This window comes from Dunckerocampus dactyliophorus, chromosome 19 (genome assembly GCF_027744805.1).
Source record: "Dunckerocampus dactyliophorus isolate RoL2022-P2 chromosome 19, RoL_Ddac_1.1, whole genome shotgun sequence".
Lineage (NCBI taxonomy): Eukaryota > Metazoa > Chordata > Actinopteri > Syngnathiformes > Syngnathidae > Dunckerocampus > Dunckerocampus dactyliophorus.
The window spans coordinates 18,503,950-18,648,128 of NC_072837.1; the positions used below are offsets into that span (position 1 = coordinate 18,503,950).

Below are 144,179 nucleotides of genomic sequence, written 5' to 3' on the forward strand. Positions count from 1 at the left end.
AAGGTTAGGGGTTACAGTTAGGTTAGGCTCAGGGTTAGGGGTTACGGTTATGTTAGGGTTAGGGGTTAGGTTAGGCTCAGGGTTAGGGGTTAGGATTGGGTTAGGCTCTCAGGGTTAGGGTTAGATTAAGGTTAGGGGTTAGGTTAGGCTCAGGGTTAGGGGTTAGGGTTGGGTTAGGCTCTTAGGGTTACGGTTAGATTAAGGTTAGGGGTTAGGTTAGGCTCAGGGTTAGGGTTAGGGGTGAGGATTAGGGGTTAGGGGTTACGGTTATGTTAGGGTTAGGGGTTAGGTTAGGCTCAGGGTTAGGGGTTAGGGTTGGGTTAGGCTCTCAGGGTTAGGTTAAGGTTAGGGGTTACGGTTAGGTTAGGCTCAGGGTTAGGGGTTACGGTTATGTTAGGGTTAGGGGTTAGGTTAGGCTCAGGGTTAGGGTTAGGGGTTACGGTTATGTTAGGGTTAGGGGTTAGGTTAGGCTCAGGGTTAGGGGTTAGGGTTGGGTTAGGCTCTCAGGGTTAGGGTTAGATTAAGGTTAGGGGTTAGGTTAGGCTCAGGGTTAGGGGTTAGGGTTGGATTAGGCTCAGGGTTAGGGTTAGGGGTGAGGATTAGGGGTTAGGGGTTACGGTTATGTTAGGGTTAGGGGTTAGGTTAGGCTCAGGGTTAGGGGTTAGGGTTGGGTTAGGCTCTCAGGGTTAGGTTAAGGTTAGGGGTTACAGTTAGGTTAGGCTCAGGGTTAGGGGTTACGGTTATGTTAGGGTTAGGGGTTAGGTTAGGCTCAGGGTTAGGGGTTAGGATTGGGTTAGGCTCTCAGGGTTAGGGTTAGATTAAGGTTAGGGTTTAGGTTAGGCTCAGGGTTAGGGGTTCGGGTTGGGTTAGGCTCAGGGTTAGGGTTAGGGGGGAGGATTAGGGGTTAGGGGTTACGGTTATGTTAGGGTTAGGGGTTAGGTTAGGCTCAGGGTAAGGGGTTAAGGTTGGGTTAGGCTCTCAGGGTTAGGGTTAGATTAAGGTTAGGGGTTAGGTTAGGCTCAGGGTTAGGGGTTAGGGTTGGGTTAGGCTCAGGGTTAGGGTTAGGGGTGAGGATTAGGGGTTAGGGGTTACGGTTATGTTAGGGTTAGGGGTTAGGTTAGGCTCAGGGTTAGGGGTTAGGATTGGGTTAGGCTCTCAGGGTTAGGGTTAGATTAAGGTTAGGGGTTAGGTTAGGCTCAGGGTTAGGGGTTAGGGTTAGGGTTAGGCTCAGGGTTAGGGTTGACCCTAATGACCAAAGCAACAAAAATGAATTCCTCTAAATGCATTTTACAACAAGTTTAGATTTATTTGCCCGCCAACTAAAAAAGGAAAGGCAATGAAAACGTTTGTACATCCCGTGTTCGTGTTGTCATGCATGCCAGCGGAAGGGGAAGGTGGTCCCGTGGGCATTGATCCGTCCTGGTGAACTTTCTGTTCCACTCGGAAGGTTTCTGGGCCACTGAGAGTGCGTTATGTAGCGTACGTGTTGGCCGTTTGTCACGTATGATGGATTGTCGCACTCCCCCGCTGCTACAAAGCAAGACTGAGAATTAATATGAAAAAAAAACACTCCATCGGGAGAGCTGCTTTTTTTTTTTTTAAAGCATCACCATCAGTGCGTTTTGCTGCGTTTGCTCTGCACTCTCATCCTCTGGGTTTAGCTCGCTTTGTTTACACATCAAAAGGAAGCCGCACACTTGCTATTTTTATTATCGCTATTATTTTTATAATCATTATTAATATTGTGCCATCGCCTCAGGCAACGAAACTCATCCAAACGTATCGTCTCCTCCAACACGGAGCACACCAAAAAGCACAGTTTCACAAATCTGAACAGCAACATTAGCACTAGAGCTAATGCTAATGCTAACACACTAGGTGTCCAGGCTGGTCCACTACTAAAGTAGCCTAGCCCATCAACAATAAAATAAGATGCTCCTCTTATTGCTAAAAGCATTCACCACAACTTTGAACAATAAACAACAGTAAAGTTGGCACAGACGCTACTGCTAACATAGTGTGAGAGGTGTCCAGGCTGGTCCACTGCTAAAGTAGGTGCCCCTCGGCACCACCAATAAAATAAGATGCTCCTCTTATTGCTAAACGTGTTCATCACTACTTTGAACAACAAACAACAATAAAGGTAGCACATATGCTAATGCTAACATAGTACTAGAGGTGTCCAGGCTGGTCCACCGCTAAAGTCGGTGTCTCTAGGCCACCAGCAATAATATCATATGTTGTTCTTATCGCTAAACGTGTTCATCACTACTTTGTTTTTTTTCATCACTACTTTGAACAACAACAGTAAAGTTAGCACAGATACTAATGCTAACATAGTGCGAGAGGTGTCCAGGCTGGTCCACCGCTAAAGTAGATAATCCTGTGTCACCATGGCGACAAGAGAGCTGATAATACCGTAGTATTGCTTCAAACATTTAACAATTTTCATTAGCACCGAAGCTAATGCTAACACAGCACTCCAATACAGCGCAACTACTTGCCTACTATGTATCATTATCTTGTCCCCCCCAGTATTTATTTATAGTCTTTTGTTAGTATACAGCCCAGTTGGCATTCTGTCAAATCTCTCGACATCGCACAAAACCTGCCTTCCATTGGTGGCCTGTCCTATGTCCTATGTCCTATGTCCTATGTCCTATGTCCTATGTCCTAGGTCTTGTGTAATGTGTTTTATAACCTGCACACGCATGTTATGCACAGGATGCACTCTTCAGGTATACTGGATGTCCCTCGCTGCTGCAAATACTCAATCACTGTTTGCAAAGAAAAAGAAAAAGAAATGATGCTCTCATGTGGATAAACAATAACGCTAGCAGTGGTACTCATGCTAACATGACACGAGGTGTCCATCACTGGTTGGGTCAGCGACATTTCACAAGCCAACATAGCATCCAAAATAGCTTTAAGCCGTTATTACAAAGGTACAATTATCACCTAATGTGGCTTTAATTTAGGGTTAAAGTCAAAATAGTGGCTTAGTAGCTAAAAACACGCAACACTCCCAAGCAACCTCGACACTGTCAGCAAGATGACACTTGGGGATGACCTCCATACCTGTTGAATGTCATCACACCCGCACTGGGCATTTCATTAGGTACGCCTGCCCAGTCAAATGACACATAACACACATTAAACCAAGTCCTGCTGGCCTATTGGATCCATCCATCCATCCATCCATCCGTCCATCCATCCATCCATTCATCCATCCGTCCATCCATCCACCCATCCATCCATCCATCCATCCATCCATCCATCCATCCGTCCATCCATCCATCCATCCATCCATCCATTCATCCATCCGTCCATCCATCCACCCATCCATCCGTCCATCCATCCGTCCATCCATCCATCCATTCATCCATCCGTCCATCCATCCACCCATCCATCCATCCATCCATCCATCCACCCATCCATCCATCCGTCCATCCATCCACCCATCCATCCACCCATCCATCCATCCATCCACCATGGTCCCAAGACAGGACGCGTCTGGAGAGTTTCACGTAATAAAAAGCAAAGAAAGAAGACAGCGGAAGGAAGAAGCTTTGAGAGTTTTCGACACGCGCCGGCCAATCGTCCAATCGCTATCTGCCGCTGCAGATAGCGAGTAGCCTTGGGGTCGCGCTGCCCAAACCAGATAGAACAGAAACCCAGATGGACTCCCAGATAGCAGCAATCTATAATCACTTTCAATTGTGTATTTACTCATCTGCCTCACGAAGAGCACGCAGAGATACGCCGTGCTGCAGATAAGTCTGCCAGAAATAATCCCTCTCTTTTTCTATTTTTGCAAAGCATCCACCTTAAAAGTGCTTGTGGCTGCTTCATGGAAGTAAATATTATTTAGATATAAACATACTTGACCTCGTGTCGCCCCCACGGCTACTGCCTGCATGCGAACGCGCCATTCAGCCAATCAGATGGCAGCAGGTATGGAGGAGGCTTCCATCACAACAACACGTTGCTATGGTGACAGGAGGCGATTGGCTCCTTATAATATGGAATGGATATCGACACACAGGAGCTGTAGAGCAACTTTTACTTCCTAAGCAATGAAAATGACTGCCTTTGATTTCATATCCAGCGAAACACTTGCAAGCTTTGAGGAGCTGCTATTAGTGTTCTTGCAGGGACATAAAATGCGTTTATTCTAAGAAAGTAACAATTCTAAGCAATCAAAATGAGGTATGTGTCCAAAATGAGGAAATAATGTGCATTTTACTCTAATAAACTGTACTGTGTTCATTCATAATTATCTACTGTGTATTACGTACAATACAATCAAATGTAACAAATGATTGCAAAGTTCTTACAATAATATCCAAAAATGTATAACATATATGATATAGTTATTACTTTACATATTATTATACATTAATAATATATATATAATATATATAATCATATTAGCGGCAAATTCCGCAATGTTGCTTGTCGCAATTGTGTGCCTTTAGCGCTTAAAGGGCTATAATGGCTTTTCATTATAGGGAAAAAACCCGATACCGATATTGACCGATATTACGTTTTCATGCCGATATTATCGCACGTCCCTAGTCATAAGTGAAATGTCTAGTTGTGTGGCTTTATTCATCTTGTGTAGTATTGACATTTAATCTAATGTCACACTTTTATACGTGCAGCTGTCATACGAGTCAAATGAGTCAATGTGTGATCTTTGCACAAACCTAATTATACACATTTCTATACGTGCAGCTGTCACGAGCGGACGGTCTATATTTGTGTCGTCTTGTGACTCGATGCGCTTCCGTTGTCGTGTTCCTCTTGGATTTGTGGCCAATGCAGATGTGAAATGTGGAAATATGCGGCCTTCTTTTACGTTTCTCAGGGCATTCAGTCGACCGCGAGCCGACATTTCAGGCTGTCTCAGAAGACGTTGCGTCTCTCATCCGAGCTTCATCAGTTCGTACTCAAAGACCAGGTGGGACACACCAGTTAGACTAGATAGGACAGCTCTAGTCTGAGAGGCGGCTACAAGATCCAATCTATTTATCCTCTAAAGGAGGAGGCGGGACCACACAGGAATGGTTGGCTCTTTAGTCGTGTCAAATGACGATCGTTAGGAAACAACAATATATACTTGTATTATATACATATATACTGTATATATATATATATATATATATTCATCCATTTTCTATGTTGCTTATCCTAATGAGGGTTGTGGGGGTATGCTGGAGCCTATCCCAGCTGACTTTGGGCGAGAGGCGGGGTACATATATACATTATATATATATATATATACACATATATATATATATATATATATACACATAGAAACATTTGACATTTTATTTTTATTAGTGTGCATTATACATGCATTTTTGTATAATAAATTATACAAAGTTACTGCAATGTTCTTACAATAATACACAAAAATGTATATTGTACATATTTCTAATTGTATTTTTAGTATTGTATATGATATAAAATGTGTTGAATTCATGTAAATGTAATCTGTGGCTTCTACTGTACTGTGTACAGTACTACTGTATATGATTACACTACTGTACCTCATCCAGTACTACAAACACTTCAATGAAGGGTATTTATTCTAATGCAGTTTAAATGATAAGCAATCAAAATGAGGCATTTGCTTTTTATGTATGGCAGAAAATAATCACATTTATCTCCTGTGTATTATGTATCACACAGTGAAATTGGGGCTGTCAAAAATAGCGTGAACTAATTAATTTCATTAATTACGTGACATTTTTTAGCGTAATTAATGCATGCGCATAATGGCAAGCCACGACTCTCTGTTATGACGACAGGGTAGCTCCCCCCAGAGTCTTTGAACGCAACCCTCACTGCTCATGATAACACAGTTCAAGTCGGACTGAAAGAAAGCGGTGTTGGGTAAACACATTTTCAGACACATGTGCCATCTCTTAACTTTTAAAATTTCAGTTTTCGGTTTCTTTGGCGCTGCTAATACATACAAATATACAATATAACATCCTGCTCTGTCATTTCGCTTTCTTTCAATAAAATACAGTAAAAATGGGCATAGTGTGACATGGTGATTAATCGTGATGAATTCATTTCAAAACTGTGATTAATCTGATTAAACATTTTAATCATCTGACAGCCCTAAATAAAATAGAATCAATTATTGCAATGTTCTTACAACAATATACAAAAATGTTAAATATTTTTAAATATTTATAAATGTATTTTTATTACGTGTGTATTAGCTAAAAAAGTATGTAATCAATGTACATACGGCACTTCCTGAATTTGTCTCAGCGCCACCCAGTGGCAGCAGGAAATGAAAGTCACGTGAGCCCTGAGTTCCGTGGGGGTGCCGCCCGCAGCTTTAAATTGAATTGTTATTATTTGGGGAATTTTTCAAACTTTTTTTCTTATTCTTTTGCATGTTCCAAAGCGGACAAAAACAAAATCAAAAAAAGAGAATTGATCATACAGTTAAAATCCCAAATGCAAATGTGGAGCTGCCTCAAAGGGAAACATGACTTCATCAAAAATGCAGATATGAACACATTCAAAATAAAAGCATGCAAAGGTTGCTGCAAACAAAGGTTCCTGTTTGGGGGCATTGTACTGTACTGAATGGATTTTTGCATGAACTAGAGTAAAAAACAGCCAACAATGGATTTTTCTCTCCATTTGAGTACACCTGCGTAATGGAGACAGACTGCTGCACACAGCAAAGCCCAGGCGTTGACATTTGGTCCACGTGCAGCACGCCACAGCCTCATTCGTCTCTGCAGAAACGTGTCAGTGTCCATTAGAAAGCCCCCCGTGACTCGGCCCAAATGCCAAAAGTATAGCAGCAAAAGGTACTGCTGGAACACGCTTTCATCAGAACGCGCTCAGACGGAGAAAATGAGAAAAAGAAAATCCTCCTTCTCGTGGTCACTTTAAAACCAGCGCCGGCGTACGGGATGTTATTGGAAAAATGTAACGCTGGCCGTGATGTTTTTATAGAAAAGAACGATGGTGGGGCAGGAAGCCAGAAGACTTGCTTGTTCAAGCCTCCAATTCAATGCAAACTTTCTACAAGCCAGCACACAAAACGCTGTTGCTAGGCAGAGTTGGTGTGCAAACACACTGACATGACTTTATATTATAATAGTATAGAAATGTCCACACCACATTGTTATTTAAGCTAGCCTAACAACGTCTTAGCCGCGTGAGGACGACTGATGGCAGTATGGACACGGGACGACTACGACATTGGGGAAGTCAGGTGTGAGATGTTACTCTACCCTGCCGCTGCCAGAGGTACATCTATAGAAATTCATGATACTAGCGATGACGAGCGTGATTTAAAACGAACCCGTCTGGCGGACAAGTGTTCCGGCTGCTTTATCAAAAAAAAAAAAATATTCTGACACGACGAGTCCTTTAAACGGCTTGGCTGGTTTCTTTTAGTCTGCTCCGCCTTTCACAGCATAATGGAGACAAAATTGCCTCCTGCCGCTCACTGGGGCCTTTTTTCTTCTTCCGTTGGAAGGCAGGCGCCGTGCGAGCGTGATGACGTTTTTATTACGAGCAAACATGCTGCTATTCCTGGACAGCTCTGCCCCGAATGTATGACTGCTGTGTCTTCAGCATGCACACAATGCTGCATTCAAGTACATCACATGCTTACCATTACACATGCTCACATGTCTAAAAAGATACAGAATAATATTAGCATTAGCCGATAATGCCTTCTGGAGTAATACAATCAATAAGAACCAGGATGCAGTGTTCCCTCGTTTGTCGCGGGAGATATTTTGTATGATTATTGTGTTTGTTTCAAGGCTCGCCATACATTGATACACTTCTCTCAGAAAACATGCAGTAACATTTTCTCACATTTCTTTCTTGTTTAAACACTCAGAAAAGTTCAAACCTCCGTTTGAATTGTAATGTTCAGCCTTAATGATCAACACAAGAAATGATGAAGTCACTCACTCGTATTTCACTCCCGTCACTGTGCCTTTTCATCCTGGCGCCGTTCCGCTGTACTGTAGCGTTCTCGTATCCTTGTTAAGACATACTGCTGCAGACCAACCGAAGATTCGTTTACCAGCTAGCAAGACCAAGGAGATTGATTGACAATGATCGACAGCCAATCAGGACGCAGAAAACAATCTGTGGTGCAGACAGACGAGAGAGAGAAGAGAGAGACACTCAGCTTCCCACAACGCAGTTCTTCTTAAAGGGCCAGGCTCGGCCTGTAACAGCATTTATACGCTGTCATTAAAAAAAGAAAAAAGAAGCAATACAAAAAATCTGCAAAACAGCGGAAGGTGAACCTTGATAGCGTGAGGGAACACCGTGAAGGACGTCACACGCTGTGGGTTTCTTCTGTTTCTTAAACTGTCTCGTATTAGAACATTGGTTGACGTTGCTGACGTGCCGATCGATACTGAAACTTCCGATACCAGCTCTTCATGCGCTGAAGTTGATTCTCCAATCCAAGTATGCGTACTTTGGATACTTGAGTCAGTTCAGGTAATTGTTTGTCTGAAACGTTTGTCTGCTGAAACGTTGACCGTTCGTAAACGGAGCCGTGCGTCAATTGTGATAACTTTTCATCCTTAAAGTAGTTGTTAATAATTCATCATTTATTTTAATAGTTTTATTATTGGATTTTTTTTCCCTTTTTTAAAAAATCCTTTTTTAAAAAAAACAATTTTGTCATATTTTATATGATTTGGTCGTCTGTTTTTCTCTTGTTGTATGTTAGCTTGGCTATATTCTTAGTGTAATTATTAAATTATTAAAATAATTTAATGTAAGTATTTTAATAATTTTATTTTATTATTAATTTACTTAAAGTAATAATTGTATTTTATTCTAAATGTATTTAAATTGTAGTATACCAAAGTATTGGTATCGTAGCTGTATCACTGATAACAGCCTGAATTTTACTCCGTATCGGACCGGAAACTAAACGGGTGGTATACGTCAGGGTTTAAAATAAATAACTTCAATGAATGATGAAATTATAAATGTATTTCAATGAGTAATTGTCTTAACAAATGAATGAAATGTTTTGTCTTCTTAGGCTGTGATATGAAGTACACTACCTTTAAACACTTACCAGACACATCAGGTGATTTGAAAAGTAACGGGATCGGATCGGTATCACCGATACCAGCCTGAATGTTGCTCAGTATCAGATCACAAACTAAATCAGTGGTATCGCACATCACAATTGGTGACGTTCTTACTCGAATCGACCCAAATTTGAATTCCGCTGGGAGCAAGTCAGTGTTTTGCAAGTCTCAAGTAAGTCTCAAGTCTTTCGTCTCGAACCAAGTCCAAGTCAAGTCTCATGTCAAGTCAAGTCAAGACAGGTGGGGTCAAGTTCAAGGTCGTAGGCTTGAAATGTTCAAGTCCATCCAAAGTCATCGATGAGATTGTCAAGTCGAGTCAGAAGTCATCAAAGTTGTGACTGGAGTCTGACTCAAGTCCAAGTTGAATTTTTTGATTTCATTTTTACCTTCGATCATATTTGTCGTGTTGAAACATAAATCGTGTTTTGTGTCCCACGTAAGCCGCGATGTGGATTATCATAAGTGCACTCTTCTGCAGTCCGCTTAGGGAATGAAGTGTACTTGAAACGCAAGCACCGCTGCAAGATGAACTGGATCACTTGCTATCGTGATTGCGTACATGAGATGCTGCTCACTCTGTCATCTAACAGGAAACTGAAAATAATTGGATGTATCATTTCCATGTCGGGCATCAGCGCCGTTGTCATGACGGAATTGCTGGGCGCGTGTGTCCGTGCCAGACGGCCCGATGACAAACAAAGTGTGCTTTTAGTGTCTCCAATGTCAACGCTCGCATTCATCGCATATCATTAACACTTGTTTTTGGCTAATTAAGACCTTTATTCTTAACTTTTATCCTCATAATATTCTTTGTTGTCATCACGAATGCATTCTTGTCTCCTCTCCTCATAAGGTCCCAACTGTAACAGTGTGACTTTGTGCTTCTATCGTTACAGTGGCTTTCTTCTACAATGTGGTTGTAATCATGACAACCTTTATTCTTATGTTCTAATAGTAGTCATGCCAAATGTTGTGTTGCTGCTGGATGTTCACAGTATCCGAGTGATACTGTAAGTTTGTTTTCTTTTCCAAAAGAGGAAGGTTTAAGACAACAATGGACAAAGCAAATGCAGAGAATGAAAGACAGATGGACGCCCACCTCGGGTTCTGTTCTTTGCAGTGATCATTTCACTGATGCGATGAAGGAACACCTTTACAAGAAGCATTTGCCTTGAAAGTCCAGTATCAACGCATTTTGAAAGAGGATGCCATTCCAGGAAAAAAAGACAAGAAGAACGAGGGCAAATTTGCCACAGAACAGAGTAAGTCATGTCTTGTTTACCCAGCGTAGCGCTTCTCAAACAGTGGGGGGGCCTGGGGGTGGCGCGGTGAACTGTCAGGGGGAGGAATGAGAGGCTTTCTTTCTTTCTTTCAATATTAGTGCAGACCTGCCAACACGTAAGAATTTGTCGTACTCAGCATGCAACATGACACTTGAATACGCTTGAACGCTTCACTGCTCTCCATCATGCTGCATTTTGCTGGTTTCATGACAGTGCAGATAAATAAATAGAAGTTATCAGTTTCACTGTGGGGGGGCAGCAACGACAAAATATAACAAACAATAACTGAAGGATAAGCAACTCCACTTAGCACTTACTTGGTGTTCTGAAGGCGACCCATCTTCACCTCCTTGTCTTAAGGCTGAAGTCCATGTTCTGCAAGTTCTCAAGCTCATCTCCAAAAGTTTCTCCCTCCTTTTCTCCTCAAAAACTGTTACCACATGGCTGAAATCCTGGCTATTATCAGTGTAAACAAACAGCTATGTTTGTTTACCTGAGTCGGAGTACTCCGATAGCGTCACTTCCGGAAACGAGGCTGAGCAGCGAGAGCTCGCTCGTCACGCCTGGAGCCATCAAATATAATTGTCATTTTTGCTAATTTACCGTTTGTTTTCAAAAATGGAACAATGTAGAACATAATTCCAAACAATATACAACATATTTTAAGCCAAGTTGATGTCAAGGACCCTTCAAGACAACTGGCACTGTAGCGCCGACTTTGGATGTCATTTACGTTGATGTTTTCCCACTTTCACGCGTGTAGAATGTTCTTATCGTGGACAACACGAGCTTGGATTGTGGGCCGCTGCTCAATGTGGCTCTGGTTCCCTGTGATGTGTGTTGAGGCGTTCAAAGCCTGCAGTCTTGGCTGCTGATTAGAGCGCATCTCTTCATTCAAACACAAAGCTTTGATTGGGTTTCCTCTTTCTTCTGCCGTCCGTCGTTGTGTCTCATCAGGAGGTTTCTGTCCTCGCGTGTCCACAATGAAGGTGACTGCACTGCAGCTCTTTTTTCTATTTTCCACTCGTCCTTTTGTCCCCGCACGTAAAACCACAACACAGGCGTCTTGTTCATTACGTCTTCAATGTGGCCTCTCATCGCTAGCTTTCCTTAACTGACAAAGACTTTAACACGTCTTTACGAGGGATGAGCGAGTACACCACCGTCTGGATCTGGATCTGGATCTGGATCTGGATCTGGATCTGGATCTGGATCTGGATCTGCAAGCAGAAAACAACAAGAACAACAACACAGGCAGTGACCGACGCAACACGAGCCGTTTACAGCTCTGTCTGGCCAAATGCATCGCGCACGTAACGAAACAAGTTCACCACGTAACGTTAGATACGAGCTGAGGAGTGGAGTGGAGGCAGTGACCAACGTGACACGAGTCCTTTTCAACTGTCTTGTCCAATGCATCTCGTGCGGAACGAAACAAGTCTACCAACGAACTTGAAATATCATGCCAACCGAAATACAGCGAAATAGAGAACGTGAGCTGGAGTCGAGCCAAGCAAGCAGAGTTCCTGCCTGTATTGCGTCCGTGTGTGAACGAGTGACACGCATGGCGCCTCTCTCGGGCTGTAGCGAGTCATCTAGGGAGGGGCGGTCGCTGTGTGTGACTGGCCGATCACAGAGCGTGAAGAGTGAACACATGAGTAGTTACCCAATGAGGATTTTCCGTCGTCACGATTACGGACAATGACGAACTGTACTCGTTTCATGCTCGTACTTGGCAAAAATGCATTGTCCGTAATGGACACTCGTCTAAACGAGTATCTGGCTCATCCCTAGTCTTTACTCCTACCACAAACTTTACTCCTCAAAAACACAACTTAATTCGTGTGGTATCACAACTTTTTAAATCAAACCTTTTATGCTGTTTTTCTCGTAACCCCACGACTTCATTCTTGTATCGTTACAAGTTCTTTACATGTTCTTCCTAACATGTCATGAAATTACCACTTTAACGTTATGAATTCTCATAAAACTCCAACTGATTGAACTGATGGAACTGATTTTTTACTTTATTCTTTATTCTCGGGAATAAAAATCTCTGGTAATACAATCAGACAGCCCAGACAACATAATCAAAATATCAAAGCGGCCCCCACAACCTTTGATTTTGTTTTCTTTTCTACCCTCGGCAGAAAAGGTTCGGACAGCCCTGTTGTAACTTTACAATTTTGCTCTTTTTTTTTTTTTTTTTTTTTTTTTTTTAAAGCACATTTGGAGCGACCGGACCAGAGCAGGAGGGGACAGAGAAGAAGAGAAAAGGAAACAGAAGGGGGGGGGACGAGAGGGGGACAAAAACAAAAAAAGAGAGACAAGAGACAAGGACAACAGCAGCAATAACAACAATTGTGACAGAACAACAGAAACATACAGAACGACATCAGCAAATAAATGTCCGTGACAACTATAAAAACGAACAAGGACATAAGGACAAAACAATATCAACAACCACAATGACAAAGCTGTCAATGACAATCAGACATAATAGCAGTCATGAAATGATGAACTATGATAGTGAACAGACTGAAAAGTACTGTAATGCACATCATTGTAAAAAAAAAACTAAATATATATATATATATATATATATATATATATATATATATATATATATACACATATATACCGCACATAAAAGCAACAACATAATAACACCCTGGTTAACTCAGTGAGTAATGTGGGGACGTACGTATGTACTGTGAGTGTGCATATGTACAGGTATCTCTGTATGTGAGGAAGACTTCATATATATGTAAAGGTGCAGAAATGTGTGGGCGTGTGATTGTCACTGAGAATGCATGAAAGGAAAGGGGCCGCCTCCACCTCCCAGAGAGCCCCGCCCCAAATAGCCAGGCCGGGCCCCGGCCGCCAGAAGGTCACCAGGCCCATAGGGGCAGGCAGCACAAAGATCAGCGCCCCAAGAGCCAGCCCAGAGGGCCCCCCCCCTCCGGGAAGACCAGCAAGGGGCCGAAGAGAGGTAATCCCAGCCAAGGACAGGGCGCCAGCGGGCCGGTGGACTGCCAACCCCTGAGACCAGCGAGAGATCACACCCCACAAAGGCAGACGGGTACCGGGGGCCACAAACGCCTCCACAACCGGAAAGAAGCCCGCCCGCGCCGGAAGCGCCAATTCCCGCCCACCGCCCCCCCACATCCCCAGGGAGCGGAGCCCGGCCCGCCCCGGGCCAACCCCCGCCCGACCCCCGACACAGGGCCCCCGACACAATTTTGCTCTTAAGGGCGCCACACACAGGAGGCGACAAACGACAGCGACTGGCGAAACTCACCGCCAACACGTAGCAAACCCTGAACACGGGAGGCGACAAGCAGCTGTGGCTAGCTGCACCGCTGAGCGACGCTCCCGCATGCGCAAAATAAGTCTTCTGCAACGACAAGTTGAGCATTTTTCAACTTTCTGGGATTGTGTCGCAAGCCAGCATGTGCACGATGACCTGCACGAGCACAAAATTGAACGCAAACATTTCGCTTGTCGCTTGGCTGGATGGTGACTCGCGATAATCGCCCTGTTTCCTGTTATTTATAAATCTAATATTTTGGTAGTTAGAGCATAGATACCTGTTTATGACCTTCTAAATACGCTGTTTAACATTAGCAGAGCCCTCTAGACATGAAATAACACCCCTATAGTCACCTTGACACTCATATCACCCAATACAGTAGACGTAATAAGAGAAAATAAGACAGTTTAAGCATAAATAGGACATAACATAGATTTTCTTAGTTTTTTCTATTTTTGTGATGAAGCTTTTTTCATTGCTGGAAGCATCACAACTTTACGTCTTTTTTGTGTGTCAAATTTGGACCCTATTGTCAATATCCTAAACATTCCTAATCTTACTCTTGTGATAAAACAACTTCTTTCTCACATTAGGACTACAATCTTGCTCCTTTACGACTTTAATTACTTTTTCCGTTTATTAGCAATACAACGTTTTCGCTCGTAACCTCATCCTTGTAACATTACCACTTGAACTTTGAAACATTACAACTTTTTTCTTGTGAAACCCTACCCTAATTCTCCTAAGAATTACAACTTTATCTCATATTATGGCTTTTTCATGGAATATTAAGATTTTTTTTAACAGTGTAGGGTTTTTTTTTAAACATGGCGCCTTTACGACTTTTTTGTATAAAACTCTGACCTTAATTTCAGTATCCTCAAAATACTTGCAATCTTTGCCTTAGAAGAAAAACGTTTAATCGAGTGTTCAAACGTAATTTCAAAGCATTATGAATCTATTATTGTACTTGAACGACTTTCATTATGACATCTTTTTGAAATGCCAGAAGTGTTTTCCTTGTAACATGCTAACCTTAAAGATACATACTTGTATAATATCTTCATTGGCTGTGTTTTACCAACCCAGACAAGAGCAAGAAGCATCTTGATGAGTAAGCACTGCGGTGACTTCCTAACAACGACCGCAGGGTCAATCCTTCCAAATAACTTACATTTTTTAATGAAAACCTCATCAGGTAAATCATCATAACCGATGTTTTGTGAGTGCGGTGAAGTGGAACGTAAGTGAGCGGGCTTAAAGGTTACGAGTTAAGAGCGGCAATGAAGTTGATGAAGCGCCTGAATGAGCGCTCATTTGGGAGATGAGCTTTGGATGCAACACGTGCGTTCAGAGGTAAACAAGCACCCCGGAAAAGTAATGACGAGTTTGGGTAAGAACGCATATTTATCTGCACAGCCGTGCCTCCTTAGAGCAGCACAAACACGCAGCAATTCCCTCCCTCCTCCGCTGCACTGGCCTGGCGGCCATTTAAATGATCTCGCTTCCCCACAGGCCGCCACACATTGCTCCACATTGCATATCAATAATGGTGACACATGAGGCCAGATTGGATGCTGTGGTGCATGGCAGCCGTGCATCGATACATGCAATCGTTAGAAGGTTTGGGGTAACGTATCCTCACTCGCACACCTGCACCATCTAATGAGACCCAATACAAGACTTCTTCCTTTACAAAGATAACAACGCTGCACTCTTTTATCCTGAAATGTGTTTGGAAGAAAAGCTAATAAGGTAGCACAGCGGGGTGGTATCATGATGGGCAGACCCCCAGAAAACAGACACAAGCCAATTGATTGCTAAACTTTTAAAAACAGTCAAACCTCGGTTTTCGTATGATTCGGTTGTCGTCCAAACATTTTCGGCAAAGTTTTATCGGCATGACAAGGAGATCCCACCGGAGATGTTTTACACGTGGCACAGTGGAGGAGGAGCCATCGTGAGCCTTCAATGGAACAATGGAGCTTCAGGTTGTGCAGGGGCGTCAAACGGCAGCCGGCTATGTGGAGATGTTGCAGGGGGCATCCCTCATGACTGAAGGCCCTCGTCTGTGTGGGAATGACTGACTTTCCCAACAGGACATCGCTGCACTTCACAAAGGACTTCTTCCTCACTCAGGGACCCTTTAAAGTTCCATACAGTGCTGGGAAAAAGTGATTGTCCCCTAAACCTAAAAACAGCTTTGGACACCCTTAGCAGCAAGAACTGCAAACAAGTTGTTTTTCTTCAGCCAATCAGAGGTGGACTTGCTGGTGTGTTTTGGATCATTGTCCTGCTGCAGAACCCAAGTTGCTTTCAGCTTGAGGTCACCAACTTTCTCCTTCAGGATTTTTTTGGTAGACAGCAGAATTCATGGTTCCATTTATCACAGCAAGTCTTCCAGGTCCTGAAGCAGCAGAACATCTTGGGTATCATTAAAATGTTTTCTGGCAAAATTGAGACGAGCCTTAATGTTGTTTTTGTTCAGCAGTGGTTTTGGTCTTGGAACTCTGCCATGCAGGCCGTTTTTGCCCAACGTCTTTCTTACGGTGGAGTCATGAACACTGACCTTAACTGAGGCAAGTGAGGCCTGCGGTTCTTTGGATGTTGTTGTGGGGTCTTTTGTGACCTCTTGGATGAGTTGTTGCTGCACTCTTGTGGATAATGTGGATAATGGCTCTCACTGTGGTTCACACATCAAAACATCATCATCATCACTGATACCAAAAGTCTATAAACGCAAACAAAAGCCTAGAAAAGGACATGCAACCTCAAGAAAAACAGACAGGAACAGGAAGAGAAAGAGGTCATCTGATGCTGGATCGCTTTGACTCATTACCCATTTTTTTACTATTTTACTATTATTTTTTGACTCTTTTACCCATTTCGGTTCAGGTTCTGGACGCTGTCCTAGTTGTCAACTGACCCCTTCAAGCTCTAGCGTTCCAGAATGATGTCAGTGATCGCGCCAAGAAGGATGGAACCAAGAGAAACCAAATTGATTATGGTTAGAGCTGGCCTCAGGTATCCGCATTAAATATCGATGGTGCCCTTTGACTGGCATTTGGATGGGATACGCTCCTGTACTGATTGCCGAGATTGCCGAGATGATCTTTCCCGCTAATAAGGCCAAAGTGACACTGGGTTCATTAGCAGGGGTCGGCTAATCAACTGCACACCGGCCCTCATTAAAACTTGCCAATCACGCATCCGGAGAGGATATTGGTAGCTTGAGCTGAGCGACACAAACGGATCATTGTGTTGTTCGGCGCCACTATGCAGAGGAAAAAATAGATCCACTGCACAAAATCAACACTGCTGAGACTCTGTTTGCTCGTCAGCGGCGGGCGAGGACGGGGATCTTAGGTTTAATCTGGTGCACGCATACTGAGTTCTGACGGCGCTTTGGAGCTTGGGAGGTTAAGGCCGAGTATGCCACAACAAGCGCAGGCAGGTGGTCGAATCAAAGACGCAGACTGCCGCTCGGCGGGAGACCCAAAGATGCTGGTAATGAGAGGGGCTCAGTGGGACATGTTTTTTTTAATTGTATTTTCATCAGACTGGACTCCAAATGTACCTTTAGTTGTACCACCCATTAAAATGGGTCAATAAACTGAAGAACAAGGGTGCTCTAATCCTTTTTTCCATGACTGTATTTAACAACTATATATGTTTAACATTTATATTTAACGTCTATATTTCTATTTAACATTTATAGTTATATTTAACATGTAGTTATCTTTCAAATTTACATCAACATTTATATTCACATTTATATTTAACATTTATAGTTATATTTAGCATGTATAGTTACATTTTAGTTATCTTTTTCAAATTTATATTCACATTTATATTTACATCAACATTTATATTCACATTTATATTCACATTTATACAGTATTTACATTTATATTTCACATTTGTATTTTATATCTTTATTTCTATTTCACATTTATATTTACATTGAACATTCATATTTAGTTTATATTTAACATTTAGATTCACCATTTAACTTCAACCTCAAATGTGAAGAAAATGAGATAAATGTGAGAAAATAAATATAAAAAATATATCAGCTAAAAACGTGTGAGTGAGTTTTGACCTTGGGCAGCTCTGCGCACACACTGTCAGTCGCTGGCGCAAGAGAAAGCCTGAAGGTACGCCTCAAGCTTCTCAAGTTCACGCACAGGCCAAACCCAAGCCCCGGTGTGTCCCCTCGCCCCGACCGTCCAAGGGATTCCCTCCAGAGCCGCTAAATTTATCAGCCTCAGCCTATTAGCCGCAATTTGATTGAGCGATCGTTCATGCCGCCATTCAGCCGTTCCCTCACGCGCTAACCTTGACCTTGACCTTGATGCTTGTGACAGAGCAAAAAAAAAAATCAACAACGAGAAACGACTTCCGCTGAAGCGTGCAACGGCCAGTCTTTCGGGGAGATTTGCGTGTTTTTGTCAAGCCAAAACATTTACAACTTCTTCTACTCGTACTTCAAAACTGCAGCTAAATGACGGGAGACGTATTTTGAAAAAGCAATCCACAAAGTCTTGTTATTACATTAGCTAGCTAGCTTTAGCATCAGAAATGCACACGTATCTTTTCACAGCCGTTGCTGCAGACCGTCCGTGTCCGAGCAAGGCGTCCCATGACCGAGGCATACTTGCCAATCTCTTGTTCCGTGGTTAGCAGCGTACGGCCATTCCACACAGGACTCCACTGACATTTGACATCACGTCAGCCACATTCCAAGTTTCATTGCTAATCTAGCCACACACTTTTGACCTGCAGACATAAAAACTACAAAAAGCTTTGCAATCTCATCTGCTCAAACACAAACACGTTCATCAACCAAAGTCATAAGACGTTTATTGTAGAGATGCTTAACGATAAAAAACAAACTGGCAAATCATTTCACACCGCGGACATACTGAGCTAGCAAGCCTGTTGCTTGCCAATATCATTATTGGCAAAAAAACAATACAGTAATCCTTCGTTTATTGCGGTTGATTGGTTCCAGACCCCACAGTGATAAGGGAATTCCTTATTTATAAACGGAACATTTTTGTAGTAGTTTACGACCTTTTTAAATTAGTAGAGCCCTCTAGATGTGAAATAACACCCCTACCGTCACCTTTCCACTCATATTACACAAGATAGTAGACACAATAAGTAGTGATTATTAGTTATTAGTTATTAGCTTATTAGTTTGTACAAATTCACCTATGTGTCTGGTAAATTTGAATTTAATAGTAGTGTATTTCATGTCATAGCATTGAGAATACCTTTTACTATTATTACTACTGAGCTGGTATCAGAAGTATCAATATTTCGGTATCGATCCGCGCATCACTAATAATAAGAGAAAATAAGACATTTAAGACATAAGACATAACATAGCATGGCAGAGTTCCTTGTTGTTGTTTTCTAGACAGCATACTTCCTGCAGTGGCTATTGTCTCGTCAATGTAACATTACTGACACCTAGTGACCAGTGTTGAGTACTACATATGACAGCTTTCAGTGCGTCTTCTGAATGCTTTATATTTGTATTTTCATTCATTGAGGCATTTTTATGCTTGGAAATGCTTAATTGAGGCCAAGAATACGTAAAATGTGATTCAATATGCATATATTTTTTACTAATACTAGGCCATAGTCAACCATAAAGCAGCAAACATTTATTGATCAATTTATTTTGAAAACCGTGATAGAGTGAAATTGAAATACGATGAACCCACATCTCATTTCTATGCCAATATCGGCTGGGGATGTCCAATAATATTTTCCGACTGACATCATTGCTTCATGTTCACGTTCTGCTCAGCTTGTGACGACGGTTAGCGTGATAAAACGACACGTTTCCAACGCTGTCACTGTCCAAGGTTGTTGGAACTTGGGTTTATTTCAATGACAAAGCAGTGATTGAGTGTCGTCTCCAACACAAAGTGTTCAGAAGGCCAATGGGGATATTTTCATTGACCGTTTAGCTAGGCGGGTTTAATAGCACATGCAGCAGAAGAGGTTGGCAAGACGTCAGCAACCGGACTCTCAAGGTTGTCATCCAGCAGTGATGTTATGTACTCGTCTTGCGGCATTCGCACATTCAGCTTTACACGCTGTAAGACGCTCTTTGTCCTTCACGCAGCCAAGGACACGCATTCCAAAGAGCTCTTTTTCATTAAAGAACGACAAAGATTAAACATGATAAGTTCCAGCTTCCAGCTGCAGTAACCCAATAAACCGCGCGGATCTCTCGAGGGAACATCAAGTACTGTCGGATGGCTTCTGCCGGCACTCAGTAGAATAACAACGTCAATGTCAACAAAGGCGTGATGATGCAAAAAGGCTTGACAGATTCCCAGTGAAGCTTATTAGGCAAAGGCGCCAAACGGAACAGACTGCACGACGGGAACAGTTCATGTTTGACACCGGGGTGGTGGAGGGAGCATCCGAGGCGTGTGATTAAATATGAAGCTCACAACTTAGAGTGGGGGGACGGTAGATTTGCGTTTTTAAAGCCGCCCTATTATGCAAAATGGATTTTTAATGATGTTTCTAACAGTAATGTATGTCCTTAGGACCTGTTTATGAACACCTCCCTTACTTGTTTGCTCCAAATTTAAGAGAAGAGGCTCTCAAAAGCTGGCTTCGGAAGTTGCATCTTTTCATGGCGTCAAGAAGGTAAAAGGTCCTTCCTCAGGCTTTGCTACACATCTTAAAATAAAGCCTGGAGTTCTGCCAACTATAAGTTAGCTTCAGACGTGGGAGCGGTAAGTTTGATCACTTTGTCTTCAGGCTAACCTAGCAAGATGTTGCTGCTAAAATGTAGCTCGCAATGCTAGCGTCGCTAACGTTTGTGTCCTCCTGTCTCACTCCTGAATGCTCCATTGTTCCATGTGATAAAAGGCCTCTATTACATTGGACAGTTATTATTACACCTTTAGCTCAGGGCATTTTCAGTCTAATAGCTTCTCACAGAAGGCCTTCTGGACACACACACTCACATAGCACAATCAGAGTTGCGCAACACTTAGGCCATGTCCATGTCCAAACACAAATATTTTCAAAAACACACATTTGCCACTCCGGTGTAAAAAAAAATCCCTACCTACACGGTGGTATTTTGAAACTATTTTGGTCCACAAGCTGTCAAAGTAATGGCGGCACTGCAGCCATGGAATGAAAATCTGAAGCGACGATGACATAATTTCCGTAGGAGCCACAAAATGGCAATTTGCAGGAGAAGATACATGTGGACTGCTAGTAGTTACTTTTCAGTCATTTCAATAATTAACTCTTATGCTGCAGGGTCTCAAGATGGCTGCTAGCTAGCAAGCCGGGAAGCTAACCAGTTAACCTCAAATTTATTTCTTCTAAACTTAAGAAACCAAAAATTACCACTTCCACACTTAATGGGAGGATAAACTTTTTTCACTTTGTCATGTGGGACATGCCATGGCTGACTTCATGACGTAATGCAGTCTTAAGGTAACGTCATGTAAGCTAACGTCTCAGTGTTTTGACATTACTGCCACCTAGTGACCGGAAGACCACATATCACTTGTATTTCCATCTGTTTGGACTAATAATAGACCAGTCTACCACCAAAAAGCCATCATTTATTCATGAATTAATTAAAAAATATATCAAGGGAGCGATAATCAAACTGCGATGAGAGAAGGACGACTGTACTTTGTTCTTACTTTTAATACATTTTGAAAACATGTGGGATCGTTGACTACTTCTCCCATAGCAATGCCAGAAAAAAAAAGCTAAGGGAAAGAAATAGCTTTTCAAACTTGTTGACAAATAGAATGTGTGACCTTTAAGGACGACGTTAAAGTGAAAGTGAGTGAAAGTTTGTCGCCGCCTCTTGAGGAACAAAGTGGTACTGCACGTCCAAGCAGACTGGAATGGCGTTGAGTAGTAAAGTGTACACGTTTGAAGCCACACACTTCCTGTGCAAGGCAACATTTGTTATGAAGATTAACTTGAAATGTCCAAATGTCAACATCCTGACCCAAAGTTTTGTAGAAATCAGTTAAGCATTTTTAATACAGCCCCGCTCTGCTGCAACGTGGATGAAAACATGACCTACCGGGCAGAGTAATTAACCCCTATAACAACAAACGCATGGCCGCCCATAAACACAGACAGCGTATTCCCTGAGAGGAGGTCAATAAAGTTCTTCAAAACTTTACTTTCACATAGCGGCTCATTTGTAGTCCCTTCTCGAGGTGTCTAGTGGCTGTTGGAACTCCGAGCACGACGGCAACACAGACACGGCCTCCGCCGTCTAAACTCATTTAGGCGCCGCTCCCTGAAGGCGGGGAGCAGATTAAGCCAGGAGGGGATTGGAAAGTCAAAAGATTGGGGCAAGCGAAGTAGACAAAGATACCTCAGGGGTGGGTAAAGAATTGTCTATTTGCATCCTTCATTATCCTCAGCAGTGGCTGTCTGCTGTCTGGAGGCTGCTGCCAGATATCAGGCTTGTTGCCGTAATGACGCGTGGCCAAGGAATCATCTCAACAACCGTGGCGAAAACGTGCAAAGTGAGCCTGCAGCCCAAAGACCACCAAGCAGAGAAATGAAGTCGGTATAAAGGATGGCAAGATGGAAGGCAATAGGGTGGTCTAACGCTGTCCACCATCACCCCTCAGGGTTGTTTACGTCACGCAGTTTCAGCCTGTTCAGATAACGCTTCAGGAATCCAGAGTGAGTGAGATGTCTTGAAATGTTTGAGCAGACTGTCCATGTCCGAGCTAATTAGTTTAGCTAATTAATATGAGGGAATTATGACATCATACCGATAAATACGACATGAAAAAAACATTGAAGACATTAAAAATACTCCTTTTTTTCTCCTGCCTGTGACGTTACGGCCCGTCGTACCTTCGATTGAGCTCACTTGTAAACAAACATTCACTTTCCGAGGAAGACCTTTCACGCGGTAGTTGTACCAAATGCTCCACCATGGGGGGGGGGACCCATCGAGCACACAAAAAACCTCATCAGCCACCTAACACGCCAGCGCCATGGCATTTGAAAAGTGCAACAGGTTTGCCGGAGACCTCCGTGGCCACACACCGGCAGCTCGGAGCATGTGTCCGAATACAGTGCACCTCGCTGGGCCACAGCAGGTGGCTCCCTCCGCTCTATACTCTGGTTCTCCTGATGGAGAACCTGTGGTGGTGGTAATCATCATCATCATTGATTAGGACAAATCAACAGGTACAGTTGGTCACATCCTAATTTGTTCTGGTCCTTCTTACCTCCAGGTGTGCACAAAAAAGTTTAAAAAAATAGATATAAAAATATTATCGGTGATCGGTACCATATCGGTCTTGAGAAGCAGAGAGTTATTGGCATCGCTTTGAAAAAAAAAAATACTATGGATCTCTAATTATAATTGCTTCCTATGACAAGCAAATACTAATCGTTCATGCTTCGCTCGTATGGTGAAACGAAACGTTTCCACAAAGTTTTTATTGTCATTTGACATTAATATCAGCCAAATTCATCGCTTAATTTCAAAACTTGGCTCCCAATTTGGACCTACATGCCTCAGACAAGAGGAAGAATCACCCACTGCTGTCAGTCCTTGCAAAACAGTCGAATTTCTACTGAAACCAACAAGCAGCAGAAGCCTTTTGCTGTACAGTCGCCACTCGCTACATTGCAGCTCAAATATCGCTCCCCACTCTATCGCGGTTTTTCAAAAATGTATTAATTCATGAATTATCACTGTCATGGTTGGCACTTTTATTTATTCATTATTATTTTATTAGTATAAAAAAATACTGAAAAACCAGTTATATGTAGTATTGTGGTCACAAGGCATCGGTAATGTTACACTGATGAGACGTACTGTAGTTATTACCTCAACACGTGCATCACGTCAGCCACAGCATGTCCGACATGAAAAAAAAGTTCTCCTCCCATTCCGTGTGGAAGTGGTAAGATTTTTGCTTCTTACTTTGTCCTTCTTCCCCACTCCATTTGCAGCGGTCGAAACGTCACGATCGATTACGCATTCATATGTAGCTTTAAGCACGTGATTTAAGACTAAAACAGTAAAACGTACTTTAAATAGAAGAAAAAAATCCATTTTTATGAAACGTTTTGGTGCCCCTGGACATGTCGGGGCCCTAGGCCTGTGTTTGCCTAATGGTAAGTCCGCCCCTGGCCTCATGGCAGCAATGCACATTGTTCGCACATGTGCAAAGAATGTACCAGATTCACCCTCCTGCGCCAAACGGCTCTCCTATGGATCGCGGGGCCCCACACACAGCACTTGTTGTGTGTAGAGAAGGGCGGTTCTGTTTACAGGTGACCTTAAGTTGACATTCTCTAAACTTTTGAACGCACGTGTCCAACTGTTCAATGTTTCAGTGCTTTTTGCACAACTTGCTGTTTTCTCACAAACACCTGGGAGTCGTTCGTGTTCCGCAACTTCACAGCAAGGGAAAATGACTCGTTTCCACAAAGCGCTGCATTGATATTTTACATTCAAATCATCCAAATTCATTCTCCAGTCTGCTAGAGCAAACATCACCTTTAGGGGCTTCTTATCGGGACAGTTTCCGTTTGTTTAGATGACGTTTCGGGGGAGTCTTGCCCAAGTCCTGCCCAGTATGAGTGAGTCTATTCTTGGGTTGACCCTTTTATCCCGCCTCCCCCGACACTGTATGCTACTTGAAAAGCAAGGAAATGTCAATACTGCAAAATCCCTGAGCTGCAGACGCTTTAAAGATCACGACAAGAAGATTGTGGTCAGGACTCCACTTTACAGCACGTGCTGTTCCGGGAGATGTAGATCCAAGATAATGAGGCGGGATTTCGGCGGGCCTGCATTTGAAGTCACTTTGAAGTTACTGCTGAAGTTGCATTAAAAGCTGACAAAGCCTGCATCGCACTCAAAGAAATAAAGGCCTTGTTTGGATCAGAAGAACTCAACCGCAGGCATACAAACATTGTACCGCACGGTCATCATAATTAGGGGTGCACAATAATTATCGATCGGGTGGATATGGGGGAGTTATGACGTCATACAGATAAATCAGAAAACAATAAAAATAATAACCGATCATTTAGAAAAACGTTCCAATGAAGCGTTTAGCCGTACTGTGTGAGCAAATTAAGTGCTCCTCTTCTCTCCTGCCTGTGACGTTAACGGCCTGTCGTGACTTCCCCTGAGCTCATTTGTAAACAAACGTTCACTTTCTGAGGAAGACATTTCGCATGCTAGTTGTACCAAATGCCCCCGCGATGAGGGGAAAAAAAAACATCAGGCGCACAAAACAAACGTATCAGCCACCTGAAACGCCAGCACCGCAACGTTTGGAAAGTGCAGAGGGTTTGCCAGAGACCTCCATGACGTCACACCGGCTGCCTGGAACATGTGCACCTTGCTGGGCCACGCCAGGTGGCAAAATTGAGCAAGATTGGTTGAAAAACATGGCCGCCATCAAGCAAAACATTTTTGCAGGAGCATGGGCGGGACTTAGCAACAGATTTTCCATAAGGTTGTTGATTCTTTTTGTCTGACTATAAAACTTTGAGGACGTCAGTATTACATGTATGCTAGCATGTCTTACACATATTATTTGTTGAAATGTATGTCACACGAAAAAACAATCGTCACCGCGTTATCTCCAACGTGGGAATGCAAGGTGACACCATCATCGCTCATAATCTCAAGCAAGCAAAAGTCCAAGAAGACCCTCAACAAAATGCACAACAACATCATTTAGCTCTCATTGCAGGCATAAAACCTGAGTCACATATTTTTACAAAATTGCTGCAAACAAACGGGCGCTAGTGCATCATCAGCATCAGCTCTCCATGCTTTAAGTTGTTTTTCCGGGAAAAAAATGACCTTACATAAATAACAAATCAGCAAAATAATGCGGTGGTGTGGGGGGCACAATCAGCACACAATTTATGAGAGAAAGAAAGCTAAACAACTGGGCTGTGAGAGATAGCGTCATTACCCAATACAAGCACCCAACATAATGACGGCTTATCCAGCACATACAGGGAAATAAATACACTCATAGAGGCTTTTCCTGCTATGTCAAAGGTCTCAAACCTGCAGCCCGCGGGCCATTTGCGGCCCTTCAGATCATATTTTGCAGCCGCGGCTTGACATGGAAGAGTGCTGCAAAAAATACTGTCCGCGAGGTCTGAGCTGAGCCAATGTTACTCATAAAAAGCAGGTACAGTGGTGCCTTGGTTAAGGTCATTAATTCGCTCCAGAAGGGCCGACTCAAACCAAAACAAACTCTAACCAAAGCAAATTTTCCCATAGAAAATAATGTAAATCCAATTAATCCGTTGCAGACACCCAAAAATGTTAACACAAATACATTTTATAGACAGTCATTATCGTTTTACCTGCAGAAAATGATGCAGAAATAATTACAAATGACAAATGAATGGACAATTGAACATTTAACATCGCTTTTGCCTAGTTTTGCAAAAAGGGATGGGGAGCAGAGGAGATTATGCTTGGAGGGAAAAAAATAAACTGTTTCTGCACTCATGCCACAAAAAGTCTATGCAGAGAGGTTTGTTAAAGGCTCGTTATCATGTACCGTTTTACAGTCAAACAGCAATGCCACAAACACGACATATGATTGTTAAGTTGCTGCACTTCATGGATAAATAACCAAGATGAACAAAATAACACAAAATAACACAAAATGCTGCCACCACAATTTGCATAAATGTAAAATATCCATGAACTAATGAACACGCACCTTGCCGAGGAGTATAGAAAATGAAAAAAACGCTGGCGGCAATGACGTCGTGGTGAGGATGCGTGTGCTATATTTGACTTCCTGCCACGAACATGCTATGGTCACTTTCAATGCTTATGTTTTGTTGTTGGGACCAGAACTGAGTGGTTTGGATGTAAAATTAGAAACACAGAGTGGCTGACAAACTGCTACGCTGGAAGTGGAGTAGATCTGTACGCATGGATGTGTATGCATCGCAGCGATGGCGGAGCCACTCCCGTCACATTTACATACCTCTAAAACGATGACGGTCGTCTCTTTAAGTTGTTAAAGTCAGCGGTTTTGCACCCTTGTCTCGGTACGGTCCATCTCCTTTCTCTTTTGTGCGATCCATGTGTTTGTTTTGCCATGCATCTCCCTCTGGCGGCAGAAAATTCTGACACAAACAAACGCTGTTGCTCTAAAACGGCGCCCGCGGGCCGCAATGGACTCACTATCACGTGCAAGTATCACGAGATGATCCAAGATGGTGGCGTAAACAAACAGGACGCTAAACAAGCGGGCGAACGCAAACCAAGGCAAAATTTTAGCAAGCGTTTTATAGGTTAACTGAAAAGCGGGCTAGCTGAGGCAGACGTAAGAGGCCTCGGGGGAAGACCCAGGACACGCTGGAGAGACTATGTCTCTCAACTGGCCCGCAAATGCCTCGGGATCCTGGCTGGGGAGAGGGAAGTCTGGGCTTCCCTGCTTAGGCTGCTGCCCCCGCGACCTGACCTCGCATAAACAGTAGAAGATGGATGGATGTTTTTTGTCTGACCTTGGTTCCACTGTATGGTGCCCTGCGTGTGCTGTGTGCTTCTCTGTCTCATCATTAAATGAGACTTGATGTTTTTTAATAAGAAAATAAAGATAATTAGCCAGGACATATCATTTTTTATGAGTACATTGTCTGTACTCACTCATCACCCGACTATGTTTCTGTCAACGATTAACCCTTTCTTCAATTTTTATTAGGGATGTCCGATAATATCGGCACACGGAAAAAAGCATAAAAAATCTGTCAATGTCGGTACCGGGATTTTTCCCCATAATGAAAGCCGATAATAAACATAATGCCTTTTATAGACCTACATATGATGACCTCATCACACCGCCTCTCAAATGTGTAAACAACTGTGAATGGCTAGTAGGAAGCTAGCTCGCTCCTTCCATTCCAGCCATCCATTTTTTTATGCCGCTTATCATCACTAGTAGGAATGTTACAATTCCCGGAAGTAAGCTATGGTAAAATCTGTGTGTGCATGCTCGATTAGGAGAGTCCGTTGGGACGTCCTTGAAAATGCTGCTTTTTCATATGATATCGGGTGTATTTTCATGTTTTGCTAGGTAGATTACTTCTTCCTCTTCAATTTTGGATCAAATTTATACTGGATGTTAGACCACATCGACTCATACAACGGCTTTGAAAGTTAAGTTCAACTTTAGGCCTTTCAAACTCATGGATCGGAGCTTCAGGACAAGATAAAAGGTGTGTAGGATATAAATTCACTTGAAAATCTACCTGCAGATGAAATTTCATTCAAATCTGATGGTTATTTTGGCCCCAATTACTGTGTACATCCAATTTGTAGTGTGGCGTGGAAATGAAGACAGCCTGCTGCTGCACTGAGAGAGGTGGGCATACATGAAAATTACACTTGTTTTTCTTCCTTGCAATTTTTGATGATCAAAAAAATGTACATGGCTACTCTGTTGACTTTTAAAACAAATGTCACAGACTAAGCCTAGTCGGATGTTTTACAATGTTGTTTATTACCACGTTGACAAGCTAATTGCTGATGCTGCCATTGGCTTCACAACAGATATGTGTGAGTTCCAGCGCGGGTGATATGTGTTGTTACATATATCAGTATCGGCTGATATCGATATCGGAGTTGGACAATATCGGACATCCCTCATTATTACTATTGTATATTTATTATGACTGTCATATCATTTATTTACAGTGACTACAAACCTTGACTCCTACTTTACCACATTGTTATCCTTATCATTTTCCTATGGATATAAAAAAAATGGCAAAGAGTACATTTAAAATACAGGAAGTGTACAAATGTATTGTAATTGATGCGAAACGGACGGGAGGTTGGATTAAATAAGCTTTGCTTCTTCCTGCTCCTTTTTGGACATGTGAAGTGTGGATTGTACTCTGCGATGTATTCCAATGTAACTTGTATGCATGTTCCAAATAAATGGAACCTACCATTACTACAACACACTGCCAAGGGAAGGCATTTAGGTTGTGAGGAGCACTTCACATCCTGTACCTAATATTTGGAGGTGCAAAATATTGCAAACACCCCCATGTGTTATGCGGGGCAGTATCACACATAGTTTAGGATTGTGGCGGTGCGATGCAGATAGACCAGTTTCTAATATTTTTACCCCCTCTTGGGTATTTAAAATATTAGGAACAGCTCCCAATCACAGTATAACTGACTTTTTTTTTTAAGAAAAATTCTGTGACAGTGTCCATCCAAGTGAGCGTGCAAATTATTGTGCAGGTGTACCTATTGTTATGTCCGGTAAGCTCACCTGCAGTGGCAACAGTTTCAGTAAAAGCAGACAATATATTGCGGTGCAGGAGGAGCATCAGCCAGCCCACTCCCACACGATTAACCTCGTCCAAGCATCCAAATAGTCCAAGTGAAGGCGCGCGCACGCAGAAGGGAGGGGAGGACGCTGCGGGCACAACAAGGATCGGGACTCTGCACCCTGCCTGTCCTATCGCACCTAAACATGATGCTTTCACTTTAAAGACGACAGGGAGGAGTTGGATGGGGGAAAGGAGGGCTTTTTTGAGAGCTTTACGCGGAGGAGGGAGCGCAGCTTCTCGGCCGAGCGCAGCCCACACAAGCTCGGCCGGAGACCATCGCCTGTTCCCCCCCGCACGCGAAAGTCCGCGACATGCCTCCACAGCGTCATGCACAGCCTGCGAACGCTACCCGGATTGGCAAGGTAAGACACCTTACTGCTGTTTTTATGTCATTTAAAGTCACAAAGCAGCCACACTGGGACTATTTTTTGGGCCAGTCATCATCAGGTATCACGCATGTGCTGGCTGGAATCAGGAATAAAAGGAAGCATGCTTTCTAATGTGTCCATCATCATCTTCGCGAGGCAGGTGGATGGCTGCTGGTCCAGAACTTCCACCTGCACCCCCGTGCACTCCTTTTGTGCGTGTGAGTCATGATGGAGATGTCAAGTCCACTGACTTGAACATGAGAAATACGGTTGGAGGTATTTGTATTATGCCCTTTTTTGAGCAGAAAGCAGACAAACATTGTTTTGATGACTCTATTTGTTGGTTAGTTGGCAAGATTATACACAAAAAAACTACACAGCCTGTTTCTAAAAACTTTGCAGCTGGTGGCACACGAGGAAAATAGTCAAGATGTTGGTTAGAATCTGGATTAAGGGGCAAATGCAGCGATGTCATTTAATGCAATTCCTTCCACGAGGTCTGACTCGAACCGAATCAATTTCATGCATAAGAAATGATATAAATCCAATGAACCTGTTCCAGAAAGCCAAAAATGTTAACACTAAACGCATTTTTATCATTTTAGAATTATAGATTGACATGCAAAAAACAATGTGAAATGCATATAAATACACGTAAATGATGAATGAAAGGGATAAATGAATTAATTTATTTGTATTATTTTATTAATTTTACCTTCATTGAAGACGTGACTCTTGACGTGAGTGTAAACAGGAAGGTGGTGGAGGTTGATCTCACGGCCACATCGTGTCTTTGGGAACAATCACGTCTTCAGTGAAGGTAAAAGTAACCTTAAATGTTCATTTGTCCCTTTCATTCGTCACTAAATATGCATTTCACATTGTTTTATGCATGGAAAACTATCATTGTAAAAGTATACAAACGTGTTTTGTGTTACATACTGTCCACCACTGATGACATCATAGACGGGGGACGTAACTTCCGGTTCTACATGCCATTTTGTTTAGCTAGCTAATAGGATGCTAACAAGGGCGGACATTTTATGATTTAAAACAAAAAAACATTAAAAACACAGTTGGATTCATGCAGTGTATTAATAACACGACAAGACACGCACCATGTTGTACGCTAACCGGAGAATGCACGCAAGCCGAGGCAAAATTAAGGTATAACCAAAAAACACGCTAACTGAGGAGGACGCTAACCTTGGTTCCGCTGTATTGACACGTTGTGCCCTTTCGAGTCATTCACAGACTAACCCCTATAGTACAGTGGTTATAAATGTTTGGTCGTCCCTCATTTAGAGCGGTTAATTGGTTTGAAACCCGACCACAATAAATTAACTTCTGCAATAGGATTCAATGTTAATAAATTGAATATTTTCAAAGTTAGAGCATAGAAAACCTGTTTATGACTTGTTACATTTTTTAACATTATTAGAGCCCTGTAGACATAAAATAGCACCACTATAGTCACCTTTACACTCCTATTATTCTTTCTTTACACCACATTATGCAACTGTTATGCTGCAGGGACTCGAGATGGCCACTTGCTAGCAAGATAGCGAGCTAACCAGTTACCCCCAAATTTATTTCTTCAAACTTAAGAAGCCAAAAACTTACCACTTCCACACAGGATGAGAGGATAACTTTTTTCCACTCTATCATGCGGGACATGCCATGGCTGACTTCATGAAGTGTTACGGTAATGTCATGTAAGCTAACTGTCACGTCTTAGAGTGGGTGACGACCCCAGGATGCAAAGGTGGGAACTCGGTGCAAGTAAAAGTCTTTTATTTTACTGAAATAGCAGAGCAGGAAAAAGGGAGACAAAAACACACACCGACGGCACGAGACATGACAAACATGCAACAACACAAGCGGCAGCTGACAAGCAGGGCGTGACACTCATGTCTCGATGCTTTGTGGCGTTACTGCCTCCTCGTGACCAGAATACTACATACCACTTGTATTTCATTATGTTTTGACTAACTACCACCAACAGCCATCATTTATTCATTCATTCATTAGTTCTAGGAGCACTAATCGAACCACAATGTTGCGACTGCACATGGTTGAGGGAAAGAGAGATGCAGGAATTTGTTTATTCATGTATTATTTATTTAAATTTCGTTTTAGATGTTAAGATTTTTTGGTTATTGCTTTTTGTCCTTTGAACCGTAGAGCAAAAGATACAGAAAGAGAAACTGCTTTTATTTCATCCTTTGTGAGCAAACAGATGACGAATAAACGCAAGTAGGACGTTCAGTTTGTTTTGATTAGGCCTGTCACGATAACAAGTCTTGCCGGATGATAACTGTCCTACAAATTATTGCCGATATTATAACGATATTATTGTCAACGTTATTTTTCAACCATTTTTCCATAAATGTAATGACACTGTAGGGCATAATGACGCCAGTACACCGTATCCAAAGCAATAAACTCTCCTTTATGAAGTCATTGTCTATCACGTCATCACCGGTCGACTCTGTAGTGCTTTGCTTTTGAACGCAGTTCCATCACAAGTAAATTTGTATGGCTGCAAAATAACCCATCATGGGGCCAAAGAACGTTGCAAGTGCCAGCAGTTTGACGAATAAGTTCAGAAACACGTTTGAATTCAAGAAATAACTCGCAGCAAAGGACGATGGTGTCTTCAATAAAGGTAAAAGTGACGTTAAACGTTCATTTATTCATTTCAGTACTCAGTTATATGCATTTTGCATTGTTGCCTGCATGTAAATTTATAATTGTTCTACAGTCCAACCTGGGTTTTCATACATTCATGCATTCATTCTTTCATTTTCTATGCCGCTTTATCCACATTAGGGTCGTGGGCGTATGCTGGAGCCTGCGTAAATGATTTGGTTTTTATTACAATGTCAGGTCTACTTCGAAGAAGGAAAGAAAATTTAAAAATGTGAGAGGTTCCAATCAGATGATATTTGCGTTTTTAAATCAAAAAAACATAAATTGACATTGCTGATTCGCTTGTCTGTGCAGGTTTTATTGAGTGCTAAACCACCCGCCATGGGGCCAAAGAAACTTGCGAGTGCCGGCAACTTGATAGAGACGATGAGAAATACAAATGAAATTGGATTATTTTCTACGAAATTCATTTTTTGTTAATATTTGTGGGTGTCTGGAATGGATGAATTGGATTTACTATTTGGATTTGTGTGATAAGGGAATTTCCGTGAGGTGGGATTCCTTATTTATAGATGGAATATTTTGGTAGTTAGAGCGTAGAAAACCTGTTTACCTTCTAAATACACTTTTTAACATTATTAGAGCTCTCTACATGTAAAATAACACCCCTATAGTCACCTTTACGCTCCAATTAGCCAATATATTAAACATAGTAAGAGAAAATAAGCAATTTAGGACATAAATAAGACTTGTGTTCAAGTGTGTTGCTGTAAATATGTTCCCCAGGGGAACTGAGTGGCGGGCAGACAGGAAGTGACGTCGGAGGTTCAGAGTTGGGTTTTAGCTTGGTGTGGGTTACGACCGCAAGGGTAGCCCCTGTAAGGGATTATTGTGCTTGTTGTGAGATCGTTCAAAGCTGCAATAAAAGCCTGTTGCTCTGCCGATCAAGTCTGGTGCTTGTGTGTCCCAGCCAACATTACAGGAACATTACTGACACCTAGTGACCAGTGTAGAATACTACATATCTTTGAATGCATCTTCTGAATGGCTTACATTTCTATTTTATTTCATTAAGCCATGCTATGCTTGAAAATGCTCCATTTAGGCAAAACATGGGTACAAAATGAGGCTTAAACAGACATCCAGTATTTCTGGACTAACAATAGGCTGTATTCAAGCACGAAACAGCATGTTTTATATATTTTTCAAAAAACGTGACTCTGAAGCGCAAAGTGGAGAGGCATTACTTTACATTTGTAGGAGACAGGTTATAAGTTGTAGCGGGGCGTGGTCACTAGGGGGTGTGCCGGGCGGGAGGAGAGAGGAAAGGCTGGGATAACCGTGATTTTTGCTGACCGTTTTCTTACGCATTTGTCATCGGCATCGTCACATTTCCCTGAGACTGCTGCAGGCCATCTGCCATCGTTCTCATAGGCGAAGCATCCCAGTTTGGTCTGATCACTATCGAAGCTGCTTATTATAATAAACCCACCACACCAATTATTTTGTCCAGCGTCTCTGTTACGCGCGTCATCAAGCAGGGAGGACCCATTCCGACTCTCGGCGGCAAAAAGGTGGCCGCAAAAACATTTTGTTGTTTCCTATGTTTGCGATTTCCAAATTGGCGTAAGTGATTCTAATTTTTGTTGCTCTCGGGGAAGAAATGAATTAGCCCGGTTGGGAGAAAAAGACAAGAGCCGCAAAGCAAAAACAAACGGCAGATATAATGGCAGCAGACAAAACAACCTCAATCAATTGGCCATGAAGACAGGTCGGCCCCCACCGCTGGCAGCAGCCTGTTATATTGACAGCAAGCTCCCAATGAATTATTCATTATTGCAGCAGAGCATTTACACATCAAGGAACACTTAAAATCACCCAATGGGGTGTTGGGTGGGGGGGTGACATAGAGGGGTGGCTGGGGAGGGGGTCACGTGATTAATTCCAAAAGTAGATTAGGACGTTTTATCCCGCGTGCTGCTAATAGTTCATAAAAAGCTCCGTCAACACGGCGTAAGTGACTTATTACTTCCTGATTGCGTTCCCATGATGGATGCGCGTTCTCCCCTACGTTGGCTCTCGGGCGTGCGTCGAACCCCGGCGCTCGTCAGTAAGGAGCCAGACGCTGGATTTTATTATGCGCGGCGCACGACGCGGCGCTCCAAATGAAATCACAGAGAGATGAATTTGCTGTTGTCGAAGCGCCCGCAGCAGAGCGGGATGGAGTGGCTTGATAAACGTGGCCGACAGATAAAGCGCATTGGTATTCGTGTGCGTCTCGCCACGCTGGCCTCGGGGCACCGGCTGATAATACGTGCTCTCGGCTCTGGGGGTCAAAGGTCAGAGGATGATTGGCAGCGGGCTGACACGGGCGGCTGGAGTGTCGCTGACGGGACTGAAGTGCGCAAACCAATCGCACTTGGATGCAAACAGGACGCTCGCTAATCTGTGAGCGTCGTGTCCGACACCTCTGGGTACGGACGCTGCACGTGTCGGGCCTCGCCGGAGCCTTTTTTTTCTGCTCTCAACACGTCAAAATGCAGCCAAGCAGGGAATGGCTGCAAACGACTTCTCCGTCTGTTTACCACAGTCGCTCAGGCTGGAAACCGCCGCAAGCAACGGCGTCTTCAGTTACTGTTACGTGTCGTTACAGAAAATTGTATCATTACGTTGTGTCAGCGAGGTTACTAAGCAAACAAGAAAATCGCTGCAAGTTTGATAGGACTTTTATATAAAAATGATGCATTGTTATTAAAAAAATATGCAGTAAAAGTACAACTTTCCATTGAACCGCGAGTTCCTAAAGTCGCCAGATGCGTGGCCCACAACAGCGTATAAACGCCGGGGTATCTAAAATACTAAAAACACTGGCATTAACAGCTGTGGCTGCAGGCAACCGCCTTACGTACTTTTTAAGATGGCTGAGTAAGCACAGAGGCCACTTTATCTAGCTCTGCTTGCGCTTTAAAATGTCGCTGCTGAGCTGTTAGTGTGAAAGTTATGCACGTTATACATTGTCGTGCTGTTGCAATCAAATCATCGGCACTATTCATGCTGACTGAGCAGTTTTCTCCTTACCGCGATTACAACATTGGTTCTGTTGCTGCTGTTTGTACCTCGGTTTTTGTTATTAACTTGTTCTAAAAAGGTCCAAAAGCGAAGCGTACAAAAATAGGCAATTTTATCGAGGCAATTTTTTCCATAGGAAATAATGCAAATCCAATTACAGTTGTCCCTCGTTTATCGCGGTTAATTGTTTCCAGAACAATGAATTTCCACAATATAGGATTCAATGTTAATAAATTGAATATTTTCGTAATTAGGAAACCAGTTTATGACTTTATAAATACGGTTTTTAACACCATTATAGCCGTGTAGACATGAAATAACACCCCTATAGCCACCTTTACGTGCCTGTTTACAACACATTGCGCAGCTCTTACGCTGCAGGGACTCAAGATGGCGAGCAAGCTCGTGTGCTAACCAGGCTAACTGTTTAAATTTATTTCTTCTAAATTTAAGAAGCCAAAGATGTACTATTTCATTTCACTCTATCCTGTGGGACATGCCATGGCTGACTTCATGCAGTGTTAAGGTAATGTCATGTAAGCTAATGTCTCAGTGCTTTGTGTCATTACTGCCGCCATGCACTCCAAATCATTATTATAAGTGAAAACTTGTTAGAAATCATGAATTTCAATATCGCATGCTTTCAATGCATGCCCTATCCTTAGGCTTCATTTTGGGTCTTATTTGTAAAATGTTTTTAGTGCAGCACATGGAACTAAAAATTGGTCATAGCCAAAGCTAAGCAAGAATCTTCTCTTAAAGAAGGTGCAAAATTTGATGGCGCCGGGAGCCTGGATCCCGGGTCAGCAGTCACCAGGGAAAGAGGCGCAGGGTGGCATGCTAACTAGACAACAGCAACCGCCGGGACGCATTTTATTTATAGTTCCTGTGCATAATCACATCCACTTTTACCGAAGAACTGCATGAGTTTGCATTCCCCGAGCTATTTGTGGACCTGTGGGAGCGTTGGAACTGCAATGTCAGAATACAGAGAGGCAAGGAGGCGGTCCGACTGGGAGGAACCCTGGTAGCTTTGTTGGCGGGATTGGAGGTGTTTTTCAGGAAAACAGCGAGTGTGGGAATTGAATTTTATTCATGGAGGCAGTGAGAGGAGAAATGGAAAAAGCGTACCCTCTAGAAAGCGGTTTAATCATTTTTAAATTGACGCAGGAATGATGTAATGTGTGATGCAATTTTTCATGCAACTTTAAGCTTTCTAAAACGCCTTATTAACCCAACTATCGAGCATCATGCAGACACAGTGACACTGACGGGCCTTGTTTATACTTGTGTCTCTTTAAGCGCTGGCAAATACGACACAGCCGCCGCACGATTGGGGTCGGGACCCCTGGAATTAATCTGCATCTGCCATTTCTATTTACAAAGCACATTAATCAGATGAAGGTCAAGGGGTGGCATCGAAGAAAAGGAGGTTCCGAGCGACCTGCGCTGAGGGGAAAACAGCTGGAAGGGCGAAGGCGCGGGCGTGATTGTGTTTTGATGTTTTTCTGACGCGTAAATGGGATTCTGATGCCTCGTCTGTCGCGTGCATTTAGGCGGGGTCAAACCTGGCGGGGAGAACTTGACCGTCATGGCAACTCGAAAATGACATTGAAGCACGCTGATTGATAACGGCTCATTGACGCCTGTTTTAAAGGCGTCCAAAACCGCCCATCTTTGCATGACATTCATGCAGAGAAATGTCAGAATATTTAAATGGATCCTATTGGGCTTGCGTTTAACCAAAGGCCGCTATGATTTCTGCTTTAACGGAATCACGGAATTGGCCAATAAAAATGGAATCTACTGTCAAACGCAGAATCTTGCGGAAATTGACATCATGTGAATGAAATGCTATCATCATGATGAGAAGGAACGTTTGTGTGGGGAAGTATTTACCCGGCGGACCGCTCGATGGTGGCGGAATGTCACACTAACCCCCCTCCCGAACTAAACATGCTCGCTCCTCCAACTCCAAGCCCTCCTGCTAGCGTGACATCCTCCAATTTCAGATCAACATTTGCAATAAAAGTGACTGAGTCATTACATTAGATCAGTGGTGGGCAAACCTTTTAACTCGCGGGCCACATTGGGTAAAATTTGGCAGAGGGTGCAACGAAATAACAACACCACACATCCACAGCAAGTTAACGCATCACATAAACATGACACGTAACTTCCTGAACGTGAATGTGAACGCGGAATCTCGAAAATGCGAGGATCCAGTGGATTTCACCAATCCCACTAAGGCTACGTCCATATTTTTCTATGTGTTTTGTCATCCACACGCAAACGTAGGTTTGTGTCCTTAAAGGAAAAGTGCACTTTTTTTAAACATTTTGTCCATCAGCCACACTCCCTATGTGAGACATGAACACACGTCTTTCTCTTTTCTGTGCATTCTAAATATATAAAAATACATTTTAAAAGAAGGCAGCTAAAAATGCACGTAATGGAACACACCTTTTCCGTCTAGAAAGCCTGCGATTAAAACACCTCCAAAAAGCTCCAACAAGGTTTTATGGTTTTCTATCCATGCTGTGAGCATGTAGTAACAGGTACATTCATGGAATATTTACAGTATTGTGGGAATTTCCTTCCTGGATGCATTGATTTCTCATAGCAACATAGAAAGGAACGTTACACCAAGTAGCAAAAACAAGAAACACAGCAGCACTTGCGGCCTGAGGCTTTGTGAGCGAGCGTGTGGTGAAGCTAGCCGCTAGCCGTCTAGTAGCTAGGTGTGGTGAGGTGTCACTACACCAGTAACGTAGTTCTTGGGCGTAACAATGTTAATAACAACAACAATAACAATGTTGCTGTAGCTTGGTTAATATTCAGGTCACATTTCGTAAATGAAGCGTTGTTGCCGCTTTTTGGAGGTTTTTTCAGAAGGCTTTATAGGTGTGTCCCATTACGTGCATTCTTAGCTGCCTCTTTTTAGCTGTTTTTATATCTTTAGAAGGCACGGAAAAGAGAAAGACGTGTGTTCATGTCTCACATAAGGATTGTGGATGATGGGCAAAATTCCAAAGCTGCGAGGTTTGGCTGCCATTCTTATTTCTACCGTATTCGCCGAGCCTAAAAGCACAAACCAGAAAATGTACCTTAAATGTAACCTCAAGTCGCTGTATGGCCATTTACCTGCTTGTTTACATCAGCCAATATTTGTATCTTTTTAACCAAAATAAGGAATCACCACCTAGTTTGAGTAGCCTCCATGGCTTCCTTGGGAAAATACGCCACCAATGTCAAACCGATTCAGAGATGAGATGGATAACAGCGTTCCTGAGCCTTTACAGCCTCTGACGTACGTCACCTTACTGCTAGCTAATCTAAAAGGACCCGAGCACTGGAGCAAAAACAATCACGCAGGGTGAACAAAACAAACACAGCCTCCATCCTCGCAGCATTTGATAGATCGCTGCTGCTATTCTGGGTTGTGCGTCAAGGCGCGTTTGTGTCTGAAACAAGCAGGCAAATTGAACCTAATTGAGTCGTCCTGCAAGCTGCGGATCTCGACAAGCTGGAGGGAATTCAAGTTTGATGTGTCACGAGTAAACTCTTCAAAATGTCTGCTTGTTACCTCCACTCTAAAGACTCCCCTCCTTTCTGTTACTGTCTCCTTTCTCCGCAGATCTCTGAGTGCTGGAGTGCCTTTACAGTCCTCCGTGCGCATTAAGGAAGCACAGATCGTTATTCTGATTCTTTGTTAGAGATAAAAAGCAGCGAGTGGCACCTCACCTTTTGACTTTTGTTACTATGGAGAATCTCAGTGAGCTCCAGAACCCTTTGTTGGACAAAAATAGCAAGCACATGGTCAACGGTTACGGAGGAGACTTCCCTAACAACCAGTACCAGGAAAACATTATTAATTACTTTGCCGGAGGTGGTGGCGAGAGCGGCGGTGGCGGTGGTGGAGGCAAGGCTAGCAATGTTGTGAGCGGAGGCGGTTACAGTAGCAACGCCAAGATCAAGTCGCAGCAGCTCTTGGACGCCACCTCGCTGCATCTGGCCGTGGAGGCCTTCTACAGGCCCAACTTCATCCTGTACAAGGAGGACAATGGCAGCATCAAGGCCAAGGAATACAAAAGCGAGTGCTGCGAGACCACCTTCACGGAGAAGAAGGCCAAGGAGACGTCCAACACCGTCGGAGGGGACGGCGCCGGCCCGGAGGACCCGCAGGCCAAGACGATGGAGGACGGCGAGCAAGTCAAGATCCAGACTGTTTCATACGATGTGGAGGAGGAAGAGTACGTGGAGTATGAGGTAGGATACTGTTAGATGTTATTATTCCACCTTCAAATGCAGTTTACGAAACATACGAAAGACATAAAATAACGTAGTAAAAGACTAAACCTGTGGTTGTCTTGCACACTGGGGCGCTTTCCAAGGAGTGAGAGACGGGCTTTTTGGGAGGGGGAAGTCTCCGCAATGACAGCACTACACCGCTTATGCTGTTTTCACTGTCCTTTTCATAGGAGGAGCAGATCCGTTCACATGTTAAAAGATGCCACCTTTATCCTTCACGATGGTCGCATAGTCCAGCAGCTTGGACTGTGCATGCAACCAATGTCGTCGCTAAGCGTCTTACGATGTCTAATTTCAGTTTTACTTTCGCTTTCATTTATGCACTGCCACCAGGCGAGTCTGCCTCACTGCCTGGGGAGTCATAAGAGAGATTTAACTTCAATAGTATAATGATAAAAAGTATAATAGTATAATCATTCAAAAATGAACAAAAGTGTAGCGATGCAACTACTGTATGTGTCACTCTGCACGTGCACGTAACTGGCTCTCTTTTTCTTCTCGTACAATTATTAATTCATAATTGATGGCGGTGCGTACGGAACATGAAACAGCCAAACCACCAGTAGAGTCTATTAGAAAATGAGATTTTTTTTAACGAAAATGCAAGGTCAACAAACTGGTATCTGAGTCTAAGGCATCTTCTTCCGCTTATCCGAGATCGGATCGGAGGGGTAGCAGCCTAAGCGGTGAAGCCCAGACTTCCCTCTCCCCGGCTACTTCGCCCAGCTCCTCCTGCCAGCTCTCGCGGAGTTCCCAGGCCAATTGAGAGACTAGGTCTCTCTCTCCAACGTGTCCTGGGTCTTCCCTGAGGCCTCCTACCATGGGACGTGCCCTGAGCACCTCCCCAGGGAGGCGAGCGGGTGGCATCCTGAAAGTATACTCAACATGGAAAATCCCATTGATCTTATTCCAGCGCTTCCAACGCAATTTGGTGAACCAATTTTCAGCACTGATATGTTCAAATTTGCCAACCATCGCTCATCAGACCACCTCTAATTAGACACAAATTACCACCGAAGCTGCACAGATACTGTATTGTGTAAAGACCTCTCACCCCTACAAACAAACAATACGTTTGACAGACGATTCCATCGTCTGCGAAGAGCATATTCTGTGATACTGTGTGTCAGCTCTATCCATCTCACACCAGCTGCTCTATGTTGATACTGACAGACACCAACATGCCGCAGGTTTGTATTCCTGCAGAGGGGAACGCTCGGAGAAAAAAAATCAAATCACACCACAAGGATCGGGTGTCTTACCAGCCCGCAAATCCCACTCCATCCACTGACCTTGTCATCAATTTCCACTGCAGTAAATTCCCATCATGATACAGTAAGTCCCCCGAGGCCGGCTCTACCCTGGGATATTAAGCAAAAATGCAGCATTAGCCGCACTATTTTGGCTCTCAACTGGCACGGCCAATAGCGCAAAATACTCCAAAGGATTTAGGGGGATTGCCAAAACAGGAATAGGGTGTCCCACTTTGACCGGTTGCCTCGCACCACTGACACACGACTGTTAAGTCGGCTAGATTTGTGCTGAATTCCGCTGATAAACATGCTGGAATGCAACGTGACAGGCAGGAAAGACCATTGAAATGAGAAAGCATATAATGCGTGCGCGTGTTTGATGGCAAATGCATTCAAAAGAAAGTTGACTGGAGACCCCTCCCAGGTGTTCAAACAAATTAGCCTCTTGCTCATGATTTTTTTACACTCTTGCCTTTTACAAATGAATAAGCACATCAAATTATTATCAACGGGGCTCCACAAGACAGTTTTCCGGATATAAAGAGAGGGGAAAAAACACACAGGGGGACTCATTATGTAGCCTGCTGCTAGTAGTAGACTACTGACTCCGCCGACCACACTAGCCTCCAGTCTGACACGACGAAATCCCACAAATACTTAACAACATTCTTCTTTACAGGCTGGAAAAATATCTGTATTTAGTAGGGCACTTTTTGTTTTTCTTTCAACGTCAAAGTGTAGCTATCCGCTACAGCTTTAGCACCAGAAACTAGTGCTGTATGATACCACTGATTTCATTTCCGATCCGAGACCGAGTAAAATTCAGGCCGGTACAGTGCTTCTCACCTTATCCCTAATGAAAACTCATTTCGTCCGCTTGTACCTACGATCTTGTCCTTTTGGTCACTACCCAACGTTCATGACCATAGGTGATGGTAGGAACGTAGGTCGACTGGGTAATTGAGAGTTTTGCCTTTCGGCTCAGCTCCTTCTTCACCACAATGGACCGATACAGAGTCCGCATCACTGCAGACGCCGCACCAATCCCAACAACGTATTTATACGTCTTTTACTGATAAAGGTAAGAGGTGATGATGCAACTCTCCACTAATGCGTTAACATTTCAGAGCACTTTTAAGCCATAAAAAACGGCCACAAGGTGGCAGAAGAGCATTTGATTAGAGCTCGGCAGAGATCACGTCAATGGAAGAATCACACATGACAGGAAGGAGGAAGTGAGAGCGCATGGAGGAGTGCAGCGTGCAGAGGGTTACGCGTCGTAGTGAAATTTTAGCGCACGCACACGCGTGTTCATAGTTCAGTTCCAAATATGAAAACTGTAAATAGTTCATGCTATCACATTTGTAAATAAATTGCTATTTTGATGTAAAATCTTGTTTATGTTGGTGTTGTTGTTTAGATATTTCAGCTGTCACAAAAGCAAAATATATTTGTATCAAAGTGAAAGTTATGCTTGGAATGTATCTTTTCACAAAAAGCTGTTTTTCTCCCTTTTCTAGTTGGGAACTGATATTTTCCTGAAACTTACCTACTGTATGTTCTACTGCTGCTTACTAAGCAACAGAAAAAGATAGAAACAAATATGTTTTCTCTGATGAAAGACAGGAATCTTATCTTTCTTTTAGTAGGTTCCATGCTTGTACAGCCATAGAACACAGTATTCGGTGTGCCTTGAAAGATCAGTCAAAATTGTCTAAAATGGCCGCTACCGAAGGGGTTGTCTTTTGAAAAATGGCTGGGATTAAATGAGTTAATCATGTCTGTCATTAATCTTGCTGTTAGTGTATTTCTGTTAGTTAATATGGTGAAAATGGACATATTTCAGACATAGATTCATTCATGACGGCCCTAGTTTAATGTAAAAATGGCTTCTTATGAAGAACAGATGTGACAAAATCAAGAGAAGACGTGTTCCAGCCGATCCAAGTCAGTGCATTTTCTACAGAACAGCAATCAGTTGCAGTTTGGACAGGCTGTGTGAAAGAGGCTACTGCTAGCCTCCAGTAGAAGCGGCGTTGAATAGCAGTGGTCTTCAAGCCTGTGCCTCCAGCACTATTACGTAACGTGTCTATCATACTCACTATTGAGTAATTCCACCATTACAACCCAACCCACAAACTGGCCACTTCAATTAAGGGCGCGAACTAATGCGTGGAAAAGTGTTTAATGTGAATAACAGGCTATACGGTCAGGTTATAAAGGCTGCATTTGACACGCTTGTTAGGGATTCTACCTTTACGGCCAATGTGCTCCTCACCTGTGATCAACCGGCCAGTCTGTTTGATCCCCCCATTAAAATGTTCCGCTGTTTTCTCTTGAATATAAAATAGCACTCGAGCAAAAGCAAGAAGCACCGGTTTCTATTTGTCCGCCATCTGTCGAGCCGCCCCCGTTGCATGAAATTTGCATTTATCTTCACATTTTATATGCACGTGATGCTGCGAGCATGTGGTCGGCCTGCCCCTGCGTAATTTCAATGAAGAACGCTCGTCTCGGATTTGACGACTGCGGCGTTCACAGGGAGAAACGTGTCAAATCAATAGTGATCCGTTTTAGAATAAATGTATTTCCAAGCGCAGCACCTCTTCAGTGCTGGAGATAATGGCGGGTCTGATTGGAAGGGCTATCCATATTCACTGGGGGAGAAAAGCGCTTATTCCGTCATTAAATCTAAAATGTGGTCACGTCTCAGTTCAGCGCACACATATTGAAGGGCCAAGCAGCAGCAGCCTGAGTCATAAATTCTTCCACAGGTATCCATTCTCTCATTTAGTAGTAAACGACAATAACGATTGGATCGTTTCGATGCGGCAGTAAGCGAGTCTTATGCCATTGATTTCAGCACCGGCTGTCCGCCGCAAACGGACGATATTTATCCCGCCATGCGGCGTGTCTCCGCCACCTATAAAAACCATAAGCGGCCCTCGGTGACTCTGGGAATGTAATGGCCTTGTGTCAAAATATATGGCTGAAAAAAGGCCGTTAACATCAGCCAGCACACACTGGCTGTGGCGGTTCTGGCTTGAATGACGCAGATTTCAAATAATAATTGAAGCATGAGCGACTCCAGAGTAAGTTCCACTTACCCTTCTGTGTTTTGAAGGCGACCAATCGTCATCTCCATGTCTTCAGGCTCAAGTCCATGTTCTGCAAGTTCTCTATTTCATCTCCAAATGTTTCTCCCTTCTTTTCTCCTCAAAAACTATTGACACATGGCTCAAATCTTCCCTATAATGACTGTAAACATCCTCTGCCTCGTACACTGCGATGTTTATGTAGCTGAGTGATAGAACTCTGATCCCGCCACTTCTGAAAAAAAAACTGAACAGCGAGAGCTAGCTCGTCATGGCTGGCGTCATGAGCTGCAAATGTCATATTTGCAAATTTACCTTTGGCTTTCAAAAATGGAACAATATGGTACTTAATTACAAACAATATATAACATATTCAAGCAAAGTTGATAAGTTGTGTCAGGGACCCTTTAAGAACATACCGCTGCAACGGGCCAACCATCTCAATGAGGCGTTTGCATGTACTGTATTTCTACGGGAGTCTCTGCGTGAGGTTTGTTTTTTGCGCATGCGTGCTGTGACACCTGACTCGAGTGTCTTTTAGTGAGTGACTCATCAAAACCCGAGTCAGTAAAAGGAATCACTAGTAAGTACATCAATCGATACCACAAAAAGGACCCCAGCCATGAACAGTATGTTTTCCTACACCTTTTGGGTGCATGAGAAATGTGTTTTTAAAAATACACTCATTGGTTGCCAAAGTCCAGTGCTCCTCGTATGACATCATTTCTTCCTGCCATAGAGTCCTTATAAAAAGGGCCATTCAGGCTGCTGTAGCACAGCTCAATAATCATTAGCCGTGCCCTCTTCACTTCCCCTTGGCACGTGGCATCACATGGCCGTGTACGTCACGCAAATAGTTTCCCGAGGAGGAAAAAAGAGGTGTGAGAGTTCAAGGGAAGGAGAAAATGAAACGGGCGTGCCCTTGAGGAGGTCTGATTATGGAGAATGAATGAATGCTGATTAAAATGTGCGGAATTTGTTACAGCAGATTTCTTCCTTTCTCTGTAACATTCTTTAAGCGCGCCCAAAATAACAGAAGGCACATCATGTGATAACATCTTGAAGTTCAAAACGGGCTGTCTGGATCTTTGATCAGTCAGAGGGGTCGTCAAAAAACCCGACACGACAAAGAGGTTTCTCAGGCATCTCAACTGCTTTGCTGTCTAAAGAAGGAAAACATGACGGCAACTACAGGAAGTTAAGCTACGGCCACACGGACATCTGCTCTATTTTGGGTCTGTGTGGATGTTTGCCAGATTCAACCAGATCACTCCGAAAGAAAAACAAACGTGACTTAGTTTTTTCATTAAAAACTCCCCTAATTGTCAAAATGTGTATTGTCCTCTCGTGTTCTTCTTTTCCCGATCCCATAAATGTTGGTAAGAATAGTGACAAACGGCATGGTGGTTCTAAAATACACTCCTCATCAAAGTTAATGGCATGAATGTACATTTTGCACTCTTGGATCTTAAGGAGGTTCTAAGTAGAGCTTCAAAATGCAAACAGAAGAAATGGGAGTGAGACAAAAAAAACATTTTGAGTAATTTATTGCAAAGAAGCATTCAAGTGAAATAGGCTGTTCATCAGCGGATCAAAAGTTTAAGACCACAGCTCAAAAACACCTAAAATAGAAATAAAATGTAGAAAAAAGGAGTGAGCAATGAGTAGCTGCACCATTCTCGTAATGAGGTGAAAATGGGTTTGGGCGTGCTTGATGCCAGTGTTTCCAGGAGGCTAGTGGGAATGTTGCTCCAGGTGGTGAAGATGGCTTCATGGAGGGCATCCACTGTCTCAAACTGATGTCCATTTTTGTAAACTTCCCTTTCCATCCATCCCCAAATGTTCTCCATTGGATTTAGATGAGGGGAACACGCATGATGGTCCAAAAGATTAAGCTTATTCCTCTGGAAGAAGTTCTGTGTGAAGTGCAGCATTATCCTGTTGATGAAGGCCTTCAGTCATGAGGGATGCCCCCTGCAACATATCCACATAGCCAGCTGCCGTTTGACGCCCCTGCACAACCTGAAGCTCCATTGTTCCATTGAAGGATCACGATGGCACCCCCTCCACTGTGCCGTGTGGAAAACATCTCAGGTGGGATCTCCTGGTCACACCAGTAGTGTTGGAAGCCATCAGGACCGTCAAGGGAGGATAAAACGTTCTTCCACCTTTCAATGTCCCATATTTGGTGCTCTCCTGCAAATTCCTAACGTTGAAGGAGACGAGGCCTTTGAAGATGTTTTTTGTTCATAAAAATCTCCTCCTGCAGACTTTCATTTGGGCCGAGGATGTTTCCATGTCTTGACGGACAGCCAATGGGATCCTCCGGCTCAGGGCAGGTGACATTTTTTTGGGTCTACTACCTGATTTTTTTGTTCCAAGACCGTCGGGATGTTTGACAATCTGACTGCGTCCAATCTCAGCAGCGATGGCGTGCCGCGAGAGGCCTTGCTTATGCAGCTCAACAATCCCACCATTTTTAAGGAGAGAAAGCTTTTTGCCTTTGCCATCAAGACAGTGTGAATACCTGACAGAAATACAGAAACCCTCCGCTACTAAGTAAAAGACAGGACTGAGTCACGTTGGTAACAAAGCAGAGGACAGAGGCCTCTTAATGGCTGAACCCTCCCCCCTCAACCGACCTCCTCCTTGGATTACACCGCTCTAAAAACCCCAGAAATGCCCAGTATGTTGGAATGGCAACAATCCTGAGCCGGGCTTTTGATTCAGCGCTATGGTGGACTGGCAAAATGCGAAAACTGGTAAATGCCAGACTGAAGATGGAAACCACTTTGTGTGTCTAAATGGTTTGATTAAATCAACTATAAAAAGGTGCAAACTAGAGAGTTTTAATCAACGTGTCAATTAGGTCCACTGTCGGATGTGATCAGCCAGTATTACGTGCCAAAATGTCTGACTGAACGAGACAGATACAGCGTGAAATAGCAATCTGTTGGTATTCTGATCCTTTTAGCGGATATGCGAATGGATGTGAATCACCTCTGTAATCTCGCCTTTTCCAAACAGTTGCTATCAGCATTGGTGAAACAAATCATTCGCAGTGTCAGGTTGGCGAGCTGCTAAATTTTTAATTTACCAGCTGATACAGCTGAGGGGGTTTTTTTTTGCAATTAGCCAAGAGCAAATCCCCCACCCCCTGGAGGACTCGGGTCTTTTACGCCTTCAATGTAGCTAATTATATCCCTTATTACGGGCGATAGGCAGCGTCTAATCACATTTTTTTTGCAAATTACAGAAGCTTCAATCCGTCATTGGGGCCGCCACAATCACTGAGCTCTGATCTCTCAACAAGAGAAGCCTCTGTTGCCTGGATTTTTTTTTTTTTTATTCTGCTGCGCGGGGGGTATGATTGCATGATGAAAGTGATATCAACACTGCAGATTGCAGAATACTTTTACTTTCTTACTACCACGACTACTACTACTACTGCAACTAGTCAGTCACATAAGAGCTATAATGCTTTTTCATGGCGCACGCTACTTGATGCTTTGTTGTTATCGTCATCGCTATTTTTACCCTTTCAGCGGTATTTCTTTTTGTTTGCAGAACGCATCGTTATCAGCTAGCAGAATCAAAGTCAAAAAGCCTTTCTTATTGTCATTGCAAAAAGGCAAGACAGTCCATTAGCAGAGGCACTCAAGTGATGCATTTAAACATTAAAAACAGATCCCAGACAATAAATACAGGAACTATCAATTGACAATTGAACATTATTTATTTAAAAGTATAAACACTAGCTTCTTTTAGATGAAGATCCAGCTGAATTTCCGAAACAGTCGATCAACCGTTGATCTACCTTTGTCTTTTACACAGAACAAAGCAAAGTGTCAGACAGAGACCATGCTGCAACTCGACTGGGTGGAAGAAGTGTCAGTCTGTCATGGCGCTGATACCACCACCAAAGGCGGACAATTGCTCGGTTGACTTTGTCCCTCCATTTCATGTTTGTATCATTTATGCAGAATAGGAAAAAGTTGAAAATGCCAGCTTTAACAGGCAGTCTAAAAAAGGCTATTACAGTCGTCCCTCATTTATGGCAGTTCCAGACCCGACTAATAAATGAATTTTCATGATATAGGGTTCAGTGTTAATAAATGGAATATTTTTGTAGTTCAGAGCATAGAAAACCTGTTTATCCATCCATCCATCTTCTATGCCGCTTATCCTCATTAGGGTATGCCGGAGTCTATCCCAGCTGACTTTGGGTGAGAGGCGGGGTGCACCCTGACTGGTCGGCAGTCAGTGGCAGGGCACATATAGACAAACAAGCATTCACACTCACATTCATACCTATGGACAATTTAGAGATGCCAATTAACCTAATATGCATGTTTTTGGATTGTGGGGGGAAACCAGAGTAAAAAACCCACACACGCACAGAGCGAACACGCACATGAGTGTGTGGCCCACATGCTAACCACTAGGCTACCGTGCAGCCCGAAAACCTGTTTCTGACTTTCTTTTTTTTTTCATTATTAGAGCCCTGTAGACATAAAATAACACCCCTATCGTCACCTTTGCACTCCTATTATTCATTGTTGACATCAAATTGCGCAACTCTCATGCTCCAGGGACTCAAGACAGCCGCTAGCCAGCAAGCTAACCAGTTAGCCTTGAATTTATGTCGAAGCCAAACACTTCCACACTTCCACACACAGAATGGGAGAACTTTTTTTCACTCCAAGCTAATGTCTCAATGTTTTATGTCATTACTGCCGCCTAGTGGCCACAATACTACATATCACTTGTATTTCATTATGTTTTGACTAATAATAGGCCGTAGTCTACCACCAAACAGCCATCATTTATGAATTAATTCATTTCTGAAAGAAAGATTTGACTTTATTATTTATTTTATTTTATTCTGTTGTGTTATTTCTATCAAAAAACATATTGTTTAACAATTAATTTCCCATGTATGGGTACTACTCTAAAACAGACATCAAATTCAATTCAGGTTTATGTCAAATAGTACAAAACTTGTTTCATAAAACCCAAATCCAAAACAGGCGGGTTGTTTGGCCCTGCCAACAAGGTGCAACACATCTAAGACTTCTGCACAGTACTGCAGCTTATACGTGTCGAGAAGAGGCAACTGCCTCCGAAGGAAACATACGGCTATATAAGAGCTGCGATGGTATTAATGAATGTGTCGGAGTGTCTGTGTAATGCTCTCGACAGTGACCTCGCGGCGTGCACATCTCAAGGACCTATTAGCATCTCAACAAAGCCACTCCCCCTTTGAGAAGTGGGCCTGTCACAATGCCTTAGAATTATTAAGTCTTAAGACAACACCCTGCCAACCTCTGGGGCCTTGGGCTCCTGCCCCGGCATAACTTAACGTGACCATCTGGCGCAGGAGTGTAGACCAGGTGCACGATGGATGTCGGGACCCGCGATGGCGACACCGCCCCGCCCGAACCTTCCTGCCCCCCCGCGGGGAGGGCAGACCACCCGCCGACAGCATGTTATGCAAAGTGGAACACACGGCGCCATTTGTTGAGGCGTAATTACTTGACTACATGAATGGTGGACTCCCCTTTTGAAAGCCCACATCTGACGCGCCTGCGGTCATTTTTCAAAAAGCAGCAGATAAAGGACATAATTGTTGTCACTTCCCATGAAGACGCATTGCACGTCAGGTTTGAGAAATGTGCTTAAATTTTTTACCCTCCTGCATTTTTAATCAATTGCTCATTAATCTTGCATGGCAATTTCTCATTAACTTTGCTTTTTCATTCAGCCAAGTAATTGAATTCCTTTTGGCAGCGAGTCCGTTTCTTTCTTTCTTCCCTATCCTTCCTCTCGCTACGTGTGAAGCGATTCATTTGTGTAATTTCCAAACGCGGACTTTTGAGTCATGAGACAATTTAAAAGCCTACGCCGGTTTCTGTTGGAGCTCTAATTGCGTTCCGATTTGTCTCCGTCTTTTCACTCGAGTTGTTCCCCCCGCGGTCCTGCATGCCAGATGATGCAGATTGCGTGTATGGTTTTGTCTTTCCTGAATCACTTAGCCTAGCCTAGAACACAGCCCATTTCTCTCTCATTGCTTGCTAAAAGTGCTTGGTTTAAGATTGTAGAGAACCAGAGAGAAGCATACTTTTTGGTAAGTGAATCACACGAGAGTATAGCCACAATTTCATGACAAATATAAACAGCTTGCATCACGGCCCGCTAATTTGAGGCATGACTCAATATGGTTTGTTGGAAGTTGCCTCTCGCCCAAAGTCAGTTGGGATAGGCGTAACGGACGCCAGCTGGTCAAGCTGTGCTAAACTACGTTGGAAAATCTCACCCCCTGACACCTCAAGAGTCGCGCTGGGCATCGAGTGGACAGAAAGGGCTTTTACTGTAGCTTGGTGGCTAGCGCTCTCAACTCTCATTCTGTGGACTCTGGTTCAAACCAGGTTGGCCCAGGTGGGTTACATAGGCTCCAGCACACCTGTTAAATAGATGGATGGCGATGGAGTCCTGAGAAACCGCTTGAAGACACTTCGGCCGTTTGAGGGAGAAGGGCTCCACTCATTGATTGAACAGAAATTGAAGAGAGTTCTAAACGATAACAAAGGACGTTCTTTCTCTTATGGGAATGGTGGGCTTTTGGCAGGCCCCGATATTATGTAAAGGGTCCACATAACACTTAAGGAAGTTGCAAAACATGTTATGAAAGACGAACTGTTATACAACCTCGGGTCAAGTTGACCTTCTTTAGTGCAGCTTAAGGTCACAGATGTGTTCATTCTACAATATAATTTTCCTTCCCTTTTGGGGGTCCCTAAACCACCGAAACAAACGACAATGTTGGTGGTTTATATCCCTGTGTCCTAATATGAGAAAACTGTAAAGCAGGAGTGCTCGCAGTTTTGTCGCCTGCAAGCTACTTTTAAGATGACCAAGTCCCAAAAGTTTCTTGCGAGAGCTACTTTTAAAAAATGAAAATGGCCACGAGCTACTCATTTTTGTAGAAATGATTTTCATACCTTTTTTCAACCCAAACAGATCAAATATGCTTGTTTTACCAAAACATTCACAAAACACTCACATTTTATGTTTCACAATACTTTTCTTTCTAGTGTTCTTTCATTATTAACTGAAAACCTGAATGAAAAGCAGGCCTGCGGGCGCCTCATGTGGTCGTGGGGGCTACCTGGTGCCCGCGGGCACTGTGTTGGTGCCCCCGATATACCCCCTACTATAAACACAGAAAACATATATTGTATCTTTACCACATTTATGAGTATTTATCAATGTTGTACCAGTATATCAGGGTTGTCAACATGCAAGTTACAAGTCGACATGATCGTTCTCTAACTATAAGAGACCCTTTCATCCATCTCCTATGCCGCTTATCCTCACTACGGTCGCGGGTATGCTGGAGCCTATCCCAGCTGACTTTGGGCACGAGGCGGGGTACACCCTGGACTGCCAATCACAGGGCACATATAGACAAACAACCATTCACTCTCACATTCATGCCTCAAGTTCATACCTATGGAGAACTTAGAGTCGCCAATGAACACAATCCACACAGAGATGCCCAATGGAGATTCAAACCCAGACCTTCCCGATCTCCTGACTGTGTGGCCAACATGCTAACCGTCACCGTGCAGCTAGTATACAACATATAATATATATATGAAATCTGATGAAAAAAATCTGAAAATCTGATGAAACTACTAAATGCTAAATACAAATGATTACTACTTCACATTCACAGTTCAATCCAAGGAGTTGATATCATTCAATAATTCACAATTCAATTCCGTGTGGCAATAAAGACAAATACACATAATTTCTCAATATTTGTGTACGTAACCTGAGCACCAGTAATATTTCAGTCAAAATAACTACGTAGCATTTATTAGGCACACAGTTCATGTGTTACATGTGTTGCTACCAAATATTGCCCATACACAAAATATGAAAACGATTATGCAAAATGTAGCCCAAGTCAAGGCAATATATTAAAAAGGTTTCAGCAATGGGCACATTTTCCAATTCATCATGAAATAATAGTTTAACAGGCAAGTGTAGAAAACACAAATTTCTATAGTGGAGTTCAAGATGCGATGCAAAGCCTTCAAACAAATTGACTTTTCTTCTACATAACTAGCCGCTACAAGCCGCTACAAGTGAACGTATTACTTTTGTTATAGATATAGGCATCTTACCGCTCGCTTAGTTTATCAGTAATCAGAATAATAAATCGGGTTGGGCAATATGGACTTGAGCATATATCACAATATTTTTGGGATGCATCACGATGTGAGGAAATAATTAAATTCAGCTTGAGTCTTGTATAGGAAGCTACAAACCTTAACCCATATAATTAAAAATAATGACATTAAAAGTAAGCTTTCCTATGGCGCTGTGTAGCGAGTGTCCAAAGCGAGCCAGTCTATTCAGTTGTTGAGCGCAGCTGCTTTCACAACATTAGAACCACTGTCAGTAGTTCCACACTTGTTTCTTCTCAAGTGCCATTCCTGGAGAAACTCCTTCAACACTACCTGGCCATGTTTTCATCGTGTGCTCCTCCGGAAAAGTCCAGTCACTGGTTATGTAGTGGAACGTGAGGCTAATATATTGGTGAGTCGCTTGGCTACTCCACATGCCTGTACTACATCCAAACCAAACCAGAGAGGTACCTCCTCGTTTAGCAATGTCTTTATCTATAGTCTCCACCTTTAGCCATGCTCTTTTTCTCTCTTTTGTTTTGTTATTTGCTCTGTTTTCTCCACCACCGCTGGACCATTCGTGAGGCGTCAATGCGTCAATAAAGTGTGCAGTCGCAGGAAAAACACGTCATCATCTCTGCTTTTCCCATTTGAAATGATGATGCAGTATAAGTCATTTTCTTATCAATGGACGAATTTATACCAGTATAATCGGTATATAAAAATTATCGCCCAACCCTAAATAAAGATGACAGTTCCAGCTCACCACGGGGAGCAGCAGCAAATCAGGAGGGGAGCTTAATGTCAGCTGACTGATGTCATATGACCTGTACAAAGTGACCTTTACGCCATGGACCCACGCTACCTTCGCGATCGACCGGTAGCTCGTGATCGACGTAATGGGCACCCCTGCTGTAAAGCACACTTGGGGTCGATGACACTGGTACCCTTCAACCCTAAAATGCTAACAATGGGTACAAAAAACAAACAAAAAGGGTAAAGAAAATAGATTTTAGATCTTCACAGATATTTGAAGTGCCATAGCTTTAGCGTAATGCTGCTAACTGAGCAATAACAGCATCAACATTACTTGGTGGAAAAATAATGTGCCCAAGTGTCCAATTGAAGCATTTTCTCGTTCACACACTCCTGACATTGTCACATAATGACCTGCCATGTGCAACTGCCAAGCAATTAAACCAAAAACAAAAAAAAGCATTGATATAGACATAGGGCTGCAAATAAATCCTGCCAACCGACTGCTCTGTAAAAGTGTCCGGGGAGGATTGTGAAATCATCCATTAGCTCGTTGTTACCTGTCAGGATGCTGCCTCGTGTTGACAGGATTTACACCCTGCGTGATGCACTGCATGCATATAGCCATTACTCTGTTGGTGCCGTGACAACGCATGCTCGCCCGCTCGTTAAACATCTGGCCGATGACATTCTGGTTAAATCCAAAGCTGGAGAGCTGTTTTTTTGGACTGATCACACTGGTAATTGGCCCATCGGAAGGAGTTTTTTAGAGGGATTGGCAGCCTGCTGCGATGTGATAGATGGAAAAATGAGCGTCCAGTTGCTTCCACAGCCGATAAAAGTTTTCATTTTAAAAAGTGCCATATTATAGTATTACACAACAATTCAAAATAAATCTGAGTTTCCACAGTAGTGTATTGGAAGTGTGTTAGCCTTGATGCTGGAGGCTAGAGGGAACATTGCTCCAGGTGGTGAAGATGGCTTCACGGAGGGCATCCACTGTCTGCATCCACTGTCCATTTTTGTAAACTTCCCTTGCCATCCATCCCCAAATGTTCTCTATTTAGATTTAGATGACGGAACACGGAGGATGGTCCAAAAGAGGGTGAGTTTATTCCTCTGGAAGAAGTCCTTTGTGAAGTGCAGGGTTGTGCCGTTGAAAAAGCCAGTCATTACCACACAGAAGAGGACCTTCAGTCATGAGGGATGCCCCCTGCAACATCTCCACGTAGCCGGCTGCCATTTGATGCCCCAGCACAACCTGAAGGAGACATGAAGATATGAAGTCCATTGTTCCATTGAAGGATCATGATGGCGGCCCCTCCACTGTGCTGTGGTGGGATCTCCTTGTCATGCCAATAACATTAGAAGCCATCAGGACCGTCAACGGAGAATAAAACTTTCAATGTCCCATATTTGGTGCTCTCCTGCAAATTCCAAACACCCAATTTTGTGGCGTTGAAGGAGACGAGGCCTTTGAAAATGTTTTTTATTCCTAAAAGCCTTCTCTTGCAGATGCCTTCTGATAGTTATTGGTCTGCACCTTCATTTGGGCCAATGATGGTCCCATGTCTTGACGAACAGCCAGTGGGATCCTCCGGCTCAGGCCTGGTGAAATTTGTTTGGGTCTACCACTTGGCTGTTTTGTTCCATAACCCTCAGGATCTTTGAAGAAGTTTGAAATGACTGTCTTACTGCGTCCCACCTCAGCAGCGATGGCGTGCTGCGAGAGGCCTTGCTTATGCAGCTCAACAATCCCACCGCCTTCAAAGTGACAAAGCTTTTTTGCCTTTGTCAATCAAGACATCATGACAGTGTGAATACCTGACATTGAACAACCATGATGGCACGGCCCCCTCCATTGTGCTGTGTGTAAAACATCTCAGGGGGGATCTCCTTGTCATGTCAGTAACATTGGAAGCCATCAGGACCGTCAAGGGAGAATAAAACTTTCTTCCACCTTTCAATGACCCATATTTGGTGCTCTCCTCCAAATTCCAAACGCTCAATTTTATGGCGTTGAAGGAGGCGAGGCCTTTGAGGATATGTTTTCTTCTTTAAAACCATTGTTTGCTATATCCCATTTCTTCTTTTTGCATTTTGAAGCTCTACCTTAGAACCTCCTTAAAATCCAACAGTGTAAAATGTAAACTCGTGCGATTTTTCAATTGGTCTTAACATTTTGATGTGTACACTGTAACTCTGCACTTGCCCAACGAAATAGATATGATACATAACATAGAACAACCTAACATTACAGAGTGGGACAGGATAACACAAATCTTAGCAACACTAGCCTACAGTGCTACAGTGCTAACATTACATTTTAACAGCAACATCATGCTAGGTTAGCCGATTCTCTGAAGAAAAACAAAACGATCTAACTTACAGCTCCCAAGTCTGCAGCTGATTGACGGATAGTTGGCAGTCCTGGAGGCTGCATTTGAAGATGTGTAGCAAAGCCTGAAAAATGATTTTTGTTTCCCTGTCCGGACCTCAAAAAAACCCTGAACTTCAAAAGCAAGCATGTGAGTGCCTCTTCTCTCAAAAGTGAGGAAGATGATGAATTTTCCTCATGTTTGGTGCTCATAAACAGGCTCTAGGGACACATATTACTGTTAGAACGTCATTAAAAAAGTACATTTTGCATTACAGGGGACCTTTACACTTATCAAGGTAATTGATTATATGATGAACTTACCCACAAAATAATCAAAAACCGCAGCAGGGTGTTCCTATTTGCATTTGCTGGGGTTTTTTTCCAATTAACTCGGCTCCCCTCCTTCTCCCCAGCTCTATTTTAAGTGTCTATTAATAAACTGTTCACGCGGCCATTAAGCGGGCAGGTGGGCAAATCTTGACCACCCACCTGGCTAACTCCAACATCAATCAAGGAAGTGGCAAACACTATTAGAATGAAACCATTTCACTCCCACAAAGTCTGGATGGGCGGATACTTTGTTGAGGACAATTAGCTTTGAATACAAAGTGACTCTCTCGGGCTAATTAGCTTCCTTGACAACACGGAGCTGCTTATTTTGTTTGATTATTCATGAAAAGTAAAACTCGTCTCTTAAGTCATTAGGTGCTTCTAAAAGAAAGAAAAGTCTTGCTTATGAATTGCATATTGAAACCGCATGGAGCGCACTACTTGGCTGCAACCAGCAGAGGCGCTGTTGAGTTATTCCCGACCAGTTAGCAAGATAAAGAACTTTCTTATGCAGCAATCCCTCGTTTATTGCGGTTAATTGGTTCCAGACTCGTCCGTGACAAGTAAATTTCCACCAAGTATAATTCCTTATCTATAACTGGAATATTTTCGTAGCTAGAGCATAGAAAATCTGTTTATGACTTTCTAAATGCAGTTTTTAACATTATTAGAGCCCCCAGACATGAAATAACACCCCTATAGTCAGCTTTAAACACATATTACCCAATATAGTAGACATAATAATAATAATAATAAGAGAAATAATAAGAGAAAAGAAGCCATTTAAGACATAAATAAGACTTGTGCTCGTGTGTGTTGCTGTAAATGTGTTCTGGTGCCGAGTGGGGGGCAGACAGGAAGTGACGTCCGGGGTTTAGAGTTGAGTTTTAGCTTGGTGTGGATTACAGCTGCAAGAGTAGTAGTAGTTTGAGATTATTGTGCCACTTGTGAGATCATTCAAACCTGCAGTTGTTGTTACATTCTATTTTTGGAGAAGTACCAACACGTATGAGTGAGGGGGTCTTCATGGTATGACAAAAAGGCTGTGGGGGTACACAAGGCAAAAAAGGTTGGGAAACGTAGGTCTAGTACACATCTATTTTAACTAGGGCTGTCAATGGATTTAAAAACTTAATTGCAATTAATTGCATTTTGTCCATACTTAACTCATAATCGGTAGATAGAAATGAGTTTTTATCTATAATAAGTAGGGATGTAAATCTTTGTGGTGAACGATTTGATACCCAACGACGATAACTACATCAAATGTTATGTGAAGGGATATCAATTTTGGAAATATGGGCCATTATTTTATTCAAAAAATAACATACAGTTAGAAATCCCACAGTTTCTGTATGTTTAATGCGAGCGGCGTTTTGTCCTACTTTGTTTGATGGTACTTGAACGCACTTTCTAACTTTGTCCAACGCTGCACATATAGACTACTATACTGTATTTTTAACCTTTTTCTTTTACCTCATATTTAGTCCCAAATGCTGATACTATGTGGGAATGCATAAAGGTAAGATTAGATGACCTTACTCAGTGTGAACGTGCATATCTGTTCGGTACACCACCTATCTGAAAAACAAAGTCCAGGCTGGTACTGGTGGATCGTGGCTGCGTATTCATTTTGTGCTTTAAATTTGATGTTGTTCCTGTCATAGTTTTACACAATACATAATAAGTAAGATAGATCGCTATAATGGATGTACAGTATGTTTTACTGATGTCTTGATGACTAGCTAGTGTGTTGTTAATGCTAGCTAATGACTGTCCTAGGCAATGCCCACCATTAACGAGCAGCTCGTACCCAAATTTTAGCTCGCAGTTCAGAGCACAAGAAAAGCACTCCTTAGTTAGGACACTCGCATGCCAAAGCACCTCTGTATAAATGACAATTTAAAAAAATACAGTGCTTCAGTACTTTCTCGCTTGTCACTGGCAAATCAACGTACTCAAATAACTGATACAAATAACTGAACTGAATAACTTAACTTAATAAGAAGTTAATAACTGGTGTTGCTGTGAGAGCCATCTGCCAGGGCTCTGAAGCTAAACTTACCATCAAAATACCATTTTCTTTCTTCACTTCTACTGAATATTTTTGTGGCCGCTTGTGGCTCCAGAGTCACCACTACTTCCTCAAACTACGGTACGGGCCTAGGGACAAACAGGACGTGCGCACGTTAATGGCGCGTCAAAAAAAATAGTGCCGTTAAAGGAAACATCCGTTAACGCGTTCACTTTGTAGCCCTGATTTGAACGCAACTGTGTTGAATTGGAGGTGGGGTATTCCACTTGTTTTGGGTGTTGTGTTTTTTCATCACAGAAGGTAAACACAAATAAGAGTGGGATGTTCTGGCTCCAGAAGGTGAAAGCAATATTCAAACTCATTAGATAAACCACAAATAACATGCCAGGATTAAAGGTAATAAACCCACGCCCCAAAACGAAGGATTACGTGGATTCATATTGCTGCTTGCAAATAAAATAAATCTTAAGGACGTTCTCTCCACCACGGCTGCAAATACCGATTCTTTTAGCATAAAAGCGTATCGTGAGCCCTTGATTTTTTTGGTATCATTCATTTCTTATGTTCCACCATCGTGCTGGATGATCCTTCAAAGGGGATGATGTGTGAAGGATGCAGCTTAATGGCTCACACACAAAATGTGGCCTTAATCTCCGATGTCTTTTCATTACACAACACCAACACGTCTTTGTTCGTCCCTTGGCTGTCTTGGGGAAGGTTTTTGGGGAGTTTAAATGTGTATTTATATACGTGGAGAGTGCCTTAGCAATATACAGATACATTTCACATTTGAAATGAAGCGTACATTCAAGCATGACTCCCTCTTTGTGATGTTTGGAGGGCATCTTCATCAAAAGACTAATGAAAAACGAATGGACCGTGACAAAAAGCCCATGAATATGAGCCTTGATGATAGCAACAAGCAGTCTGTCTTTTCCCATTGTCTTTCTCTCACTGAATACATATTATTTCCACACCCACTCAACCTGAAAACCTCCTCTCAGTGTTGCCGCGCTTCCTTTTGACAAGGCTTCAATCAACTCCATGCATGGAAAAAAAGCCTCGCCAGTGATGGATCTCCTACAAAAACACGTTAGCTGATGAGCACACTTGTCGGCGATCTGCACAAAGGAACGTGTAACAAAAGCCTAAACAAGGAACTGGTCAGGCTGACAGACAAATAACAGGGGTTGCAAGAATACGACAAGGCGGTTTAACTAAATACCTTTCACATAATAACATCTAGAAAAGTGTAGGAGGGACAAAAGTCTTTTGTCCCCTTGAAGCGATCACTTTTAAGCAGAGATTCACAATATGTTTTTTTTTTTCAAACCGATACCATAACGTTCTGTTTCTCAAGACCAATAGGATATCGATAACCGATGAAATTTTGATTAAAGTGTAGTTTGTGCACACTTGGAGGTAAGAAGGACTGGAACAAATTAGGATTTGACCAACTAGACCTGTTGATTTGTCCTAATCAAATATCATGAGTTTCCTACTACCACATCACTTCTAGAACCAGAGAACCAGAGTACAGAGCGGAACTACTATTGCTCAGGTTGCCTACCAGTGGCCCAGCAAAGTGCACTATATTCGGCATACATGCTCCGAGCAGCCGGTGTGCCGCTACAGAGGTCAGTATGTTTAAATTAGGTTGACCAAACGTCCTGTTTTCCCAGGACATGTCCTGTCCTGGCTGTCCTGTTTTTTGGTTTTTTTAGAAAGTGGTGAAAATGTCCAGTTTTCATTGTTTCTCATTGGGGTGAATTGAAGCGGCACAAGGCCGCTCTGCTGCATGTGACGTAATCCCGGAGAGGCTGCTGTGTGGGCGACTTTTTGAATTAGTTGCAAAAAGCCCAAGAAAAAGCAAAACATAGTTAATCCTCTGACGCTTGCCAAATTGAAGTCTCGTAAAATTGGGACATCATGCACAATGGCGGCTCAAATTCCCAAGTTCTTCCGACTTTAGAGGGCACATTTTCTCAAAAACATTGGTTATGTACAAAAACTTAACAAGCATTTGACCTCAGGGTCCTGCATGAACTTTGAGTATCATTTGAGTATCTCCCAAGTGTCCTGGTTTTCAGAAATCAAAATATGGTCACCCTCACTTAACATGCATTTCAGTGCAACACAAGCCTAACGTATCAAAATGAATTCCTTAGACTCACCTGGATAACGCAGTTCCAAGTCAGGCTATTGCAGCATGTGCAGGTGGTCCTCGGGTTCCTAGACTGTCATGTGAGTCCAGTTTTAGTGAAGTGAGAGAAAGAAGAGAAAGCTCATCTGAGTAGGTGTAACCAACCTGTTTCAGCCAGCCTCGCGCTGGGCTCCAACACACGACCTTCAGAATGGGAGTCGAGAGCGCTGACCGTTGGGCCCGGACTGTCGACCCAGTGTTCAGCGCAGCTCTTAAGGCCGAGGGAATGAGATTTACCAACATACACTTGCGCAGCCACGCTGGCTGGCATCTGTTACATCGACCAGCAAACGCGGGTGAACCTGATGAGTAACAGGAGGATCGTGGCTTCAGACTTTTGTGCGATGCAATAAAATATACTGTATATATTCATGTGTTTCCTGTGCAGACCGACTGCTCCAGCGACAGCGAGAGCGAGGACAATTTCATTGTGGTGCCTCCGCGGGACCACCTGGGCTTGGCCATCTTCTCCATGCTCTGCTGCTTCTGGCCTCTGGGAATTGCAGCGTTTTACTTCTCGCAAGGGGTGAGAGAGTACACACACACACACGTGACACACTGTGACAACTACATTATGTTCACTTCCTGAAGATGCTACTCTCCCCACAAATATGAACCCATGCCATCACCAGGAGCTAGTCTTTCATGTAAAATGCTGCCAAAACAACATGCATAGTGCAAGTAAAACACGCACACACAACCAAAACCTGCGAGTTACCACACATGAATCATGGAGTTCATAAAGGTCTAACCCAAAACAAGCGCAATATACAGGTGGTTTTGTAGGCGCTGTCATAAATTAATTCAAAACGGAATTTTGGTCCGTAAGCTCGAGACTCGCTCAAAAAACTAGAAAACATTATGTACAGTAGACGCACAGCCACACGTATAAAACAGGTTATATGAAACAGGAAACTGTCGGTCGAACCACACTAAAACATCAGCAAACTCAACTGTCTTCTCTGCATGCAGCCGTCCCCCCCCCCACGCACACACACACAGTCGAGACTCACATCCAGAAAACACTGCACATAACTGCCAGGCTACAGTATCCTTGAGCATGTTAAAGCGACAGTAATAACTAAGCAGTGTGTGGTCTTATTATTGAGATGGAAAGGTTCTATTTTTTCATGACGGTTTCATTTAATTCTTGTATTTAGTGTATTACTACTGTATTCATTTCCTTCATGTGTTCTGGGTACATCATGAGTAAATTAGGATTTAATTTAGCCATAATTTAATGAGAATAATGGATTAGATTTTATATTCACTCCTCAGTCACACACTGTTGGTGGTGGTGTAAATCTGTACCCACAGCTGCCATCGGGTAGACTGATGCAAACATGGCTGCCATTTCGCACCTTTCTGACCACCACCAAACATTCATTTACATTCACACACCGGTAGGGCAGCACTGGAGGCAAGGTGGGTGAAGTGTCATGCCCAGGGACACAACAAGAGTGACTGGTGGAGGGAGCCAGCAGTATTGAACCGCCAACCTTATGGTTTCTGGACAACCTGCGCTACTTCTTGAGCCACTGCCACCCTAATTTAGGTATAAAAAAAACGACTTACAGTACACCAAAACTCAACATAGTCTAGGAACGGAAGTCGTACGTAACCCGAGGACCACCTGTAATGAGATCTAGTAGCAAAATTCCACCTCTGCAATGATAATAATGCTTACATTTTGTATTATTTTAGCAACATGTGCATTATTGTTTGCAGTGTGAGCCATGGAATGGTGATTTTGCAACATTTAAAATGGTTTCCACCCCAATGTGTGTACTTTGGAATGCTTGTATTGGATAGCTTCAACTGTGCAGGCAAGCCTAGTGACGTGTAACAAGGATGGGTGATGGGCTCTCCTTCCATAATGAGCCATTGATTGGTGTTGTGTTTGGAAAATTTAGGACTTAAACCAGCAGTGTCAAACCTTCCGGGAATAGTTTGAACGACGTGTCGCCCCTTGCTTCTGCGCTGATTGATAACCGTCACTCACTTGAAACATTGTTGTTTAACAGCAAAAGACAAAAAAGCAGCCTAAAAGCACCTAAAGGCATGTAGATTCCCGCTGAAGTGGGAGCTACGGGAGCTAAGATGAAAGCACTCAGTGAATTATCTTGTCAGCAGCTAATTCCATCCTTCTGGGCTAATTATGTGGAAGTGATGGCTGGTGTTTTAGCCAAGGCCGCCCTTACTTAGACTCCAGATTAGCGGGCGTGGGGGTGGGCTTTGATTTTATAGCTCAATAACACACCTCGCTGCTCTTCAGACAAAGGTAAACTCATTTATTCTGTGGGCGCACTGCGTTTGGGATTAGGTGATATGATCTGAAACACTTAGGTGAGAACCCTGATGATTGTGAAAGATCCATGATGCCTGAGGTCACAGCTCAAATTTGTCCACGTTCTTGAGTTCATGCCGAAAGGAAGGCCGGCACATTCACTGCGAAGACAAAAAAAGACAAACACGTTAGCGGCTGTAACGAGCTTTGCGGATGGCAGATCAATGGCGTCTTTGTCCCACTGGAAGGTCACTGCACTGAGAGGAACTAGCTCGCTCGCCACTAAATCACGGCCACAAATCCATTCGCTTGTTTCCTGGTACATTTTTTAATTGTGTGCTCAATTAAGCTGCACAATTCAAGGCGAGCACTAAAGTACCTGAAGTGTTTTTGGGGGGGGATAGCGGAATCGAGTTGCCATTGTTGCCGCTAATCGCGTGTCGTTTGGAGATGCTGATTAATGTTTCTCACTGTGAGTCTAGAGAGGCAGTGATTGCTTTCATGATTATGCAAATGAGCCCCCTTACTCTCCCCCTTCCTCAAAGTTGCGATCATACGGCGTGCCGAGGTATGAGGATAATAGATGGCAATGAATGAGGTAATTATTATGAAATGGCGTGTGTGTCAGTGTTTACATGATGAAGGGGGTTGTTTATCTGGAGGAAAAGCGTGTTGTGTGTTGGTTGTGTATTAGCGTTTTCTCCCCTGTACAACATAGGTTACACGTCCTACATTGCCTTCAAAGACAGTGATTAGCAGCTCTTTGATGAGCTCTTGCTGTCCTCAGTCTCAGTCACCTCTTGGATAAAACATGTCTTAAACGTGCAGGGAAGCCCAGACTTCCATCTCCCTGCCTACTTCGTCCAGTACCCCCGGGAAGATCCCGAGGTGTTCCCAGATCAGCTGAGAGACACAGTCTCTCCAACATGTCCTGGGTCTTCCCTGAGGCCTCCTACCAGTCGAACCTGCCCTGAACACCTCCCCAGGGAGGCGTCCAGGAGGCATCCTGACCAGATGCTCAAGCCATCTCATCTGGCTCCTCTCAATGCGGAGGAGCAGCGGTTCTACTCCGAGTCTTTCCCAGATGGCAGTGCTTCTTAACTTATCTCGATGGGAGAGCCCATCCACCCTACGGAGAAAAAGAATTTTGGCTGCATGCACCCGTGATCTTGTCCTTTCGGCCACTATGCTCTGGAAGCCGTTTTCAAAAAATACCATTTCAGGGCACCCAGAACGGCGTTGCCGTGTGGATGAAAGGCTGAAATGATAAAATGCATTACCATTTGGACCTGAAAACGTTCTACGTTGGCTCTATTTTCCTGCTGCCCTCCGTCTCCTCTTGAATAAAATGTCACCTTACTGTAGTTAGTAGTTCAATAAAGAGAAGTAAACACAGGAAACACTTGTTATCCTCCATTGCTGTTTTCAGGAGAGCAAACTGAGTCCAATGCTAGTCCTAAGCTCGTCCTAAGACGCCGTACGTTTTGTGGTGGTCAAAATGTCCTAGCTTTTGGTGATGTTGTTGATGAGGTTTCTGCGTCGAATGATGATGATGAATGTGCTGTTTATCATCCAGCGGTGCATATTAGCACAACCTCCAGTCCTTGACATTTTCATACTAATGGCCGCGTCTCTTGGCGGCCGCCATGCGTGACAAGCTTCTTCTGGCTCATCTGTCAAGAGGCCCGTTCTCCAACTTTCTTCAACCGAGACAGCTTGTGTAATTGCAAAGTTGAAAAATGTAGACACTCACACAGACCACAGAGCTGTGTCTTGATGTTTCTCCTGTACTGACTTTCTCCTTGCAGACCACCAAGGCGGTGCACAAAGGCGACTTCCCGTTGGCCAACATCGCCTCTCGACGCGCTCTCTTCCTGGCCGCCCTCTCCATCACCATCGGTACCGGCGTCTACGTGGGGGTGGTGGTGGCGCTCATCGCCTACCTTTCAAAACCGGGACACATATAGCGGCTGCTCGCATTCACCCTGGGGAGAGCCGCAGAAGGAGAAGAGCCGCCTCGGGGGAGACCAGCAGTGCTGTTGCTGCAAATTTGGAGAAAAGTTTTTGGGGGGGGTTGGCTGTACAGTTTTCCCTTCCACCTTCCTTTCCTTTCCCTGCAGACTCCCTGTCAGCCAGAATTAGCACAGCGACAGGAAAAAGGGGTCACGCTGGAAGGATTTGGGCGGCTTTCGTGTTGTTGAGACTTGGAAAAGTTTTGAGGAATGGATGTTTATCAAGTGGGAGCCCAGTTTGCATTCTATTGACTTCATCCTCCCTTGGACTTTCTAAACTTCCAAGAGGTGGAAGGAGTAAAACACGTCCGTGAGCACCATAACAAGCAGAAGGACCCCAAAAATCAAACCGCATCTTTGTTGTCGTTTGTGCCTCCCGTCTTCAATTGCCACCCGGGATCCTAAAGTTAATAAACAGGCGAAGGACTTTGAAGAAACACCAAGACTGATTACAGCATTCTTTCTAAAGCATAAAATTGAACTTACCAGAACTTTTTACTTTACCTAAGGGAAGATGTGACTACCCATCTGTCAAAGTCTTTCTCGAAAATCTAACACCATCCTCTCATGCCAGATGTTGTTTGCTTACAATCCAAGTGCGCTTTCTCTGTGTTCATCCGCCCCCCCGTAGTCTAATGACACCTTCATACATCTGCCTGTACCTGAGTGGCAGCGCGGGTTGCTAGTGGACAGGGATGTCAAAAGCCATTACCCCAATTCCCACTACACTATTCGTGTCCACTTTTATGCTGTCGATGAGGTAAAACAATTAGCAACCACCTCCCTATTCAGCTACCCCCATGAAAAGTTCAACTTTCACCATAAACGCTCCCATTTGTGGACCCACATTGGTTGGATTCTGTGGCAACTAGGTTCTTTTTAATTATCACCATTATCCATCCATCCATTTTCTATGCCGCTTATCCTAATTAGCGTTGCGGGGGTATGCTGGAGCCTATCCCAGCTGGCTTCGGGCGAGAGGCGGGGTACACCCTAACCAGCCAATCGCAAACAATCATTCAGACAAACACTCATTCACGCTCACATTCATACCTGTGGACAATTTAGAGTCACCAATTAACCTAACAAGCCTGCTTTTGGAACTTTTCATCGGTGGCGCCCAGGCGAGCACCAATCAGCGGGAGTTTTTATTGAGGATGCTATTCAGTGCTATCTCGCAGGTTGAACATGGAGGAACAAATAATACTTGCCGTGTCAGATTTCCCGTAACTATTTGACATCTTTCTGAAAGAATATAGAAATAGAAATAAATAAGGAGCGGCATGGGAACTTGCTGACGCCAGAGTAAATATAGCAGGTAAGTTTACACAGACATTTATGTAACTTTATTCTGGATACTAGCAACATCTTGTACGAGCAAGAGTACACGATCAACACCGGTCACTTTTCCTCCTCTCAAATACTTCGATACCCCCAAATTCCCTCCAAATCTGACAGCCAATCAAACCCATGGGAGACTCGTAATTCGCTCTGGATGCTCCCCGCTGTAGATGGCCACAGCTGCTTGAGGGTATGCTACACCTTGGCGATGGGTTTTGCCAAAACGCAGTGGTTTGTCGCCTCCCGTGTGTGGAGCCCATAACGCCCTACCCCCATGAGAAGGTCAACATAACACAATTCACCATAATGCAGAATACGTGGGAGCTCTGAGCCTGAATGCAAGACGGCCCCTTTTGGGGGTGATGAAAGACAAACGTGTCTGGTAGTGGGGCGCCATCCCATCCATTAGTTAAGGACCCCAGAGTACGGGTTCTGTGGCAACTAAGAAACATTTTTCCATTTAATTATGACCACACATATTACATATTTTTTGATTATTTGAACGTTTTTGACCTTCAAAATGTTCTACCCCGCTGTCCTCGCCTGACGCTACACCACAGCCCTGTACCCAATGTTCCTTCAGTGGCCAGATTGGCTAGAAAAACATGACACAGGAAAGTTTGTTGGGAAACACAAGTCATAAATCATGTGAATGTTGTCATTAAGAGGCGCGTCTAGGTCTGCTCTGACACAGCGTCGGATTTAGCGGCAATAAATTCGGCTTTTTGTCAGGCGTGTTCAATCAACTGCACGCTGCCATGCATGATTGATACATTTTTTGTCCTCGGTTATGTGAAACAAAAAAGGTAAATTGAAATTGATCGTGTTGGAAAGAGAAAATCAACTGAGCGCAATGATTTGACCCTTGTTCAAAAACAAGCAACATTCAGTGAGACATGAATAAATGACACAAGTCGGGAGCACTCGATGTAAAAAGGCTTATTAATTACCGAGCCGCGAAAGCCGCGTTCAAGCCGCGAAACCACAAGAAGCAACATTCTACTTAGCTTCCCGGCATCCGTCATACCTGACATTTATGGAGCACAATTAGCTCCGTGTAATGGCCTCTTTTTTTTTTTGTTCCCAGAGAATGTGCATACTCTCTGGAGTGTGGCCCTAAAATAGCACAAGCACATTAATTTCAATAATAGGCATGGTGTCAGCGGCATGGAGTAAACCATCCTCTAAAGAAGTCTCCAAGAGGAAACACTCCGATGCTACATGCTAATTCCAAGGTGGACATCTTTTTTCTTTAAAGGAAAACTGCACTTTCTTGGGAATTTTGCCCACCATCCACAATCCTTACGTGAGACATGAACACACACGCCTTTCTCTTTTCTGCTAACATTTACGTTCTCCTATCCCACTCCGTAATGTTAGGTTGTTGTGTGTTATATATCACATCAGTTCACTTTTCCTTTAATGCAAACATGTGGTCTTTTTTCAGGATTCAAAATGGAGGGGCTGCGCTTCAGGCCAAAAGTGGTTAACGACCTTTCACCTCATGCTTTATGTCATATTGCGTGCAGGCAGCCTGCTCTTGTGCGATGTGTTCAGGCTCGGTCGGGCTGTGGGGTTTTTTTTTGTGTGTGGTTTTGTTTTGATTCTCCTCCGTCATCCTAATGAGCACATGAATGAAAGATGTTTTATGATATTATTTATGTTTGTATTCATGTTTTAGGATTTGTGTGTGTGTCGGCAGCGTGTACATACTGGAAATTTAATGGCAAATAAATCTGAAAATAAGGGCCTTTCTTTCTTGAAAGCTCGCATTTGTGTTTCTTTGGTGGATCACGTTCAAACAAGGCGAGGTGAGAAGTGGCTCAGTCAGTCATTGAGATGCATGTGTTGTCCTTAAAGCAACAGCACACTGACTCATAGTGTGGGCGTTGTGTTCGCTGAGCAACGCGCACACACACAAACACACACTCAATGTCACTACTACATCAGAGATGCTCGCATGACGCTAACAAGCAAACAACAACAGCAATCCCTTCTGGACGCTCGCATGATGGAGACTGGTTTCGGGTGAGCATGCAGTGGGTGGGAGGAGATCCCATTATGGACTGGAGGGGTGGGTGAGTGGGTGCAGGGTGGGGGGTACGGTGGGTGCAGTGAGTCACCCACTGCTGCGTCTGGCGTTGTGCTGCAAATGTAGAAGAAACAGCCTATTCATATCAATTTAAATATTTATTTGACTTCATTTTACATCTACTTATCATTTTTTGTGGAATTCTTACAATAAAAAATCATGAATAAATAATCAAAAACAATTTTTATACAGTATCTGATTTAATATATTGCATACATAGTTTTTAGGTAAATGAAAGAATGAAAAAGCAATTGCCAAAATCACTGTATTATTTGATTTGATATACTTAGGATAATAGGAAAATGGTAATAAAGGAACGAGACATGTCATAAAAATAAAAAATAAATAATATTTTTAAAGCTATTGGGACAATGAATTTCTGTATTTTGTGTGTGTCACGAGACACCCAACTCACGAGACGATGCACGAGATTGGGTACATAGAACGAGACCGGGCGAGATCTTAACATTACAGAAAAGTACAGTGAAAAAATGTGACTGGACAAACAGACTTTTTTGAATTAGCCGAGTCACAAAACAATGCAGGTGCGTTTTGAAATGTTTATTGTCCCACAAATTGACGCTGAAAGATATTATTGTCAACATTTTTGAGACCAATTAAACCACTGTTGTGATGATATACTGTAAAATAATAATAATAATAATAACACAGCTCACCGTTTTTTTGTTTTTCCCTGTCACGGCTGTCCAGCTGTCCTTTGATTTTTGAAAGATTATAATAAAAACACAACATCATTGGACATCAAGCAGCTGTTTAACTATGATGGAAAAAACAGCCCCACGTCACTCCCTGACGCTGTGAACCCCAAGGTTGGTTGGACTGCAAGGTGTCCATAAAGCATTTAACTCATTCAATACCAAAGACGTATTTAGAAGTTTTTATAAACACGAATGCCCGATCTCAAAGACGTATTTATATGTCTTTTACATTTTTTTGAGCGCGAGGCAAGAAGATGTGATGACGCAACTGCACGCTAATGGATGACAAGTTTAGAGCAGTTTTAAGCCATAAAAACATGTGTCGCATGCAGAAGGTTTCGCATTGTAGGGAAATTTTAATGCGCGCACTCGCGTGCACACACGCAGTTGAGTTCCAAATGTAAATATTGTAAATAGTTAATGGTGTTATATTTTTAAATAAACTGTTATTTTGATGTAAAACAAAACTTTTATGTGTTTTTTATGTTGTGGCATAGTTGTTTAGATACTGTATATATATATATAATGTATCGTTTCACAAAAAGCTGTCCCCGTTTTAGTCAGGAACTGATACTTTCCAGAAACGTACCTATGTTCTACTGCTGATTACTCAAGAACAGAAAAAAACTTTATGATGAAAAGATGAAAGACGGGAGTCTAATCCTTCTTTTGGTAGGTTCCATGTTTATATAGCCATAGAACATATACTATGTGTGCCTTAAAAGATCAGTCAAAATCATCTAAAATGGGCGGAACTGAAGGGATTGTCTTTTGAAAAATGGCTGGGATTGAATGAGTTAATATACGCTAATGTGTCCTAACCATAACCCTAGTGCCTTGCACACTGCCACTTCCATATAACGTTTATTATCATTCATAATAGCAATGACATAGTTCACAGTCTTAATTGGCTTCTGGCTGCCCTCTTCTCACCATCCAGCATTTCTCCAAACTAGAAATCTCATCACATTTTAATCTTTTGAGATTACTGTTTAGTTTTACTTCTGGTAGCATTTTACAAGTTTTTTGTCACATTTTCTATGTATTATTTTCTGTGAAAATTTTATTGTAATTATAATTTGATTCATATTCATTTATTTGTTTTTAATATGAAGGACTAAGACACCGGTGGCGGCCCGGCTCGGGTGGTAGAGTGGTGCAACCAGAAGGTTGCGGGCTCAATCCTCTATCCTCCCGTGAATAAATAAATGGCAATATAAATATAATAAACTAACAAAATGTATTATAATCATTTTTCAATATTCTATTATCATGTTTTATTTTTTTCGCATCATACCTTTTGACGTATCTTATTCCCGTTTGTCTGCAAGCCTGCAGAAGCGAGAAATGGAAAGGCAGGAGTGATATAACTGAATTTTATGGATTTTGGGGGGTTGGGGGGTGCCCTGCGGAGCACGCCAGATGCTTGTGTAAAGATTTATTTATCAATTCCAATGCAAGCAGAGTGAGAGACATGAGATGTTTTCATGTACTGATATTTGCACATGGTCGCTGGAGAACGCCGGCTGCCTTCGAGGAAGCTTTATACATTTTTTGGGGAGTAAAATAAGGCAGTAGTGTTTTATAAATGTTATGTTTTGATCTAGATCCCTACCACATGCTAACTAATGTTTGAAAAGCTGAATGCTAATGTATGGAAACGCAGGGTAGAATGCATTAAACTCACTCAGTTACTTTCCGACAATGCTATTAACCAGATGCTACATTATTGTTAGCATCAAGCTAACACTAGCTTTGCTGCTATGTCACCAATCATGTGCATAAGCCTGCTCCGTGTCATATTTGGACAATTTGACATGTTTATAAAAACATTTGCCATTCTACTGTAGGAAGCATTTGCTTGACAAATTTCATTATTTGGATGTGTAGATCAATATCCAACTGCCATTTTTGCTTAACACAAAAAGACTCAGGCTTGTTAGCTTGACGTGAGCTTGAATAACAGAATTATCAGGCTTAGTTCCAGTTAAATCATGTTACAGAATAGACAAACCACGGCCACAACTACCGCTGGTTGACACTTGAACCTAGAATATTGATTTTTTTGTAATCCTGATTGGCTATTATTTCACACAAACTATCGCTAAGATGGTGTAGCCTAACTCCTATCATAGGGTCAAAAACACATGAGCATAAAGTGTAATCAGTTTCATTAATGAATGCTCATTATCACAAAAAACAAACTTCTAGCTAGGAAACAACTGTAAAGTAACACTTTTTATTGCACTTCTAGCCTTTTTGTCCTGATTACTGGTTAGCATCAAGGTTCAGCAATGCTACATGAAACACATTCAACTGATTAACATTCTGACAATGTTACACACTTACACACACACACACACACACACACACACATGCAAACACACAATGATTTCACTTAGCCTCTGGCAAAAACATTTCATTTGGAAGAAAAGTAATTTTGTTGTTTTTCCCATTTCGGTGTGTGTGTGTGTGTGTGTGTGTTTGTGTTTCTATTTGCCTAATAACCCTGCTAGAATGATGCCAAAAACAACAACAACAAGTTGTGTGGAAGTGATAGAGGCCAAGAAGATCTGCTTCATATTTTTATACTTACAATGAATGCCTGGCACGGCTTCGTATGCAAAGCAAGGTGCTGTGTCACAAATGAGATGAAAGTGTTGTTTCATTAGTGCTAACATTAAAAGAGGAAACGCTGAAAAAGTCGCCACTGACCCTGCAAAACGGCATCCACTTCCTGTGTCTGCACCATTCCCCGAGGTAAACTCGCCGTCGTCGTCACGGTAGCCTGAGTTAGCAGCGGTGACGCGATGGCACTTTCTGCTAGTGAACATGAAACGGCAAGCGAGAGCGACACTTTGAATAATGCGCCCACCCTCCCACATGCTGGCTGCCGTCATTATCTTTAACAATGCACCCGGCCCGCTGAGAACTTAGCCTGCGGCCGCCGTCGCAATCCTCTCCCTGTGCATGCGTGTGTGTGTGTGTCAGTAAACAGTGAGTCTGGTGGCGGGTTCAGCATTGTGTTTTGTGTTTGTCGCCGCTCATAAACAAGTCATTGTTTCCTCATCCAGAGGCCGCTAGCTAATGAGCCCAGAAAGTTGATTCCGCTTTAGAGTCTCGACTAAAAACAGCCTTAACCACCCCACGTCCCCAAAAAAAGAATACAACTACTTCATACCTTTTGGTGCCTTCTTCAGGGTGTCTAAAAAGTTGTTAGTCATGTGACTTCTCAGAAAGGCTTGCAAATGGAAAATCTCATTGATTTTAAACATGCACCGAGCGAGAGCTTGGCTTCACCATTAGACCTGGGAGGGCAACAAGAAGTCCTGCCGTAGTCCTTGCAGACCTGGACTACGCAGATTACATCTGCCTGATGTCTGACCATGCGGAGCAGGCACAGGAGCAGAGTAGAAGTAGAATGTGCCAGAGTAGGACTCAGCAAGGACGCAAGGAAGACCGAGGTCGTCACGCTCTGCATCCCTCTGAACCATCAACCACTCGGGATGGTTGGGGGCCGTGCTCTGAAGGAGATCAATGACTTTCAGTATCTGGGATCGGCCCTATGGAGCAGGACTTGGAGAGTCCTAACTAGCATGAATGCCGTTTGGAAATCCAATCTTCCCCGACACAATAAAATCAGCTTCTTCCAAGAAACCATCGAGTGTCTTCTACGGCTGTGAATCATAGACCCTGAAGCATCTGCATGGAGAGCTACCAGGGTCCAAGCGGTGACATCCAGCAAGCAAGCTGGTGCTATGAGAGCCAATTCACGGGCACCGACCTAGAGGACGTCCCATGCCAATGTACGTGGATGTGCTGAGGAGAGAGGAGTGGAGAGCTCTGTGGAACTAGCAGGGTGTGTGGAGGATCTACACGACTGGAATCATCGTTGGCAAACCCGCCTGAGGGTGACCTAGAGAGAGACCGATTGATCGGTCGGCCAACAAATTGCCGCAGATTTCCTTCATTTTGGGCGATCAACCGATTCTTACATATGAAACATATGATCTTATCTACCTCCGCAAAGGTCTGAAAGTCAGCCATTGTCCCCTTTTGCTCTGCCAGACTGGCAGCTAATAATCGAGCTAAGGCTAAAGCTAAGCTAGTGAGAGCAACGAGCTAGACACCAGCCCACTGTTAGCGTTTATGAGCAGTGTAAAGAGAAAAGATATTTCGTCATTTGGATAGCAATTTTCTAAACCTTTCATTTATATTTGAGAGAGCTTCCTCATGTGCAGTTAAATCAACAAGTTTGTTTTGTTTCATCGGTACGGTTCAATGCTTTTCAACAAAATAACATCAAAATATTGAAGGTGCATGCTGTCAGTTATAAAAAAGAATTAAAAATCGGTATTTTGAAAATCGGTGATTGACCAGAAAATTGTAATCAGTGACATCGGAGAAAAAAAAGAGTGTTGCGGGATCCAGCAGAGGACGCTGTCGCACTCTACATTTTCCAGCAGGAAGATGCTTTGACAAAACATGATGCTAACCACGTTTTGTAAGTACAATTACTGTATATTGTATGCCTATGATTGTTTCTTAATGTGTAAAACTGAATATAAAATATGTTTAACAACTGTCAGTGGCATATTATAGGGTTGAGAGCAGGCGTCTATGAACTCAACTTACCTGGGGGCTGCTGGAGGTAGAGTCTGCTTGAGGCTGATTCACATCAAGTATTCCACTGGGAGTGCTTCCGGTATTTACTTGTAAAAGGTTATGTGTTTAAAGGTAACATACGGTACTTCTTTATTATTCCTCATAGTCGTAGTAGCGGTTGCCCTATGTGTGTTTACTTTCCTGCTACATGTTGTGCTGTCATTTTTGTGTTTGCACCGTGACTGTAGTTAATGTTCTGTGTAGTAACCCCTTGTTCATTTCACTGAGTGACAAGCTCACTTCGATTTCAGTGTTGGCTATTGCTGGCCCATTACAGAGCCGCTTCCTTTAAGCAATCAAGGAAGTGCCTCTGATCAACTTTTGTGGTTCTGCGAGGCAAGTTCGAAACCCCTAGAGCAGTGGTTCTTAATTGGTTTAACTACAAAACCCACCATCACCCTCAATGTCAACGGCCAGCTGCCTCAGCACACACTTTGTGCCGGCATAGCAAGCAAAGAACACAGACAAGAACACAAGGTGCATTCACAGACATAGGGTCCTTATATTATAATTTTTTTTGCCCAGGCAAAGACCTGCGACTCACTGAAAACGGCTCCATGACCCAACCAGTTGAGAATAACTGACCTAGAGTATGAAAAACCGACATTCTTTATGTATGCGTCCATTATTTGTGGTTTTCCGCCATTCGCAGGGGATTTTGGAACGTAATCCTGGCGACTGTATCCATAAATAATGATTAGGTAAATGATGTACCTTCGAGGACACAACCAATCACTGGTCTACACAGAGAACTAGACACGTTAAAGCTGTGGCACATTAACAGCTCCTTTTAAATGCCTTTTAAAGTGCGCTGGGTGCATTGTCTTTGCACGTACAAAAGCCGGCACTCAATAGAGCTTGCCGGGGATAAATGGCGCTTCAACGATGCTCCGACCTTCCGCTTTGCCGCAACAAGATAACGGTCGATGAGTAGAAAAGGTGGAGAATGTCGCCACGGTTGTTGTAGTGGCCTTTTAATCAAAGGAAGACATGAGCGGCAATGAGCGAATGGCCTTTACAGCTCGCCGGGTGCCATCGACCTCCCGAATGGAGGAAGAGAAGAACGGCCTTGGAGGTGTCGTAAATACCGCCGGCGAGAGTGACAACAAGAGAGCGAAAGAAAGCGGATCGTTGGTGAGTGAGCTGTCCATAAAGCAGAGAGAGACAGGCAGTCAGGCAAGTAGAGTGAATGAAGACAAACCTCCCACAGCCAAGGTCACCTGACTGACTGACTGCCTTGTGTTGTTGCCTCTAATTGACACTTAATTATCTTCTTCCCCGTCCAGTGGCCACCGAGTCTTTGTGGAAGCTCTGTTGATATCCCCGAGGCGAGGCCCATGCTGCTGCAAGATCGATCATACTGGTCGGTATGAAAGACCCGTTGTTGAAGATCTCCTGTTATGTTCTGCTGTTCTGTTTGAGTTGTGCCTTTTTTACTTCCCTGTGCTTTCCTGTTAGACTTCCTGACTTCCTGCGGGGGCGGTGCCATAAGGCGCACCTTTACAATTAGGTGTATTTAGTCTACCTTGCTACAGGAGGAGGCGGGAGTGTACTGTACTTTGTACTGTGTTCTTTTCATGCATCTTTCCCCAGTCAACTTAGTCTGTTTTTTGCTTGCCAGTCCTGCCAGTAGTTTGCTGCTTTCCGTCCTCCTGGCTCCTCGTGACACCGTCACATGCTCACCTGTTTTGCAACATCCACCTTAGTTTTTGCCATACATCATTTTGGGCATAAAGTTGACAGTTGACAGCATTCTCGTCTCTCGTTCTGCAGACTCCTGCTGGATCAGTCGGGTTACATTGGTGCCATGACCCGGGTAAAAGTGAGGTTTAGAGGTTTAGGGGGTTGGTGTAACGGGTGCCAGCCAGTGTGGCCGTGCGGCTGTACATATGTTGGTAAACCTCACTCCCTGACATGTTAAGAGTTGCACTAGTCTGCACTTTTGGCTCAACAGCTAGCACTCTCGTCTCTCATTCTGCAGATCCAGGTCGATAGTGGGGCTGGCTGAACTCGGCGGGTAAACATGGAGCAGGTCTCCAACCCTGCCCCTCATAAACCAGCGAAAACCAACTGAACCCAACATAATGGATGACTTTGGTGAGAGGCAAGGAAAAACTCTCTCAAGGGAGAAAGGTTCAAACGGAAATGATGCAATTAAATGTTAATGATCATTATTTTAAAAAAAATCAAGACAGTGAGCCCAGAAAGATAAAATTCTTCCCAGGTACAAAATTTGCATGGATGCAGATATGTCCATTAGCCATGGGAACTGTTTCGCATTTGCATAATGTTAGCAACAGTATAGAACATGCATTACCTGGATTTATTCCCATTTCGGGAACAAACTAGTCGGGTCATAATTACTTCTTACACAATTACACAATGGGTTGTGCTTCAAATGCTAGCATTTGCTAGCATACATGTAATGCAGATATCCTCAAAGTTTTATAATCATGAGACAAATGGTCAACGACTTATGGACAATTAGTCGCCAAGTCTCGCCCATGCCCCAGTAAAGATGTTTTGCTTGACGGCAGCCATGTTTTTCAACCAATCTTCCTCAGATTTTACCCACATGTGCTTGTCAGTCCTCTAATGCTATGTATCAAATTTTGTTGTGATTCAGTTAAACACCCTAAAGTTACAGTGGGTGCATTCTGAAGAGCGCATTGAGCTGTATGGGAAATTTCAAGTCAATCCCGCTTACGGACAACCACGCGCTGTATTTTTTAGAAAAATAATAGCACGTGCAACACAGTAGGGAAGCATGTTTTGACAAATTTTCACCCTTTTGTGTGCAACGGTTCAGGAGTGGAAGAGTTAGCTTACACACACAAAATACATGTACCAGAAGCAGTAGCACAACATAAAAGTATATCCTGAACATGCAAATAAGGCAGATTGCTGTGTGGTTAATTGCACTCAACTATGTCACTTCACCACAGTGAACAGTAATGGAAAAAATGGAAGCTTTTGCTCACACTGGTTCCTTCCAAAAACTCTCTGAAATGTGCTACAAAGCACAGTTGGAGTCAGGCTAAAAAGCTTCCGACTGCCTCGTTCTGAATGAGCCTGCCGCTCTGCCGTGAATCAATCCCGAATTATTCCGCGAGTTGAAGCCTCCAGCTGTTTAGGCTGCCGGGGGAAAAAAAACCTCGCAACCGGGTCAAAGGGTGTCCGTGAAGCATGGTGGCTGAAGAATCAATGGATCGAGCAAGCTGCAGCGGGTGAGATCACAGCACTACATACACTGTAGCAAACATGGTAGGACTACCTATACAGTAGCTAGAAATAGTTAGCATCAACATACTGAAGGTGCACCACCAAGTTTTGTATCATGCACATCAACATCTTGATCAGGGTCCAGTGAAAACAAGCTGGTAAGTTCACAGAGAGACGCCCATAATTGGCTTGTGTTTGTTTCCACCCTTATCAGCGTATTACTTTCACGGCTAACTTGGAACTAATTAATCAGGGGAATAGAGGGATGGATTGGGATTTGCTTCCCTCTCTCTCTCACTCTTTCATTTTCAGTGTACAGTAAGAGGTCGAAGAAACAGCAGGGGGAGGTTCTTTTGAGTATTTTTGGACTTAAGAGGCTCTATCTATCGTACATGCGTAATCTGTTTTGTTTGAATGATTAGAGATGCTCTGCGGGATCTCATTTGAATGCAAAACAGCCAAATTTCATTTAGTGAAGAAAAAAAAAACTCCCTATGTTCAAATAATTGCTTTGATGTAATCTGGGCATTTCATCTATTAACGCCGCTGGGTGTTCTCCAGTGGAAACTGGTGCTGTACAATGATCAGACATTTGTCCTTTTCCAACAACTCACACAAGGGAAACGGGGAAGTCATGTAATTTAGCACAAGTACATACAATGGTATGCAAAGGTTTGAGCACCACTGACAATTTCCATCATGTTTGTTTAGAAATCATTGGGTGTTTACACATCCGCAATTGCATTTTGGTGTATGAAATAACTCATAGACTGATGGTTTATTGCATGACCAGAAGATGTGCAATATGCATCACCACAGCACTTTATTCCAAAATGAAACTTGCTTGTCCAAATGTTCTTCTGCATACGTCAGGCGACGAACTACAATTTCATGTTCTAGTTCTTCGGAAGTGGTCTGCGGGCTGTCTTTGACAGTTCTCACCATCCTTTGCCTTTGCCTCCCTGATATTTTTCCTAGCCTACCACTTCTGGCATCAAAGGGATAGGTCGGATTTTTTGACATGAGGTTGTATACTACTACGGTTCTCGTCACGGATCTCCGACCAGACCTGGACTCACGGGACCAATAAGTCACTGTTGGTGTAATGTACTGCTGATGGGGATGTCATACAACTTCATGTCAAGCTTTTTGCACAGCTTTTTGTAGCCTTGGTGTAAACCATGATGTTGAACAAACTTCATTTTCAGGTCATTTGACAGCTGTGTTGAGGATCCCATGTTGGCCTTCTTCACAGGAGATTCAAAGAGAAAACCAACTTGCACCCGGCCACCTTAAATACCTTTGATTAGATGATTAGATGCATCTATCTATGAAATTCCAGGCTTGATGAGCTCACAAAACCCATTTTGTGTTCCAATTAACCAGTGTTAGGTAGACAGAGGTATTCAAATCAACAAAATGACAGGGGTGCCCAGATTTCTGCACCTGTCTAATTTTGTTTTGATGCATATTGCATATCTTGTGTTAATCCAATACAACTCATTTCACATCAGTAATGTGATATATCTAAATGAAATAATCGATCCAAATATCCATTGATTTAGTGATAAAAATGATGGAAATTGTCAGGGGTTCCCAAACTTTTGCATCCAACTGTACTTGAAACTTGGTCTTGAAATGGCTTGAAAATCTGACTTTCGTTTGTATTTCATTTGTAAAGAAGAGCCTTGCTAAATTTCAGAAGTAACACATTCTTCATGCCCCAGCGGGAAGTTAAATGGACCGAAACAGAAGCCTCGCAGGAGAAGATTGACTCCCACCCACGCAAAAAAAAAAACACCGAGAGGGAGTGTGCGCCCAAAGCTGGGAATTAAGTCACATCACCACCAGAAATAGTCAGACAGAAATGTTTGCATATTGGCTGTCATGTGGGTTATACACCAGCGTCCTCTATGAGAGACCTCTGTTCCAGCTCATTGCACACAAACTGGAAATAGAAGCCTTTTTTCCCAGGCAGAGCTAGGTAAACGTTTCCAGTAATAAATACAATGTCCAATCTCACCGCAACACTATTCTATTAGATTCTATTAGATTTTGCATGATGAAGAAACATAATGGAGCTGCTTATCGAGCTAAAGGCAATCTCGCACTCTCAAAAGTCCAACATTGTAATGTGGTACCTTCAAATCCTCTACTTGTGTACCCTTGACACTTGATATTCACATTATGAGAAGTACCTTGTCATAGAAAGCTTCTGTTGGACTTCAATAATTGACCTCAAATGATACATTAGTGTAGACTGCACTGTGGGTGAAAGAAATGTGGTGTTTTCATATGGAGAAAAAAATACTGCCAGATCCTATCCACCAGGGAAACATCCGTCCGTGTTTGCTCTCAGTTCTTCTTCCAACTGAAATAATTTAGTAGCTGAAATAACAAATGTTAGCTAGCTTGCAGGCACGGCGGCATAGCTCAACATAGTTCTTGTCACTTGTTGCTAGGCAGAATTTGTGTGGCATCACCTGTACACACCAAGCAAGATTAGAAAAAAAAGATACAGACAAAGGCAAGAAGAACCGGCGAGAAAGAAGTCAGAAAAAATGTCAAACACTAATTAAGACCCAAAACAACCCCATATGACTCATGTCATAGCTGAATCACACAGTGCATTCAATACGTAGAGTAATCCCTCTACACTTTGCACTTCCAATTTTGCGGCTTCACTCTATTATGTTTTTTTTCAAAAATATATTCATTAATAAATCATGCTTCTTTTGTGGTTGAATGCAGCCTATTTCTAGTCAATATATGCATACTTAAGCAAATTTTATGTATTTTTTTTAAATTCATTAATTTTCAAGCATAAAAATGGCTAAATGAAGTCAAATACAAACATTGGGCATTCAGAAGACACATTCAAGGATGTTGTGATGATATGTAGTATTCCACACTAGTCACTAGGTGTCAGCAATGTTACTATAATATTGTGTGAGACACACAAGCACCAGACTTGCTCGGTGGAACAACAGGCTTTTATGGCAGGTTTGAATGATCTCACAACAGGCACAATAATCCCTAACCCACACCAAGCTAAAACTCAACTCTGAACCCCCAACGTCACTGCCTGTCCGCCCCTCACTCAGCTTCCCCAGCACTGGAACACATTTCCAGCAACACACATGAGCACCAGTCTTACATTTCCTCTTATTATGTCTACTATATTGGGTAATAGGAGTGTAAAGGTGACTATAGGGGTGTTTTTCATGTCTAGAAGGCTCTAATATTCTTAAAACCCATATTTAGAAGGTTTTGTTTGCTCTAAGTATGAAAATATTTGATATACAAATGAAAAAATCCTCCTTTGCAGAAATGAAATTATCACGGTCAGGTTTGGAACCAATTAACCGTGATAAAGGAGGGATTACTGTATTGGGCAAAATAAAGTCACCATCTTTTGAGTCAAGTAGGGGGCGCTCTTTTACAGAATTTTTGAGTTCTTTTTTTGGGTTGCGTCACACGTTTCTACAAGCACTTGTTGCTAGATAGAATTTGTATGGCATAATCACTCATACCCCCAAGCCAGATAAAAATCAAAATATGAAGAAAGGACAAGGACAGCCAGATGGAACAGTCAGAAAAAGTCTGTCAGACACTAATTAGCACATAAACAAAAGCGGTACCATGTGATTAATGTCACAATTGGATCCTGACTCTGTATTGAATATAAAAAAACATGTACTGGCCAGAAAATGCAGAATAACCAGTGAATGTTTGTAGACCTCAGAACCTCTTGTGGACGACCTGGACCAACACAAGTTAGCCTCCAAACTCACACAAAACAAGCGCACTACAATTTAAATCAAGATCCCATCCCGCGTACCGGAACAAAGCACACAGCACACGTTCTGTTTTGCAAATCGTACGCCCGTCTGACATAATTAAAGGTTTGAGTCAGTCTCTGGCGAACGAATGCTAATTGCAGGTGCAGACTGTGCGCCGCAAACACAAACAGCAGCTGGTTCACGCTGAGAGATTATTTATAACACCGTTGTTTACAAGGAACGCCATTGCAGCTGCACGCACAGCAATGTTCAACATCAAACCCTAACATTCTACTTTTTGTAACGGGACCACTTGGATGAAAGTCAAACGTTTCCGTGTGTAATCTGTCTCTGCCCACCACAATTCAGAAGCTATCACACCCATGTGTCCATATAGTTTGAACGCCCACAAGGACAATTACAGGGGAACATTGACAGGAAGATGTAATTATAATGTCATTAAATGCTAATTAAAAACACGACTGTCGTAATCCCAGCGGGGCCACCGACTCAACACTTTTGCCATTTGCCAGCTCAGTAAGTCCACAAGGCTTAGAAGGCTTGAGACGCTACTGGTGGACGTGGTCATTGGGAAAGACTGTCTGTTTTTCCGGAATTCTGTGAAGAAATCAGTATGATAAGGCATGGTAGGCTGCGCTATCTTATGGTGTTGTATGGTATAAAGTAGGGATGTCAATCTCTTTGTAGTAGACGATTCGATACACATCTAGATACATGGGTTAAGATACATATAAGATACATACATATATTTTAAAAACAGAATACAGATTCAATACGATTCTACGGTGATGATGGTGACATTAATCCCATTATTGGAACATAAAGATCCAATTCTGTAAAAGTGTCTTTGTTTCATTATTTCAGTATTTTCATATCCCCAAGCATGCTGTAAGGCAGGGGTCCCCAACCACCGGGCCGCGGGAAACATTAAGGCGCAATGATTACATTTTAAAAAATATTTTAAAAAATCAAATAATTTGTAAATAACTACATCAAATTTTATGTCAATGGATATATCAATTTTGGAAATATGAGCCATTATTTTATTTTAAAAATAATACACAGTTAGAAATCCCACAGTTTTTGCATGTTTAAGTTGTCCCACTTCGTTTGATGGTCCTTGAACACACCATCTAACTTTTTATTTTCCCCAATAGACTACTGTATTTTTCCCCTTTTTCTTTCACCTCATATTTGCTCCCAAATGCTGATCCTATGTGGGAATGCATAAAGGTAAGATTTGATTATGCTATTGAGTGCTAATGTGCTTATTTGCTAGGTGCAGCTCTCTGAAAAACAAAGTCCAGGCTGGTACTGGTGGATGGTGGGTCGGTATTCATTTAGTGCTTTTAATTTGATGTTGTTCCTGTCTTAGTTTTACACAATACATAATAAATAAGAAAAATTAGTTCACTACAATTTATGTATGTTCTTCTGATGTGTTGAAAATCTTTCCCGGTGACGAGCTAGCCACTGCTAATGCTATTTATATCTGTTCTCCTCTTTGGTCATGCTAAGCTACAGAGCGTGCGCGACAATCATTTTACTCGTCTTGCAATACCCGGTGCATGTCCCTACAGTAACATTAACAGCCAGGATTTATGGCTGATTCTTATCAATCCAAGTGTTTGCTACCAATGCAGCTGCATCTCTCGCTTGTCAGACCCGATATCCGGTCGCATTAGTTTATCGTTCACAACCCTACTATAAAGTATCACATACACCAATGTTTGACCATTTTGTGTCTTTTGCAACATTTCAGTTCAACGTATCAAAGTAACCCAAGCCGTTTCAGAAACCAAACTCTCCTCGTAAATGTAAATCCAGGCTAATGCGTGGGGCGAGGGTATCTGTGGTGTGTAGCATTGCTCAGTTCTGTGGGGAATATGTGGAGGACTAAAGTCATGCAAATGGCCAAGTAAACAGCCGTGGGTGGTGGGAGTATTAGCAGAGATTATACAGGTGACGCCCTGCAGGGCTGGCTGGCAGCCATTAGCATCGATACCCTCCTGGCTTTGGCGCGCAGGCGGCGTGAAGCTCCTAAGCCCCCACCCCCCCACCTCCCCGTTCCTGGGGGCCCACCCCGACACTCCACTCCAGATGTGCATCTAAATTAAGCCCGCCAACATCCGACGAGGGCTGGAATAAAAGGCTTAGCACCCTTATTTGCATGCTGGGTGTGCACCGGCTGGATTGGGAGGAGGTTATTTCGCGACTCGTCGTGTGAGCCCCCGCGGGCATATGCGCACAAAGTATCTTGTTAAAAGCCGAGTCAATTAAACTTGCAGCGCCGTCTTCTCAACCCCTGCGCTTAATTTCACATTTGCATCAGATTAAAAAGCAAATGTCAGGCGAGGAACATCCGAAAACAAGCCACTTTTGTGATAAATTGCTTCAGCTTAGAGCATTGACTTGTTTGTGTCAAAACAGTGTGACATTAATTATTTTGGCATCAGACACTTTAATAACATCCTCATTTGTTGTGCCTGGCGTAGAAATATGAGCTCACAAAGGAAAGAAGGAGATGAAGCTTTATGTGAGAATGCATTGATTGCCAATTACAGCGGCTTTAAGCACCGTCTCGGTTCAGGTTTTGGAACAACTATCGATCATACCTGTCAACTAGCGGTGCAATGGTACAGGTAATCCATAGTATTTGGCTACCGTTTCGATAACATGTTCAAAAACATGTTGATGTTGGGGCCCAGGAGGCGCCCTTCAGTGTCTCTGCTTTCTGTCCGCTTTCACGGAGACTGCCCTTTTTAAATATGTACACTGTAAGAAATGGCTCATTACCTCCTGGACAGGCACACGCAAGCACACCCACACAGTGAAAAATGTAGAATCGTCCCTCGTTTATAGCGGTTAATTTGGTCCAGACCCGACCGCGATAAATGAATTTCCACGATATACAGTAGGATTTGTTTAGTTTTTTTTAAGACGGTTTTAAACATTATCAGAGCCCTTTAGACATGAAATAACACGCCTATAGTCACCTTTACACTCCTATTTTTCATTGTTTACATCACGTTGCGCAACTCTTATGCTGCTTGCTAGTCAGCTAGTGAGCTAACAAGCTAGCGAGCTAACCAGTTGGCTTCAAATTTATTTCCTCTAAACTTAAGAAGCCAAAACTTACCACTTCCTCACGGAATGGGTGGAGAACCTTTTTTCACTCCATCACGTGGGACATGTCATGGCTGGCCGCATGGCTTCATGCAGTGTTAAGGTCATGTAAGATAATGTTTTGTGTCATTACTGCCACCTACTGACCAGAACACTGCATTTCACTTGTCTTTCATTATGCTTTGACTAAAAATAGACCATAGTGTACCACAAAAGAGCCATCATTTATTCATGAATTAATTTCTGAAAAAACCTGATATACAGTAGTGAGGGACGACTGTAACGGTCTGGTATTTTACCGTGTACTGTTGCATCCCTCCCGTTTTCATAGGGAAACTACCCTATTTTGCCCATTTTCTTTCCCAGCTCCCTCCCGTTTTCATAGTTTCCCGTATTACTCCCGTATTTTAACTTTCATCCCAATTTTCCTCTGCCGAAGCAGCACAGCTTCCGGACTGCTTGTTGGAAACTACAATCCAGAATTTCCATTATTTTCCCTCATTTTCTCTTTTTTCAGAAAATATGCTATTGATGCCCTGAGGGCGGGGGGGTTCATACTGTGCCTTTGTGTGGTACTTTTTTGACAGAGTGCATTTGTGGTGCCACTGGGTGAGGGGTGTGTAGAAACACACCCTTCTCTGAATTGCACGTGTCTTCTCTTCTAGCAGGGAGCTACTTTTTGAATGCAAATTGGCTCAAAAGCGACAGCAATTGATCCCCCCTGAGCATCCAAGAACTCCTCCATCAAATCTGGGATCAATTTGCAGAGCCACACTCATCAAATCCTCCGCAGCTCCCAAAGACTTGTTGGAGTCATGAAGACATTCTCTTATAGATCTGCGACGTCTGTTGAATAAATGTGAGCTTGTGTCAGTGCTTTCCTCTGGCTGACAATGATGAAATATTCAAGCGTCTTTTATCAAGTGTGTCTTACAGAATGCTTCTATTTAGACTGTGTGTGCACCCGCATTTGCCATCGCTGGAATATGAAATATGCAATTAGCGATACGCTTTGGGCCTCGGGGTGCCTTACAGTTTCCACACTGCGTGCCAATTATTAATACATCCATACATGCCATTGGACTAATTACGTGTGAAATATTCCATCAGAACAAACAACGTCCTCCATTATATGCTATGCTATGCTATGCAAGATCTGGTATGGTATAGAACAGTACACTGTATGCTGAGGTCAAGTCTGGTATTGTATGGGATGATACGCCATGCTATAATAAGGAATGGTATGCTAGAGTATGCCATGCTATAAGGTACAACCATGCTATGGCGTGGGGGAAGTTTTTTCCTGAGAGTGAGCAATCACGACTCCTGTTGTATTGTATTGTATGTACTTTATTTATCCCACAGCGGGGAAATTTACTGTTGACTAGCTGTTTAGCTTCCTATGTAGTAGTTAGGGGTGTCACGAGATATTCCGTTCACAAGACGAGACGATACACGAGATTGTGTCTACGAGACAATATTTAATAAGAAAAGTACAATTAACAATTAGTTAATTTGATTACCCGTTACTGCGTTAGAACGCTGTTATTTTTATCACGGCTGATCTTCCATGCGAAGTTATTAGCAGAATGCATGGGGTGTCTCCTGGCAGGGCTTTTGTTCCTTCAACGCTGCCTCGAGGGACACGCGGCGCAAACACATCACACGTTCCCGGCGTAAACATAGGGACTAGACTGGAATAGTCATGAGACACAAAACAAACTCAATGACAGGAAAGTTGTGTTAGAAATTCCTGAGAGCGCTTGATGGCGAATGTCCAGGAATACGACAACGAATAACGACGTGACATTTAGTGATTTCTACTGTATATGGAAATGAGGGGAGATGCCATGGAAGCCGGTTTGGAGACTTAGCCAAAACATTCACAGGTTACTTTCCTGTCATTTGATCTTTTTTGCAAGAAAGGTGAAGGGTAAGAAGATTGCAGGATCACAGCACATTCCAATTGCTAGCTTTGACTTCCTGTCACAGGCCTTGCAGCGCAATGGAAATGGACTCCCTGTATAACTGCTAACCTAATAACCACATAATCATATCCGTATGTTGACCAGAAGATTAGCGTGTGGTCCATGCAAGGTAGAAGATGTTCTCTTGTGCTCGCCCATGATGATGGCCGCATGTAAGTGAACATTTGTCTAATTTTAGGGATGGTAATCAGCCACGGGTTTGTGCTGCAATGCAAAAAGACTTCATCTATGCACACACACTTTGCATTTCTTGCTTGTTGTCAGGAGAAACCTTGTAGGTTGCATTGAGCCGACCCTACCCAAAATCGGCACCCAAAAGCGAGATTTGATATGGGTACCACCTCCCAACCCCCCATCAGCAATTTACATACGCTTACAAAAGAAACAGGTGTGTCCCATTCCATATGGGACATAAAGATTGTGGATGATTGTCACATTTTGTGTCCCTGCAGTGATCCCGTAGCATGGGCGTTACACCTGAGCAATGTGGTGTAAACAAAGAATAGGAGACTGTGTAAATTCACTTGAAATTCACTTCACTTCATTAACAAGGGATGACTGTAATTATACTGAAATTCATTTTTTTCTGTTTTTTTGCGCCCCCTGGAGGCCACAGCCTATATTGCCTCATGGGCCAGCTGGCTCTGCAACACTTGTCCTCATCTTGTACCACAGCAATATAGAATAAATGGCAATGTATTCCATGAGGCTTGTACGCTGCATGCAGGTGTACCTAATGATGTGGCCCATGCTCGGAGATAAGAGGAAAAATACAAGGAGAAGCGAGTTGCTTTGTTTTCATTAACTTTAAATTAAACGGAAGTTTCCCCCCGTGGGCCGCAGCTTCAATCCGGCTTGATTTATTAGCTTTGGAAAAAGAGCGCGGGAGTTGCGCAACAGATGACCATCCAAATCCCGTGAGTGCGAGCTGGGCGGCACGTCCGATTTGAAACAAGCCTTATCCGTCTGGAGAATATCAGGCGCATTACTCATTATCGGCCGAGAGTGTCTCCGCTGGCAAACTGACACCGGATGAAGCCGAGCCATCAAAAGAGACGCTCCGGGGGAACGCCCCGGCCGCACGGCAAGCATCTCCATGCAATCATACATCGCTCCCGACTGGCTCTTAGAGCATCCATCTCTCCTTCTCTGCCTTTATAGCTTTTTAATCAAGTCGGCTCACCACCAGCGCTCGGGAAGGGAACGAGATCGGGACATCAGAGCAGTGAGATGTGGGACGGAGAACCACTCCATCCTCTTAACGGCGAGAAAAATGGGAGGCGAGCCAATAAGTGTGATATCGCACTTAAACAGCAACAGGCCGGATGATATAAATAAAGATAACTGAGGGATATCACCCGGGAAATAGGATCTTCCTCTTATTATAACTAGCGATCCCCAGATAACGTGTGCATGTGCCCCCTAGTGGCTGTGAACAGCATGGGCATGACATTAGAAACATCTGATTGGGTTTTTCATTGATTATTGATTTTCTTTTTTATAGGAGGTGTCACAAGATCTCGAGATTAAAACGTGACAAGATTTCTCGTTCTGAAAAGGCACTAGGCCTGGGACGATAATAACTGAATCGCTCGGGGTGTCACGGGACACGAGACCGTACACAAGGCTGGGTCTATGAGGTGAGACGAGAGATTAACATTACTTTTAAAAAAAGTACAATGAAAAAACATATGTCAGTACAGTAGACGCCCCTACAATGTAAATAATCAGTTCCGAGAACCTTTATGTTATAGGGATTTTATGTTATAGGAAGTGTAAAATACATGTAAATAGCCTAATCCGTTACAAGATCTTCCCAAATTCACCCCTTTGGCCCTTCAAAATATTCAAAGTCCACCAAATATGGTGGGAAAATACAAGAAAACGTTAGCATAAACATAGTAGAGTAACATTCCAATATAAAATAAGGTAATAAATAAGATTACTGTAAATGAATAAAACTGAAAAATAAAAACAATCCTACCGTTCACGAGATGTCTTGATCAGGAGCGCAAGTGGAGGCAGGAAGGAGGAGGAGGCCTAGCCTTGTGAGCTGGTCTCACAGACAAACGCACACGCACTACACGATAATGCTGTGTGCAAAATTTTAATTTGTAACTTAACTTAATTGTTTAGGTTAGTTTAAGGGAGACTACGAAGAGGAAGGAGGTTGAAGGGACAAGCCTGTCTCTCACACAAACTCACGTACGTGCTGTATAACTCAGCCAATGAGATGAGAGCGTAGGCGGTGCCCCGATAATCAGCCAATGAGATGAGAGCGGAGGCGGTACCTCGAAAATTAGCCAATGAGAGCGTGATGCGTCAAAAGGCGTCACCCAGTGTTAGTCTGAACTTGCACCGACTTAAGGCATAAATAAAGTTGATTGGAAAAAAAAAAGACTTGACACTTTATGTTATATGGAATTTCTTCTGTAATACGAAGCAAAAAGTTTACATAAATTCTTTATGTTTAGTGGAATTTATGTAAAAGGAGGTTTATGTTATGCGAGGTACTACTGTATATTGCAATCTACTAATTTAATTTCTACTACATTACACTCTTCTACACTTTATGTGTGTATGCTAGCGGCCCCGCCTCCACCCACCGAGACAAAGAGACTGTATGACTGACAAAAGGGCTCACTGCATGCACGCTGTTGTTCTATGGAACAGTGCTGAAACCGATGCACAGAGTGAACTCTCTTCCTGACTGGAGGCGAGAGACAATGAAAACAGACGCGCATGCACATGGCAATATATTGAGGCCGGCAAAATGATCCAGGTCGTTTTCATTTAATGTGTCACTTATTTATTATTGTTATGATCCAAGGCCTAATGTCTGAATGAGAAATGTTGTCACGCTTTAATCTTGAGAGATCTTGTGACACGAGATCTCGTGACACCCCCATGAACCACACAATAAATGAAAATTGGAGCATTTTGCCAGCTCAATATATTGCCATGTGCATGCGTGTCTGTTTTCCTCATCTCCCACCTCCAAACAGGCAGGAAGAGAGTTCACTCTGTGCATGGGTTTCAGCACCTTGGCGCCTTTGTTCAATGGAACAACGGCATGAACGGAGTGAGCCTTTTTGTTGTGTTTTGCTTTTTCTTTGGCTTTTCATGACTTATTTCCAAAAGACGTGCCGCCATCATGGATGACATCACATGGTTAGCAAGTTAACAAGGTCTTACCTTCAGGAGCTCAGTTCACCATGCACGTCATCTGCTAACATAGACAGTGGTTAGCTTCTTTTTACACTGGTGTGACAGCTGATAATGCCAAAATGTGACTTAAAACAGTGCCTGTACAGATAATAAAGGCTTGCGGTGGTGACAGTTTTACCCTGTAACAGCTTAATTCTGATTTACATTGTTTCCACGAGCTTTGGATACAGCTGAGGGTGGTACTATTACCATAAAATCTATACATACGTGTGAGGGAGTTTCTCTCTTTTCACAGAAAGCAATCCAGCAGTCTCTAGACAGTAACAAGGCATCGCCCTAGATGAACAAATACAACGAGACACACGAGTTCAGGGCTCCCCTGGCTTTCTGTGTGAAACGTTATACACTTGATTGGATGTGACAATGCTCTGTTTCAGTCCTCTGAGACAAACAAACACACTACCGGTGTGTGTTATTCAGCTGTATTATTTTTATTACCATTACCAATACACTAAATGGTATTGTTAATCTCTCCCCGGAGAAACAAACTGGACGAATAGCAGCAATGTGTCTCATTACCAAACATGTGCACTTGAACGCAGCACACAAGCAAGCAAACTCAGCTAGCAGAGATGTTCTACCTGTCGACGGCAGGGGGCGATAGCCTGCTTTTGTTCAAGCAAATCAATAAACAAGAAGGCATGGTGTCAAAGGAATGTATAAAATCATCATTGTTTATTTTTAATTATTTTAACAAAAACTTTTACACGTATAAATATCCTCTAAAATATCCCTGTGTCACCAAGAAGGTTAGGAAAGTTAGCTGTTATGTTGCTAGCTAGCTAACATGCTAAATTGACAGTAATGGAAAAGCATTGACATTACCGCACTACCACCTGAACTACAGTTATTAAATGTTAAGAAACTTATTATAGCAAATATTTACCATTTTAAAAAGGTACAAACTTCCAAAATGGCTCAATTAAAACTCTTTCACCCAGGCTGTTACTGACGATATAGTATCACAGTAGTAGACGGCTGTATTGCCAAGGGTCCTATGTAGTCCAGGTCAATTACATAGCAGCATCACTCACCTTCCTCAAGGTCCTAGTGCCTGGTTCGTTACATTGTGAGTAATAACAGACAGTTTAAATGCAACGAGGAGACAAAAAAAGGATAAAAACAAATGTATATATGTTACAAGAGATTATTCTTTTCCACACAAAAATGAGCACGAGAGACCCTGATTTTTGGCAGTCTCTTTTGGTGAAAAGTTGTTATTAAAAACAAAAATGTCGGCTGCAGAAACCTATAATAATATGGATGGTGCATTGCAGAGACAAGAAGATTCTCCCCTTTGCTTTCGGTAGCATTGCAAGGAATCCCAAATGTGCGAGACTGCACACAAGGAGAGGTGCATAAGGATGATCGCAGACATGGACTCGGCTCGTGTTTGCTTGACATTTAACCCCTTTGCCGACAGCTATCTGTTGATTTGTGCCATTGCGGCGTGTTTGGCGGCAGCCTGCATGTTGAGCATCCATCACAGCCTTCACGGACACACTTCAGCTTGTAGTGCGACGCAAATATATGGAAAGAACATTTTTTTTATTTAATGCAAAACAGGAAGGGTGGGATTCCTCATTATGGTTTCATGCAAACATGAGGCAGCGGTGTGGGACTAATTCTTCTTTTATGGAATTAACTAATGCTTTTCTACCCTTGTGCAGCAAACGGTTAGTACTGATGGAAAATGAAGCTCGGGCGCAAAAGAAATGTCATTTATTGATTTTTTTAGTGGCCTAAATGAATGTAGCGTATATTAAAGTGCACCCGGTTGAAGTGTAAAAGAGCAGGTTTAGATGCGACTACTTTTCCTTCAAGCGCTCACAGTTTTACTGGATTAAGAAGCAATATGCAACTTCACTTACACTTGTATGCAAGGCAAAACGAATGTGGCTACCAGAGGCATCAAGATATTAGCTTTAAAGAGCACAGAAAACGTGCTTTATGTTGTTTACATATCCAATAAGCAGTTTAGTTAAGTGTTGCACTTTGTATGCACCTACAAACAAAGACATGACCACCTGTGAAATATGATCCCAAAAGTGTAATTCCACACAAATGTCACCCTGTACTGGTCGACTTTGTGTCCAAAATGAAACATTTTGGCTGCATTTTTCCTGAATAAATCATGCAATAGCTTCTATGGAAAGCAACGTACTGCCATCTAGTGGACAAAGACTGCAGCTACACGTGAGCCTGCTTCGATTTCACGTCATTAAACCGGAGGATTTCAGAGCGCACTGATTAAAATGGCTTTTTGACGAACTATTTACTACTTTAGTGTGCTCTTTTGTGCACATAAGGAACATTCGCATATTTACACCATTTCTCTAAGCAGGAATTTGATTGCTTAAGGAGTGGCACACTGTTTTATTTGCTTTGAACGATCTTTGATAGTCTCTTCTGAGCACAACTCTTGTATGCCGAGACCATCCAACTCTTATTATTTCCACGCTATGGTTGAGATAACATGCAGCCTTACTGTGCACTAAACACACACGCGCACAACACAGCGCACACTTTGACAACGAAGTGACTTACCTGAAATAACTTTTAAAAGGTGTAATGCATCAACATTCTATGCTCGTTTAAGGGGAACCCAGGGTAGGTTTGCAAATAGGTGGGAATATATGACAGATAGTGAACTTCAACAATGCAATGAAAAAAATGACAGCATAATTCTGGTTAAATCAACACATTTTGGGGCAATTTATTTAGAATGTATTAAGATTTTATGATATGAACATAGGAAATATGTTTTATATTGTTATATACGTAAATCATGTTTTTAAAAGGTAGAAACTCCAACTTTTAAAGTTACCCAAGTTAACCATGAGACATTCAGATGATATATAATCATTATATTACCATTTAGTGTCTTAGACATATGCGCTATAAGAGGGGATATGAAGAAATAAAATAACCAAATTAACAGGAAGAAAAAAATGCATCAGAGTGCATGACTTTTACACACCAGCAGTATCACTTGATCAAAGTCATAGTTCCACGTCTCGACCCCCACCCTGTCTCTCCACTTCTAGCATGCCCCCCTCCCCCAAAAAACCTTGAGTGTCTTCAGCCTTATCTCCAACACCTTGATCCCCATGCATACAATTACCTCCAACCCCCTTCCCTCCACTCTTGACCATTATTAGCTTCATTAGCATGAGCACAATAAAGCTGCAGAGAGGAAAAAAAAAACACACAAAACCAAAACCTAGCTTGCTATTGTTCAAAGCAGCTCGTTTGCACGTTGTATGCATGCCGAGTGCTCTGCTTTCATGCTGCCCGTATACTTGAAAGTCTAAATTTGCATCTGTGGCTAAAAGTATACCAAGAAAATGGCAAATGAAGCAGAAGGAGAAAAAAATCAGTTGACGGTGCACGGTTTATTATTTGACCAACACAGTACAGCTTGTCTGAACAGAAAAAAATACAACAGCTCTGTGGTACCTTTTCCTGCAACACTGAGTGGCTAAAGTAGTATCTTATCGTAGTAGTAGTAGTAGTAGTAGTAGGTAGTTTTGGCATTAGCGGTCGTAGAAAAAATAAAATATCTTCATTTACATTCAAGTCTAGGAAGCATCTTTAAATCCAAGGTCAAGACATTCATCGAGTGTGTGTAGTGCAAGTCACAATAGTGTTGATTAGCACACAAAAAAACAATCATGTGCACCTAAAATCTGTCTAAAACAGGCTCACTTGTCAGAATTAGTCATAAAACAATGTAAGGAGGGTCATAATAACATTCAAAAGAACATGCACATAGCATACAGTGAAAAGTCAAGGGTGCCCAGCACGGTGCCTAGCAGGGAGTCAAAGCTTTGAACTACCTTTTGCCTGCAGGCCTCCAACACGCCCGCAACATTTCCACACATGTGCAAATTTCCAGCAGGAGGAAAGGGTGCGAATAAAACATACCGTAAAGCTTTAGCCGTGAACCAGCGACACCCCGTGATGCAGAGCCCGCTTCCACATGTAGTAGGTGGAGCGCGGCGTGAAGGGAAAGTAGGAGCGGAACTCCTTGAAGGTGGGGAAGGATTTCTCCTCAAAGCGCTGCTGCAGGAACAGCTTGGCCTTGGCCTTGAAGTTGGCCAGAGCCACCACATCCAAGGCCAACATGCGCTCATCCAACGGCGCCCCCACCAGGCTGTGCTGGCGATGCGGGACATCGAAGGAGGCCACGTTGGGACGAGACACACAAGTGAGGCTCTCCCCAAACAGGAGCGCCTTGTGGTTGTCCGCCATCGTTACTTCTGAGGTGGCGGCCAAGGGCCTTTTCTCAACCTCAAGAGCCTCTGCCCTCTGATTGGCTGCCTTCATCTTCCTATTGCTGTTCCTCCATAGCCAGAAGAAGCAAAGCGACAAGGACGGGAACCTGAGCTTGAACTTGCTTAAGGACAATTTAGACTTCCGAACGAGCAGCTTAGCGCCGTCTCTCAGCTGTTTCTTACCCATGTAGGCCAACCGGAAACTTCTATGCTTCTGCCTGCAGATCCTCGTCTTGGGTGCGATGTCCCGGGCGCCATTCTCCGGGACCGGCGAGAGACTTTTCGGACTTTGGCTCTTGTCGACATCCGAGCTGTCCTCGCTGCTGCTGGCTTTGTAGCCTCTGTTGAACAGCATGGCTTCCCTCCTCCAGTTGTAGTAGGTGGATCTAGAGATTCCTGGGAAGTTGCGCTTGAAGATCCTGAAGGGGAAGGAGGCGTTCACGGCGATGCAGTTCTGCAAGCAGCGTTTAGCTTCCTGCATGTGGGCCACATTCTGGGCCCGGTCCAGATCCAGGTTGGCCATGCTCAGGCCAAACATGCTGGCCACGCTATCGTGTTGGTCCGACTCGTCCTGCCTGGCTTCTGGGGAGGACCAGACTTCTTGCTCGGTACTCTCTCCTGGACTGATCTCTCCTGTAGACGAGGATGTGGAGAAGTTTCCTCCAGACTTCAGGAGCTCATGCTTCCAATTGTAGTAAGACGAGCGTGAGATTTCAGGGAAGAATTCTTTGAACTGGTGCAGCGGGATGAGTCTCCCTTCCAGGTAACACGCTTGGAGGAAGTACTTTGCCTCGTAGCGCGCTGCCGACTTTTTGCAGTGCTCCTGAGACTGCCTCTTCCAGCGGTAGAAGGTCCTCTTGGTGATGTTGTACTTGTCCTTCAGACTGGGATAGGAGAACTGCGGCTCATGGTTCGGGAGCTCATCGCTTTTGGTAGGCGAGGGCCTCCGGTCGCTGTCAGGACTTCGAAATGCAATGTCGCTCGACATTACCAAGGCCACAAAATGATCTGGTCTGAACAAGGACTCGGAATGCAGCTCTCCAGACCACATGATGTGCAGGGTTTGTGGCTTGGAGTTTTGCGGCCATGTCCTGGGCCGTATGAGTCTGTTGAAGTAAGGCCGGATCTTGAGGTTGAACATGGGGTAGATGGAGTAGATGTTAAACTGCAGCACGGACGACAGCGCGTACACGTGCCACATGTTGGCGTAAGAGCCCAGGAAGCACGAGGCCTTGACATCGGCGTCAAAGATGGCCTCCAGGACAGCCACCGGGAGGTTGAGCATGTCCTCGGACTCCTCGGCGCAGAGGCTGAAGCGGACCGCCTGGAGCATCATCTTGGAGTCGATCATGCCCGACAGGTAATACCTCTTCCACAGGACCATTTCCACTACGGTCCTTACCTGTGTAGGATTTTAAAAAAACACACAGCTCAAAACAGTTTCTTGCAGAATCCAGTTTCACTACCAAGAAATCCAACAAAGACAACATGATAAATGGGTTTGCTCCTTGGCCAGGGTTGCATCAGGAAGGGTATCTGGCGTGACATGTTGTGGCGACCCAGGCCGGGGGGGTGGTACCAAGTAGTTGTATTGGTACCCTTTGTAACAGGGGTTCCCAACAAGGGCCCCCTAGGGGTTAGAGTTGAAGGTATTCTGTGTGTGCCAGAACCTACTAAGTAAAGAGTCTTGCTGGATATTGAGTTGACAGCTTGATGCCTTTCACTCTCGACTGTCATTCAGTGGGCTGTGGCTCAAACCCCGGGTGTGGACGGTTTACACCTCGTTAAATGTTTTGACAAGAAAAATTTAACCGAACTTAACCAAATTTCTGTGTTTGGATGGTTACCTGAAGCTCCAAGCTCAGCTCACTGTTGCCCACTAGCAGCATGCTGGCTGCATCAAACAACAGGTTTCCTTTTCCTTTACAGCGCAGGGGCAGGAGTTCCACGGGAGCGTCGCCCGGGTACAATCCTTGAGCGACGTCATCCACTCCGACCCACTCCGGGAAATCCTGGCAGGGCGTGCGGGGCAGCTGGAAGGGAGCCAGGACCTGGTCCGCCTCCAGGGCTTTCCTGGTCAAAGTGTCCAGGCCCGAGCTCTCCGTGGCCTCCTGGAGATCCCTCAGGACGGACAGCACCAACTCGTTCCTCTGGATCATGGCTGCGGTGGGGTTCTGAGAAGTGTACAAGAACGTATGGAGAAAGCAGCAGCTCAGTTAGGCACAAATGGTAACTGGTGTTTTCTTCTTAAGCCTAGGTCACAACCAGTCATACGGGCTCACACGCACGGAGGGCGCGCGTGTAGCGTGCCGATTTGCGAGCCGTAGATTGGCCGCAGACGTTCTTTGTCATGTCAACCAAACTCGACGGCCGCTTAAGTTTTTTCAGGTTGCAAGATTAAACACTTTGTACGTCTTTGTGCGTCGTTTGTATGGCAAACGTGGGTCTTTCGTACGTTTTGCTGGTGTCAGGTTTGGGTAAAAAATCTTCATACGTCGCACTTGCGGACTCCGTATGTGCGTCGTGCGCCACACGTGCACCCCACATATGTAATTAGTGCGGCCAACAGACATTTCGTACGCCCTCCTTCATGGTCACCACAACTACGTTCTCCACGGCCAAAAAGCAACGATGTGGGCAACGCCAAAAACCACACAGCCAAAAAAAACTTTACGTCCAATTGTGACCTTGGCTTTTAAAATGTGCTGCAGGCCCATTAAAAAACTCGCAGTCAACAATCTTACAAGAAGATAAGTTACCATTTACACTTCAATATTTGTGGCTGAGGTAGCCATTCAAAAAATGTAAAAAATCAGCTAAGAACCATATTTGGTAACTTCTACGACAATTTTCATATCATCTTTTAGTATTGTATTGTATAGTATTTTGGAATAATAAATATTAATATAAATTCTCCAAAATATTGTATTTTGTAATATTTCCAAACTAAAAGATGATATGAAAGTTGTTGTAGGCGTCGCAGAAGTTAGCAAATATGGTTCCCAGCTGATTTTTTAAAATTTTACAATTAACAAAACAAGACTCGTAATTAGTTCAAAATCACAGACTCACCAAGTCACCAAGTTAGGTTCCAGACAAAGAGCTAAATTAGCACTCACGTTTCACCTTATTCGAGAACTTGAAGCTTTCCTTTTCTTAGCACTTAGCACACACAAGAAGAAGAATGTAAAGGCATTTCCCAAATTCCACTACATGACTGTGGCTGAGTTAGCCTCTTTCTTGAAATCAGATGGGAACCATATTTGGTAACTTCTAGGACGCTACACAATAAAAATCATACAGTATCATCTTTTAGTCTGGAAATACTACAAAATACAAACAAACCATCAAATCAGGGTTTGTAATTAGTTCTAAATCGCAGACACCAAGTTAGGTTCCGGACAAAGAGCTAAACCGGCTGCAAGAAATTGACACTTTCCTTTTCTTAGCACTTTTTACACAAGAAAAAATTATGGAATTTTCCAATTTCCACTCAAACAACTGCAGCTGAGTTAGCCTCTTTCTTGAAATCATTTAGGAACCATATTTGGTAACTTAAACAGGAGGTAAAAGTCCCATCTTTTGTGTCCAGTATATGAATTAGAATAAGTTCAGGTTTTTACGAGTGGCTTCCCGAACTTGGGCTATTTTTTTATGTCTACACAAACGCTACTTTGAAGGCAGCACCACGCAAACATGTGAAAAACGTGACGTTTTGGGCGTCTTTCAAGCAATGACGTGCAAAAGTGCTGGCTGCATTTAGGGTGATTGCATAATCTTGTCTTTCCTGCGTGGTTAGCGCCATGTTTTACTGCCAGGAAACCCTGGAAAGTGCAAACCTACCTGAGATAATCCGCTGGTTCGGAGGCAGGAAAAGATGTGCACAGAGTTCTCCTCCTGCAGCGTCTTCACTCCATCATCGCTGCAAAACCTTCGCAATCAAGCACACTCAAAAACTCCTCAGGAAATTGTCCATCGCGTTTTTTTTGTCTCCACGAAAAGAAACACCTCCTCCTCCTCCTGCTGCTTCTTCCTCCCTCCCCCTCCTCCTCCTCGTCCTCGTCAGGGTCAACTTCAATGTGAAGTGCTAACAAAAGGACAAGAGTTGACTTTAATCAACAAAAAGTTCAAGGTTGCTCGTTAAAAGTCTGCAGGCGTTTTTTTATTTTATTTCATTTTTTCGAAAGATGATTTCTTGCTTTGTTTTGTTTTGTTTTGTCGGATTCACTCAAAAAGTCAACGTTTGTGTTTGGGTCACCACACAAAAGGGAAATCATTCCAGTCGAGCAGCTCTTCACGTGGAGCCAAAAAGAAAGCAACACGTTGATATTTGATTCATTTCATTTGTTTTTCTTAATGTCCTTGCTGTTCCTACGTTTTGCTTCTAATAATGCAACATTTTACACTTTAATATTCCTGCAACTGGTAAAGCACTAAATCATTGAAACAAAATAATACATCTAATTATTAATTATTATTTCACTTAAATACTTTTCAAGGGGAAACTATACGACCATAGAGTCATATTTTTATTTTATTTTTGACTCTTTGTCTCTACTTTTGCAAAAGCTGAATAAATAATGTAAAAAAAAAATTAAGAAAAACATCTGTGTGGCATTTTTTGTGATTTTATTTCACTGTTAAATATTTAATTAATTTGGGGAGTTGTCTGAATGTTTCACGCTAATTTTTTTAAATTTGTGATGGAAATGGAAACATTGGACATGTTTGATTTGATGTGTTATATTTGAATTAATTGAGGCTTAGGTATTTAAAAACAAAATCATCAAAAATAAGTCAGAAAAGAAAACAAGAAATTGTCTGAAGAGACGATTATTTTATTCACAGGACGTCACTTTTATAGCACGCATGCATGGATTTTAAAAAAATGAAATGTTATTGTATTTATGTTTTCATATTATCACATATTATCATACTCTACCTCTCTTGCAACAAAGGAATTCATCAGTAAAAGTAAACAATGAAACAATAAAATGAATAAATGAATTAATCATGCTTCATAAAAAGCCAAAGAACTGTGAGCTATTTTTGTGATTTCGTTATTCTTTCATATGGAGATTTATTTGAATGTTTCATATGAATGTTTCATTCCATTTCCTGCACATATGTGAGGAATTGCAGGAGTTTGACTTGATTGTTCTAAATGAATCAGGGTTCTTGGGTATTGTCTTTTAAAGCTTAATAAATCAAGCAATCAAAAATAAGTCACAGAAAATGTTCCATTTGATTTATATGCTGTCACTTGTATGTGACAGTGTGGATTTTTCTATTCTAATTTTATTCCGTGGATGATTTGCTTTTGGTAATGTCACACCTGCAACAACAAAATAACACCAATCATTTTTAAAATAATTGAAGAATTTGTGATTTGACTTCACTTGAAATATTTATATTTATTTAAGATGTATTTAAATGTTTCAAATATTATTTTAAATATTATTAAATATTTGCTGCACAAATGTGACTTGTGACTATTGAGGCTTAATAGGTTTTGTATTTGACTCTTTATTACAGCGGTCTTTTTTATGATGAATTATTATTAGTGAGCAACAGACATGCATATGCAAATGCATATTTTGCAAGCATTAGTCACTGAAAACAAAGTTAAATGTGTAAAAAAAAGGTTTGTCATCCTGCTAACAAACAGCAGCAAACGTGTCCCATAGGTCACTTAACAACAATCAAAGAGTTGATTTCATCTTCAAAAATGTTGAGATGGTTTCAGGCCTCGGTGGAGGCCTGGGGTGGACTTTTGGGGTGGACGGTCGTGCTGCGGTGACTTTGTGGATTGGAGCGTAAAATGTGCAGACTGGGCGTGACTGCAGCTTCTCCTCCACTGTATCGCTTTTAACACCTCCTCGCTCTCGGCCCTTTTGCAGGATTTCAGTCATCAAGGCTCCTTTTGTTCCACACAACAATCCACAGGACTGTCCCCACCCCACCACCCCACCACCCCACACAACACACAACACACACCAGGGGACAGCAGCATTTGTCCCCCACTGATGCGTCCACCAGCAGACAAGCTGGTGCCTCACTTGGATGCTCTTCTCGGCTTTGACCTTATCAGCTGTTTGGACAGTACGTGTGACACACACACACACACACACACACACACACACAGTACAGAGGTGTGTTACGTCCCGCAGTGGAATGGAAAAGGTTGCAGATTGTGTTGAAAGGTTTTGAAAGCGTGATGGTGAAATGTGTTGCAAGAGCACGCGTGTCCTACAGGAGACAAGAAGACCATTTCAAGTCCTCCTCTTCCTTTTTGCTCATTTTCGGATTTTTTTTACTGGCCTCCACCGAGCAGGTTGTGTTTTGTTTCTTTGTCAGTTTGTAGGATGAAACTACTTCATCATTTCTCTAACAACTTGGGGGAGGGGACTGCAGGCCATTATTAGTCCTCTGTGGGACACTCATTCAAATACTTCCGACTGGATTTTCATTTTTGTACAATAAATCCTTTTTTTTTTAAACAAATAATTTTGTTAGTAAAATATACTTTTCTTCCATACATAATTGTCTTTAATTGAAATACTTACCTGTTCACAGTTGAACAGCAGAACACATGACAGAGAAAAACACCACTTTTCTCCCATTTTCTCAATTTCACAACAACTTCACAGCCTTTTTCACTGAAAAACCAGAAAACACAGCATATTTATAAGGGAGTCATACTTACACATGATGCACTACTTGAAGTACACTACATGTACTGTATGGCTTTTTACGTCTTTATTATTTTTTTAAGTTATCCTGACATTCATTTCAGAAAATTTATGTTTTTTCCCATAAGTTTTTCATTCAAATACGTGGGGGGGTTAAATATTCTTTTGCTCCATGCGTCATTCTAACTTTTTTGTTTAAATACACCAGAATATTGAATATTTGAATATTTGATAATACATACATACATACATTATATATATATATATATATATATTACAACTGAACACAAAATGCAGTTTTTAAATGAAACTTTTTATTATTAAGGGAGAAAAAAATCCAAAGCTACATGTCCCTGTGTGGAAAAGTGATGGCCCCCCTCCTAAAGCTAAAGCTAAAACAACCAGTCGGGCCCCCTTAGCAGCAACAACTGCAATCAAGCGTTTGTGATCATTTGCAATGAGTCTCTTACAGCGCTGGGGAGGAATTTTGCCTTTTTAAGGTCATGCCACAGCATCTCAATAGGATTCAGGTCAGGACTTGGACTAGGCCACTCCAAAGTCTTCAGCCATTCAGAGGTGGACTTGCTGGTGTGTTTGGATTGTCCAGAACTCAAAGTTGCTTTCAGCTTGAGGTCACCAACAGATGGACGGACATTCTCCTTCAGCACAATTCATGCTTCCATTTATCACAGCAAGTCTTCCAGGTCCTGAAGACCATCACACTACCACCACCATGCTTCACTGTTGGTATGATGTTCTTTTTCTGAAATGTGGTGTTACTTTTACGCCAGATGTAATGGGACACACACCTTCTAAAAAGTTCTACTTTTGTCTCGTCAGACCACAGAGTATTTTCCTAAAGGTGTTGGGGATCATCAAGATGTTTTCTGGCAAAACTGAGACGAGCCTTAATGTTGTTTTTGTTCAGCAGTGGTTTTGGTCTTGGAACTCTGCCATGCAGGCTGTTTGTGCCCAGCGTCTTTCTTATGGTGGAGTCATGAACACTGACCTTAACTGAGGCAAGTGAGGCCTGCGGTTCTTTGGATGTTGTTGTGGGGTCTTTTGTGACCTCTTGGATGAGTTGTCGCTGCGCTCTTGGGGTCATTTTGGTTGGGCGGCCACTCCTGGGAAGGTTCACCACTGTTCCTTGTTTTGGCCGTTTGTGGATAATGGCTCTCACTGTGGTTGGCTGGAGTCCCAAAGCTTTAGAAATGGCTTTATAACCTTTTCCAGACTGGTAGACCTCAATTACTCTCACTTAAGTTATGTTTTAACAGGAGGGGGGGGGCAATCTCTTTTTCACACAGGGCCATGTAGGTTTGCATGTTTTCTCCCTTAATAATAAAAAGTTTCATTTAAAAAGTGCATTTTGTGTTGAGTTGTGTTGTCATTGACTAATATTTACATTTGTTTGATGATCTGAAACATTTAAGTGTGACAAACATGAACAAAATAAGAAATACGAAAGGGGGAAAACACTTGTTCACACCCGTGTGCATACATACTGTATTTAAATATCATTTCCTGTTTCATTGTAGCTTTTTCATTCAAAACGTAGAAAAAAGCCTGAAATTCTGTTATTCTGTTAATAATGCCATATCCCTTTTATTTTATAGTATTTGTAGTACTTTCAATTTGTAGGGTTTTTTGTACTAAAGTAACTTTAGACTTTTTCACTTCCTGTCTTTGCTGATTGGCTGAGAGAAGTCACATGGTTGTGTTGCCTTCTACTGAGCTACGCTGGCGTCCCTTGACTCTCAAAGTACGCAAATTGTGTTTGTTGTCATAGAAAGTCTAACTTTGTGGTGCCGAGACATTTCAGGGGGTCAACTAAAGATGTGCTCTAATAAAACATGAATATTCATGTTGTGGTCTAAGAAATCATGAATATTAATGAGGTGCTTGTCCTTATTAGGAATGTTGCTGGAGGTTGTCATTGCCATAAAATGGAAATTTATTGGAAAAGTTCCTCTTCTCGTCAGCATTTGTGTCCTCACTACTGTCTTCCACCCCCTTTCCAACACACACACACACACACACGCGCACACACACACACACACACACACGTCTCTTAGGTGTGTAGATGAGCTGCAGTGCACTGTGAACACGATTAAGAACGAGTGAAAGCATTTAAAATGTAAATGAAAGCAACACCGGGAGCGGCTCCGCTGGTCTCTCGCCTGCTGAGTGCGTGAGTGTGTGTGTGCACGTGTTAAAGTGTGTGTGTGACATGCATACACACTGTAACACACACGAACACGTAGCACGTGATGTCAATCAATGCAATATTTCAATATAACCTAACGCAATATAAACACACATACGCAGGATTCATGCTAAATGATGGCCAAACATCAAATGCACCACGAAGCTCCCGTTTTCAAACATCTTTTATTCACTTTTGGGCTTGTGGTTGAGCAAAACAAGTAAAATGGAATTACATTTGTATCCATCGTTTTCCGGTGGGTTCTAATTATTTAAAAGTAGGTCGTAAGCTCACTTACTTTTTATAGGCACACACGAAACACGGAAAAAAACAATTCAAATAAAAAATAATAAAAGAAAATCATTTAGTTACTTAATGGTAATGATAATAGTAATAATAATAATAATAATAATAATAATAATAATAATAATAATAATAATAATAATAATAATAACTACTTGGATTTCTATAGCACCTTTCAATGGACCCCCCCAAAAATATATCATAAAAAAATATGTAATATCAATGATATTGAAAAGGTATATTACATTTTTACATCATTTTCCTGTGGGTTCTAATTATTTAGAAGTAGCAGTAAGTGACGCTTTTTGTCCAATCCTCTCCAAAAAAAGTGAAGTTAAATTGATGTTTTTGAGGTAGCTGACTGAAATAATAATAACAGTAATAATAGTAATACTACCACTACTACTACTACTACTACTAATAATAATAATAAAAGGTAGAAGTTGTCGAAGCTGTGATGATTTAAAGGAGGGTTACTGGTAGCGAATGCAAGCGTACTCGGTGGCGTCGCCCTCGCAGAAAGACGTTCCCTCGGCGCCGGCAGGGAGGAGGACGTCCGCGTAGACGACGTCGTCCTCCACCTGGAGACGCGTGCTTAACTTTAGAGACATTTCCATTCTGCCAGACGGAAAAGGAACTTACGTTGTTGGAGGGGCTGGAAGTGGACGCCTCAGCCGCGTCTGAAACCAAATCAAATATTCAGAAATATTCCGAAATCCAAACCCTTACGTACTCGCACACAGGACACTTCATTAGGCTTACTTTTTCTTGTTACGTTACGTTACGTTAATAATATTACTATGTTCTTCTTATTATTAGTAGTAGTAGTATTATTATTACTATTATGACCATACATTGATTTAAAAAATCTTATTATTTTTAAAATAATAATTACTTGTATTATTATTGTGATTATTATTATTAGCATAAATAGATTTTAAAAAGTGTGTCATTACATGGTTTTTTAAATGATGATTATTTGTATTATTTTCTTTAGTATTATAGTATTCTATTTTTATTTTATTATCATTATTATTACAATGCATTTGTCAAAATAAAGACAAAACTAAAAAGACTAAATATTTCCGAGAAACAGGTAAAAAGTGAAGATGTGTACAAATAAATAAATACATGAATAAAAATGAAAATAAGACGTTGCTATCATTTTCTAATGTCTAAACTGAATGAAAAGTGAAAAGAAGAGTAAAGGTCAAGTAGGTCACAGTAAAATGCGTTTATATTTGATATTGTGGTTTGTCATATTTTGGTTGTGTCATGAAGCCGCAGCGTTTTGGGCCAACAGGAAGCGAGCACGGCTGACAAGCGGCGTTTGCCACGTCCGATGTGTTGCGAGGTGTTGATGTACGTGGAAGCCACGCGCCAACTTACCGGCTGTCTTCCTCCGCCTGACGACAACAAACATGGCGGCCAAGGCGGCCAGGGTGGCGCACGCCAGCACCCCCACCACCACGCTGACTTGGTAGCGGCTGGAACCTGAGGACACAACATGGCGGACACGTTAGAAGCTAGCGTTTATTTAAAAAGACCAAAAAGATGGGACTTGGAGGAGTACCCTGAGGTTCTACGTCCACGTCGAAGCCTCCTCTTCCTTTCCCTCTGGGAGCTGCACAATGAAAGCAAATAAGCGTCCATTTATCAACATCAGACGTGCACCAAGTGCTCCGCCGTCCAGACCTGCCACTTGGACTCGCAGCTCCTCTGAAGTCCAGACCCGATCCCCAACCTGGGCCCTGCACTTGAACGTCTCCCTAGCAGGACCGTGGAAGGTGAGGGTCAAGGTGACGTGGCAGGTGGACTGATACTGGATGCCGTGCTGAGAGTCCTCCTGGACCGCCACGCCCGCCTGGTCCACCCAACTCAAGTGGACCGGCCAGCGATTTGCCGCGTAGCAAAGTTCCTGCTCCAAATAGGACAGCAGAACGCACTGGAAAGACCACGCCTTGCCTGGAAACACGCTCACCTCGGGAAGCTCTACGGGAAACAACACTTTTTCTTTGGCTTCGTACGGAGCACCAAACCTCCACGTGTTCCACAAGCTTTTTCTTTGGCTTTCACGCACATTCCAAAAGACATCTCTCACAACTTTAGGACTTTTATTCACCTTCTGTTTTGTTTCTTTCCTCTCATTCTTTAACTTGATGGAAAATATTTTCTTGTTATTTTTCTTATTTTAAAAAAAATGTTTGTTTAATCTCCTTTGAGGAAAAATGGTTTCTTTGAGTAAAATAACAATAATATTCCCACTCATAAAATCAGACTTTTTTCTTGTAGTTTTGACTTTGACGTTCAAAATTCGTTTTTTAACATTATTAGAGCCCTGCAGACATGAAATAGCATCCCTATAGTTCTTTGTTTACACCACATTGCAACTCTTATGCTGCAGGGACTCCAGCTAACCAGTTAGCCTCAATTTTTTTATTCTACTAAACTTAAGAAGCCAAAAACATACAGTACCACTTCCACACGAGATGGGAGGAGAACTTTTTTTCACTCTATCGTGTGGGACATGCCATGGCTGACTTCATGCAGCGTTAAGCTAATGTCATGTAAGGTAACGTCTCATCAATATTTTGTGTCATTACTGCCACCTAGTGTTTTATTCATGCTAAACGACATTAAACACAAAAGTGCTTAAGTTTCTTCTCATAATAGTCAACATTTTTTGTACAATTACAACTTTCACAAGAAATTCCAACATGAAATGACAGGTTTTTCTGCAATTAAAAGTAGATTCACTGTATGTTACTTTTCTCCCAATGTTATGTTTTCATAAGCTTGTAGCAATGACAACCTTTGTTCTTGTACAATGACCACTTTCTCCATCATATTACGACTATGCTCTCATGAAATACATTTCTCTTAATATATTATATTAGTGCATAGTCCTGTAAACCTGTGATGTTTTCTCCCATTTTCAATTTTTATTCTCCTTAAATGAATTATTAAACTTCTTGACTTTTTTTTACAATTACAACTTTTTCACAAGATTACCTTTTTTTTACATAAAGAAACTTTTTCCTTATATAACGACTACTTCTTCCACACGTTATTACGTCTTCTATTCATGTTAAATCATATCAAATAAACTATTTCTTGAGTTTCCTCTCATAATATTCAGACTTTTTTTTTTGCACAATACGACTTTTTCACAAGATTACGATTTCTTTTTTAAATGAAGAAACGTTTTCCTTATATAACGACAACTTCTTCCACGCATTATTATGTTTTTTTTAATGTTAAATTATATAAAATAAAATATTTGAGTTTCCTCTCATAATATACCGACTTTTTTTTGCACAATTCTGACTTTGACACATTATGATATTTTTTTACATCACGAAACGTTTTCCTTATATAACGACAACCTCTTCCACGCGTTATGTCTTTCAATCAAGGGAAATTCTATGAAATAAAATATTTGCGATTCCTTTCGTAATATTCCGACTTTTTTTGCACAATTCTGACTATGACACAATATTAGAGTATTATAAGAGTTTTCTCATAAATGTACATTATTCTCTTAACAATACGAGTCTATTCTCGAGAAACTGAAACTTTTTTTGACGAGTTTCTTCTGTAAAGTTTTCCTTTCTTGTCCAATCAGGACTTTTCCATTTTGTGAGCATTTTCTCTTATTAAGTCGATGCTTTCTTCCAATATCATGTTGTTATTCTTGGTAAATGACGATTTTATTTACGACCTCACGTTGTAAGTACGATTTTGATTTGCTAAATTGGTACAAATACTTGTTTCCTTGACAGTCACACCCAAATCTTGACTCACTCTTTTGAGGGGTGAAGTCATCAGCAGTGTGTTTGCAGTAATGTCGTTCGTGGTCGTCGTCGTCGTCGTCTCCTGTCACATGTTGGACACGAACCGTGCATTGAGTGTCCTCGTTGCTCCGTCCCGCCTTCTTGATCCGGCCGTTGCTGACGATGGCGATGTCTTCTCGAATTCTCCTCGTCCTCAGGCTCCATACGTGATAGCAGACCAAATCGGGACAGGGGAAGGCGATGTCAAAAGCTTCAGCATCAGCATCAGCGTTGGCTCCTGCCAGACAAAGACAGGAAGTGAGGTGAGGGGTAAGCTTTGGGAAGGTGCACGTTGGAATGGTCTTACCTGTGCTGATGAGAAGAAGCAGCAGCAGATTCAGGATGAGACGCTGCAGCATCTTACACGTGCAAATGCATTCACTGTGAAAATGGTGGTCAGCGTCGCTATTCATCGGTGTGGCAACACTTCCTGTCTGGCCCAACATCCTCTTAACTGCTATTGGTCTCTTTGTGCAGAGGAAAAAGTGACACGCGGCCACATCAAGTCTTCATTACTTAGCAACCATGGAGGCGGCAGGACAGATTTGGTCCCATTGACTCCCCTTCTATTTTGGCCATATGATGATTCTCTCATAACCTCTTCCTTCAAATATAGGGAAAACGGGATTTAGGGGTTACTGCACCCCCCCCCCCCAAAACATCAGGGGTTGTGATGACAAAAAGCAGCCAAAAATATTTTTAAAAGAATTTTAAAAATTGGAACCTACTCTTAGGTCAGAAAATGTTATTGGAGTGAAAGTTTAAAAAAATGTTCCTCTTGAATGGGTTAAGCAGCAGTGACTTAATGTCACATTATGATGCATTATATTATTTTAAAGAAAACAGGACAGAAAAAGGACAGTAAATTAGCATACAAATGTGAATGAGGTCAAAATGAGGAATTTTTTTCGTCTCTTGCTGCTCTCTATGCACTTTTTTGAGCGGTTAGTAACACTGCCTCCTGGTGGCCATGAAAGCTATTGCATGTTTACATTCACGGCCAACGGAGTCGCCTCCTGCTGGTCATTTTAGGGAAAACAAGTGCCTTTATAGACAGTGATAAGCGGTAAGTAGCGGTAATTCAGTATTAATTCATGGAATGCTTTCGTTGTTATAGCATAGAAAACCTTTTTACAATCTTCCAGATACGGTTTATAACGTTATTAGAGCCCTCGAGACATGAAATAACACTTATATTACCCAAAATAGAAGATATGAGAAAATAAGACGTTACACATAAGTAAGATAACAGACTCACACGTTAATGTAATGGCGGCTTTACACTCGTATTGCCCGATATAATAGACATAGTAAGAGTAAATAAGCCAGTTAAGACGTAAATAAAACACAGTAAAGGTGTTCCCCCATGGAGCCTTAGTGAGAAGTCTCGTGCTGTCTCACCAAACACCGACACTTAGTGGCCTACATTCTGTATTTGTGTTTTACTCTATTTAGTTAGATCATTTAGACATTTTTATGCTTAAAAAATGCAAAATTTTGACCAAGAATAAGTCTAATTAATAATAGGCCATATTCAACCACGAAACGGTGATAATTTATTATTGAAATCAATGCCCCCCCCCCCCGTTATGACAAATAAAAGTGGTGCAGCGGTCACACAGCGTTTGAAAGGAAAACTCCACTTCAATCGTTATGTGAAACATGAACACGTATTTCTTTCCCTTTTCTGTGCGTTCTAAAGAGAGAAAACGAGTTCGTATGAGAACGGTAACATGCGCGTCATGGGAGGTACCTATTTAGACTCTGTAGTCCTCTAAAACGTTTTATGGTTTTACACAATTTAACACATTACCGAAACTTCTTTCCTAGGCGCATTGATTTGACATAGCCCGTATAGCTAACGCTACTTCCGTCAACAGCCGCAGCATGCAAACAGCGACGACACTCACAATGTCCGCTGTCTTGGGATGGCTGTGTCTTCAGCCCTCAGGTAAAAAATGCTGACAGCAAACGAGGATCTTGAGTCTTCGTAGCAAAATTGAGAGCCTGAAGTAACCACTCTTCCGTCTGTCCCGCTGCAGTGCCTTGAGGCGTCATGTTACTCTGCCGGATGAATAGTTTTTCGTGTTATAACAATATCGCTGTGGCTTGGTTAATGTACAGGCCAGTTAAGTCAATGGAACACTGTTGGCGTGTTTTTGTTAAGGCTTTAGCGTCAAAATAGGTACCTCCCGTGACGTGCAACGTCAGAAATGTGTTCATGTTTCACATAAGGATTTTGAATCATGGACAAAAAAGTAGTTTTCCTTTAAAAATGCGTACAGTTTTAGAGCCTCTGCGAAGACAATTACAAAAGTGGAAACTGCAAAATGGAAGAAAACATCTCATCGACCACATCAGACGTGATTTCATTCTTCGTATTTATTCACCATTTGTCATTATTCCAAACCAGCAGGTCGTATGTTGTCATTACCATGTCGCTGTGCACACGTAAAAATAGAACACCTTTGTACTTTTAAGTTAAACTCCCACAAACAACGGATCAAAATAAATAAATGTACACTTCAGACATATCAGCATGAAAAATAACTTTATATAAGCTTTCTTTTTACAGCTCTGCTTGAGGATGTATTGTATTGTTCCAAACAGTCAAGTAGGAAGAAACAGTCGTACAGGATGTGGTGCGATACAGTCATATAGGATGCGTACGATACAGTCATACAGGACGTATCGTATGAAACAGTGATACAAGACGTATTGTTCATACAGGATGTTTGGTACGGAAGTTTCTTGTTGTTTCAAGGTTAGCTTTATTGTTGTTATTGGAGTTTTTACAAAGGTGCCAAGGGCCACAAGCAAAAAGGGAGAAAGGCGTCGTTTAACGAGACCGCCATGACAACAGTCATGTTTTTTTCGGGAAAAAACGTAATGTTACGAGGATTAAGTGGCAATTTTAACGCAGTGTTCATTTCCTCGCAACACTGTTTTTCTTACGCTACGACTTCAGTCTCACACAATTACAACTTTTGCTCATATTACAACATAATTCCGATAAAACCACAACTTTTGTCGTTCAATGTTTCCTGTCAAATTTTGTCTTGATTCTTGTAGAAGACATTCTTGTACATTTTGACTTTGTCATAATATTAGTGCTTTAGTCCTGTAAAATGACACCTTTCTTCGGTTACGGCTAGCCTTCTAATTCGTTAATTACAATTTCTTTCGTAAAGATGTCTTTCGACACATGACTACTTTTTTCTTGTAACGTGCAAACTTTAGTCGTGTTTACTTGTGATTTTTAAGAAAAAATATTTTACATGTAAGATTACAACTTGTAATTTCAAACTTGGACGACTTTAGTGTAGGTACGTTGTTCTCACAACGGTACCACGTTGGTCGCATTCACTCCCGCCCCCCGCAAAATTATGACTTTATTCTGTTAAAATGATAACTTTTTATCGCCAATTAGGACTTCAGTGTTTCTTCATATGACTTTTTAGTTTAGAGTTTCTCAATTTTTTGTCTTGTTTATTGTGATGTTTTTTATCATTAAAATTCAGATTGGAGAATTACAACTTTTTTTCTGGAAATGTTCCAACTGTAGTTTAACTGTAGTATCATAAAAAATATTATTTTAAAATGCTTTTTGAAAAAAAAAAATCGTACTGCATCTTTTTCTGGCATCAAATGACAATGTATTCTTTGATTGTGGCCCCCATACTCACATTTGTAAATGTTCAAGTGTCTCAGTAAGAAAGCAGAAAACTAAAAATACATAGCATCCATCATGTTTGCGTCTTTAGTGCTAGTGCGTGTGGGACGTCCCACTATCTATACGTATACATATACATATATCTACATATAGCTATAAAAATAACGCCACCTAAGTAGTAACCTTTTGAGTGTGCACCATATGTTTGCATTCAGGACATTCAGGATTCAAGATTGGGACTAAAATCCAGCAGAGATGAAACCACTTCTCAGCATAATTTAGTATAAAAAAGACCCATTAGATTAAATGAAAAAGCCCCAATCCAGATTAGGTGCGATATAATCCACCATTGGAACATAAATACAGTACATTCATCAGTTATGAATCATTTCAAGCCACGGACACCCAAAACACCCAAACAATCTCAATACAAGCAAACCGTGACTCTCAGGCTGCGTTCACACTTCACGCTTTGGTACGAAAAATAAATGCGTGCTACGCACTTTGGTGCGGTTATCTTAGCGTTCACGCAGTGTTTTAGTCACGTGACCAAAAGATGCGCAGGAGAGAACGTTTGCATAAAGTATGGAATTGCTTGGACAGCTTCCATGACATCAAAATACGCAACTTGTCTTCATATTCAGCTATTTTTGCCAGCTTCGATTTCACCAAAAGCTTACCAAATATACTTTAAGAGTTTCTGTGACATATGTGCTGAAACTCAAATATTCCGAAGTAAAATGTTGAACACGCAGGTTATTTTTATATTCTGATACTTTTACCAGCGTAAATTTCACAAGCGTGTAAAATATACTTTTTATTAAAGAGAGTTCATCACATATTCCATAACTTTACTCAATATTCCAAACCACAATGCCGTCTGCTGAGTTGAATACGTTGGTTATTTTCATATTCTGAGTTTAGATTTCACCACAAGCGTGTAAAATATACTTTTAAGGAGCTTGGGTGCCATATTACGTGATCTAACGCAAATACTCCAAACCAAAATTCCTTTTCCTGTGTTGAACACATTGGTTATTTTTTACATTCTGATAGTTTGACCAGCTTCAATTTTCACCAAGAGCTTATAAAATATACTTTTAAAGAGCTTTGGTGCCGTATCACATGACGTAACTCAAATGTTCCCAACCAAAATGCTGTTTGCTGGGTTGAATACACAGATTATTTTGATATGTTATGTTTTGACCATGTTAGATTGTAAAACTTACTTTTAAGGGGCGTACCAGAGTTTGTTTGGGATGCACCAGGGTTGGGAATCCAAGCCTGCAAGTGAACCAAACATGACACCGGTGAACGCAGCCTTCTTGCAAGCACAGCAGCCTGATGAAGGCGTTGGTCCCTCCATGCTCCCTCGTTCCGCGCTCGTTTGTAGAATAAAGAAGGCCCTTCTAACCTCGGGATGAACGCGTCAATCAAATAACGCTCGATATGTTGAATTGAAAAACACGACTGGCCAATTTACTGATGCAGAGCGTTTTCTTCTGCGACGGGCGACGCTCCCGCTCTTCTGCAAGGTGCTTTGTTCTTCCGTAATACGTCAAACACGATAAGGCAGGAAAAAGGTTGTCCGGTACACATCAAAGGTTTCCATCCTGTCTGGAAGTGCATCATATTTGTAGGATGTATGTGATGTTTGCAATGTGGATGTGAGCTGCACTGGAAGCCTCCAGGAAGTAAATGTCTCGCTGCACCTGACAGGTAAATTATTGCTTGGAAGTAAAAAGCCGCCACGGCGGCGGCGGCGCGTCTTAAAGGGTCCTGACTTCTTACCTGTCTGTGATAAAGTGCCGTGCAGTTGAAGGCGCGGCGAGCGACCTTCGCCCCCATCACAGATTGGATGGCTGGGTCTGAGGTGACTCGCAGTCCCCGGGCGCCGGCTGGGGCCCGCGCGCATACATGAGGACCAGCGTGACGGTGGCGAAAGTGGCGGCGTTAACGGGGAAGGCCCGCAGGAGCGTGGAGGTGAGCCCCCGCGTGAACACCATGTAGCCCTCCGTGCGCACGCTCTGCCGCACGCAATCGGCGATTCCGCTGTAGCGGTTGACGCCGCCCACGCCGTCCGCCTGGAGACGCGACTTGATCACGTCCACCGGGTAGGTGGACAACCACGAGGCGATGCCCGCCATGCCGCCTGCGAACAGCAGCTTGGGGATCATGTAGCGGTCCTCGGGCTCGCATCCCAGGTAGCGCGTCAAGACGTCGTACGCCAGGAAGTACAATCCGAAGGCGGGCGTCTCGCGGATGAAGGTGGTGACCATGCCCCTGTTCATGCCCCACACGCCCTCGCGCTTGTAGATGCGAGCCAAGCAGTCAAGAGAGTTCTTGTACATCTTCTTGGACGACTTCATCTCGCCCGTGCCCTGCATCTGCATGCGCGTCTTGGCCAGCTCCATGGGGCAGCAGATGACGCACTGGATGGCGCCGGCGGCCGCGCCCGCCACAAACTGGTTGGTGGGCGTGTCCTGACCCAGCAGCCGCATGGTGTTCCCCTGAACGCCAAAGACGATGGCGTTGATGAAGGTGAGGCCCATCATGGGCGAGCCGATGCCTTTGTACAAACCAAATGCCTGCAAAGTCATTAAACACAGAAAATCACAACTAAAACAACAAATACAAGAGTTGACTGCCTGTGAGCTCGTACAACTCAGAGTAAAAATACGCCTCATAGGTCGCACTCAGCTTGAGCATTCAAATTCCAGCCAGTAAATGTCAAATGTCCCGTTTAAATAAATAACACATTTATGCTCAACATTCTTAGTCTTTGTCTTTTTTTGTTTTAAATGTGAGAGGGGTCTCACATTTCCAAAAATGAAAAAAAAAGTGAGTGGGGGTTCTCATATTTCTAAAAAAAAATCATCAAATGTGAGGGGGTCTAATTCTCACATTTCAAAAAAAATGTGACAGCGGGGTCTCCATCCATTTTCTATACCGCTTCTTCCTCATTAGGGTCGCGGGGGCATGCTGGAGCCTATCCCAGCTGACTTTGGGCGACAGGTGGGGTACACCCTGGACTGGTCGCCAGCCAATGGCAGGGCACATATAGACAAACAACCATTCACACTCACATTCATACCTATGGGCAATTTAGAGTCGCCAATTAACCTCACCTGCATGTTTTTGGAATGTGGGAGGAAGCCGGAGTACCCGGAGAAAACCCACACACACACGGGGAGAACATGCAAACTCCACACAGAAATGCTCAGGGGAGAATCCAACCCAGGTCTTCCCGATCTCCAAGCTGTTACTGTGTTGGCCAACGTGCTAACCACTAGACCACCGTGCGGCCAGCGGGGTCTCACATTTCTAAACACATGTGAGGGGGTCTCTCTTTTCTAAATAAAATGTGAAAGGGGGTCTCACATTTCTAAAAAATGAGAGGGGGTCTCACATTTGTAAAAAAAAAAAGTTAGAGCGGGGTCTCATATTTCTAAAAACATGTGAGGGGGGTCTCACATTTCAAAAAAAAAATAATGCGAGAGGAGGGTCTCATTTCTGAAAATATGTGCGGGGGTCTCTTTTCTAAAAAAAAATGTAAAAGGGGGTCTCACATTTGGGAAAAAAGGAGAGAGCGGGGTCTCAAATTTCTAAAAACATGTGAAGGGGGTCTTTCATTTCTAAAAAAAATGCGAGAGGCGGGTCTCTCATTTCTAAAAACATGTGAGGGAGGTCTCTCATTTCTAAAACAAAATGTGAAAGGGGTCTCACATTTCTAAAATAATCAATAAATAAATGAGGTTGGTCTCACACACACAAGACTTATCATTTTCAAGAATAAATTGGTAATCTTATGTAGCTCCGCCTACATACCGACTCTTGGCGTATGATGGACTGGAAGCAGTGAAAGGTTCCACGGTACAGAGGCTTATTAACATTCTGGACCTGCAGTCTCACCTGGAACAACACACCCATACACCAACACACCCATCCACACCCATGCCCACGCACGCACGCCACACACACACACACACACACACACACACACACTTTGAAAAGTTACATTGAAGTATTGACACGTTTACAGTTGCACAATTCAACATGTGTGAAAAGTAGAAAGAAGCTGATCTTATTTAATCTGATCCTTTCTCAGCAGTTACTAGTCATTTGTCCACTGCCTGTGTTTAATATCTATCATGTTTAATAGTAAAAGGATTGTTTTATATAAAAAAATGTGTAACAGTGATGAAGAAGACGCTTGTCCTACCTTTACGGTGTCAAAAGGGTGGCCAACCAAGACTCCAGCCGCACCTGAGAGCAAGCAAGCAGACGTGTTACACAAGCTGTCGCTGTTAACATTTGTGTATATTTTATTTACTGATAAACATGGAATGCAGCTGGCGTGGAGCCGAGTATGACGCCTCCTGTGGTGTTGACACCACCATCATCCACACATGAGATGTCATTAACATCTTCTAGCCACCACTTTCACACTGGATACAAATACAGCGTCAGATAGGCGGGGTGGGGGCAGGAAGTATTTATATATCAGGAGGTGCTGAAGGACATCAAGTCATGCCGAAAGTCACATGGGGCAAGAGCCCTGATAAGAGCCATGCCACAACAATCTGTCGTGGTGCACAGTGTGCACAATTATTAGGCAAGTGTTGAAGCACTCACACACGCCGCATGCAATACACACACACACACACTCATAACACTTTATTTATTTATCGGGATTAATGTCTCTTCTGTTGTTGTTGCTTAATTTTTTGTTATTAATGTTTCTTTGTTCTTATTCATTTTCTTGTGTTTTCTTTCTTTTTTTGGGAGAATGAACAGAACAAGAATTTCATTGCATAGTAGAACTGCCTGTTTTATTATGCATATGACAATACAACTCTTCAATCTTGACCATATTGTCATTTGTATGCATATTTTCCAAGCACAAGCTGAATAAACTTCTCTGAAGAGTGTCTGGGAGGCTTTGGTTGCTGCTGCACAAAAAGTTGATGGTCAAATGATCAAGAAAGTGAAAGACTCCTAGGATGGAAGGCTTTTTCGTGTTATTGAAAACAAGGCTGGCTGTATTGGTCATGGATTTGTTTTTGGAAATGTCAGAAATATTTACTTGTAAAGTTTGTGTTTGTTTATCATTCTGACAAAACATGCCACAAAAAATATCTAGCCGGGGTGCCGCCTTAGAAAGCTTTAGTTTAGTGCGGCATTTGGGGGGCGGGCACTTGGCCGGGTGTGGTGAGTTTTTCGGGCTCGTGATGTGATCATCGGTCGGGCGGCGGCTAATTAGCCAAAATGCGGAACACAAACTGGATGGCTGGCCCTCGTCGGCGGTGGAGGAAACCGGGTGTGCCGACTGCCTGGGGGTTCTGCTGGAACGCCATCAAGCTGATCTCGCATCCAAAGTCTCCTTAAAGAAGGCGCCTGATCCTCCAAGTTTCACCAGTGATTTTGACAAAGTAAGTCAAATATGTTTTTGTCTAAATTTTGAGGTTCCCCTTTCATATCTGTGGTGTCCGTGGGCACCAGGGAGTCCCCCACGACCACATGAGGCGCCCGCCTGCTTGCCTGCTTTTCATTCAGGTTTTCAGTTAATAATGTGAGAACACTGCAAAGAAATGCATTCTGAAATACAAAGCGTGACTTGTGGACACCAGCATTTTGTTCATGTTCTGGTAAAACAAGCATATTTGCTTTGTTTGGCTTGAAATAAGCTATGAAAAAAATCAGTAGCTCTTGGCCATTTTCATTTTATAAAAGTAGCTCTGACCCCTGATAGACAATAGTACATTTAAACATTTACTCTTAATCTATGTGATCGGTATCGGACAATTTCCCTCATGGATGATCGTTACCAGTTTTTAAAAAACCCTAATGAGGAGAAGCAGCATAGAAAATTGATGCATATTTTAAAATTATTTCATAGTTTATTCTTATTTTTTATTCTATTGACATGTAAAAAAAAACATTCAAAACATATATATATATATATATATATTATTTTTTACAATTAATTTACAATTAAATACTAAAAATATTTTGTAGGAAAATAAAATTAATTGAGACTGACTCAACAGTACCTCTACTGGCCGAAGCTGAGTACTGTATGCTATTTTTACCTCCTATATATATAATATATATATCCATTTAAAAAAAAAAGATCAATCTTGCAAGATTACTGCACAGTTCCCTAAGAACGAAAGCCATATACATCAAATAAATCAAGTACTTTCTGAGAGTCTGTTATTACTCAGCATCATAATCCCCACAAAGGAAGGATTTACGTATTTAGCCATCATTTAACACAATAGACCTAAAAAACAAACAAAGGTTTAGAAATGATGTGATTAACGAAGGGTATGCCGCGCCAAAAAGTGTGAATGAGGTTGTTCTTGGGTCTCCGCGGTTGTAAACAAACCACGCTACGGTAAAGCTAATCCGACATAAGCACCTGCTCTCATCACATGACCTGTTTGTAAAGAGAAGCTATCAGCTGAGAGCGCCAGGAAAAGAACACAAGCATGTGTGTGTTTGACACAATGACAGCGGCCATTGACCTCCTGCAACTACTGCGTCACGCTCACGCACACGCACACACACACACAAAACAGGCAAATAGAGGACGTCGCAGGTGAAACAAGCGTAGTGTCGACAAAGGCTGGGATTGGCCAACGCGGGGGTGTATATGTATTTGTGTGTGCATGTGTGGATCCCATCCCAGCTGTGGATAGTTTAAACATCCACTGCTAGCTGTCAAGCTCAAATTGACGGGATTTGTTTTCTGTCACGCCACAAGGACAACGTGTCCTCGACGACCGCATTCGGTCTCTACGTTGGCTTTTGTGGTGGACCAGCCATGACCTAACTCAATGTTAAACAGCAAATGATCATAATCATAATAATACAGCAAATGTGTCAATTAAAAAAAAAAAAACTTGTGATGTGTGACTGAAATCGGAAAATATTACAAGAACAACAGTTGCGATGTTACGAGAGAAGGTTTTGATAAAAAGATGTAGTATTACAAGAAATGCATGTTGTGTTTTTGGGACAGAAAAAAAATGAATGAAGGAAAAATAATCGGAAAGTTACGAGAAAAAGATTTTTGAAAAAAAGACGTAATATTACAAGAAAAACGTCATAATGTATAATAAATAACGTTATATTAGATAATAATAAAAGCTTATTGTGTGATTGAAATTGTACAATATTACAAGAATAAAAGTTTACGAAAACAAAGTTGGAACGGTCGGGAGGAGAATAGCTGGAAAGACGTAACATGACAAAAAATGCTTGTTGTTTTTTGAAAGAAGTCAGAATGTTGCAAGATTAAGCAAGAAAAAAGTCAGAATGTTACGAGAAAAAAATCCATACACTCAAATTGTAATTTTGGAGGGAAAAAAAATACATAATGGGGGAAAAAAAATCTGATTTTGAGAAAACGACGTAATGCGACAAAAAATGTGTGTTGTGTTTTTGAAAAAAATGTAAAACTTAATATTCTGAGAAAATCGCAGGAATAATACCACAAATGTAATAAATAACAAATAAACAACTTAAAAGTGTGATTGAAATTGTAAAATATTCAGAGAATAAAAGTTGGAACGTTGAGGCGGAAAATCATCGGAAGTTACAGGAAAATGTCCTAACATTACAAAAAATGCTTGTTGAGTTTTTGAAATAAGTCATGATGTTGCAAGATTACAATTGGAACATTAGGTTTAACAAGAAAAAAAGTCGGAACTTTACAATAAAAAATCCGTCTACACAAATCGTAGTTTTGGATGGAAAAAAAGGCACAAAAAAGTCTGATTTTGAGAAAATGACGTAAATGACAAAAATTGCATGTTACGTTTTTGAGGGAAAAAAAAGTAATGTGCTAGGATAAAAACCTGATGTTACATCTAATAAAAAAGCTAAATGTGTGATTGAAATCATAAAATATTACATGTACAAAGTTGGAATGTAATGAAAAAAAGAAATGCTTGTTGTGTGTTTGAAAAAAGTCATAATGTTGTGAGATTAAAATCGTAACATAATGTGTAGTAACAAGTAACAAGAAAAGTTGGAACATTACAAAAAAAGCCACAAATTGTAGTTTTGGAGAAAACAAGTCATAACGCAAAAAAGTTAGATTTTGACGAAAAGACATAATATGACAAGAAATGTGGGGAAAAAAGTCATCATGTGGCAGGATTCAAATTGTAATAGTCTGAGAAAACAGTCGTAATAATACAACATGTTATATTAATGTGTGATTGAAATCGTAAAATATTACAAGAACAAAAGCTGTGACGTTACTACAACAAATGTGGAGCATTATGAAGGAAAAAAAAATAAAAAAAATTGACGCTAAAAAAGACCTAACATTAGTTGTGTTTGAAATATGTGGCGAGATTAAAATAATGATAATCTAGCTAGTCTAGCTAAAGCCAATATAACGTTATTTACACAGTATATCAATTTATTTGTCGTAACGTTATGTCTGTACTATCACTAAATTGCAACAGTGTTACGACGTTTTTTGCAATATTATGACGACGTTCTGCCTTGTTCTCATAATTCTTACTTCTTCTCATAATTAAAACTTGTAGTGGCAAACCTTTAACCCGCCTTTTCTTCGCCACAACACAAGGACAGCATCACATGCTTGTTTCAGATTACTTGACGTCAACACATTAGTGTAGTCAGCCCCCTTTTTAGTTAGACACACCTGTGCATGCCTTTCGTATCCCATTTCATTTTGATTATGCAGGCCTACTTAAATGTTGTGGACACCATGAAATGTTCCCAGACACTTGAAGGACCTTCAGTGTCCCATGAACATGCTCAACCTTCAAGTGCATGACCTATATAGACCAGCCAGTCACAACACAACATGTGCAACATTAGAGCACTGCCCACACAAATTCACTGCATGCAGCCTCACCAAATTTGAATGCTTTTCCTGGCACCAAATTTGAATGCTTCTCCTGGGATGTGTAGAGGATGCAATTGCATTTGCCAGCTTTGCTGTTTTACGTGTTGTGATTTCATTAGAAATGCTGTTAGCAAAGCTGCACTGTTATCTATCAATGCGGCACGTGGAAGTGAACAGGCTTGCTTTGAGGGTGCCGTCCTGCGGCGGTATTTTGAAATTGCATTCGTAATCTGGAGGGAGAGTTGCATCACTTCAGTCAGAAAGGGGCGGGTGGGTCTGTTCGGGACATTTGGCTCGTGTGAGCACAGCAACAACAACAAAAAAAAAAACAACGAAAGAGACAGGTAAATCCAGTAGCATTCCTACCTGCTAGCTTAGCCTTTAAAGGTGAGCTAAGGCAGTGTTGTCATGTGATGTGATAAAAGGCAATGGTTTACCTCCAATGCAGCCAGCCACGAAGTCCATCCCCGCTCCTCAATAAATCACTTGGAATAATTCAACCCAACAGAACACTTTGGCCTCCTTCTTCTTCTCCACACTTTGATTTCTTGGTTGTGTAATCTAGCTCATCAACTAAATGACGTTAGCTATCACTGGCTAGCGCCTTTCTTCCCTTTCTAACAAAAAATACCGCCTAAAAATACTGTCGCTTTCACTTTGGTCTTGTTGTTGTGTATTTATTTACTTAAGATAACACAGAGCCACTGTTGACCTATACGTCCTCGCTGGATTGTGTGACGCTCTGTCTTCCGTTGCTTCAAAGTGGTTGCCTTGGAGGCAGTGGCAACCTGAAGTGAGGTCACAGAAAGAGGGGCGGGACTAACTGGCCCACGTTGCATTGCTGACCAATCAAAAGCGAGGGACGACGCCGACACCCTTGAAGTGTTCACTCATCTGGCCTGTGATTGGCTACAGAGAGAATATGGCTCCAAGCGTTTGAATGAGGTCAGGTGAGAAGTATGCGTTTGACATTTTACTTCGAACTGTGTGAGAGAGCATATTTGTATTATTCACAACTGAGTGGACTGGTATGTGGATCTAAACCGAACCACATTCTGAGGGATTTTTGTAACGATTGTTTTCGCGAACATAGATGTTCGGCAAATCTCGGTTGAAATCGGAAGAGTTCGGCGTTGACAGTTGGGGTGGCTGTTTTTCGTGATTCGTATCATTTGACTCGGCTCCCAAATTCTCCTTTAATACTATACACAGCTTTTATAATTTAACATTTATAAATAATATGTAGTGTGATTTTACATATCAATGATACATGGGTATATGAATAATCTGAATTACTCATTCTAATCATACTAAAATGCACTGAATGTGGAACAGACTGTTTTGACAGCTCGTTCGCGAACGACTCCTCGCCACATTTTGACAGCCAAGACACTCCTCCTCCGCTGTCATGTAATCAGTCAAGGTGACGCCGATGCAGAGAACGAGAAAAAAGCAGCATGGCCACAAGACGTCCAGCAAGAACAACATGCCGGTCGCTTATATTCTGACACGATGCACATCGCCGACTTCGTGTCCGGCTCGTTGGCAGGTAAAGAGCCTATACGGCGTGTTGTTGTTAGCCTGCTAGCATACAAGACGCATAGCATGGCAACTCGTGAGGGAACGGTTGATTTATTGGCTTCTTATAACTATTCACAAACAACCAAACTAAGTGTAGTTGATATGTATTCAAATTTGTCATGTAAAGTCGTTTTCTTTGTCTTTTTTAATGCAGGATGAACCTGAAAAGCCGGTTTAACCACCTGATTCTTATTATATGGTTTGCATAAATTAGGTATTCGATTGAAGAACAAATACCTTCACATTTTTACCACAACAAATGGTTAATAGAGTCAATTGTTTGTTGTTTACAATTGTCAAAGATAGGAGCACGCTGCTGTTTCCTTGTATCTACTGTAAAAGCATTAGCCAAAGATCCTCTATAGGTGAGGATCGCTCTGCTGTTTTTTTGCAGGGGCGTCCAAAGTGTGGCACGTGGCTCGTTTTTATTCGAATGCTGCAAATAGAAGAAGACATTTTTTTACTGTTATTTATTATTACACTGATTATTATATAAAATATGAAATGGAATGCAGGAAGTGAACAACATGTACTGTACAAGATGTGGAATGGATGTGGGGTAGGATTAAATAAGCTTTGCTTCTTCCTACTCCTTGTGGACATGTGGAACTGTGAAAGGATGATTCATGAGATGTATTCCATTGTAACCTTCATTTTCAAATAAACTAAACCAAACCAAACCAAAAATGGGGAAAAAAGAGCAACTATGTACAGTATAAAGAGAAAAAAATGAAATGCTGGTACTAAAAACACAAAACCTTGTCTTAAAATGTTTATATAACATTTTTAGCCTGTTATCAAAATAAAAAAAATAAAAAAAAATCAAACTCTCCCCCGTATCCTTCGATTTTTCAGGAAAAGGTTTGGATACCCCCGCAAAAATGACTAAAGTCAAAGATAATTGCGCAGGTTGAAGAATGTCGAGCAATTGCAGACATGAGTAGACAAAGTCATGACAAGTTGTGTCGTGTGTGTGTCAGGATGTGTGTTGCCACACCTTGAATTCTGCTTGTGTGTCCTTCATGCTGTCATCTCTTTGTGGACACACACACAGGAGCCTGCGGCGTGGCGGTGGGATACCCTCTGGACACTGTCAAGGTACACATTGTTCATGTCAATTATGCAAACATGCAAAGCATTTGGAATGCCCATGTGCATCCCTTCTAGGTGCGGATCCAAACCCAAAAACAGTTCACTGGAATATGGCAATGTGTGGTGGCCACCTTTTCCAAAGAAGGGGTAAGAAACGGCAGAAATCCTTCCTCTTGTCGCTTCTTTTTGTGTTTCTTTTATGTCACAAGCAAAACAGAGCCGCCTGTTTTAGATTGGGGGGTGGTCAATAGGTGTCAGTAATGTTACTGTAATGTTGGGTGAGACTTGATGGGCCGAACAACAGGCTTGTATTGCGGCTTTGAATGATCTCAATAATCCCTAACACAGGCAAATGTTGCAGCCAAGCTAAAACTTCACTTTGAAACCCCGACGCAACTTCCTGTCCGCCCCCCACTCAGCTCCACTAACCCCGAAAGCAAGGGTGCAACTGTAGGTCTACCACTGGGAGGGATTAAAATCTTTCCTGTTTATTTATTGAATCATTTACTTTTTTTAAAGGAGTCGGGGTAATTTGGTGTGCCTGTCCTGGTCATCTGTGCCTCCTCCGCTGCCTTTCTATGTGCTCCCTCTCCCTCTCTGTGGTCACCTGATCCTCCATCGCCTGCACTTCCTCTGTCACCTCCTTCTCTCTCTCTCTCTCTCATGACCTGTGCCTCCTTGGTCATTTCCTTCTCTTTGGTCACCTGTTAGGCAATCACATTCTTGAACCTGATATAAAAAAAAAAGCTTAGTTAATGTTCAAATGGTAACAGCCTGATTAAAAATGACAAGTGACATCAAAGCAGAATTGAAGGAAATACATTCAGGTATTTCCCAAAGCTTGACATGAAGTCGCTCGACACTTCTTTCCGCTTCTCTGTCACTGTCGCCCTGCTGCAGCAGGAGTCAGGACTGGTACGTAACGTCACTTGAGGGAGCGTCTGTCATCACCATGGTTACCGCTTCGACCGCAGCAGAAACTCTGCTCCATTTAAAATGTAGAAATGCCAGGTTAAATGTAGCTTCTGTGTGGGCTATCACGTTATTTGATCAGTAAAATACAAGATATTTGATGTGGAAAACAGCGACGTTACGATCACTCAACCGAGAAATGTAGTTCAACTCGTAACGCCACTACGCAACACTGTGTATTGGAGCAAAGTCAGCAAAACTGACATTGGTCCTTCATAGTACATCCCTGACCCCCGCTGGCAGTGGAACAACTAACTTGCCAACTCCAGTCACAAACCATCACCTAACTTAACAATACGGGTATTTACCTCTTTTTGGTCAGGATTTTTTCTTTTTTTATGAGGTTTAGGTGTTGACCAACAATGAAAAATTGTTGTCTGTCCGCCTTTTAGTGCTCTTTTTATTTTTCCACAGTTCTGCTGTCAAACATACAGCGAATAGTGAACATTAGGTAGACAAAAAGCGGGTTGGGTAATACCTAGTAATCAGCGGAATGTAAAGGGAACTATAGGGGTGTTATTTCATGTCTAGAGGGCTTTTAATAATGTTAAAAACCATAATTAGAAGGTCTTAATTGTCTTATTTTCTCTTATTATGTCTACTAGTTTGGTTAATATGAGTGTAAAGGTGATTATGGGGTGTTAGTGAATGCCTAGCAGGCTTTAATAATGTTAAAATCTGTATGTAGAAGGTCTTATATGTCTTTATTTTCTCTTATGTCTACGCGTACCCTTAAGTGTATGTGAATAAAAATTAAAAACAGCTCAACTACATTAGCGCCAAACACTGCTTACGTAATGTGCTTGAACGCCTCATGTGAACAGCCACAGCGCAGGTAGTAGCTCAGTACAGTGCAGAAGAAAGGTGACGACATGAAGTTGTTCATTGTTGTGTGTGCGTTAGATGAACAAATAAGTACGTTTAATGACGACATTCTGCATTAAAAGTGTTTAATCTTGAAGATTTTTCCAGATCATTGCTATTGTGTGCTAAATGAGAGCTGGTCTTCTCCCGTGGTGCTGTAACTAATTAGTGTGTTTTCTGAGCTGTATGAGCTCGATGTCATTTGTTTGTTGACTGGGTGCACTGACGATGTCAGAAAGCCCCCAATTTTGCATGTGTAAATAAATTTATGCTTTCACGAAAAAAGTGTCTTCTTCGGGTGTTGCGGTGGCTTTGTTCAACGGTCCTTGAACACACCATGTTGACGCACATTGCGACTTTGTGTGTGTCTTTCTCCAATGCTGCACAGACGGACGTGTATTTTCTATTCTTCCTTTCACTTCTTCCTTGTACACAAATGTTAATGCTGTGCGTAAATGCACAGAGGTGAGCTTCATTAATGTTAGCTCTGTGCTGCTGTGCATTTTTGCTTGCGGCATAATCTCATGCTACATGTGCTCATATGTCCATTTGGCACAGTAATAAGTCTAGCACTGAATTCATGTCCTTAGTGATTTCTGTACATTATGTGCCTTTGTTTTCATAATTGTAATTATGACGTACCGTGTTACCGTGTTCATAATATAAATAAATTCACCAAACAGAAGACAACTGTACAACCCTCTGCTTTAAATTAGCCTATGTGTAGCCTATTTGCGCAGTTGAAAAATAAGACACATGATTTGTTAATATAACGTCATAATATATTTAATAATCAAAGATGTTTGATTGTGTCGTTTATGTTTTCAAGTGTGCAGGAGTAGGGGGTACATGACTTCCAGTCAGATGTCTGAAGGGGTACGCGACTGTGAAACGTTTGGCAACCAATTCTCTAACTAATAAATATATGTAATAATATATAATAATAATATAAATATTCCATTTATAAATAAGGAATCCTACTTCACATAAAATTCACTTATCACGGTCGGGTCTGGAGCCAATGAACCGCCATAAACGAGGGATTACTACAGTATGTTGTACACAATACGTCACGCTAAATATAACATAGTGTACCCCGTGGTGTCTTCAGGTGCACGGCTTCTTCAAAGGCATGTTGCTACCCGTCACCACCATCTCCATGACGTCCTCCGTGGTGTTCGGCACCTACAGGAACTGTCTGCAGTGTCTGAAGCAGGCCAGAGGAGACGCTCACGGCCCCAACACCAAACTGGAAGTCTTCCTCTCCGGCCTGGCAGGCGGAATAATGCAGGTAACATGGGGATAATACAACTCGCTGGAATGGCTATGTGAGCTACAGCGCTAGCATTACGCTTTTACATAGTTTACCCTAGGTGCTAGAGCTACTGGCTTTGTTTTTAGGATGTGCTGCGAAGCCTGAGGATGTCATGAACTTGAAAAGCGGGTGTTTTCTCTCAAAAGTGAGGGAGATGATGGTGTTTGTAGGGGCACATGCTTTGGCATAATAAGGTCCGTTATATTTGTGATAGCACGTGTTACTCTAATGTGTCCACCCCCCCCCCCCCCCCCCCCCCACCCCCTTTCCGGTGAAGACCTCAGTGATGTCTCCAGGCGACATCGTCAAAGTGCGTCTTCAGTGTCAGACAGAGTCCATGAGGCGAGGAGGCGGCTCGGCCAAACCCAAGTACCGTGGCCCAATCCACTGCCTGCTGAGCATCGTCAGAGAGGAGGGCGTCCGGGGGCTCTACAGGGGGGCTGCGGCTCTCATGCTGAGGGATGGGCCGTCCTTCGCCACCTACTTTTTGACGTACAGCAGCGTTTGTGATTGGCTGACTAAGAGCGGCAACGAGAAGCCAGGTAAGTGATGAGTCATCATATTTGATAGACGTGATCACATCTCTACCGTTTCGTCCAGCCTGGAGCGTGGTGATGCTGGCCGGAGGCGTGGCGGGAATGGCGGGGTGGACCGTCGGTACGCCCATGGACGTCATCAAAGCCCGCCTGCAGATGGATGGCGCCCGGGAGAGGAAGCGCTACCGAGGTTTTTTCCACTGCATTACGGAGACGGCGCGCACCGAGGGCCCCGCCGTCTTCTTCCGGAGCCTGGGCATCAACTGCCTGCGCGCCTTCCCCGTCAACATGGTGGTGTTTGTCATGTACGAGCTGCTCACCGGCCTCCTGAGAGCCACGCCCGACAGCATGGACACCCCTCGGGTCGGCCTGGAATAACAGATTCCCACATTTTCAATCATAACATGTTTAAATATTGTCGACAGGCAATGTCGCAAGTAACATATGGTCAAGTACGTGCAAAAACAATGGTCATCATGGTAGGTTTGCGCCTGTCCTTTTATGATGTGTAGCGAAGCCTATGGAAGGAGGTTTTCTCCTTCATGAAAAGCTGCAAGTTCAAACAACAAGCAAGGAAGACGATATATTTATATCACGTGCCTCATGTACTGTTAGTACAAGTTTACTTGTTTTTACACTTTTATGACACGTAATGTTAAAATGTTACTTAAAACAGGACTAATACATACTATTACATGTTTTTGCTTCCATTGTAGCATCACGAGCTCAGGTACACAAAAGCACTTGTACTGTACACGAACCAGTAACCACATGGGGCCGCTAGAGGGCGTCCGTCCACCAGCCAATTGTTGCTGGAACAAGTTGAACAAGCTGACCGACGAACTAGGAACTATGCATGTTTCTTTCTTTCTTTTTTTAAACCATTGCATAAAAGCATGTAGCCTTATCATTGTAGACGGAATGTTGGATGTAGCAGAGTAAAAAGTATTTTTTGCATGTATATGACACTAACGAAATGTGCCTTTTAATAATAATAAAGTGATAAATCTTTGAATTGGTTGAAAGCTTCCTTAATTGTGTTAAATGTGAAATACACTCACGTAAGGTACATTTGCTAACAAATACTGTACAGCAGGGGTGTGCGCACTTATCTACAGAGCCCCCGAGGAGACACGGAGAAAAAAAATTGATGGGTAGAGCATTGTACTTCCGTGTTCATAGCGGATGTTTGCGTTGAAACTTCAAATTAAGTGCAGTACATTCATTGAGTTTCTGACTGTTTACTTATAGGAAAAGCAGTGAAAGAATCCGATGTATGGTAATCAATATAGTTGTGTGTGTGTGTGTGTGTGTATGTATATATATATATACATATATATATATATATACATATATATATATATATATATATATATATATATATATATATATATATATATATATATATATATATATATATATATCCTTAGCGTACCAGTGCTCAAACAGGTATGGTTCCAGCAACACGAGCTAGGACAGGATGTTAGCATTTTATTTTCAAAAAACAACCCGAATAACCACCACGGAATTGAAAACTTGTTCCTATAGTTACATTATCACTTTATACCTTTACAATTGTGCAGTAAATGCTGAAGATGGAAATTAAATGGTGCATTTCCACACGATTTCCGCCATGTGGAGGCAAGCTGTAAATGTGTCCGGCCGCTTCACCGTAGTTTTTCAAAAGCCACAAAAAGACGTTACAAGTAACCCCTCATTTATGGCCGTTAATTGGTTCCCATGCCCGACCGTGGTAAGTGAATAAGTAGGATTCCTCATTTATAATCTGTTATGACTTTCTAAATACGTTTGTTAAACATTTTTAGTACCCTGCAGACATGAAATAACACCCCATAAGACAAAATAAGACACAATACAGTAGAGACTTGCAGTACATGTTAGCATCGGGAGAGTTCCTTGTCGTTGTTCCTTTGTACTTCCGGTTTGTGTTTCTGTCTCACACAGGAGCAACACAGACACCAAGTGACCAGTGTACAATACGACGTATCATCGCAACATCTTTGACTGCGTCTCCTGAATGCCTTATATTTGTATTTTTGCTTCATTTTGCAATTTTTATGCTTGAAAATGCTTCATTTAGCCAACAAAAATATGTATAATTTGCTTCAATATGCATATTTTTGGACTAAAAATAGGCCATATTCATATGTATGTAAGAACACCAACAACCGTAGAACGTTAAACATGTTTGCCTCCAGCTCGCCAGTTTAGTTTTTTCCCCCCCGTTTTTTGATGCTGACGTAGGGACAACGTGCACCTCATAACTCCCAAGTGTTTATTTCTTCCTGGTGACCTCACGGCACAATCATGTCTACTTTACGGCCCTTTTTCACCGCCGACGTGTTTCAAATCAACGCACGCTCACATTCTAGGAACTGCGGTCGGAACACTGTGAAGAAAAAAAAGTGTGACAAATCCTGAATGTTGCCTTTTTTCGCAGCTTTTGATTGAAGCCCTCATGTCTTTTTGGGTCTTGCTAACGAGATCCAAAGAGCTCCACATTAGCTCTGGTGTTGTTCACATTTGCATATGCGGCACAGCTGTGAGACCATGCTGATGTTTTATTTCTTACTAGCATAGATGTCCCGTTGTGATAAACCTGCCGCCATGTTAGCATCCACAGTACAGTTCCTGCTGGATATATTTGACAGTTTAAAAATGATTTTATCTTTATAATGAATACAAAAATAACCAATAAAAATATAATTATTAATTCATAAATACAAATGATCAATTCTGAGGTATTTTGAAGTGAAAATACACCAATATTTTAAGTAAAAGTACACCAAAATACACAGATATTTGTAATATTTTTAGGTAATTTTTAAATCTAAAAATACACAAATGCTTTTCAAGTAAAAATACATAAATATATTTAAAGTAAAAATACACAAATATTTTGAATTCAAAATACACAAATATTTCAAGGTAAAACCAATATTTTGAAGTGAAAATTATGAAGTAGGAATACACCAATATTTTGAAGTAAAATCAATATTTAAAAGTAAAAATTATGAAGTAAAAATAAACCAATATTTTGAATTAAAAATACACAGATATTTCAAAGCAAAACCAGTATTTTGAGATAAAATACACAAATATATTTCAAATAAAAATACACTAATATTTTGAAGTAAAAATTTTGAATTAAAAATACAATATTATTTTGAAGTAAAGCCAGTATTTTGAGATAAAAATACACCAATAATTTGAAGTACAAGCAATATGTTGAAGTAAAAATACGCAAATATTTGGAAATAAAAGGAGATGAATATTATGAAGTAAAAGGAGAGCAAGAGAGAGAGTTCTGGAAAAGAGGGCGGGGGACATGAAGGATGTTGTAAAGCAGATGGCTGACATGATTACGAGTCAGAGCGGTATCGTCATGATATCACGTCTCCACTTTAACATCAAGCTGTGAGCTTTAATGTGGATGCAATAAAAGGCCCTGCGAGAGACGTTAACAAGCGGCGTCGTGCGCTCGTTGGCATCACGTCTGCTCGGCGTTTGGTCCTCGCTGGCCACAGTTTGGCGTCTGGGCTATTTTGGGAGGAGTGCGCTCTCCCGTGGGTGACGTGTGCTGCTGGGTAAATCTGCAGCAGGAGCTCGCGAGGGGCAGCCGGGGCCTGCTGCAAAAAGCCTCACAGGGCATCAATCAGCGGGGACGCGGAGGAGGGGAAGGACGCCCCTGAGATGCCAGCAGGAGGAAGGGAAAGAGGGACCGAAGGATGGGGCCATGAAGGACAACAAAATCATGACATCAAAGTTACGGAAGAGGAAGATGAGGCTGTGGGACAACAACCAGCTCCAAACTATGCTTTGTTGCTTTAAGGACAAAATATCACTGTGGTTAGAAGACACGTTGGACCAGAAGCTAGGCAGATAGCTCTAGATAGCTAGCTAGCTAGATGGCTGCTGTCAATGTGAGTCAAGAGTGACAGCCAGGCAAAGTGTGTAAACAAAGATGCCAGAAAAGGCCCACGGCAATGAGCTTGATAGGCGAGTGATCGGACACGCATCGATTGGCTTAGCCTGTGACAAGCTGCCATCATTAGACTCCACGTTTGACGGACTTTTACAGACTATACTGTAGTTGTTTTGATTCTCACAGTAATGAGGGAAAACGTGCGTCCCTTGCCAACTCAATACGGGACGCAGGCTTTTATTTGTAAAACTGGGTGGTAATCTCTGGTACTGCTCTAAACTGGTTCAAGTACTACCTGGAGGACAGGACGTGCTTTGTTGGAATTGGTAACTGTGTCTCGGACCAAATGGCTATGACCTGTGGGGTTCCCCAGGGCTCAATCCTGGGACCCCTACTGTTCAATCTGTACATGCTTCCTTTAGGCCAGCTAATACGCAGCTGCAATGTGTCCTAACCACAACTATGCAGAGCACACCCAGCTCTGCGTGTCACTGACGGGTCCTGCAGATTGACTTTGTCACTGCATCAGATCAGTGTGTGGACGCAAAACAACGTTCTCCAGCTAAACTCAAACAAAACTGAAATCAGTCTTTGGCCCGCAGAAACAAAGACAAAGTCTGTTATTATCCACCTTGAGGCTCTGTCTCTAAAACCTGATTGTCAGGTTAGAAATCTAGGAGTAATAATGGACTCAGACCTGAACTTTAGCAGCCACTTTAATCAATAACAAGCCAGAATTAGAGAGACTAATCCATGCCTTCGTCCCCAGCAGGCTGGACTACTGTAACCGTCTTCTCACCGGGCTCTCCAAACCAGCAGTAAAACAGCTGCAGTACATCCAGAATGCTGCTGCTCAAGTCCTGACTAGAACCAGGAAATAGGAGCATATTAGTCCAGTGCTCAGGTCTCTGCACTGGCTTCCTGTCGCTCAGAGAATAGACGTTAAAACAGCTCTGCTTGTGTCTCTTCATGGTCTTGCGCCAAAGTACATCTCTGACATGTTAGAGCCACTTAAAATACTGCAAGTATTCCATGTGACCATGAATGTGCCTGTTGCCACATGCTCACAGCATGGATAGAAACCAGAAAACCTTGTTGGAGCTGTTTTAATAGCGGCCTTTCCAGGCGGAATAGGCGTGTCCCACCATACGTGCATTAATTAGCTGCCTCTTTTTAACTGTTTTTAGATCTTTAGAACGCACAGATAAGAGAAAGACGTATAAGGATTGTGGATGATGGGCAAAATTCCTAAAAAAAAGTGCACTTTCCCTTTAAACCTGGCCTGTGCGGGTTTTAGGATGATTTCTTGGGGGGGTATTAGGATGTTAACGAGCACAAACGTGAACCCTGTGTGTGTTGGAATAATATTTGGTTTGCGCATCTGCCGCTGGTCTGAGAGCGTGTGCTCCGTGCGTCATCATCCCTGAGAGATAACATGATCATGCGTTATATCTTCATACCCCTGGAGAGCCTACAAGAGATTTTGCGAGCGAGCGGCCAGGGCTATTTCCTGGAAACAGCCCATTTCAGTGAAGGCGCGCTCATGTCAACTCTATCCATCACTTGGAGAGGCAATGTTGCATTCAAGGGCAAAAAGGACTGAGACCGGTCTGCAGAATGCACTGGAAGGGCTGGAGCGAGGGTGGGGGGCAAAAAGGAACAAACGCAGGATTGTTGTTTGCAGTGAGTTAAAGATCTTAAAGCGGACGTGTCTAATTAGCGTGTGAAAGCGTGAAGGAGACGCTTGTGTTGTGTTATGTGCTTAACCGAGGCTGAAACGTTAATAGGTGACGGCGTACATTCTGTATGTTCTGAGCAAGATCAGCCGTCTAAGCCGTCTACGTGACCCCGACCTCTGCTGCCGGTGCCGCCTCGGATATGTGTTACGTACGTATGAATCCCTTGCAACCCATTCCACGAAAGTGGCCGCCACGCGTTTATTACGGTTATTAACGCGGACGCCTTTCACGGAATGTCAGCAAACGCCACATGCTACGACGCCTGCCTCCACAATTGTGGCACATTCTAAAATTTGACAGGAATAAAGAGAAAAAAGTGGTATTCTAATGAGAAAAAAGTTGCAATTTTACGAGAATACACTGGTAATATTATGAGGAAAAATAATGTCATGTTAGTAGCATGCTGTTGAAATATTCAAGAAAAAAGACTTCTGTAAGGTCATATACTTTTATGACCAGCAAACAAAACAATGAATAAAGGTGTCATTTTTGGAAAATGACCTTGCAGAAAAAGTTTCAAGAATCAATACACGGGAATAATTACCAGTTAATTAAAGTCATAATTACCAGTTGAAATACTTGGACAAAAAAAAATACAGCAGAAATGGGGAAAAAAAAACTGTCATTTAATGAGGATAAAGTCAAAATATTAGGAGAAAAAAAGTTGCAATTTTAGAAGAATAAAATTGTAATATTATGAGAAGAAATAACATATCATTTTAGTAGCATAAAGTTGAAATATGAAAGAACATTTTTTTTAAGTCGTAATATTTTGAGTGACGTTAAATGAAGTTATTTTCCTCATAATATTACAACATTTTTCTAAAAAAAAAATTACAACTTTTTTCTCTTGATATTTTGACCTTATTCTTCTTGTCAAATTACTGCTGACTTTTCCATTTTTGATCTTGTTTTTTTTTTTTTTTTTTTAGTTTTCTTGTTAAATGATACAGTATTTTTAGACTTATGTGGTTTATATTTTTGACTGGAGTAGTGTACAGCACACTCGCCAGGCGTCATGTTTGGAGGAAAGTGGGCGGCGCTCATCAGCATCCTTGCCATTAGCGTCCCTGCAGTGAAGCTTCATGCTCTGGGGATGTTCTTCAGCGGCAGGGACGGGGAGGAAGATGAATGCAGCGATGTACAGACACGTCTTGGATGAAAACCTTGACCTCAGACTGCAGCGACGGCTCATCTTTCAGCAGGACTACGAACCCGAGCACACGTCAAAGGAGTGTCTTCAGGACAACTCTGTGACTGACCTTGAGTGAATCCCAGTCAACATCTCTGGAGAGATGTGAAAAAGGACGCATACGCACGCTTCCCACCCAACCGGATGGAACTCGGGAGGAATGGGTGAACGTGTCCAAAAGGTGCATCCACAAAGCATTGGGCAAAGGCTGGGAATACAAACATGCTAGTTCTTCTTTTCGCTTTTTTTTTTAATTTGCAAAATATTCAATAACATTTTTTTCTGTTGTCATTATGGGGCGTTGTGTGTAGAATTTTTGGGGGGTAAAATCAATTTTTGAATAAGGCTGTAACATGACAAAATGTGGAAAAAGTGAAGCGCGTGTTCTGTAAAACACATTATTTAAAAATATTTATACAGAATGTAAATACATTTGAGAGAATAAAAAACAGTACATGGAAAAATATAAATAAGAAATATTAATATTTTGCAAAATGGTTGTAGGAAGCTGTGAATACATATTCACATGCTATTTCTTATTTTTTTAAATTTGCAAAAGTTAAAAAAAACATGTTTCATGTTGTCATTACGGGGTGTTGTGTGTAGAATTGTTTGGGAAAAAAAGGAATTCATTTAATTGTAGAATAAGGCTGTAACACGGCAACATGTGGAAAAAGAGAAGCGCATGCTCTTTATAATACATGATTTAAAAATATTTATACAGCACATATTATAAGGTAAATAAATTATATAGAGAGAATAATAAATATGACACGAAAAATATAAATGCTAAATATTCATATTTGGCAAAATGGCTGTAGGAAGCTGTGAATACTTATGCACTTGCTATTTCTTCTTTTTCTTTTAATTGGCAAAATTTTCCCAAAATTTTTTTTCATGTTGTCATTATGTTGTGTTGTGTGTAGAATTTTTTTGGGGGAAAAAGAATTTATTTCATTGTGGAACCAGGCTGTAACATGACAAAATGTGGAAAAAGCCAAGCGCATGCTCCGTATAATACATGATTTAAAAATATTTATACAGCACATATTATAAGGTAAATAAATTATATAGAGAGAATAATAAATCTTGCATGGAAAGTATAAATGGTAAATATTTCAATATGCTGAGGCTGCACAGTGATGGAATAAACGCTGGTAGGAAGCTCATTCTTATTCATGCAGCTCATGGACGAGGTGTACCTAATGTTGTGGCTGACAAGCACTGTTTATTCAATTTGCAAGTCCAGGCTACATTATCTTATGTTTTTTTCAGAACCTCTTAATTCTACTGAGGCACTCAAGCGGGGAGGGTGTCCGCTCCGTGCACCCACTTGAACCCGCCGAGAGCTCAGGAGGAGCCCGGGCTTCCTTACAAAAGAAGCCTTGTATCCCATTGGACGACCGCGTGAGGCCGCCAGCTTTTGTTTTCCTTCCGACCAGCTGCCGTTTGATGGCCACCTCCCCTTGACGTGAAAATAATAGTGAGGACCCAATTAATGACATAAGACATCAGATCATGGAGCGGTGTTTTGGTCCACTCCGCCTTGCTTTTAGCCCCGGACATTCTGTGACGTTCCCATGGAGAGACGGTGGACGGCGTCCACGTCGGTGGCGTAGCCGTGTTTGTCCGACAACAACGCTAGCCCACTTTTATAATTGAACTTTTGATGCCGGCAACAAACAAACAAAGGCGCTGTGATGGCCGCTGAAGCATTGAGTTTGACATATGGGTACGCGCCGCATGTAAGCAAGAATAATGGCCGACATTCCTCCGCGTCCCGTGCTTTGACGCTCACACAATCGCATCGCTCCGGTGTCTTCACTGCAACAACAGACGTGTTTTTTAGCTAAAGCCTCCGCCGAGCAAAACCTTCCTGCTGCCCTTTTGGGAAAGAAGGGTTCTTCCCAATACGAGTCACTGGAGCCAAATGCCTCCTGATTGCACAAGTTTAGAATTTCAGAGAAGAAAGTTGCTACGTCGTTTGCCAGTGACATCGAGGCAGTTGGTGTTAGCGTACGTGTATTTGTTGGTGCGGATCGTTTGCCAAGGGCACACTGACACAAGCGTACCGATTTCCCACACGGTACACTTTAAGGGACAGGAAGTGCTGGCCGTAGTCACATGTCTACTAGCTAGCATGAGAAGCCAAGCTTCAAAAGCGTCTTTCATCGTTAAAATCTCCTGTATGGGACCACCAGGCCTTCCCGGACAAAGACAAGCGCACAGGACGAAGGCGGTGTGCCGCCATTGTTCGGTAGAGAGATGGGGAGCTATTCATGCATTAAAAATGTAAATTTCAATTTATGTAAGATACATTCTAAAACACAAATTCAAAATGAAATGTAAAATTGAATGTAAAATAAGTTCAAAATTAATTCAAAGTAAAATACCGTAAAGGACCCGTGTATAAACCGCACCCCCATTTTCAGGCTCATAGCGGGGAAAAAAAAATGTTGAGTTCATAAATGCTTGCCACCTCTTTCATCTCAAGTCAACATGCGTAAAGGTACTCAGCAATTTCACAAAGAAGAAGAAAGGAGAAATCTGAACTTCGGCATCTAGATCTTTAATATTATGGCTAAGCACAGATTAATAATAATAATAATAATAATAAATCAAAATAAAGAAATTTGCATTTTCAGAGATGTTATCTTTCACTGCTTCTCTTTTTCTCTATTATTATTTTATTGCATTGCTTCAGTGTGAATTTGAATAAACTCCAACGTTGTATTGGATTTGACATTGGAAGCTGAGGTTAGCTTCAGTGTGTATCGAGATCCTTTCACTGTGTGAAAATACAGACAGCCGTCAGATAAGTTAGTTGCATACACAAGCATTTTCAGCAACTGTACAGCAGAGGGCGCTAAAGTCAAAGCAACTGTCTGACCCACAGACGGCTCTTCTAAAATGGACTTCTCGTCAATTTCTTTGTCTGGTCACAGACCTGTCATCGTGTATAAACCGCACCCCCATTTTTTGCTTCTTACCAGTGGAAAAAAAGTGCGGTTTATACACGGTGCTTTACGATATGTCATTAAAAACGTTGTAGTTATCTGCAGTGAACGCCGTCCCTCACCGCTTCGCAGCCCAAATTTCGCAGCTTCACTCCGTCACGGTTTTTCAAAAATATATGAACGAGTAAATGATCTCCTTTCGTGGTTGAATACGCCCTAAATTGAGCATTAAAGCATCAAAACGACGAAGACGTTGCGATGATATGTAGTATTCTACACTGGTCACTAGGTGTCAGCAATGTTACTGTAATGTTGGCACCAGACTTGATGGGCGGAACAACAGGCTTTTATTGCAGCTTTGGATGATCTCACAACGGGCACAATAATCCCTAATAAAAACACGGGCTACTGTTGCGGCCGTGAGCTAAAATGCAACTCTGAACGCCTGGCGCCACTTCCTGTCCGCCGGCCACTCAGCTCCCCCTTGGGAACACATTTATAGTAGCACACACAGAAGCACCAGTCTTATTTACCATATGTCTTAAATATCTTATTTTCTCTTGTTATATCGGGTCATAGGAGTGCAAAGGCGACTGTAGGGGTGTTATTTCATGTCTGGAGGGCTCTAATCATGTTAAAAAGTGTATTTAGAAGGTGGTTTTGTATGCCGTGACTACCAAAACATTCCATTTGTGAATAAGAAATATTCCTTCGTGGAAATTCACTGATCACGGTCGGGTCTGGAACCAAACAACCCGCAATTAATGAGGGATTACTGTACATCATTGGTAAACACGACCGTGGTAAACACAAACAGAGCTTCGGCATCACATGAAGTAGCTTGAAATAACCCTTTGTTGTATTTCTATGCTTTACTTGTCACGTGACTCATTTATTTACTCGCCAACGGCCGCCTTTTTTCCAAGCATGTCGGCGTTCACGCCTGAACGAGCTCATTCTCTGGAGGACGGGACACGTCTGGCACATACACACACAAACACGGCCAGGTTTCTTCCACACACTGACACGCTTGTGTCTTACAGTAAAGTTCACGCCGGGTCAGGTCGGGACGGCGGCGGAGCCCCCCGCTAGTCGTCATATCAAAGAGTAAACAGGTCACACAAAGCGGGACACAGCAGGCCGGTGCTGGTATTCTTTGGGTCGCAGCAAACAGTCGTAGATGCTGCCCTACTTTGATGTCCTTTGTGAGGAAAAAGGCTTTTGGTTTGGGGAGTATCTGCAGCGGGGTCATGAGAACAAACCTTATTAAGCCTCATGGTGGCATCCAGCTGACCTGGCACCGACATACAGAACAGCAGCGTCATTGACTTTGACCATTTTGCCTTCGACTCAATGAGGCTGACCCGGTTCGACCACCCGAGGCCTGGCGGGTCAGTTTAACTCGCTGTCGGCACGGCCGCTATGTTGCAGATATTTTCATTAGAGAAAAAAAAGCCTCATTAGAGAGGAAAGCCATAAACGGTAGAGAATGAAAGCGCTGTTAAGGCACTCCCGCGTGGAAGCAAACACAAAGCACGGACATACCAGCAGTGGGGGACGTCCATGCATCCTTTATAGCAACATCTTTTCATCTAGCGCTTCATCCATTCATCCATCTATCCAGCTAATGCACAGCTACCCGTCCATCTACCAACCACCCAACACGCATCATCCATCACACCATGCATCCATCTGACACCTGTTGGTAACAATTTACAATAAGGTACACAAAATGATGAAGGAATGATGAGGGACAAGCCTAACCACTACTCATTAGTTCTTCATTAGTTCCTCAGTAACTACTTTCAATTTATGTGCCTTAGTTCCTCAGTAACTACTACACTCATTAGTTCCTCATTAGTTCTTCATTAGTTCCTCAGTAACTAGTCTAAATGTATGTGCCTTAGTCTTTAGTTCCTCATCAGTTCTTCATTAGTTCCTCAGTAGCTAGTCTAAATGTATGTGCCTTAGTCTTTAGTTCCTCATCAGTTCTTCATTAGTTCCTCAGTAGCTAGTCTAAATGTATGTGCCTTAGTCTTTAGTTCCTCATCAGTTCTTCATTAGTTCCTCAGTAGCTAGTCTAAATGTATGTGCCTTAGTCTTTAGTTCCTCATCAGTTCTTCATTAGTTCCTCATTAGTTCTTCATTAGTTCCTCAGTAGCTAGTCTAAATGTATGTCTTAGTCATTAGTTCCGCAATAGTTCTTCATTAGTTCCCCAGTAACTAGTCTAACTGTATGTGCCTTAGTCATTAGGTCCTCAATAGTTCTTCATTAGTTCTTCAGCAACCAGTCTAAATTTATGTGCCTTAGTCATTAGTTCCTCAATAGCTCTTCATTAGTTCCTCGGTAACTAGTCTAAATTGATGTGCCTTAGTCATTAGTTCCTCATTAGTTCTTCATTAGTTCATCAGTAATTAGTCTAAATTTATGTCTTTTAGTCATTAGTTCCTCAATAGCTCTTCATTAGTTCTTTAGTAACTACTGTATGTTTGTGCACCTTATTGTAAAGTGTGACCTATCTATTTAATGCACATCTGTCTCTGTCTATCCATCCATCCATCCATCCGTCCATCATTCTCCACCATCATCCATCCATCATTATCTATCTATCCATTCAGTATCATCCATCCATCCGTCTGTCCTTCATCATTCATCCATCTCTCGTCAGCCACCCATCGTCTGTCATCATCCATCCACCATCCATCATGTCTCCATCTACTCACAGCTTCATCCATCCATGCAATCATCCATCTAGTCACCATTCTGTCTATCAAACTATCCATTTAAGCATCCATCCATCCATCCAGTAAAGCAACCATGCATCCATCCGTTCATCTAGTTGTAAAATGTGCTGTATTTTTTGCAAAGTAAAAGTGCGTATGAATAAAATGCGTGAACATGAGTGGTTGCCATCAGCATGCTAAGCTGCTGACACATGCACGTCTTCTGCTAAAAACCAAAGAGTTGGAGCATCACGACAACCCCAAAGTGTCTTAATGTCTAGAAAGCAGCAAGTAAACGGCCCGTGACCTTTCCCACAGCGCAGGGTTTGTTTCTGTACTCCAGAAGCACCACTAAAAGAAACATATTTGTTTATCAAGGGGCTTTTACCGTAATGCACTCAATTCAAGCGCCACAGCAGGGGGTCAGCCAAAGGTATCGGCAGCAAAAGCTTCTAATAACGAGCCTAATACGCTCAAGTCAAGTGCGCCGCACACGCAATGCGTACAATTACAACGTAAAGGTCTGATGGGAAATCTGCCCTTCTTAAAGAAAGTTTCTTTTAGGATTAGTCAAACAGCAAGCGGCTGAAAGGAGGTCATAAAGTTCAGACAACAATGTGCACTTCATATCGGTTGTTTGGCTTCACATTCAATACCGCTGAACCTTTAAGACGGAGAGGAGGGTGAAATTGATGATTATTGCCAGTAAATGGAACAAGGTTAGATCAATAATAATCCCTGCACAAGCCTATTAACATCATTTTGGCAATTAGGCGGTTGAAATAAGATCTACAAGACTGCGCTTTTCCTTACAAATCCAGGATAAGCATTGCAAATATTTGGATAAACAGCAAGAAGCAGGAAAAACACCTCAATGTCAGCAGATTATTTAGTAATGGAGTTAACGTGGCTCATTATTATTAATGTACGTCTTGGCTCAGTAAGTCTACTTTGAAATAATCAAGCCTGCAAATTGTTTAAGTTAAAAGCGCCGCCCTGCGCCTAAAAGGTCTTTAATGAGCTCCAGTGAGTCACCACTTCAAACACATCCCTGTCACTGTTTGTCTTTCTCGTCAGCTCAATGCAAACACACGGGAGAGGCTTCAGTCAATAAGACTTTCCACGTCGGACACATTTTGCACTAAGAAAAAAAAAAGCACAGCCACACATCTCCAAATAGTGGGGCGTTCCCCCCTGGGGGCTGCGGTGAACTGTCGGGGGGGGTGGGGGCCGTGAGAGGCAGGGAGGACTTTCAATATTAGTGCAGCCCTGCCAACATGTATGAATTTGTCTTAGTCAGCATTCAATTTGACTCTCGAATACGCTTTTATGTTCCATTTTGTTGCATTTCGCTGTACAGTTCAGACAAATAAAAAGATATTATCAGTTTCTCAATAGTATTTCAAATCGGTGGTTGCAAAAAGATTTATAGGGGTGTTATTTCCTGTCTAGAGGGCTCTAATCATGTTAAAAAGCGATCCCAGTGACATCAAATTATACTCAAATCCTCGGAATTTACAGCTGCTTCAAATTGGAAAATATTTCAGGAAATTGAGCTAAAATGGGTTTCTCCTGGTACCGGTCATTTTATAAATAGAATGTTTTGGCTTAAACGATATATTCCAAGGATAAAAATAACAACAAACTCTTGAAATTAAGGACATAAAATTGGCCTCAGAAAATTGCCCCCCCTCCCCCGTAAAATATATGTATGTCTACATAAATCTATTATTGCTCGGCTGTGATGTTATCTCGTCCCACATAAGAGGAGGAAGTCGTCCAACAAGTCAGACATTAACGGCGAGGTCGTGTCCTCAGTCTTTGGCTGAAAGATGCGTCCTCGCAGCCCAAGATGTGGTGTTCTTAGCGTGCGTGTGGCCTCGCATCGTTATGAGTTACTGTTCTTTGCAGCTTTGGCCGTGGCGACCGTCTACCGCACGGACGTAACACGAGGGAAGCTTCGGGCGCCGAGACGCGATGGCGTCGCACTCGAGGAAGCCGGGCCGCTCTCTTTAGTTATTTCCCTCCCATGAAACGAAAATGTGGAGGAGGGGCTGTTGGCGTTTGCATAGTTTGCATTCATGCCGCAGCACAGCGCGTCGCTCCGTGAGTTATGTGCGCGCTCGCAGCCAAGAGGTGGGGCCGGGAGGAAGGTGAGGCGAGGACAGGACGAGAAAGCAGAGTGCACCGGGGGACAGGACAGGGAAAGAAAGACAGAAAAACCTCATCCATATTCCATGTCAATAAAGACACGCACTGCGCTTCAGCATTCAACGCACCTTCTTATTTGTGCCAGGTTGCGATGTTGCACGTTTTGCTACCAACGTGATATCACGTAAATACAAGGTCACTCACTCGGTAGTGGTCAACAAGCCGCCACGACTGCGAGGTAACCTTCTACTTCTTATTGCTCTTTTAGCTTGAAAGGTCTTCTTGGGTCTTTACTCGGCAGACCAAACACACGCCAACCCAGAGACAGGAAGCGCACCCCCGGGTCGTTGACCTCGCCGAGCGCAGTACGACACGCTGTGCTGCTAAGCTACGGTACATACACACCTGGCGTTTGGAAAATAGGCCAAATGATGGAATGTCTTGCATATTATTGTGATTTGATGATCAGCATTGTCAGTACAGTTTATGTTGACGTCCCTCAGACTGGCTGACTGATGTCGGAGTAAGCGGTTGTCGACCAGTCATTGAAACCAGGCTGCGTGCACGTTTGCGTCCCAAGACGTCCCAGGACAACATATCACATTTTATACTCCAAGTGACAACTTCACTCTTTTTTCCCATTTTTGCTCTTGTTTTTTTTATTGTTTTAATTTTCCAACTGTTTCCCAAACTCATTTTCCAAACATTACAACTTTGTTTTGTTTTGTTTTGTTTCCCATAATGTTAATATTTTTTAATGACATATTTTGTCTGTAATATTTCAAGTCTATGCAACTAAAATGACTTTATTTTCCCTCCTTTCTCTGAAAAGTAACTCTTAATATTCTGACCTCAGTCTCGTAAAATAACAGTTGTTTTCTTCCATTTCTGCTGTTTTTTTTTAATTTTCCAACTATTTCAGCTTTAAATGTTCTTATTGTAATTATGACTTTATTCACGGTATATTTTCACTTTATTCTACAAGCTTTTTCCGCAACCTAATCTTCCAAAAATAACAACTTTATTTTGCTTAGTTTTTTTCCTCGTAATATTAATCCTTTTTTTTAATGACATATTTTTTCTTCAATACGTAAACTCGATGCCTCATAATATTACACGTTTATTCTGGTAAAATTACAGTTTCTCATAACTTAATATTACAATAATAATATTACGACTTAAAGAAATATATTGTTTTCTTTAATATTTCAACTCTATGCAACTAAAATGACTTATTTCCCCTCATAATATTACAAGTTTATTCTCCAAAAATGCATTTTTTTGTTTTAATATTTTGACTTTATTCGCACAAAAATCACAGTTGTTTTCTTCCATTTCGGTTGTTTCTTTTGAAATGTTCCAGCTGTTCTTGTAATTCTGACTTTATGCCCATAATATTATCACCCCCCCCCCCCCCCACTTTAATTTTCCAAACAACTTTATTGTGTTTTGTTTGTTTCCCATAATATTATGACTTTATAAAAAACATCTATTTGGTTTTTAATATTTCAACTCAACTCCCCCTCGTAACATTGCAACTTTGGACTTAACATTTTTACTTCATACTCATAAAATTAGTTGGTTTTTTCCCATTTCTGTTGTTTTTTGTTTTATTTTCCAACTATTTCAACTTTAAATGTTCTTTTTGTAATTACCGTATGAATTTATTCCATTTTGACTTGATTCGCCAAGCTTTTACAATAAAGGTACACAAAAATACAGTAGTTACTGAGGAACTAATGAGTAGTGGTTGGGGTTGGGTTTAGGGTTGGGGTTAGGGTTGGGTTTAGGGTTGGGGTTAGGGTTGGAGTTGGGGTTGGGGTTAGGGTTGGGGTTGGGGTTAGGGTTGGGTTTAGGGTTGGGTTTAGGGTTGGGTTTAGGGTTGGGGTTAGGGTTGGAGTTGGGGTTGGGGTTAGGGTTGGGTTTAGGGTTGGGTAGGTTCGTTCCTCATTAACTACTGTCATTTTGTGTATGTAGTTTTTCTTTTAATATTTCAACTCCAGGCTACTAAAATGACATTTTTCCTTCTTAGTTTATTCTCATAAAATTGCAACTTTTGTTGTTTTGTTTGTTTTTCATAATATTGCGACTTTAAAAAGTATTTTTTGTGTAATATTTCAACTTTATGCTACTAAAATGACATTATTTCCCCCTCATAATATTATGACATTATTTTTGTAACTTTTTCTCGTTAGATTACAACTTTTTTCACTTCATATCTTTACTTTATTCTTGTAAAATGATTTTCCATTTTTGCTGTGTTTTTTTTTTTTTTTTTTTTTTTTAGTTGTCTTGTAAATTTACATTTTTAGAATGTGCGAATGGGCCAATAAAAAACAGCCACGCGCCACAAACGGCCCCTGGGCCGCACACTGGGCGCCCCCTGAGCAGCTTCAAGAACGAGAGCGCCAACAAGAACAAGAACAACAGAATGTCTTCTTCAAACGAAAGGACTTACGCTTGCGTAACCAGCGTCAACAAACACAATGTACTCTTGCAGCGTTGGGCAAGGCATGGGGGCAAAACACACACACACACACACACACACACGGTGACGAATGGAGGATGTGGTAACACACGCGCACACGTACGTACATACGTAGGTAGGTAGGTAGGTAGGTAGGTAGGTAGGTAGGTAGGTACGTAGGTAGGTAGGTAGGTAGGTAGGTAGGTAGGTACGTAGGTAGGTAGGTAGGTAGGTAGGTAGGTCGGTAGGTAGGTAGGTAGGTAGGTACGTAGGTAGGTAGGTAGGTAGGTACGTAGGTAGGTAGGTATGGAGGTAGGTAGGGAGGTAGGTAGGTAGGGAGGTAGGTAGGTAGGTACGTAGGTAGGTAGGTAGGTAGGTATGGAGGTAGGTAGGGAGGTAGGTAGGTAGGGAGGTAGGTAGGTAGGTAGGTAGGTAGGTAGGTAGGTACGTTGGTAGGTAGGTAGGTAGGTAGGTATGGAGGTAGGTAGGGAGGTAGGTAGGTAGGGAGGTAGGTAGGTAGGTAGGTAGGTAGGTAGGTACGTAGGTAGGTAGGTAGGTATGGAGGTAGGTAGGGAGGTAGGTAGGTAGGGAGGTAGGTAGGTAGGTAGGTAGGTAGGTAGGGAGGTAGGTAGGTATGGAGGTAGGTAGGGAGGTAGGTAAGTAGGTAGGTAGGTAGGTAGGTAGGTAGGGAGGTAGGTAGGTAGGTAGGTAGGTAGGTAGGTAGGTAGGTACGTAGGTAGGTATGGAGGTAGGTAGGGAGGTAGGTAGGTAGGGAGGTAGGTAGGTAGGTAGGTAGGTAGGTAGGGAAGTAGGTAGGTAGGTAGGTAGGTAGGGAGGTAGGTACGTAGGTAGGTAGGTAGGTAGGTAGGTAGGTAGGTAGGTAGGGAGGTAGGTAGGTAGGTATGGAGGTAGGTAGGTAGGTAGGTAGGTAGGTACGTAGGTAGGTAGGTAGGTAGGGAGGTAGGTAGGTAGGTAGGTACGTAGGTAGGTAGGTAGGTAGGTAGGTAGGTAGGTAGGTAGGGAGGTAGGTAGGTAGGTATGGAGGTAGGTAGGTAGGTAGGTAGGTAGGTACGTAGGTAGGTAGGTAGGTAGGTAGGTAGGTAGGTAGGGAGGTAGGTAGGTAGGTAGGTAGGTAGGTAGGTAGGTAGGGAGGTAGGTAGGTAGGTACGTAGGTAGGTAGGTAGGTAGGTATGGAGGTAGGTAGGGAGGTAGGTAGGTAGGTAGGTAGGTAGGTAGGTAGGTAGGTAGGTACGTTGGTAGGTAGGTAGGTAGGTAGGTATGGAGGTAGGTAGGGAGGTAGGGAGGTAGGTAGGTAGGTAGGTAGGTAGGTAGGTACGTAGGTAGGTAGGTAGGTAGGTAGGTAGGTATGGAGGTAGGTAGGGAGGTAGGTAGGTAGGGAGGTAGGTAGGTAGGTAGGTAGGTAGGTAGGTAGGTAGGGAGGTAGGTAGGTATGGAGGTAGGTAGGGAGGTAGGTAAGTAGGTAGGTAGGTAGGTAGGTAGGTAGGGAGGTAGGTAGGTAGGTAGGTAGGTAGGTAGGTAGGTAGGTACGTAGGTAGGTATGGAGGTAGGTAGGGAGGTAGGTAGGTAGGGAGGTAGGTAGGTAGGGAGGTAGGTAGGTAGGTAGGTAGGGAGGTAGGTACGTAGGTAGGTAGGTAGGTAGGTAGGTACGTAGGTAGGTAGGTAGGTAGGTAGGTAGGTAGGTAGGGAGGTAGGTAGGTAGGTAGGTAGGGAGGTAGGTAGGTAGGTAGGTAGGTAGGTAGGTAGGTAGGTAGGTAGGTACGTAGGTAGGTATGGAGGTAGGTAGGGAGGTAGGTAGGTAGGGAGGTAGGTAGGTAGGTAGGTAGGTAGGTAGGGAAGTAGGTAGGTAGGTAGGTAGGTAGGGAGGTAGGTACGTAGGTAGGTAGGTAGGTAGGTAGGTAGGTAGGTAGGTAGGGAGGTAGGTAGGTAGGTATGGAGGTAGGTAGGTAGGTAGGTAGGTAGGTACGTAGGTAGGTAGGTAGGTAGGGAGGTAGGTAGGTAGGTAGGTACGTAGGTAGGTAGGTAGGTAGGTAGGTAGGTAGGGAGGTAGGTAGGTAGGTATGGAGGTAGGTAGGTAGGTAGGTAGGTAGGTACGTAGGTAGGTAGGTAGGTAGGTAGGTAGGTAGGTAGGGAGGTAGGTAGGTAGGTAGGTAGGTAGGTAGGTAGGTAGGGAGGTAGGTAGGTAGGTACGTAGGTAGGTAGGTAGGTAGGTATGGAGGTAGGTAGGGAGGTAGGTAGGTAGGTAGGTAGGTAGGTAGGTAGGTAGGTAGGTACGTTGGTAGGTAGGTAGGTAGGTAGGTATGGAGGTAGGTAGGGAGGTAGGGAGGTAGGTAGGTAGGTAGGTAGATACGTAGGTAGGTAGGTAGGTAGGTAGGTAGGTATGGAGGTAGGTAGGGAGGTAGGTAGGTAGGGAGGTAGGTAGGTAGGTAGGTAGGTAGGTAGGTAGGTAGGGAGGTAGGTAGGTATGGAGGTAGGTAGGGAGGTAGGTAAGTAGGTAGGTAGGTAGGTAG

General features: G+C 42.4%; 5 protein-coding genes and 1 long non-coding RNA gene across 10 annotated transcripts; 2 read left to right on the plus strand and 4 right to left on the minus strand.

Annotated features, from left to right (window-relative positions):
- The first annotated feature begins 29,164 nt into the window (after positions 1-29,164).
- Positions 29,165-67,423, plus strand: syndig1l (synapse differentiation inducing 1-like). Its single transcript, XM_054762041.1, has 4 exons — positions 29,165-29,470; positions 38,835-39,466; positions 60,144-60,281; positions 63,851-67,423. The coding sequence occupies exons 2-4, from the start codon at positions 38,960-38,962 to the stop codon at positions 64,007-64,009; spliced, it is 804 nt and encodes a 267-aa protein (XP_054618016.1). The 5' UTR covers positions 29,165-29,470; positions 38,835-38,959; the 3' UTR covers positions 64,010-67,423.
- On the minus strand, positions 61,392-89,228 carry LOC129172387 (uncharacterized). Its single transcript, XR_008567000.1, has 4 exons — positions 89,125-89,228; positions 88,446-88,514; positions 88,206-88,236; positions 61,392-62,203 (listed from the first exon to the last, which is right to left on the minus strand). It is a non-coding gene; the product is annotated as an uncharacterized LOC129172387 (long non-coding RNA).
- A 2,470-nt stretch (positions 89,229-91,698) lies between these two features.
- On the minus strand, positions 91,699-96,545 carry vrtn (vertebrae development associated). The gene is made up of 3 exons (XM_054761998.1): positions 96,359-96,545; positions 94,363-94,689; positions 91,699-93,917 (listed from the first exon to the last, which is right to left on the minus strand). The coding sequence occupies exons 2-3, from the start codon at positions 94,672-94,674 to the stop codon at positions 92,175-92,177; spliced, it is 2,055 nt and encodes a 684-aa protein (XP_054617973.1). The 5' UTR covers positions 94,675-94,689; positions 96,359-96,545; the 3' UTR covers positions 91,699-92,174.
- Positions 96,546-98,588: 2,043 nt separating this feature from the next.
- LOC129172534 (uncharacterized) lies at positions 98,589-107,730 on the minus strand. Of its 4 annotated transcripts, XM_054762382.1 has the most exons (8): positions 107,460-107,730; positions 105,857-106,016; positions 105,521-105,787; positions 103,412-103,708; positions 103,290-103,340; positions 103,106-103,210; positions 102,359-102,396; positions 101,683-102,297 (listed from the first exon to the last, which is right to left on the minus strand). In XM_054762382.1, exons 2-8 carry the CDS (start codon positions 105,993-105,995, stop codon positions 102,190-102,192), a joined length of 1,005 nt encoding a protein of 334 aa, XP_054618357.1. In that variant the 5' UTR covers positions 105,996-106,016; positions 107,460-107,730; the 3' UTR covers positions 101,683-102,189. The 4 variants fall into 4 exon arrangements, with proteins under 4 accessions (XP_054618358.1, XP_054618359.1, XP_054618357.1 ...); XM_054762383.1 differs by lacking the exons at positions 101,683-102,297; positions 102,359-102,396 and adding an exon at positions 98,589-99,174; XM_054762384.1 differs by lacking the exons at positions 101,683-102,297; positions 102,359-102,396 and adding an exon at positions 100,893-101,220.
- A 194-nt stretch (positions 107,731-107,924) lies between these two features.
- On the minus strand, positions 107,925-118,891 carry LOC129172535 (mitochondrial basic amino acids transporter-like). The gene is made up of 4 exons (XM_054762385.1): positions 118,553-118,891; positions 113,445-113,488; positions 113,051-113,134; positions 107,925-111,810 (listed from the first exon to the last, which is right to left on the minus strand). Exons 1-4 carry the CDS (start codon positions 118,578-118,580, stop codon positions 111,070-111,072), a joined length of 897 nt encoding a protein of 298 aa, XP_054618360.1. The 5' UTR covers positions 118,581-118,891; the 3' UTR covers positions 107,925-111,069.
- A 612-nt stretch (positions 118,892-119,503) lies between these two features.
- On the plus strand, positions 119,504-125,490 carry slc25a47a (solute carrier family 25 member 47a). Of its 2 annotated transcripts, XM_054762721.1 has the most exons (6): positions 119,504-119,664; positions 120,751-120,794; positions 120,864-120,935; positions 123,736-123,915; positions 124,217-124,481; positions 124,540-125,490. In XM_054762721.1, the coding sequence occupies exons 1-6, from the start codon at positions 119,628-119,630 to the stop codon at positions 124,851-124,853; spliced, it is 912 nt and encodes a 303-aa protein (XP_054618696.1). In that variant the 5' UTR covers positions 119,504-119,627; the 3' UTR covers positions 124,854-125,490. The 2 variants fall into 2 exon arrangements, with proteins under 2 accessions (XP_054618696.1, XP_054618697.1); XM_054762722.1 differs by lacking the exon at positions 120,864-120,935.
- The last annotated feature ends 18,689 nt before the right edge of the window (positions 125,491-144,179 follow it).

Excerpts from the sequence above, each read along its gene's own strand:
- vrtn (XM_054761998.1), bottom strand. The coding sequence starts at position 94,674 with ATGATCCAGAGGAACGAGTTGGTGCTGTCCGTCCTGAGGGATCTCCAG. Across the intron at positions 93,918-94,362 it reads AGCTGAGCTTGGAGCTTCAG|GTAAGGACCGTAGTGGAAAT; the intron begins GTAACCATCCAA and ends AATCCTACACAG.
- slc25a47a (XM_054762721.1), top strand. The coding sequence starts at position 119,628 with ATGCACATCGCCGACTTCGTGTCCGGCTCGTTGGCAG. Across the intron at positions 119,665-120,750 it reads CGTGTCCGGCTCGTTGGCAG|GAGCCTGCGGCGTGGCGGTG; the intron begins GTAAAGAGCCTA and ends ACACACACACAG. Across the intron at positions 120,936-123,735 it reads CCACCTTTTCCAAAGAAGGG|GTGCACGGCTTCTTCAAAGG; the intron begins GTAAGAAACGGC and ends TGGTGTCTTCAG.
- LOC129172534 (XM_054762381.1), bottom strand. The coding sequence starts at position 105,995 with ATGTTGGGCCAGACAGGAAGTGTTGCCACACCGATGAATAGCGACGCT. Across the intron at positions 105,788-105,856 it reads GCTTCTTCTCATCAGCACAG|GAGCCAACGCTGATGCTGAT; the intron begins GTAAGACCATTC and ends TTTGTCTGGCAG. Across the intron at positions 103,709-105,520 it reads TGACTTCACCCCTCAAAAGA|AGCTTCCCGAGGTGAGCGTG; the intron begins GTGAGTCAAGAT and ends TGTTTCCCGTAG.
- syndig1l (XM_054762041.1), top strand. The coding sequence starts at position 38,960 with ATGGAGAATCTCAGTGAGCTCCAGAACCCTTTGTTGGACAAAAATAGC. Across the intron at positions 39,467-60,143 it reads AAGAGTACGTGGAGTATGAG|ACCGACTGCTCCAGCGACAG; the intron begins GTAGGATACTGT and ends TTTCCTGTGCAG. Across the intron at positions 60,282-63,850 it reads CGTTTTACTTCTCGCAAGGG|ACCACCAAGGCGGTGCACAA; the intron begins GTGAGAGAGTAC and ends TTCTCCTTGCAG.
- LOC129172535 (XM_054762385.1), bottom strand. The coding sequence starts at position 118,580 with ATGGACTTCGTGGCTGGCTGCATTGGAG. Across the intron at positions 113,489-118,552 it reads CGTGGCTGGCTGCATTGGAG|GTGCGGCTGGAGTCTTGGTT; the intron begins GTAAACCATTGC and ends GCTTGCTCTCAG. Across the intron at positions 111,811-113,050 it reads CCATCATACGCCAAGAGTCG|GCATTTGGTTTGTACAAAGG; the intron begins GTATGTAGGCGG and ends ATGACTTTGCAG.